The 140609-nt window shown below is 51.9% G+C and overlaps 3 protein-coding genes across 8 annotated transcripts; 2 read left to right on the top strand and 1 right to left on the bottom strand.

Annotated features, from left to right (window-relative positions):
• Positions 1-13283: 13283 nt before the first annotated feature.
• On the top strand, positions 13284-31641 carry SPDEF (SAM pointed domain containing ETS transcription factor). Of its 3 annotated transcripts, none has more exons than XM_003986039.3 (6): positions 13284-13683; positions 24457-24921; positions 27014-27211; positions 28221-28268; positions 28361-28507; positions 30962-31641. In XM_003986039.3, exons 2-6 carry the CDS (start codon positions 24486-24488, stop codon positions 31138-31140), a joined length of 1008 nt encoding a protein of 335 aa, XP_003986088.1. In that variant the 5' UTR covers positions 13284-13683; positions 24457-24485; the 3' UTR covers positions 31141-31641. The 3 variants fall into 3 exon arrangements, with proteins under 3 accessions (XP_003986088.1, XP_044913351.1, XP_044913350.1); XM_045057416.1 differs by lacking the exon at positions 13284-13683 and adding an exon at positions 24002-24202; XM_045057415.1 differs by lacking the exon at positions 13284-13683 and having other exon boundaries at positions 24236-24921.
• A 2998-nt stretch (positions 31642-34639) lies between these two features.
• PACSIN1 (protein kinase C and casein kinase substrate in neurons 1) lies at positions 34640-90823 on the bottom strand. Of its 4 annotated transcripts, none has more exons than XM_023253869.2 (10): positions 90681-90823; positions 42907-43036; positions 41833-41989; positions 40426-40661; positions 39877-40032; positions 39609-39784; positions 39052-39172; positions 38826-38953; positions 38035-38222; positions 34640-37496 (listed from the first exon to the last, which is right to left on the bottom strand). In XM_023253869.2, the coding sequence occupies exons 2-10, from the start codon at positions 42967-42969 to the stop codon at positions 37387-37389; spliced, it is 1335 nt and encodes a 444-aa protein (XP_023109637.1). In that variant the 5' UTR covers positions 42970-43036; positions 90681-90823; the 3' UTR covers positions 34640-37386. The 4 variants fall into 4 exon arrangements, with proteins under 4 accessions (XP_023109637.1, XP_023109638.1, XP_019686035.1 ...); XM_023253870.2 differs by having other exon boundaries at positions 42907-43059; positions 90681-90822; XM_019830476.3 differs by lacking the exon at positions 90681-90823 and adding an exon at positions 52005-52197 and having other exon boundaries at positions 42907-43059.
• A 25484-nt stretch (positions 90824-116307) lies between these two features.
• RPS10 (ribosomal protein S10) lies at positions 116308-123198 on the top strand. Its single transcript, XM_006931630.3, has 6 exons — positions 116308-116462; positions 117258-117407; positions 117633-117804; positions 119926-120003; positions 122295-122350; positions 123107-123198. The coding sequence occupies exons 2-6, from the start codon at positions 117258-117260 to the stop codon at positions 123146-123148; spliced, it is 498 nt and encodes a 165-aa protein (XP_006931692.1). The 5' UTR covers positions 116308-116462; the 3' UTR covers positions 123149-123198.
• Positions 123199-140609: the final 17411 nt, after the last annotated feature.

The raw sequence follows: 140609 nt of genomic DNA, 5'->3' as shown, positions 1-140609 counted from the left end.
GCGCTTGGCTGCGTTTGCATCCTACTGTTTCTTACCTGCTGTGTGTCCTGGCAAGTCAGTTAACTCCTCTGGGCTTCGTTTCCTCATCTGCAAATGGAGGCTATGATACCTACCCCGTAGGATTGTTGTGAGAATGGATGGCATTCTGTAGAAAAGGCATTTGTTCACAGTGCCTAGACCACTGAAAGCATTCAGGAAGTGCAAATAGCAATGTTATTATTATATTTATCAGTATAAATGCACAGGGACCATGCAACTGAGTTGAAGCCCCACGGCAGGCAGAAGCCAAGGAGAGACCGGAGACTCCTACTTAGGATCTGTAGCAAGAGACAGCAAAGCATGGGATTATGCATGAGGCACTAGAGCCGGGCTGCCTGGGCTCAAAGATCTGCTCTGCCACTCAAGCTGTTGACTCCAGGCAACCTTCTTAACCTCTCTCTACCTCAGTTTCGCCATCTATAAAATGGGGATATGATAGTGCACCTGTCTCATAAGGGTGTTGGAAGGATTCAGGAGTTAATATGTGCAAAGGGCATGGGGCGCCTGGGTGGCTCAGTCGGTTGAGCATCCGAGTTCAGCTCAGGTCATGATCTCACAGCTCGTGAGTTCGAGCCCCGCGTCGGGCTCTGTGCTGACAGCTCAGAGCCTGGAGCCTGCTTCGGATTCTGTGTCCCCCTCTCTCTTTGCTCCTCCCCTGCTCACACTCTGTTGCTCTCTCTCCCTCAAAAATAAACGTTTAAAAAAATTCTTTTAAATATGTGTAAAGGGCATGGAAGAATGTCTGGTACCAGAGCAAACACTCTATAAGCTGAGCAGTTAGAGTGCTGTGTGATCTTGAGCAAGTCCCTTTCCTCTCTGGGCCTCTGCTGCATCCCTGTAAAATGAATCATTAGACTAGTTCAGCTGGAGGCTCCTTCTAGCTCTGAGATCATAGTTCTGGGAGTGGAGGCATGCTATGTTCACATAATGCCCTCTCCCTTCTTCTTCTTCTTCTTCTTTTTTTTTTTTTTTAATTTTTTAAGGTCTATTCATTTTTCAGAGACAGAGAGAGAGAAAGCATGAGTGGAGGAGGGGCACAGAGATAAGGAGACACAGAATATGAAGCAGGCTGCAGGGTCTGAACTGTCAGCACAGAGCCCAACGTGGGGCCCGAACTCACCGACCATGAGACCACGACCTGAGCTGAAGTCAGACACTTAACACACTGAGCCACCCAGGCGCCCCATGCCCTCTCCCTTCTTACCGTCCTTGCACACCTGAGGACAAGACCCCTCCCCGGCTTCTGTTCTCTCTCGCTGTCTCCTTTCCCCTCCTCCAGGATGGCAGCCAAAGGAGAGAGGTGGCCTTAGTGGTGAAGGAAGCGGGGAGGCAGTCACAGCGTTGGGATGGTGGGGAGGAGAGGGATAGATTCCTTCCCTCCAACCCTCTGTCCTGTTTCTGCTCACTGGTATCCCAGGGATGGGCCCAGCCCCTGCTCATCTCCAGCTGGGTTGGGGACCTCAGAGGCAGGCCTGGCTTGCCCCTCGGTGAGGAGAGGGGATCCTCAAAGAAGAAGCCCCTCCTTGGCTTGGCAGAGCTGGGTAGGACCCGCCTGAGAATGAAGACAGCAGAGGCCAATGAGTCAAGAATGAGTCAAGCCCTGGCCTACCGTGTGACCGTGGGCAGCCCTCGTGTTCTCTCTGAGCCTGTCTTGAGTTCTGAGCACAGGGTAGACAATGTCTCAGCCCCTCCTGGAGCTGGTGACACAGAGATCACAACCCAAGGAGGTAGGAGCTCAATGTCCCCCGCCCTCACAAGCCCCACACAGGTGGTCTTGTATTGCCCACCTCTCCTACAGCCCCCCCTGCGTGGCAGAGCTTAAGTCACTGCAGGGGAAGGGTGAGAGCAGCTAGAAACCCCAGACGAGGGTGGGGTGAGAGTAGCTGGAAACCCCAGACGAGGAAGCAGATCCAATTCTCTGTCACCCCTTCCCTGACCTTCCTTCCCACACGCCTGTGGCCATTGTTGTCCAGACCAATTAGGTCTCACATGGGAACCAAGAGGAGGGAACCCAGTCCTGCACCCTCCCGACACCCTCTGGCCTCCCCAGGGACATTCCCAGGTCTACCTCAGCCAAGCCCTCATTCCCCTCTACTTCCTGGTTGATAGCCCCAGCCCTAATAAATTCATTCCATCCATCCATCCATCCATCCATCCATCCATCCATCCAACCATCCCTTTACTCCATGCACAGCTGTTTTCCAGGCACTGCACTGGAGTCCAAGTGCATATAGGACAAAGCCCTGTCTCTACGGAACCCTAGTCCATTGCAGGAGACAGATCAAGAGAAGGACAATTTGCTAAGGTGGGATATTGTCATCTCAGGGTCCCAAGAATGGCAGGATCGGGGAATGCTTCTCAGAGGAGATGATGCTCACAGATTCTGAAGACCAAGTACAAGTGCATATAGCAAGTTGGGAAGCAAGAGCCACTGTCAGCCCCACAAGGGCAAGGCCTCTGTTTTGTTCGCCGCTGCGTCCCCAGCGTCTAGAACAGTGTGACGCGCAACTGATGCTCAGCAAATGTAAGAAAGGGCAAATGTTTAGGGAGGGCTTCCGGCAGCTCCTAGAGTGGAACCTGCACGTGCGGTTGCAAATTGGACAACTGGGGCAGGTCCAACCGAGCCTCCCAGGCCCCACAAAATGGCCCCAGGAATTGGCTCTTCCAATTCCTCCGAGGGCCCCGGAGAGCCACGGGAGGATGGTAAGTGGCGGAGTGAGCCCTCACCGCAGCCTCCCTTCCCTTCCCTTCCCTTCCCTTCCCTTCCCTTCCCTTCCCTTCCCTTCCCTTCCCTTCCCCTGACTCTGATCCCGCATGTGTTCCTGCAGCTCCCCTTCCCTTCATCCAACAAGTTGATGTCTGCGGATTTGTGGAAGTAAGCACATATCAAGCACTTACCACGAGCCAAATGTTTTGCCATGAGCTGGAGGTGAATCAGGCCGTCCTGCCAGCAATTACCCTTGATCTAGGGTGAGGACTCTTAATCCGGAGTTCATGGAGAGGTTTCAGGGGGTCTGTGAGCCCTTGGAATTGGTGTGTGTGTGTGTGTGTGTGTGTGTGTGAGAGAGAGAGAGAGAGAGAGAGAGGCGGGAAGAAGGGAGAGAGAGTTCAGAGGTGGGGAGTCCACAGCTTTCAGTAGGTTCTCAAGAGTGACCACTTCCCCATATAGGTCAAGACCCACACGTGTGAGGCAGAAAGTTCCTGCCCCTGACATTGCATCTAGACACTTGTAAAAAAGCTCAGCCCCCAGAACTTCCCAATCTTAGCCTAGCCTCGGCTCTGCCAAACCCTCCCCAACCCTAGGTCAGGGGCTGGCCATTCCTGGCAGCAGGCGAGGGCCACCAAGCCCTTCCCGGCTAGTGGTGCCGCTGCCCAGCTGGGTTGTCCCGCCCACCACCCAGGCCCCTGGAGCAACCTCAGCCGTACTATTTTTAGGAGGTTTCTGGGAACACCGTGACTGTCACTGTATCTGGGAAATCACCACGGGAGAGGGAGCAGGACTCAGGCAGTAAGATCTGAAGGTCAGATCCACACAAGCAAAGGGGCCCAGGGGCTCCCTGAGTGAGGCAGCCGGCAGAGGGGCTGAGTCCCGCCTTGCCCACCTCCACCCCTCCCACTCCCTCCTCTCAGAAATGCTCCCTGTTTCTTTTTAAAACCCCTTTCCCTCTTCGTTCATGTGCTTAATTTCTTTCATCTGTTCTCGGGCTCCACCAAGAAAGAGGATAGGAGAAAGCGTAGGAGTGACAAGCTCTTGGGTCATTGAGCTCGGCTAAGGGGAGCACTGGGGCCCCAACAGGGCCAGAGGAGGCCCATAAGGCAGGGAGCCCTGGACTAGGCAGGCTGCTCCTCACAGCTCCCCCAGGTGGAAGAGGGCGCCCTGCAGGGGGGCAGAGCTGACCGGTGGCTGGAATCCCCTCAACCGAGCTACCCAACCTGGTAGGGGCCGGTCTCCCCGGAGCCCAGAAGGGGAAGTCAACCTGAAGAACATACCCAGTGCATCTCCAGCATCAGCCAGTGGAGAGGGTGCCCTCAACCCTCAATTGTGCCTCAGTTTCCTCATCTGTAAAACGGGGACAATTCAGAGCTAAACTATAGGACCGTTGTGAGAAATGAGTAAGTTAATACATGTAGCATTACTGGTGATAACCTTGATCCTGGATGGGCAGTGCGTTCACCGTGTTCAATATATTATGAAAAATTAAGAGAGGACCATGCATGCACAGTGAGTGGGTGTCATAAAGCCGGGATCGTGGCAAGTCCGACTAACATGGGTCCTTAAGAAAAGCTTCTGAAGTACTTGGCACATGCAGAGTGTTCCCTAAACTCTGGCCATGGTCTCGTTGAGTGACCCAGAAGTCCCCACAAGGGAGAGCCCACTGGCCTCTCCTTGGCTCCTTTGCTCTCTATGACACCCCTTTGAAGAAGGAACCCTTGTTCCCCTTTTACTGAGCGGAGATGCAGGCCGGAGAGGGCAAGTGCTTTGCCCAAGGTCACGCAGCGAGAATGCAGCAGAGCTGAAATTTGAACTTGGTCTTGAGACTCGGCGCTCTTTCCCAGCAGCCTGGCTTCTTCGGCTCCATGGAGACGGCACCCTGAGGGTCTGTAATGCCCCACAACCCCACGACCCAAGGAGAAGGCCCACCCAACAGCCTGCTAGCCTGAGCCGCCTGCAGCCTCCATTCTGTCACCTGTCTCTTCAAAGCCCATGGGCACAAGTCTGCCCATCCCGGCCCCGTGGCCCCACGTGCTACGTGCCCGCAGAGGCAGCCGCTGCTCCCTCCCCCCTTCCAGGCCACTCGCCCCTTTGCTGGAGAGCAGGTGTGTGTTGGGAGTGAGGGGGTAGAGGGCAGAAAGGATCCTCTCCTAGAGGACCGTTAGGTCCTGGTAGACATGGGCATCCAGAGAAGGACAGAGAATACGTGGGTGGGTGAGGGAGCAGGAGGACCATGACACTGGGCAGGGGGGCAAGACTCTCACCCTCAGAGAAGACCTGGAAGGTCCCTTGGCTGCAAAAGGCAGAGTCAAATGGCCACAAGCCTCTGCCCTCCCGGCTTAGCCCACTCCCCAGAGCTGCCCAGCAATGGCCATACTGTCCTGCCCAGGGCCCTGGCGGTGCCCCCGGTGAGGGGCAGCTGGAATGGTGGGAAGTGTCCTGACTGGGCTCTAACTCCTATTGGGTTCTGCTGCTGTTGTGCTGTGTGACCTTGGGCACTTCACTGCCCTCTCTGAACCACAGTAAAAAAGGAGTCTGTAGGACTGGTTGATCTCTATTCTCCTCCTGGCTCTGCCGTCTGTGTTTGTGATTCTAACCCCATAGACAGGGAGCAAAGGAGAATCCTTTGGATCTTGATTCAAACATGGCCCTTTCAGGCGGGCCTTCCCTGGACCCGTCACTCTCCTCACACACACACACCTAAAACTGCCCAACACACCCTGTGTTTTTGCTTATTTTTGCCCCATAGCAGCAGTTATCACCTCTAACACACTCTATGTCCTACTTATTTGTGTTTATTTATCATCTCTCCCCAGCACGCCAACGTCAGCCCCGTAGGAGAGTGACATTGGTCAGTCTGCACGGCTGCGCCCCAGTGCCTGGCTGTAGTAGGTGCTCAATAAACATTTGCTGAGGGTGTGACTGGAGGCATGAGTTGCCGAGGAAACCGGTCAGGGACAGGAAGAGAAGGAGGAGGAGGCCGTACATGCCCCCCAGGCATCAAGTAGGAACCGCTGGCTGATCCGTCTGCAGGAAGGGAGGAAGGCACGGGGTCCTGCAGGCTCGGTGCAGGGGGCGTGCGTCGGTCGGGAGGGCCGTGCAGCGCCTCCGGCAATCTTGTGTGTGCACAAGGAGGGCCCCTCGGTGTCTGAGGACCGGGTCCTCCTTCCAGCCCGTGTCCCCCCGCACGGTCTCCGGGCAGAGGCCAGGCCGGGAGGAAGGCGGCCTTCCGCAGCCGGACACAAAGGCATAACAGCCGGCCCTGGGCAAGCTCGTGCCCCGATAAGGTGGGTAAATTTCAAAGGGGCTAATGGGGAAGGGGGTGGGCAGGGCTGCTGATAGCAGGGCCGGGGTGCTGCCAGCGGCCTCCCCCTGCACCTCACGGCCGGCGGCCCAGCCCCACAGCCGGCCCGAGAGCAGAACAGTTTCCGATTGTGCTCTTATCTGGGCCTGCGGTTTTGTAAGGCCCCGCTGGCTCTGCGCTAATGGGGGGAAAGGCGCTCCAGGTGTGGGCGGTGACGCGGCCCCTCCATCCCCACCCCCCGCGGCGGCGGGCCGGGGGTGCACCTGGCACTCTGGCCGGAGGGACCGGCTGGCGGCTGACGCAAGGCACCCGAGCAGCAAGGGGCCCCCCCCCCCGAAGGGGCCAAGAGCCAGGCTTTGCTTCAGAGCCAGGCCCCAGGCCTCACCACGTAGGCTGCTTCCCTCTCTGTGCCTCAGTTTCCTCACTCAGGTTAAAATGGGCATGCTAATGATAGGGGTGCTACCTCAAAGGGCTGTTAAGGCGATGAAATAGATTAATGCTGTAAAGCAATTGACATGGCACCTGGCTCACAGTAAGCGAGCGCCAGTAAGTGAGGCGCTTGGCAGAGAGGACCCAGGAGATGAAGGGGCCGGGGCTTCGAGGCGCTGAAGTCTGGCTCCATCCACACTGCTTTCCTGGGGAGAGGGGGAGGGGCCTCCTCTCCCTCCGCTGCCTTCTCTTTCCACCGCAGCCACACTGCCCCCTCCCTGTTCCACAAGCCCACAGGGCACAAGCCCACCTCAGGGCCTTTGCTCAAGCTTTGGTGCCTGGAATGCTTACAGATAACCACGGCGCTCATGCCTTCATCTCCTTCCTGTTTTTGCTCGAATCCCGCCTTCTCAAGGGGATCTGCCCTGACCACTGAATTTGATGCTGCTTCCCTCGCCCCACCCGGCGCTCCTGACATCCTTGGTCCTATTTTTCATGGCACTCGTCACCTCCTGCACACGATATCATTTACTCATTTATTACTTTTACTGTTGGCTCTGTCTTTCCCCTCTGGAGTGTGAACCCAGTGAAACCCACTGCCGTAGCCCAGTGAACCATGCCTAGCCCACTGCGGGCCTACAGTGGGCCACATATTTGTGGAATAAATGGGTCAGTGTGGCAGAGACCAGGCCGAGATTGAGGGTGTGCCTTGGGATACCACCCTGCTCTGCCATCACAGGTGCCTGGAACCAGTAGAGAGGATGTGTGTGTGTGTGTGTGTGTGTGTGTGTGTGTGTCCTGTCTGCCCCCAGACAGGCTTGCAGCCTTGTTCCTCAGGCTTGGAGGCCACCTCTGGCAAGAGCTCATTCTGGCTTAGTTCACAGGGAAAGCCTGGGGACCCTGAGGGCCATGCTAGGGCCCTGGGCGGGGGTGAGGCCTCCTCAGATGGCGTCCTAGGTGTAAATCGGTGATGGGGGGTGGGGGGTGAAGCCGCAGGGAAGGGGGTGGTATACAACTAGACATTCGACACAGAGAAGACTTGCCTGTCTACTCAGCTCCCCGCTTAGGGGCTTGGGGTCTCCTTCTGAGGGGTCAGTCTAAAAACAAGCAGGAGATGGCGTTAGTGAGGAAGGCCAGGGTCTGGGGAACAAGTCCCAAGCTGGGAAGGCCTTCGGCTCCTCCAACAGAGAGGGTAACGCGCTGTAGCTGACTGAGTTTAATAGGGGTTTGTGAAAGCCGTAATCCCACAGATGGCTAGACTGTGGAGGGAGGGGTGCTGGGGGTCATCTGAAGGCAGACACACACCAAGTGGCTGTGGTGACTATTTCTGGCCATCCTGCCCCCGGGCCTGGCATAGAGTAGGTGCTTGAGAAATGCATGCTGGTCTGAACAGAGCAACATGTCATGGCTCAGGGGCGCCCAAGGGCCACCCCTGGACCCAAGTGGCACCCTAGGTGCTCCGGTCGGTAGAAATGCCAGCTGGCATGTGTGTGGCCCCTGAAGACACAGCGCCACCCGTAGGCTAGTCCTGGTCTCCTTGTCCACCATTTGGCTGCAGCATCGTGTCCTGGAAAGACACCAACAGACCCCGCCTGAATCCTGCCTCAGCCACTTCCTAGCCTCGACTTTGGGGAAGTTTAAGAAGGTTCTGTTCTTCATCTGTGAACCCCACAGGTGCTGGACTCATGACGATTAGAGGACGGGGCGCCTGGGTGGCTCAGCCAGTGAAGCGTCTGACTCCTGATTTCAGCTCAGGTCATGATCTCACAATTCGTGAGTTCGAGTCCCACATCGGGCTCTGCACTGACAGTGTGGAGCCTGCTTGGGATTCTCTCTCTCTCTCTCTCTCTCTCTCTCTCTCTCTCTCTCTCTCAAAAATAAGTAAACATTGGGGAGCCTGGGTGGCTCAGTCAGTTGAGCGTCCGACTTCAGCCAGGTCACGATCTCGCGGTCCGTGAGTTCAAGCCCCGCGTCGGGCTCTGGGCTGATGGCTCGGAGCCTGGAGCCTGCTTCCGATTCTGTGTCTCCCTCTCTCTCTGACCCTCCCCTGCTCCTTCTCTTTCTCTCTCAAAAATAAGTAAACATTAAAAAAAAAAAAAACCTTCCTAAACTGATTTATAAATCCTTTGTCTAAAAAAAAAAAAAAAAAGATTAGAGGAGATAGCACATGCCCCACAGGAACACCCGTTGGGGGCTGGATCCGTATCCCAGCCCTGTTGTGTGCCCTCGGGCCTGTTCCCACTCTCCGAGACTCTCTGGTCTCGGGGTCTCCTGTGCCGTGAAGGCTGCATGGTGTCTGGGGTCCCACAGACCAGGCTTCCCGCCCATCCTGCCCCTATGGTCCCATCTGGGTGACCAGCCCCTGGCTCCTCACACCTCAGCCGGGGCGTCCCCCGAGCTGTTCCCACCTTCTCAGAGCTGGAGCCTGGGACAGAGAGCAGGGCCCTGTGTCCGCTGGGCGGGGCAGCCCCGTCTTTCTGTGGCTGGCACGAAGCCCAGCCCTGTCCCTTCCATCACCCTGAGGCTGTAGCTCCTAGGAGGACCCAGGTGGGAGCATGGAGAAACAGAGCAACGGGGGACAGAAAGAAAGCTAGGGAGGCCGCAATCTGACCCACTGACACACCAAGACCGCCTGCCCTTTCCAAAGTACCTCCAACTGCTATTGTCAGTTGACATTCACTCATCGGAGCGCCCTACCCCCAAGGTCAGCAGGGCAAGCATTTTGTCCACTCCACAGAGGAGCTGAAGGAGGCCCAGAGGGGGCCTGAGCTGCCTCACTGTCACTCCACTAGTACATGGGCCCCATCCCCATCTGGCGCTCTCACTCTTGGATGGGTGAGCGGCGGGCAGGAGCGCCCTGGGGAGGGGGTCAGGCCACCGGCACCAGAACTCATAACCTGTGTGCTGGCTCCCGTGCTGCCCCAGCCCCAGGGTCCCCTGCCCTAGACGAATTTGCATCTTGGGGAGAAAAGGACCACTGGGAGACATTAGAGCACAAAGAACTGGGAAATCGGGGGGAGGGGTCTGTAAGGGCTGGAGGGGACACGAAAAAGCTTTCTGGAGGACACAGCTCTTGAGATGCAGCTTGAAGGATGGGGGGTAATCCCAAGTAGAAGAGAGTCAACTCAAATCCGTTTGAACAACAGACAAAGGACGTTACTGGGCTCTTCTCCTGGGCTGGTGCAGCCCACTCTCCCTGGGGCTGGGGCTCAGAAACCCCAGGCGAGAGAGAACATGCTACCTCAGTGGGCCAGGGAAGAGTCCCAGGGTGAAGTGACATCAGGCCAATGCAGGTGACGTGCCTGGCCCCAGGTCTGGAGGATGCCCACAACAGATGGGTAGTGTGTGGATGGAGGGAGAGAAAGAGGGGGCACATTTCATCTGATGGGAGCTGGCCAGGGGAGGGTTGAGGAGACTAGCCTGGGCGGGGGCGGGGAGGGGACTGTGGGCAGGAGGTCTAGCGGACCCAGTGACCCATGCTGGAGACCTGGGACTTGCCCCTCCCCTGAGGGGACAAGGGTAGTAACAGGGTCCTATCAGGCACAGGGGAATCAAGGAAACTCCAGATTTGAGTTTGAATCTGCTTCCCAGCCATGACCTTGGGCAAGACCATTTTAAACATTCCAGCCTCAACTTCTTCACCTGCAAAATGGGTACAGTAATATCTACCTGGAGAGGTTGCGGTGGGGAGTTAGAGGGCACGTGTCAAACAGGTGGCACGTGGTTGGTGGCCAGCAAGGTATCGGGACAGGGTGTCTGGGCTCTGCGAACACTTTCACCAACATTGCCTCCCTCCTCCCAGCAGCTCTGAGAGTTCCCTGGGGATGGAGAGAGGGGACTTTCAGCAGGCTTCAGACACTCGGCCGACGTCATGGAACTGGAAGGTGACAGAACTGGGTTGTGTATTTGGGTCAAACCCTGAGCTAATGCCATAACATTACACTGGGTGGATCGAGGTGCTGAAGTGGGGTGTGTCCCCCAGAGTCCCTTCATGGGTTAAGGACAGTTTCTAATCGGCCCTCCCTTCCCCTGGAACGCAACAGAGTGTCCTGGGTGGGTACCACACCTGCCTTGAGCCCACCACTGATGTCACTCCAAACAGCTCTCAGCCCATGTGAGCCCCAGCTGAGCGGATGGCAAGTCCTTGCCTTGCTCCCTCTTGGAGCTTCCCAGCTTCCAGAAGCACCCACTCTAGGCTTGGGCAGATAGAACCACTGTCCACACTCAGCACGGCTTAGCCCGGTCCGTCCATTCACGCCCACCCATCCCTGGAGAGATCTATGGAGTGCTCCCCGGCACCAAGGACAAGGCGATTCCCAGCATTCAAAGGGCAACATTCCCAAGGCCAAGGTTTTTTGTGTACATAAAAAACTCTGGCTGCAAGAGTGCTCTGTCTCCATCTGCCTGTCTGTCTTCTGGTCTGCCTCAGCTAGGATCAGACTTTGAGCATTAAAGACAATACTTAGCAAAAGCGGAAGGTCTGTTTCTCTCATCAAATTCCTGAGACAGGCAGTCCAGAGCCAGTATGGAGGTTTTGTGCAGTCCTCGGAGACCCGGCTCCTTCCAGCTCACTGATCCAGCATCTTGACCTCATGGTCCAAGATGGCAATCAGAACTCCAGCCGTCACAGTTGCATTCCAGGAAACAGGATGAAGGAAGGATAAAGAAGAAGGGGGCAAATGGTACATGCCAGTTTACCTTTAAGAAATATCTTTAGGGCCGCCTGGGTGGCTCAGTCAGTCAAGCATCTGACTCTTGATTTTAGCCCAGATTGTCATCTCACAGTTGGTGGGATCATGCCCTGCATCAGGCTCTGTGCTGACAACACGGAGCCTGCTTGGGATTCTCTCTCTCCCCCTCTCTCTGCCCCTCCCCTGCTCACGCACTCTCTCAAAATAAATAAATAAACCTTCAAAACAAAAAGAAATTGCCATTTTTTTAAAAAAGAAAGAAATATTCTTAGAAATTGACACATAACACTTCCACTTGGTCACAGAGTCTGGATAGTCTTAATTCCAGGTAGCCAAGTTCCCAGCCAAAAATTAGAGGCTTGTTTACTAAGGAAATAGGGAGAGCAGACACGGGGGCGGGGGTGGGGGGGGGTGACTATCTCTGACACCCCATCCACCGAATAAGCATTTGTTGGGTGCTTCTTGTACTTACCCTGTTATAGTGCTTATAATATGGGGAATAGCTTATCTTGCGAGTGTGGAACAGTGCCTGTCACATAGCAGGTGCTCACTGAGCAGCGGCCGCTGTTCTGGGTGTGTCAGAGTGCTGACAGAAGCATGGATTCTGTGAGACTGGAGGGGAAGGCTGCCTGCCAGGCAGGGGCGTGGGCTACAGAAAGGCTTTCTAGAGGAGGACCTGCCGGGACGTATCGACCCCTGGGGGCTGGGATGGTCGACTGTGGCCATTTTAGGACCTCGTATTCTCTCCCCCGACCTCCATCCCATCCGATTTCCACTTTGCTGGCCAATCACTGTAGAAACTCATCCTTACCAAGGTGCCAGTGGTGATAACAGCCAGGTGCAGGGCTCTCCGGGGTGAAAAGTCCAACCATGTTATGTTGGAGAATTTGGGCATCGGTTAAGGTGAGTTCAGGCCCTGGGGTTTCCTAGAAGCCCTAGAATACTCTCACTGTGGGCAGTCACACAGGCCCTTTTTTTTTTTTTTAATTTTTTTTCAACGTTTTTTATTTATTTTTGGGACAGAGAGAGACAGAGCATGAACGGGGGAGGGGCAGAGAGAGAGGGAGACACAGAATCGGAAACAGGCTCCAGGCTCCGAGCCATCATCCCAGAGCCCGACGCGGGGCTCGAACTCACTGACCGCGAGATCGTGACCTGGCCGAAGTCGGACGCTTAACCGACTGCGCCACCCAGGCGCCCCCACAGGCCCTCTTGAGATTAGAAAACAACGATGAACGTTGTCTAAAATGCCCTCATCTGACAGAATGGGGGTAGCTGTGCTTGGTGCCCTTCCAAGGTGATCCAGAGAAAGGAAGTACCAGCCCCCTGCCCTCCGGCGACATCCTTCAAGCCATCTGGCATAATGGGGCGAGACCTTTGAGCTCAACCTTGCGGTCCTCCTGGGACTCATGCAGGTGGAAGAGCCAGGCATGGGCACCTCATCGTCGCCATCCTACAGGGACTGTCAGAGAGCAAGCTGCTGCTGGCCGGCCCCCACTCTGGGCTGGGAAAGTGAGCTCCCGATCACCCCTGAACACCACTGCATGATGGGCCTGCACAGGCCCCGTGGGGCACAGGGAGCATGGGTCCCACATATGGTGAGAGGGCCCACAAGCCTCAGGTCCTTTTCCACGGGGTTCTCTGAAGTTCCTTCCATCCCCGGCCTGGAGAGCCAGACAGCACCTCCTCCAGGAAGCCCTCTCTGACTTGCCTTGCTGGGTGCTTCCACGGCCCTCCACTGGGGGCATGGGTGGCTCTGAATTTCCACTGAGCTTGCTTGTCTGTTCCCCAATCTTGGCTGCTCCCTCTTAGTGTCCCGTCCCACATGGCTCTAGATGTATTCCTTGTATCTTACACATACTATAAGCTCAGTGGCTACGCATCAACTAATGAACATGAGTGAGTAAGTGAATGCATAAGTGAGTGAACGAATGAATGAATGAGCAGGTTTTCTAGCTGCCAGAATATGGATCCCCCATCAAGGAGAGGGAGGCCTGCAAGGGTTAACCAGGAGTCCGCCTGTGGTCTGAGGTAAGCAGGGAGCATATTTGTTCAGGTAAATAAGGAAGGATTACTTATAATGGGAAATCAGGCCTGGCCAACTCTTCATCTCACGGCTGCTTGCCTTCCTCCCAGCACATTCCTGCACTCTGCCCGTGTCCACACTGCCCTGCAGATCTGGAACCCCAGCCCACCACGGCCTCCATGTAAGCCCCTCAGGCTAGGTCTTGCCACCGTGCAGGCAGGTGGCCCCGGGCTGGGAGCGAAGGGCTCCCTTACAGGGCACACAGCCCTGAGATCTCAGGGGGCCACCCCTCGAGGGTGGCCAGGCCCCCAGCGGCCCACCCGAGTATCACCTCTGCCCCCAGCCCTTCTGGCCCCTGGTCCCACTGCCCCCCCAGATGCCTGGCTGAGACCCAGCGGTGGCCCGCGCTGCCCACGCCTTCTCCTGGCCCCCAAGGTTGGCTCCACGGTGGACGGCTCCCTGGGCACCAGGCAGACAACGGGTAAGTCTGGTGGGAAGGCAGAGTGCTTTGCCATGGGGGCTTCCCTCTCCCAGCCGTGCGGAGCGGGTGACAGAGGGCAGGAGTTGGAGGCATGGTCCCCGGGTCCAGAACTGATCTCCCAGGCATTGCTGGCCTGTGATCTGGGTCCTTCACCCTCAGAATCCCCTGATCCTCCTTATGCTGCCCATCTGCGCCCCCTGCCCCGGGCTGACCCCAGAGCCCGGGTGAGCCCTTGGCCTGGTGAGGCCCAGGATGGCCCCTGTCTGGAGCCCACCTGGAGCCCAGCCCGCACAGCCTGAAGGGAGGCAGCCTTGCAGGTGCAGAGCCTCGGTCCCCGAGACACGGCCAGTTCTGCTTGGCTGGCGAAACACAGACGACCTTTCTGCCGCTGCCAGCCACAGCTGCTCTGCCAAGAGAAGGGTCCGCCTGGGGACAGGCCGCGGTGGGCAGGGGCTGGCCGAAGCCTGGAGGCTCAGGGCCGGGCTCTGGGTCGGAGCAGGAGGGACAGGCCCAGAGCCCGGGGTTTGGGCGGTGGTGGGCCAGGACCCAGGTGGGCTGGGGAGCTGCGGAGCGAACTAACAGGGCTCGAGTACCCAGGGAGGCAGAACGCCGGTCTGGGCGTTCTGGGCCTGCGGGCCCCGGTCTGGGCACGCTAGGAGAAAAAAGGGACGTCCTTGGGGACGCTCATGTCTAAGATTTGCCAGATGTCTGCTGTGGGGAGAGAGGGAAGTGATGGTGGAGAGGACAAGGTAGAAAGCCAGAGGGTCTGCATGTCTGGGGACTCCCCTGGAGGCTGGACCAGGTGTGCGCATGTGTGCGTGTGCGTGTGTGTGTGTGTGTGTGTGTGCATGTTGGGAGTGGGCAGTCCCATGGAGCCGGCCCCGGATCCCCTCACCCACCCAGCAGTCCATACCCAGGCCACAGGCCTCCAGTGGCCCCTTCCCTATATGACAGTAACGGCCTTTCTCCTTCTCCTTAGTCAAGTCTAGGACTCAGCCTCATTTCCTGCTTCACGGCAACCCCCAGTAAGGCCGCATCTCCCCAGCACCAGCTGCTCGGCTGAGTAACAAAACAAACAGGCATCGGGCTTCCCCAGGCCCGAGGTGGCGAGGTGGCGGTTGGGATGGGCAGGAGACTCCCCAGCACACAGGCCCTCCCCCTGCCCCCCAGCGACACGACCCAGCCCAGCTGGGGGTGGGGCTAGAGCCAAAGACTCCCAGGTTGAAGTTTCACCCCGCCCCCCAAACTCACAGAAATTTGGGGAGAGGGAGCATCCTCAGGGCTCTTGGGGAGGTTGAGGTGCGGAGGAGATGCTCTCTGAGGGTGGGGAGCTACCCTCCCCTTTGAGAAATGAAAAAGGTGCTATGAGGACACCTAGAGCCGAAAACTCTGTCTCTACTGGACTCGTTTCTTGTGAGTTAGCAATTATAAAACACCCACGGTAAAATGTGACGCCATTTGATTTTCCCAAGGACCCTCTGAATTGCACGGAGCTTCTCTGTCCACCAAGCCTGAGGGAAGAGGGCGGACACTCAGCAGGTGTTCCGTTGACCAGAAATAAGTAGAAAAAAGAGGAGAACCCACTTTCTACCACTGAGGTCATTGCAGATACAAAGTTAATACCCTTGAAACAATTAGGGCCCCATTTTGTGCTTAAACAGCTTGGTGCGGCTTGAGTGTAACCTGGGGAAGTCAGTTCAGACTGACCTGGGGACAAAGACGCTTTGGGTGGAGGGCAGGAAAGGGTGGGTTCAGGCCCCCTGTGTGACCTCGGGCAAGTCACTTTTCCTCCCTGCCCTTGTAGCTCCTTGTCTGTGTAATGAGAAGGTTAGACAAGGTGGCCTCCTCTGTTAAAGGAGGCTTCGTGGAAGGGACAATCTGGAGCTGGATTTTGCAGGCTGTATAGGAGTTGGTGGAGGCAGACTGGCTGGATTTGCCAGCTTTCTAAGATGTGTGCTTTCCCAGGCTTGTGCCCCAGGCTCGGGTCAGCAGAGGTGGGTGGCTCTAGCTCTGGCTCCTCCTAGAGGCCAGGGAGGGGTGAGTGAGGCCAGCAGCTGCCCCGGGCTGGACGAGAGAGCAGGATGACCTCAGGTAAGGCCCAGGCCTCCCTCGCCACCAACCTCAACTCTTCCCCAGCCTCCACCCACCATCACCACCTGCTTCTTCCTCTGTTCCCCTCATTCCTCACCCCATCACCTTTCCCTCCCCTCTTCTCCAGCCCCATCCCCTCACCTGCTCCCCGGTGCCACCTTCCTGAATGTTCCACCCATCTCAATTTGGTGCCACCTTCCTAAATGTTCCACCCATCTCAATTCGCAAGAAATTTCCATCCACCTTCCCTCAATCTTCATAAGCCTTAAGGCATGCTCTTGACAGCCCATTTAACAGACAGGATCACTGAATCTCCGAGGAAGCCAAGTCACTTATCCCAGTCCCAGAGCTAAAGAGCAGGGAGGTGAGGCTCCATCCTGGTCTGGGACCCTCCCCTTGCCCCCTCCCCGCCCCCATCCCATTCTTCACCCCGCCCTGCTCCCCTAGCCAAGGGAGCAGCCTGTCAGGTAGAACAACTCTTCCCAAAGCAAACTTTGCACAAGGCGAGTTGCCCTGGGCTCTTCCTGACATTTAATGCTGGGCTCCTTCCCCTGCCTCGTTTGCATGCTCCTGGCTCAGGAGGTGCCCCCTGCCAGATTCTCCTCTCCTACCTTTCAGCAGCTGGGGCGGGGCCTCCAGACCCAGGGAAGGTGAGCCTCCTCATCCCTCCGGACTGACCGCTCCTCCCCTGCCAGGTACCTGTGTGACTCTGCTGGGGACCAGATAGACAGGCCCCCACTCAGGACCTTAGAAAGGGACAATGAGGCCTCTCTGGGCACCGCCAGAGTTGAGAAGCCCTCCCTTTTCCCTCCAGCTCTGGGATTCAGGAGAGGGGCCTGGGGGTGGCTGCCCAGCCAGGGTCTCAGCACCCAGGACTAGTGACATTGGTGGGGACCTAAGTGTCTCTGCTCTTGGGCAGCAAGTTCTTCCCGCCTCTGACTCCCACACCCCCCTCCACAGGGCTCTAGGACAGAAGGGCGATGTGTCTCTGCTAACACTTCACAGATGGGGATGTGGGCCCCAGTAACTCCCTAGGAACACATCCCCGCCCACCTAAACCTCTTTTGAAGCAATTTCTGTTCTTAGCCTCCCAGGACAGTTCGTTCTGGACTTCTATCATTTTGTGCAATGTTGGAGTGCCTTCACTTTGTCCTGAAACCCCAGGGTGTGCTCCCCAGCCCTATGATTGGGGCTCAGGGCGCATTTTCTCCCTCAGCCCTGTCAAGACTTTATAGATTCACCAACCCTGGTTTATGGAGTGCTGTGCCTGGCCTGGGGGAGGCCGCCAAGACACGTGAGGCTAGAGACGGGGGAGGGGGGAGCGGGCGGGTAACAAATGTGCGCACCCGCCTCTGGGAGATCGCAAAGCCTGGCCAAACCCCAGAGACGCAGGTGCCTTTGAGTCCCTGTGTCACCGATGAGGAGGCAGAGGCCGAGAGGATGGGCCAAAGTGCCACAGGCAGGAGCCAGAAGAAGCCACGTGTTCTCACACCCTCAGGGACCCGGCTGCCCGGCGGGGCCAGTAGCTCAGGGAACAAGATGCCCATGAAACATTGAAGCCTGCATCCTGGAGCAGGTGCTGGGAGGGGTGGTATGGGGCCAAGGTGCTGGAGGAGCGCAGGGAAGAGGGGCGATCTGTGGGGTCCTGGGGAGACTGTGCCAGAGGGAGGCGGGGCAGCCCAGTCGGCACTGCTTGAGCGAAGGTGAAATATGCATGGCCAAGGGAGAGCAAAGGAGCTCGATGGGGTACTGAGACCAGGCCTGTCTCAACAAGGGCTGAATGAAGACGTGAGCCGCAGTTTCTGAAAGTCAGGCAAGACTTGAACTTGATATGGCTGGAAATCGGGGCTGTGGCCTGACCACCCCAGCATCACTGGCTCTAAGCCCTGGATTTGTCCCGGCTGGGGTCTTGGCTGCCTGCATGAAGTGGAGAGGGGACGCTGCTGGGGTTGGGAGTCCGTCTGATGCACCATATGTGAGGCCAGAGGCAGCCTGCCAGAGCCCCTGCTTGGGCAGAAGGCTGGGCTGGGTTTTTCAGAGGCTCTGGACACCAACCAACTCCAGGGGAGGGAGGCAGGGAGGAGACACAGCCACACCCCTTATTCTGCCCAAATGTCCACCCTGAATCACGTTTCTACTTGCCGGGGGAGCCCCTAGAGTCCGCCTGTTTCTCCGACATCCTGCTTCCAAGTCAGGCTCAGGGGCAAGATGGGGGCCATGGGATCATAGAATCCAGACAGCGTCTGGGCTAGAAAAGCCCTGAGAGGTGACTTATCCCTTCAGAGGACAGAAAAGGACACTGGGGCCCGGAGGAGACCAGAGGCTGCCCAGGGCCCCACATACAGCGCGAACAGAGCAGGACAGGGTCTCACATCTCCAGGGGCTGAGGGCTCCAGTTCTTCCCAGGCCACGCCTCCCCACCCCCTGCCTTTGGAGCAAAGTCAAGTACAGGGGAGAGCTTGAGGCTGAGGTGGGTTTCTGCACCTCCAGGCTGCAGGCATCCGCGCCACCCAGAGCTCCGCTGTGGGGCATTTGCAGGGGCTGGGTCAGCGGGAGGCCTAAGCAAAGGTGAAAGGGGTGGGCAGCAGGGGGACCCTAGAGGCTGGGAGGTGCTGAGTCACAGCACTGTGTGAAAAGAGGGAAGTGCTCCGTCTTGAGTTTCGGTCCCTGCTCAGTCACCACAGACACTTCCCTGGTCGCGGTCACGGCACCCGTGTCTGTCAGGTGGGAGTAATAGTGGCTGCCGCCTGGGTTGGCTGTGCGAACCCAAGGAAGCAGTTTATCTATCTGGCCTTCACCTTGTCCCGGACAGGGTCACAAGCAGTGTCTGGAAGGCTGAATGCGTGGATGCCAGTGGTACCCGTGCAGCGGGAGCAAATGGGAGACGGAGCTGGTACAAATGTGCCTTTGGGCTCCTGGCTGCCCGAGGCAACTGTGGGGAAAGCAGACTAGACCAGACTCCTTGATGTTCCCTTGAACCTATTTGCTCCTGGCCCTGTGTCCCAACTCCCTACCCAGCTTCTGATTCCTATAGCCTCGCTGCACCCCACCCCCCGCCAGTCTCCACACACACCTCCAGGCTCAAGCTGAACCTCCCAGAGAACAGGGCTCCTGAAAAGTTAGGCCAGGGACCTGCCCGGGTCTGGGATCTGACGAGGTGGGAGAAAGCCAGGAGACCTAGAAGAAACCTACCTCCCCTGTTCTCATGCTGAGCCCAAGATAGACAAGTCCTCCCCCAGTCACCCCTGAGGGACCCACGTCCCTACTTTCTGTCCTTGGAGTCGCCAGGGGCAGCACGTGCCTGGGGATGACCACAATGGGGTGCTTGAGGAAGGCCAGAGCTGCCTGGAGGTAGCCAGCCTGGGACACCTTCCTGGGTAAGAAGGCAAATCTGTCCGGTGGAGAGAGGTGGCGCTCTGGACAGGGAAGGGTGGTCAGTAAGGAGGAGGCTGGGTCCTTTTATTGGGTCCAGCTCGTTCGAAGAACAGTTTTAAGGGGCAAAGGGAGGGCGGGAGTGACTGAGGAGAAGTAAGGGGGCAGGAGGAGGGGTGGAAGAATGAGAAAGTAGCGGGGAGAGGCTGGGTCCAGAGGCGGGCAGGGTTGGGCACTGGCCTCAGTCTCCCTGCATCTGGGCAGGCCAAGCTTCTCTCCAAGGTGCTGACCAGCTAACTGGGGGGCAGGCCCGTGTGGCCCCTACCCACTCTGCATGGCCCCTGGCCAGGCCCTAGTCACACCCCCACAGTCCCCTGACCCTGACAGATTGAAGGAGGCCCTTGCATGGAGGGAGAGAGAGGCTGACAGCCAGGACGGTGGGCCACAGTGAGGAAGCCCCAGAAGGTCTGCCCCAGCTGGTGGAGAAAGGCCGACACAGAGCTCAGTGGCAGGTTCTGTCACCCCCGCCCTCCCCCCCACTCTCCCCTCGTGCTCTTGTCTTGGTGCTGGGGTCTGCAGCCAGGGTCCTGGGCTCTGGGCAGCCTGAGGCTGGGTCTCACGATGGAGGTAGGGGCCTGAGAACATTTATCCCGCCCGCAATCCCCCCGGGGGTGCGATCTGGGAGCCTGAACTGAGCAGGATGTGGGAGACAGGCTCCAAGCCCATAAGCGCCCAGAGCTGCCTAAAGACCTCCCTGGTAACTCCATTTCCCTGAGGCTGTGGCCTCTGGAGATATCAGGCGATCTTCTGCCGGTGCCAGGTCGGGGTGGCAGTGAGAACCCGGGAGGCCGGGCAGTGGCATGAAACGGCTGCTATAAATCTCCAACTCTGGGTCCCTCTGCCCTCTCTCCTTGATCTGCCTTCCTGAGGGAGTGGGAGGTGCTGAGAGAAGGGCCCCTGAGGAGGCTAATCCCTCTGGCCGCAGCCCCACGGTCCCGCTGGTCTGGCCCTAGATCTGGGCCTTGGCCTCCACCAGCTGTTACCAAATTTTCTTTGTTTGGAGTCTGAGCCAGAGCCTCTGGGGCAGGAGGGAGCCAGGACATGCTGAGCCTTAATCCAGACATGTGGTTTAATCCAGAAAAGATCAACTCGAGGTTTGGGAGCTGGAGGCATCGCTCAGGAGACGGGCAGCATCTCAGACCCAGCCTGCATAGGCCAGTGGGAGGGCTGGGCCAGCCTTCACAGGGGCCCGGGCTTGGCAAACATGGGACTTGTCCCAGGACCCTGTGCCTATGGAGCAGGAGCCTGAGGGTCAACGGGCCCCAGGTTTGGTCCTCGCTCTGCCATGACTATGGGCACGTCCCTGCCACTCTGTGAGCCTCATTTTCCCCAGTGCACATGTGTCTTCATGGGCGAACAATCACCTGTGGATGTAATCATGGTTGAACTGCACGGCACAGGTGGGAAGAGCTGGGAAGTCAGCTGTTGAGGAGGGCTTCCTGGGAGAGGAGGGGGCTTTGGGCTGAACTGTGATGAGAAGGAAGTGGCATCTTGGGCAGGGGGATAGCAACACAAAATAGCCATGTTGTGCCCACAGCACTGGGGCCGGGGGAGAAATGCCATTGTCATTAGAACCCGGATACATGTCGATCGATCCCTGGTTTTGGTCCAGACCCTGCCACTGACCAGCAAATGAATCCCTTCCCCATATGTGATCTACAAAACTTTCGTATAACATATAGTCCCTTCCAACTCTGATAATCTGGGCTGGGTAGGAGGTGAGCTGAGACATGGGCACCAGCCATTGGGATTGCATGAGGGTGGCAATGGGGAGCCATGGGAGGTTCTTGAGCACAGGGGTGCCTGATGAAGGAGCATCGAAGGGAGATGAGCTTGCCAGTGGCGTGGAGTGAGCAGTCAGGAGGTGGGAATGGACTTTGGAGGATCAAGTTGCCCAATCAGGAGGTGGGCAGGACCCTGGGAAAACGGGCTGGCCAGCCTCAGAGGGAATGTGGCACAGCAAGCACAGCCTTTGCGTGTCCAGCTGGGGACTTCTGGCAAGCTGTATTAAGACCTCTGTGCCCCCCTGTCCACATCTATAAAATAGGGCTCCCGAGCCCACGTCCCCTGGGGCTGTGGGTAGTAAAGGAGTGACAGGCGTGAATGCTCTGGGCCTGGGGAAGTGCTCACTGACCAGTTCTCTCTTCCAGCCAGAGTCTGGCCCCAGAGCCAGACGTCAGAGTTGCAGGCTGGACACTAAAACCCCCGGCTCCCTGACCAGTAAACCAAGGTCCCCCCGGATCTGGGCTGCGGGGGTCAGAGCATTCCCCACCACCTCCCCACCTGTGGACAGTCAGATCTTTCCTCCCACCGCACAATTATTATTTTTCACCAGGGAGGTGTTGGGAGCTGGGACCGAGCCTTGGTTGAGAGCAGGTTCCCTGGCATTTAGGAGCAAGGTGAGGGGGAGCCGAAGTGCAGGGTGGGGCGGAGGCGGGAACTCGCCTGGACCAGGAGTCAGAAGACCTGGATCCAAGTCACTTATCTCTGCGCCTTCACTTGCCCATCCACAAAATGGGAATGAGCATAAGGCCCGGTTGCCGCTCTCTGAGGAAGGACAGATGCAAGGGGTGCTCGCTCAGTGAGTCAGGGATGTGTCATCACATCCCGGCCCAGCAAATGCTGCCGCCTGCCCCACCCGTTCATCCTCACTGACCCCTCATGCCACCGTGCCCCGAAACAGCAGCTGCCTCCCACCCCACCTGTGGCTGCAGCCACGCAAGCAGGAGCGCCACGAGGGAAGCAAGTTCTTCTGCTTCTCGGAGAAGCTTTCTGTCTCCCTGGCACTTGGCCCAGGGTGCTGGCAGAGACTATCCTAACGTGGCAGGCACGGGAGCCCTGGGGACGTGGATGGGGCGGGAGGCAGGAAGGGGCGACGAGGTGGGGGGCTGAGAGGGGCTGTCCAGGGGTGGGGCCTCCTAGGGGGTAGGGCGTGGGCATAGGCCAGGGTGGGGACCCGGGAGCAGAGGGGGCTGTTGGCACGGCCTGGGTAAATAATGTTGGGCCCACAGCACACATGTGTGTTTGCACAGAAGGCCTTGAAATGATTCCAGGCCTGCCCTCTGCCCCCCGCAGCCCCACCCCACCCTGACCTTTCCTTCCTTGTCACTTAAAGGAGCTCTTGAAAGGGAGAGTCGAAATCAAAGGGAACACCCTTCTCTCTCGCTGGCGTTGTCTCCGCCACAGGAAGTGGCACAGCTGCCATGTTAAAGTTGGGACTGTCGGGCACTGCACAAGGGAGGGGACGAGACGGAGCTGGAATTCCACTCGGGCCCCCTTCACCAAACTCTGCTCTCCAGAGAGAAAGATCGCTGTTTTCTGAGATATGTGAAGGTGTGGAATGGGCTAGCTGCAGGCCTAGAGAAGCCAGAAGGGTCTTCCCAGCTGGGTTCTTTCCCTGCGCCCCCTTCAGGGAGGGGTAAATGCCGCTGCACACCGAGGCTAACCGGGCAGCCAGGTCAGTCCCACGCGGGGAGCCACGATGGGCCGGGGAGCCCCCCACTGTCCCGGTGTGGCACAGTACATGTCACCAGTAGAGTCTACCGGTCCTTTGATTAATGCCTCTCCCTCTCACTGGCCCGATGTCTTTCAAGCGGCAATTCTCAAACGTGAGCTTGTGTCAGAATCACCCAAAAGCGGGGTGCCTGGGTGGCTCAGTCGGTTGGGCGGCCGACTTCGGCTCAGGTCATGATCTCGCGGTCCGTGGGTTCGAGCCCCGCGTCGGGCTCTGTGCCGACGGCTCAGAGCCTGGAGCCTGCTTCAGATTCTGTGTCTCCCTCTCTCTGACCCTCCCCCATTCATGCTCTGTCTCTCTCTGTCTCAAAGATAAATAAACGTTAAAAAAAAAAAAAAAGAAAAAAAATCACCCAAAAGCTGAAACACACTGCCAGGCCTTCCCGGGGCTTCTGACTCGGTCGCTCCGCGGTCGGCCTGAGAATCTGCATTTTTTGCCACGTTCCCAGGTGGTGCCGATGCTGCTGGCCCAGGCACCACGTCGTGAGGAACACGTGGGCCCACGTGAACTTGCCCTTAACGGGTTCGTCTGCTCCTTTCCTTCCTGCTGACTTTCATTAGGAGCGCGTACTTGTTGATAATCTTCCACCTCTGTCCTGAGTCGTGCTGGAGTCCCGGGCCCACAAATCACAGAAATAGCCCAGAAACCCTGGGGTTTTGGTACCTGTACATCTCCTGAGGCCCCTGCCTCACCCGATCCGCCTACTCCAATAGGGGGTGCAGAGAAAAAGGGCCCTCGGCAAAGCAGGGCCTGCATGACCGCTGTGGAAAGAGGCCTCCAGCTCCTGTTTTGAGGCCAAGTGGTAGCCCCCTGGGGGGCCTCGGGGCGGCCGGTGTCTAAGTTTCTGGGGGCCTCCGTCGTTCCCCAGAGCATGCTCCTCCTCCCCTCTCTCCCCCTCCCCACACCCTTCCCCTGCAGGTGGGCACGGCCTCCTCAGGGCACACTCCTCCAGGGCGAGGGGAAAGGAGAGGGCGCTGGGAGCTGGGAGGGGCAGGGGGCAGGACCTTCGGGGAGGAAGAGGTGGGTAGGTACAAGGAACCCAGTCCTGAGCCAGTGTGGCGCCACTCAGTGACTGCCTCAGCACTGTCAATTTGTCCACATCCCCCAAATGGTGGTGGAGGGGAAGAGGGCCCGCCTCCCTGACTTGTGAGTGGCTTCTACCCCGCCACTCCCCTCACCTGCTCCTCGCTCCTTCAACCGCCAGGTGAAGGTGATGGTGACCTTCTCCCTTCCCCACCGTCTTTAGGAGAAGAATAAAAGAAAACAAGCTTTGCTCCAGAAAGAGAGACTTGGGTTAGCTCTCAAAAGGAACTTCCTCCACAGGACAGTGGACGGGGGATCTGGGCATGGGCTGGCCGGGGGCCAGAGGCGCGGACACTAAAGTTTACTAGTCCAGGCCTCAGTGTGCTCATCTACCAAATGGGGCTACTCATGCCTTCCGTTGTGAGGCTTGAATGAGGCCGAGGACCTCAGAAGGGTGTGGTAAGCACACCACGTGGGTAAAGATTTGCTGCTTTCAGCCAACCTGGCTTTCTTGGGGAAAGCTGTTTACACCTCACTTTCTTTCCCGGCCAGGAGCCTATCTGCCCAGCCCTGTCCTAACTGCCCAATGACCCGGAAGCCCCAACTCTCCCCCTGGCCCAGTGGGCCCCTCATCCCCATAACCAGCTTAGTGGCCCCCACGGGGATGGGGAAGCAGCCAGACCCTGATTGGCCTTCCTCTCTTATTTCTGCAGACACAGCCACCAGCCCAAGCAACAGCGGCATGGGCAGCGCCAGCCCGGGCCTGAGCAGCGTGGCCCCCGGCCGCCTCCTGCTGCCCCCCGACGCTGTGTTGCGCACAGGCGTGGAAAAGGCGGCCGCGGGGGCGGTGGGGCCCGAGAGACGGGACTGGAGCCCCAGCCCGCCTGCCACGCCTGACCAGGGCCTGTCTGCCTTCTACCTCTCCTACTTTGACATGCTGTACCCTGAGGATGGCAACTGGGCCACCAAGGGCCCCGGGGCCAGCTCTCGGGAGGAGCCACCTGAGGAGCCCGAGCAGTGCCCTGTCATCGACAGCCAAGCCCCCGGGGGCAGCCTGGACTTGGCACCGGGGAGTCTGACCCTGGAGGAGCACTCGCTGGAGCAGGTGCAGTCCATGGTGGTGGGCGAGGTGCTTAAGGACATTGAGACAGCCTGTAAGCTGCTCAACATCACTGCAGGTGAGCCTTTTCGCACGTCCCCCTCCGTAAGGCGGGCCGCAAGCAGGGCTGAGGTCGCTGGGGGTGTGGGGGGCCGCGCTAGGTGCACTCTGGCCACCCCTGGCCCGGCCTCAGCAACACCAGGCATGCTGGGGATTCTGCACATACAGTCAGCCCACGGCACACAGCAGCTGTGAGCCTGGGAAGGTTCCTACCCTCTCTGCCCCAACTGCTGGAGGCAATGCAATCAAGCTCTACACCATCTGACCCTCTACCCCCCACCCCCCAGAGGCGTCTCCACGCTGGCCTCATTTACTCTGCTCCAGCCACACCTGTTTTTTGCTGTGCCCACGACCCTCACGCCTCAGGACCTTTGCATCTCCTGATCTCTCAATCCAAAACGTTTCTCCCCCAAAGAGTTTCTCGGCTCACCCCGTGCCTCCTTCAGATCTTGACTCAAATGGCACTGTCTTGATAAGGCTTTCCCTGCCCCCACTGTTGATATTACTGTCCACACCGCCAACTCTTTCTCCTCCTACCTGCTTTATTTCTCTCATCGCATGGACGGTCCGATGCCCTGCATATTTTATTTATCCATTTTATTTGCTCTCTGTCTCCCCCACTGGAATGTACACACCCCGAGGGCAGGGATTTTCATTTGTCTGGTTCCCTGCTACATCCCCAGTTTCTAGGATGGCGCCTCGCACATAATAGATGTTCAATAAACAGTAACTTCTGAATATGGCAGGCTGTGTTCTAGCACTGGGGAATAGAGTGGGGAACACAACACAAAAGCCCCTTTATCCACTGAGCGGACATTACAGTGAGGGAAACGAGTCATAGATAACTAGATAAATGTGTGTCACTGGTCCGGTGGTGATGAGGGCTCTGATGAGGAGGGGGCATTAGGAGTCCAGGCACACACATGTGCGGTTGTGGGGCTGATGCTGTGAGTTGAGGGGCTGCGGGGTCTCCAGCCTCCTGTTCCCACATCGTCTCTCCAGCTTTGGGCAGGCCTGACCCATCTCCTGGGTCCCCGGATCCCGGCATTTGAGCATCCCACTCTCGTGCTGCTGTCACACAAAAAGTCTTCAGGCGTCCCTCAGGCCCAGCCCCTCCTCCTCAGAGTCATCCAGGCCCGGCCCCCGCCCCCAACCATCCCCGCAGGTGCCCCATGCCCGTCCTGCCCCTGGAGGTTTCCCCGTTCTGCCTCCTCTCCCACACCGGGCTGGGGAGGGGCCTACCCTCTGAACAATGGAGACAGAAACAAATTGCTTTGACCCTGGGAAGGAAAATGGGTTTATGAAGTGGGGGCAGCCCAGCCTGCAGGTCATCCAGCTAGGGCACCAGCTTAGGCCACAGTGTTCACTTGGAGGCCCCATTGTGACTGTGCCACCAGCCCAGCCTCCACCCACAGGCCCCGCCAGCCTCACCCCAGAGCAGCTCCCCCGGGGAACCTAGCCAGTGACTCTCTTCCTAGCCTCTGCGGCCTGGAGAGCCGCATCATGACCGCCCGGTGCCCTGCCATTTATTCGCTCGTGCACTGAGCAGCTAGTACATACCCGGCCCTTCGTTAGCTATTGGACAGGAGGCTACAACTCTCTGTGCCTCAGTTTCCTCATCTGTAAAATACGGTGGAGATTAGGATTCGGGTTGCAGGACTAATTCCTGGTTGGGTTCTTTTCCCTGGTTCCTTGAAGGGTTTGGGGAAGGCAAGAGGCAGCTGAGAGAGAAGCTCAGGTGTCTCTGGTTTAATGTCACTGCCCCCTCCGGGGAGGGGGCTTCCTGAAAGGCCTTCTGAAGGGACTGGAGGGGTCGGGGGGACCCGAGGTCTGGGTGAGGTGGGGGGCGCAGAGGCCCCAGGCTACCCTGCCCTGAGCCAAGTTTGTTTTTAGGACCCCAGCTCCTCTGCCTCACTCCCCTCTCTTCTTGGGTGCCCCCTCCACGGGGCCCCTCAAGACCCTCTCTGGCCTGGCCTGTTCTCACCCCAGGAGCACACAATCTGGGCCACGAGCTTCCAGTTCCCACGGGCGCCCCACCAGAGCAGAGCCGGCCACATTCAGGGCGGTGGCCTCAAGTAGCCCGTGGAACTGAGGGAGTGTCTCTTGTCCAGACCCCGTGGACTGGAGCCCTGGCAACGTGCAGAAGTGGCTCCTGTGGACAGAGCACCAGTACCGGCTGCCCCCCGTGGGCAAGGCCTTCCAGGAGCTGGGGGGCAAGGAGCTGTGCGCCATGTCGGAGGAGCAGTTCCGCCAGCGCTCACCTCTGGGTGGGGACGTGCTGCACGCCCACCTGGACATCTGGAAATCAGGTGGGACGCGGCATGGGTGAGAGAGGCGCCTCCCGAGCTCCGAGCCAGGGACCCTGAGGGGGGCGCTAGGCTGGGACTCCCGCCAGGGTCGCTCTCTGCTGGGGAAGCAGCTGGTCGGTCCCAGTCCGGACTCTGTTCTAAATCTCAGCCCCACTTGCTGCTGCCTCCCCAGATCCTGGGCCGACTCACCAGCCCTGACCCCCTCCCAGCCCTGGGCAAACCCACAGCACTTAGGGCCAGAGCGTGTGGGAAGTTAAAAGGTAGGAGTCGGACTGCGAGAGCGCGGACGGCATAGCTGATGGGGACCGTGGGGACCACGAAGTCCTCCTTTGTCCTTTTGAAATTGTGTTTGTCTGTTCTGTGTTGTCTTCCATTAAAGGAGTAATGAGGTAGTCAGTGTGCATGAGTTCTCAAAAGACCATAATGGAAATAGTACCGTGAAAAGGAATTTCCCCCCTCGCTCCTGACCCCCTGCCTTCCAGTCCCCCTGCCTAGAGGCAACCACATGCTGGAGAGAGTCTACGCACACAACGAGCAAACATACACGTGTGGTTTTCACCCTTTTGTAACATGGATCGTGCCAGAGTATCACACTGTTCCACTCTTGGTTTATCTTGGACCTGGCTCCCCAACAGCATCTCTACAGCTGCCCTATTTCTAACGGCTGCGTGCCAACCCCTTAATGTTTAAATCACCTCGCATCCCACTGCGTGCCCTGCACGGAGCTGCATGCTTTGGGGGAGGCAGTGCTTGCCCCACGAGTCGAGGCCCCTGCCCTTAGGGGTCTGGGATCAAGAAAGGCATGGGACCCACTCATATGTATGATCAGTAGAGACCGGTGTCCTGCCCCCGCCCGGTAGCTGGCAAGTGCCTGGCTACAGAGCCAGGTGGTGATGGGGGCAGAAGCTGGCTGCCCCCATCCACGCCGCTTGGCCTCAGTCCCACCCGAACACCCTCTTCTGCCCTCTGCGTCTGCCCTGGGTCTCAACCTTCTCTCCTTGCCCCGCAGCGGCCTGGATGAAAGAGAGGACTTCTCCTGGGGCGATCCACTACTGCGGTGAGCCAGGGCCAGCAGGGAGGGGCCAGGGCTCTGGGGTGCAGGGTCGAGGGGTGGCGCCCCGCTCACCGCCCCCCTCCCTGGCTGCCCAGCTTCCACCAGCGAGGACAGCTGGACCGACAGCGAGGTGGACTCCTCCTGCTCCGGGCAGCCCATCCACCTGTGGCAGTTCCTCAAGGAGCTGCTGCTCAAGCCCCACAGCTACGGCCGCTTCATCCGGTGGCTCAACAAGGAGAAGGGTGAGCCGGGCTCCCCACGCGCGCCGCGAGGGGATCGGGCCTCACTGACGCCGGCGGGAGCCTGCTGGTCTCCTGCCAGGTGCCAGGCACAGGGATGGCTGGGGGTTGGGGGCTGGGGCAGGGGAGCCGCCCCTCGCTTTTGCCCCGAATGCCGGACACGCTGCCGTCACTGGAGCGTCAGGATCTGCGTGCAGCTTGTGTCTCCTGACCAAGCTCTGTCCTATACAGGACCCCCAGCTCCACACGGGGCCAGGGACATGCTAGGGACTTAATACCCGGCCGAGAACTGGACACAGTCTTCCCCTTCAAAACATCATAGCTTCCCCCCATTGTTGGGGCGCCTGGGTGGCTCAGTCGGTTAAGCGTCCGACTGCGGCTCAGGTCATGATCTCACGGTCCGAGAGTTCAAGCCCCGCGTCGGGCTCTGTGCCGACGGCTCAGAGTCTGGAGCCTGCTTCGGATTCTGTGTCTCCCTCTCTCTCTGACCCTCCCCCGTTCATGCTCTATCTCTCTCTGTCTCAAAAATAAATAAACATTAAAAAAAAATTTAAAAAAACAACAACATCATAGCTGCCTCAGGGAGACTGATGTGCCCAGTGAGAAATACCACGTGGGCCTCATAGGCAGTATTAGATTTCCGAGAGGCCCCATAAAAAAAAAAAGGTAACAGGTGAACTTTTAAAGTTTATTTATTGTGAGAGAGACAGAGAGAGTGCAAGTAGGGGAGGGGCAGAGAGAGAGAGAGAGAAAGAGAGAGAGGGAGAATCTCAAGCAGGCTCCATGCTGTCAGCACAGAACCCATGTGGGGCTCGAACTCATGAAACCGTGAGATCGTGACCTGAGCCCAAATCAAGAGTCAGATGCTTAACCAACTGAGTCACTCAGGTGCCCCTTAACAGGTGAATTTAATTTTAATAAGCTTTTATTTAATCTAATATTACAGGTTATTAAAATTTCAACACAATCAATATAAAAATTACTAATGAGACATTTTTACTAAGTCTTCAAACACTGGTGAGTATTTTACACTTATAGTACATCTCGATTCGGACTAGCCACATTTCAAGTATTCAAGGGCCACATACGGCTAGTGGCTACCTCACCGGACAGTGCAGGACTAGATGGTGTGTGTGTGTGTGTGTGTGTGTGTGTGTGTATGTATGTTGGAAAAGACTCAGAGCCAAGAAACCTGGGTTCTAGGCCCCATCCTGTCATTAGTAGCTATGGGTATTGGGACCTCAGTCTTCTTATCTGTAAAATGGACAGGATTCATTCCTCCAACAAACCTTCACTGAGTACATCCTCTGGTTCCACACCGGCCCAGCCAACATTTACGGAGAATAAGTGTCCCTTTGGTGCAGGGCGGATTCAGCTGCACCCCGCCCGTCCTCGAGGGACCTGCAGGTTATAGGAGAACCAGCAGTGAAATGAGCTTGGGTACAGAGCGTGCCGGGGCTGCGACAGGGCGGTGGGGGCAGCTGTGCCTTGTTCAGGAGGACTTCCGGGGAGTGGTGACTTGGGCTGAGTGTGAAGGACAAATAGGGGCTAGAGGGGGTGGAGAGAAGTTCCTGCACAAGGCACGGTAACCCTCATGTCTATTTGAGACTTAACGCGAGCCCGGTCCTCAGGAAGACGGTTCCATGATAGATTTCTAGGGAGAGGAGATCAGGGAGGGCAAAGTGGTCTGTGAAGGCTCCCTGGAAGGGGTGTGCTGGCTTGGGTTTTGCCAGGAGGGTTTAGAATGAGAACTGGGATTGTTAACAATGTCATAGTTCCTCCCAAGGGGCACTTCTGTCAGACTCCGCTGTAAGCACTTTCGGTCGCCACTCAACAAATGGTAGTCATTACAACCCCCTCCACCCACACAATAAAGGGGCCTCAAACAGCTTCTTGAGGTAGAACATGGCAGAGACGGGCTTCAAACCCGAGGCAGCCTGTCTCCAAATCCACTCTTTTCCCCACCTGCTCTGAATTAATCCTACCAGAAAGGGCCGTGTTGGCTTCGGCTGAGGATGGCAAAGAGGTCTTTCAGGCTGGGGAGCGGCTGGTCAAGGTGGTGGGGGCGGGGGCGGAAGTGGGGATGACCTTGACAAATGAGCTGTAGGCACAGCTCAGAGCCCCACAGGGCTTCTGCGCAGGGTGTGCAAACCCCACAGTAGGAGCAGAGGCTGGCAGGGGCCAGGCCCTCGGGGCCCCAAATAACCCGCTAAAGTACGCGGGCTCACCCTGCACTCAGCAGGTTTGTGACCCCATGGTATCATTTGTCACTTACTGGGGCACAAATTTCTTTAACCCTCGCTGCCACCTTGGGAGTAGATAGTATGCCCCCCAACGCCCCCAGCCTGGCCCTCACCCCCCACCGCCGACACTGACCTGCTGGTTTTGGTCTTTCTCCCTCCTGGCACACCCCCGCCTTGCACCGCTGGCTCTCTCTGGGCCCACCTGCTCCCCCAGGCATCTTCAAAATTGAGGACTCCGCTCAGGTGGCCCGGCTGTGGGGCATCCGCAAGAACCGGCCGGCCATGAACTACGACAAGCTGAGCCGTTCTATCCGCCAGTATTACAAGAAGGGCATCATCCGGAAGCCAGACATCTCCCAACGCCTCGTCTACCAGTTCGTGCACCCCATCTGAGGGCTGCAGGCCAGGCCCTAGGCCTGAAACTCGCCCTCGCCAGACCTCCCTCCTGCCCACCCCTGCCTCTGCCGGACCCTGAGCTGAGGGAGACTGCAATCTCCTGGCGTCGGAGTCTAAGGTCCTGGAGGGGACGGCCCTCTGCTTCCAGGGGCGTAAATGAGCTCTCCGGGGCCCGGGGGACCCCGGGGTGGGAGTGCTTCCTCCTCGGGCCTGACTGCTCACATGCCCAGTTCCCTGGAAGATGGAAGGAGACAGGGCTGTCCTCAGTGTTCACAGCTCCCAGGGGAAGGCCATCCCTCCACCCCAGCCTCTGACCCCAGAATTTCCAGAGCAGAGCCGACAGAATGACAGTGACTTAGCCAAGGCCACTAGCAGTCCAGTGCTCCCTGCTGCCCCATCCTGCACCATGCTTGGCGTGGTGCTAGGAGACGTCTGTGCCCCCGAGTCGGGAAGCCTGGGGTGCTCCTGGGAACGGATAATAAAGATACTAGAGAACTACCGTGGCCCCAGTGTCTGTGCAGCGAGTGAGTGGCACAGCCCCGAGGCCACCACTGCTCAAAGTGGTTGTGGTCACAGTGGCCTTGGGGTGGTCACAGGGGGCTTCCTGGGGGAGGTGGCATTGAGGGGAGTCTAAACGGAAAAGGGTAATTAATTGGTAGAGGCCGTGGGAGAGAGGCAGTGAGCCTTCAAGGCCTGGGAGGGGCTAGAAACACCCTCATCTCCTCCCACCCACATGGGGGCCCATAGGAAGGAGCAGGGCTGGGGCTGAAGAGGGTCTACCTACTTAGGCAGGGGGAGATGGTGGCGTCCTCCACGGCCTCTTGCTGTGCTGTAGATCGGGGGCTTTCTGCCTTAAGTGGCCAGGGTGGTTAACCCTCTTGCGAGGGGCCCCTCAGCCCTGGTCTCTGCTTGGCCAACCAGAATGGCTCTGGGATGGGGCAGCAGGGGTGAGGAGAGAGTGGGCACTTCAGCCCCCACTATGAGACCCTGGCTCGACAGCAAACGGGTGGAAGAGAGGTTGACTTGTTTGTGGTGTCTCTCTTGGAGGGTCCCGGACCTCTGCCATGCCCTCTGCCGAACACCTCACGGGATGGGGATAGGTAGGGTTCAGAAGGTCTGTATGTGTGCTGAGCGGGGTAGAGGGGGACCTACCACCCACTCTCCTGGGGGCATCAACTGTCTCAGCTTCCTCACATTTGCTCAAATGTGACTGACCTAAGGGCCGACTGCGTGCTAGGTATTTCTACTGCTTTTTTGTCATGAACCCTCCCAACAAAACTGTGAGGTAGGCGTGACTCCCCTATTCTGCGGACCATGAAACTAAGGCTCAGAGCAGTTGAGCAACTTACTCGGAGCCACACAGCCAGCCAGCGGCAGAACCAGGAGCTGGACCCACAAGGACAGCGCGCTCTCTGCCCCTCCACGTCTCCTGCTGTGTGGCTGGTCGGCACTTTGGCCTCCATAACCCGTAGGTTCTGATGACAGGCTTCCAGGAGACAGGACTGGGAGCCTGTCAGTGCTGCGCAGGCCACTGGGGGTTAAATGCTGCCCTATTCTGCTGCCTTCTGCCCTCAGCAATTTTATTGTCTCCAGAAGAAAGTTTACTTCTGCCAGTGAGCAAACACCGCCTTGGCATCTGTCAGTTGGGACTGGACTGGCAGGAGGAGGGGGCCCTGCCCCAGGCCTGTGCCTCGGCCGTCTGCCTCCTCCCAGGGAGGGGGCCGCCTGGGACCCTGGCCAGATGTCAGCTCAGCTCTGCTGAACTGGTTTTTTCTCCAGCCTTCCTGACCTGCCCCCAGCCGAGTCCCTGGAGCCACCTGCTTGCAGGTTCCCAGCTCGACCGAACCTGGAGCGGCTTGGGGTCTTGGGCTGGGGCTGGGAGGGAGGAAAGGAAGGGGAATTAGGGGCCAGGAGTGGGGCGCAGGAGCTACTCCAGAAAGGAGAGCTGTGGGGGGCTGAGGCAGGTCCCCGCTGTGTGGGTCTGCCACGGTGCCCACATCCCCTTGGCAGACACACACCCATCCGGTGACACTTGGTGTGCTGACAGCAAACCTCAGAGTCCTCTTCTTCCTCCTCCGCACACCTGTCCGGCAGAACTCCCTCCAGCCTGCTATTCCCTGACCCTGCTCCCGGGACTCTGCCTGCAGTGCTCCCCGCAGCTGCGTGGAAGAACCTGCACAAAAGGCAACCTCTTGTCTTTACTTGAAGGCTCTTCCGTTTGGCTAAAACCAGGGGCTTGTCCCTGGAGGTGGATCCAGGGGAGAAAGGACACAAGGTGGAGAACAGATCACCCGCCACCTTGACCTTTTCTCCCTGTCCAGAGGCCAAGGGGACAGCAGCAGGGGCAGGGGAGGCAGGGGGGCTGCAGTATATTTGCCTTGAATTTGTGTCAGGGCCCTGCCAGGCTGCCGGGCCCAGAGGGGCCTCAGAGAGACATCTGACCTGACTGGGTGAAGCCAAGGCCGGGGTGCGGGTGAGGACGTGGCGAACTGGCTGCAGAACTCCAGCCCTGGCCCAGAGGGGACCTAGCTGGGGGTGGGGAGGCAGGAGCAGGGCTTGGGCAGGGTGTGGGCCCGGCAGGGCACAGCCAAGGGTCCAGAGCCTCGGTCCTGCCCACTCTCTTGAGCGATCCTCCAGGAGGAGCCCTCCCAGGGGTCTCACACAGAAATGCTGTCAGAGGACAGGCAGGACACAGAAAAACATGGCATGACCTGGTATCACACCACAGAGAGCCTGGGACTGTGAACAACCAGGAACCACAGGCCTCGGCAGTCACTTTTACAATTTTGATTTTAAAAAATGGGGCGCCTGGGTGGCTCAGCCGGTTGAGTGTCTGACTTCGGCTCAGGTCATGATCTCACAGTTCGTGAGTTCGAGCCCCACGTCGGGCTCCGTACTGACAGCTCGGAGCCTGGAGCCTGCTTCAGATTCTGTGTCTCCTTCTCTCTCTGCCCCTCCCCTGCTCATGCTCTGTCTCTGTCTCTCAAAAAAATAAAAATTTAAAACCTGGGGGCACCTGGGTGGCTCAGTCAGTTAAGCATCCGGCTCTTGATTTCCGCTCAGGTCACAATCTCATGGTTTGTGGCACTGGGCCCCATGACTCTGATAGCACAGAGTCTGCTTGGAATTCTCTCCCCGTCTGTCTCCCTCCCCTATTCATGCGTGCTCTCTCAAAATAAAAAACATAAAAAAAAAAAAAAAATCCAAACCTATTTAGAGGTCAAACCTTGAACTTGAGTTTGGGACCCCAAGTATCCCAATGCTCTTGGTCAGTGCTCATCACCAGGCACCCAGAACAGTAGGGTCACACCATCTGTCACCCTCCCTGTGCAGCAGGACCCGGGGCCCCGGAAGGTTAAGAGACCAGCCGCCAGCCCACTGGTGGTCAGCCAGGACAGCACGCAGCATGCTGGGCACCATCCCCCCTGACAGACACCCCTGCCACAGAGAACTCTCAGCTCGAGAGACACACAAGACTCAAGAGGACCACATCCAGCCAGGTTGACACAGTTCCGGATTTTATCCACAGTCGTACAATCACAACTGATATATATATACTTGTATTTATATACCTTTAAATTACACAATCATGTACAAAACAGGTGCATTGCTGAGACCACAGCACTTCTCGGAGTTTCACAAGTGTCGGACTAATGGAGTCAGGAAGCCTAGGGCAGCAGATGGCGGGCGGCAGGGCAGCCCTGGTCCCTTGCAGAGCCGGGCTGCAGAACGGTGGTTAACTGGGGACAAAACACATTAGTCGCCGAGCCCCACAGGGCGGGCCCGTGCAGCATTGAGGGTGTGGGTAGGGGGCTACAGGAGGTGGTGGGCGTGGCGGGGGCGCGGCCCCCACGCTCGGTGGTGAGTGCCCTGACACCAGCACTGACAGGCGGGGCCAGGCCCCTAGAGCTCGGGGGAGGAGGGGGGGACCGCCAGGTAGGAGACCCTCGTCTCCGGGGTCCTGAGGAGCCTGGGGACCGAGGGAGACTGGTCCCAAACTGGGCCGTGGAGGTGGTTGCTCAGAAAGGATGGGATTTCAAGTCCCTGCCCCGGGGGTGGGCAGCTGGAGTGCCGAAGGGGACAGGTCTGGGGTCCAGCCAGGACCCCAGACCCTCCCCAGGTGCTAGAAAGCCACTGGCACAGAGAGGGGGAGCCCAGGCCCCAAGGCGCAGAGGTGCCAGTTTCCTGCCTTCCAAGGGTGGTGAGGGGCAGAGGCCTCAACCCCAACTCCCCCACCTGGAGGAGAGACCCAAGAGGGTTTTGTTCTGGAACTGGGAGGGCGGAGGGCTTCCAAAATCTTGCTTCAGGCTCCGAGGGCACATCTCAGGCTGCAGCGGATGCCCAGAGAGCAGACAGTGACAGGAAATGGGGTGCTGGGGGTGGGGAGTCTGCCTGTCCCTGGGGGTGCCATCATCCCCCCCCCTCCAACTCCCCTGGCCCAGTTCAGGCCCCTGCCAGAGTCTCCCAGGATCTCTGCACTGTGAACAAGGGTCAGGGCCTGGAGGATGGGGTCCATGACCTAATAGTAGACTGTCGGGGGAAGAAGCAGGGAGCAAAAGAGGACTGAGGGGTGCCAGAGGGCTGGGTATCCCACTGTCTTTACCTGGAGGCCGGGAGGGAGGACGGCGGGGGGCGGGGGGCAGGTGCTGTGGAAGGGGGTGGGTGTCTGCAGCGCTGAGGCCCAGAAGCAGGGCTCTGCCTGCGCTACCGGAAGTCCCAAGGCCTCACCCTTGAGTCTCCCAAGAGATCCTTCTTCCAGCCATGTCCTCCCACCTCGAGGTTTTGTCCTGCCCTGGTCTGTTTCCCCGAGCCTCCCAGGGGCCCCCACATATGGGAGAGGCTGGTACCTGGTACTAGTATTTAGTAACCCAACACAGCTTTCCTTCACCAAACACAGGAAACACTCCAGCTCTGGGCAAGCCTTTTGCCTCCCCCCACCCCCAAATGTCCTTTAACTGCTACCCAGGCTTAGACATAAGGAGGGGCTGCCAGCAGGGGGGATGCTGCTCCAAGGGCAAGGGCGGCTCCAAGGGCAGGGGCTGATTGAGGAGGAGGGGACAAGGAAGAAAGGGTGACTGTCCTGCCCCTGAGGGCCCGGGCCCCTCCGTCCTGCCAAACCCGTCTTTCCCATTGGCTGCAGTGTCCCTGATGGTGCCAGGCTGGAAGCTCCCTCAGACACCGCCCCCTCCTCCCCCAGTGTCTTCCCAGACAGGCGAGAGAGGGGAAGGGCAGGATGGGAGGCCACAAGGCTTAGTCTCCTGTAGGCTGGCCGAGCCTAGTGCAACTAGGGCTTCAGATGGACATGGAGGGAGGAAGGCGGGTGGGCAAGGTGCCCTCCCCCCCCCCCCAGGAAATGGGAGGAGGCTGCTACAGTTGCCGGCTTTGCCCCGGGCTTTGAGGCCCCTCCCCCTGCCTGAGGACTCATGAGATGGAGGCAGGGTCTCCGCAGGTGACCAAGAGGTATGGCCCTGAGGAAGAGCCTGCTCAAATGGCCAACAGCTGGAAAGAAGGGCCCCAGCAGGGTCTTGGTCCCTCAGCTGAGCCTCATCCCAGTGACACTGTCATTAACTCCAGCTCACCCCTGGTCATGTCTGGGGGAGTCCAGGGATCCCGGGAAGCATCTAGGGGAGAAGAGAATGACGGTTCCTCCTCCAGCCCCACCAGTCATCAGGGGCGAGGCCGGGAGAAGAAGGGCACTCCCCGGGGCAAAGTGGAAGACTAAAGACTGGGAGGCCCCCCTTCCCTGGGGTCTGGAGGGGAGGCCTTTGAGAGTAGGGTGGTGGAGAGAGGGGAGCATCGTGAGGCAGAAGGAAGAGGTCAGAAAACCGAGCCCAGAGAAGAGGAGGGGGACGGGTGCTGGCAGCCTGGGGTAGGGGTGAGGGGTGTAGTCTGGGGGAGTGAGGCAGGAGAGAAGGGTCCGGGAGACATCCCTCAGGGCTCAGGAGACTCTTTGGTGGGATCTGAAGAGCAATGTAGGAACGTCTCTGTTGGGCTAAGTACTAGGACCCTCGCCTACCCTGGGGCCATCACCCCAAGTCCCACCACCGCCCTGGCCTCCAGGCAGCCCTGCAAATGCTTCTGTCTCTGTATTTTTTGTTTTGTTCTGTTTTGACTTTAAAAAAAATAAAAGCTTGATCGGAAAATATGTCTGGAACTCTATGGCGAGGGAAGAGGGACAAGAGAGAGAAGGGAGGGGAGGTGGCGGGTGAGGAGTGAGGGGTGGTGTGAAGGGGAGCAGGGCAGCTAGATGGCCTCCACGTAGTTGGCGGGATAGAGGCCCAGCTGCCCACTGTCCAGCCGCCCGCGGCACCATCCCTGCTCGTCCTCCTCGCCCAGCTTGGTGAGCTCATCTCCTAGGAAGGGGACACAGAGGAGCTCATTGACGGGGGTGGGGTGGGGGGGGGGGATGGGGACGCTTAGAGAGAGTTTAGGTAAGCCCTCCAATACTATTATTCCAGGCCCACCCCAATGCCCTCCCATGACTGCCCCAAGCTCACTCTGAAGATCAGCCCCAGCCACACCCCCACACCCAAACACCTAACCTGGTGCTGCCCCCAGCCAAACAGCTAATCTGGGTCTCGGTCCTGCCTCCCAAGTCCAGGCCCCGCCTCTGGCTCCCTTTTTCTAATCCTGTCCCTTCTCCAGGCAGCCCCAGCCCTCAGGCCCCGCCCCCACCCTATTCTCAAGTCCCGACTCCACCCCTGGCACCCGGTTGCCGCTCTCAGGCCCTGCCCTTGCACCCTAATTCGTGTCTTAGCTCAGGGGCCAGGACCACCCTCCAGGTTTGGCCCCGCCCACGCACAAGGCCCCGCCCCCAGCCGCGTTCCCAGCAAATCCGGGCGTCTCCTGCCTTCACGCCCCACCCCCCCAGCCCAGCCCAGCCCACCATACCAGCCTTGAAGCTGAGCTCATCCTGCTCCTGGCCGTCGTAGTCATAGAGTGCCCGCACCCGCACTCCCTTGGCGTCGTCCTCGAAGGGGTTGGAGCCCCCATTGGCCTCATTGCCCCCAAATGGGTTCCCGCTCTCGTCGTCCGACCATTCGGTTGCATAAGGCTGGCCCCTGTCGTAGCTGCTAACGCTGAAACACAGCGAGGGGACCCAGCATGAACTGCCCCCTCCTCCAATCAGAGCCCTGGCCCCAAATTTCACGAAGACTGGAACAAGGATGGGCCTGGTAAGAGGGGCTCCCGGGCCAGCGACCCTCACTGACAGCTCTTTGGACAAATGTGAGGCAGGACTATTAGCATTATTACTCAGACCTTGAGTGAGGGGGTGCTGAAAGGGACCCCTGAGAACATCTGACCCATCATCTTAGAGGGGCACTAGTGGTTAATGAGCTTGACCTCTTGGACATCATATCCTGGCTCTGAGGCTTACTAAACTAGCTATGTGACCTTGGGCAAGTCACTTAATCTCTCTGGGTTTCAGTTTCTCCATCGGCAAAATGGGACTCTAAACACTTCTCAGAGTGTTGGGAGGCTTCAGTGGGTTAATTTATGGCACATGGTTACAACAGTGCCTGGCACACAGTAGGTGCTCTCAAAGGATGACCCACCACTACCTTTGAGAGGACCACGGGGTTGCCGTGATTTAGATCATTCCTCGTCTTCTGAGGTAAAACTCATGTGCCCCAGTTTGTGGGCCCCTCTGGCCCCCAGGAAGCTCCCCAGGAGGCACTCACCTGCCACGGTCCCCAGCCTGGGATGTGGACTCCACCACTCCAGTGGCATTGGTCAGCGTCACCCCCTCTGCCTTCTTGGGTTGCTTTTCTTTCTTGGTGGCGGTGTGAGGGAGGTCTGGGTTCCACTCCTGGTGGGCACCAGGGGAGCAGTGAGGCAGGGGGGCTGCCCCCTGAGGTCCCTTCCAGCCTTCTCTGTCTTCCCTTCCCCATCCCCACACCTCCTCACCTCAAACTGGGGCCAGTTCATGGGCATGCCGGGGCCGCTGGTGCTGCGGAACCATCTGAGGTCATCCTGGGCGTCAGCCCCCCGAATAGCCTGCTCCAGCTCCCGGTACACGTGGACATAGCTGTGCACAGGGGAGATCAGGAGTTGGGGGCCAAGGTGCACCATGGCCCCTTCTCATCCTGGCCAGAGGATGAGCCCATTCAGGGGACCAGGGTCCCTCTCAATGGCCAGAGGGAGCCCATTCAGGGGACCAGGGTGCTGGCATGCCCCCAGCTAGGAATCAGCTGGGAGCAATCTCCTTGTGGTCAGCTCCAGCAGGCACCCTCCCCTATCGTCACCTTAGCCACAAATCCATCCATCCAAGCGCATTTCTCTAGTGCCTAACCTGTGTTGGCTTGCACCCAGGCGGCCACTGTATTTGGCGCCTCTTCCTTCTTGGCCCCTGCGGCTCTGCCCACCCTTCCTGTTCCAATAACATGGGGCCCAGCATGCCCGGCACACCATTTCTCCCCTCTGCTGTGGGTGCCTGTGCCCACCGCGCTGCCACGCCCAGCTACCTGCTATTCTCGGCAAGGTTGAGGTGACGTTTGATGTCCAGCAGCACCTCCTTGAGGAAGACCAGCCGCTTTTCCTCAAACTGCTGGCACTGTTCAAACACCTGCTCCATGCTCTCCATGTACTGGGGTGTGGTCTTGCCCACGTCGTCCAGCACCTTCTCATACTTCTCCTGCATCTACGGGCCCCAGGGCAAAGGAAGGGTGAGAGCCAGGCCTGCAGCCCCTGGCCACCCCCAACTCCACCCCTCGGACCCCAGCCCGTCGGCACCTTCTGTACATCCTGCTTGCACTTGTCCACTTTGTCCTGCAGCTTCTTCTGCTGCTCGGGCGTGACCGACTGCTCCGTCTTGCTATTCATCTCCCGGGTCATGGCCAGCTTCTCCTCTTTGCAGGCCAGATGGTAAGCCTTCTTTGCTGCCTCCAGCTGTGGGGACGGGGGGAGGGGAGGTACAGCTCCTGCTTGTAAGCAGGAACCAATGTGGTCGCTCATCAAGCCCTCCCACCTGCCGGGAGCAGTGGACACGGGTTCCTAAGAGGCAGGAGGGGTGCAGGCCCTAGCTCCAGGTATGGGGAGCAGTGCCCACCCATGCGTGGATGTACCCCCACCTGGCACTGCCTGCTGCCCCTACGGACGCCCTCCCTTTGGGCACTGCGGTGCCCGCCCCACCCGTGGATATTTCTTCCTATGAGGCTGTGGGGCTCCCAGCGGGCGGTGCACTGCCCGCCCCATCTGTAGAGTCTCTCCCTCTGATCAGATCGTCCCTCTGAGCTCAGCTGCCCACCCTTGACCCTTCTGCAGCAGCCACCCACTGGGCACCTCCTTCATCTTCTTGGCCCAGGGCTTCTGGGCCTTGCGGAAGCCGTCCTCAGCCTCCTTGGTCTCCTTGAAGCCGCCCATGATCTGCTTGTGATAGGCATCCTTCTGCCAGTTCTTGACCTTCTCCAGGTCCTCGTTCAGGAGGTTGTTCTTCACTTCCTGGTGCAGTTCGCTCACCTTGTCCGCCTCCGTCATGATGGCACCCCAGGCCCGCTCCAGGCTGCCATACTGTGGGCCTGAGGAAATGGTCATGGGGTCACGAGGCCCTCATCGCCCCCTGCCCAGAGGCCTCCTTCATGCCTCTTTTCTCTGACGCTTTCCCCATACACGCCATGGGCGCAGAAATGCCCTCCTCCGCCCTCTTTATAGTTTTTCCTGTCCTTCAGGGCCCAACTACCTCCTCTGGGAAGCCTTCTCTGACTGCTCTATTCTCACAGACTTCGGCCTGCAGCCCTCACAGAATTCTTCTTATAGCACCTACCTCTGTGCCTACTCCCTATCTTCTCCTGTCAACCCGTGAGTCCCATGGGGGCAGCCTGCACCCCGTGAGTTCTCACAAGCCCAGCACAGCACCAGGCACACAGTAGGTGCTTCAGGAATGTTGACTGTTACAACTGAAGAACCAGCTGGTGACAGATGCCAAGAGGCCACCGGGACCAGTCATGCCAGTCATTTATTTGTTCCTCTGTGTATTGGGGATCAACTCTGTGCCAGGCACTGTGCTGGGCAGTGTGGGCTCAGCCCCTGCCCTCATGGGGTTTAGAGACTCGTGGAAGAGAAAAAAAATGTTAAATACATGTAAACCCCAAGCTGAAATTGCTCTAGATTGAGAGCCAGGACAACTAAATGCGCTAATGTGATTCTGGATTGGCTCCCAGACCAGCACAAACAAATTTGCATATGGGTGATATTAAATGTCCCGAATTTGATAGTTGAACTATGGTTACGTAAGCAAATGTTCTCACTCTTGGGAGATACGTGAAGGATTGAGAGTAAAGTGGCATGCGTCCCACTTACATGATTCAGAACACATATGCACAACGGAAAGAGGAACTGGGAAAACAAATGTAGTAAAATTTTAACTGGCGAATCTGGTTGAAGACTAGAGTTCTCTCTACTATTCTTGCAACTTTTCCCTAAGTTAAAATTATTTTGAAATAAAAAGGTTGTTTTGTTTTGTTCTGTTTAATCCAACCTAAAATTGTACAAAGTCGTGTTGAACAGGGACAGGGAAGACCTGGCTTGGTTTGGGAGGGTCAGAGTGCAGTGTGGGGACGGTGCCTCCAAAGGGCCCGTGGCCCGGGAGGGGGTGCAAGTGCATCCAGGTGGCTGGGCGCTCCCAGAACCCGGGCCTGTGGGGAGCCCGTTAGGGCCTGGGCGAGGCGCACGGGGTGGGCATGGGGGCACCTTTCTCGATGAGCTGGCGCCAGCGCTTGGCCCAGTCGGTGAGCTGCTGCGCGTACGCCTTCTCGATCTTGGCGCGCTCCTGCACGCAGTTCATCAGGTCGTTGCACAGGCGGTGTCCGTCATCGATGCGCTTCACCGTCCGCTTGTAGTTCCCCACCTGGCGGCCAAGGAGCGAGCACGACTTCCGCGGGCTCCCCGCCTCCCCGCCCCGCCCGCCCAGGACACCGCGTCCTGCAGGGGGCGCCCGCCACGGCCACCTTCCCACCTTCGCCGCCTGGCCGCCCCGCGGGAGCGCCCTGGGGGCTCCCCACCCTCTCATTTTCGGGGGCCCCAGCACCCTGCATCATACCCGACACTCCCTCACCCCACTCTAAACCTAATTTCCTCGCTGCCACAAAGTGCGGGATTTTGATCATTTGGACCCAGACTAGAATGAATTATTCATCTTGTTCTTGTGAGCTCAATGTATCATATTTATAGAGTCATGTAAGTGTTGAGTTGAGCTGCAGCTTCTTGACATAATATTATGTTTTGTAGACATCTCATTAAACACTTATTAATTTAGGTTTGGCAGTTCTCACTTTGGGTTTTGGAAGCCAATCGAAACATTTTATTTCTTGGTCTCAAATAGTTTGGGAGGCTCCTGAAACGCTGGCTCTAGTCTTGCCTCCACGTCTTTGTTGCTGGGGGGGCTTCGGGAACGCATGCCACAGGGTAAGGGCAGGGGGCAGCTGTAAAAGCCTGTGTAAGCTGTAGAGCTCTGTACCTGCCTTCGTGAAGCGTCAGGCCTCTGAGCGAGGCCCCCAGAGCAGACGGTCAGGAGGGGGCCTGTTCCACATCATGAAACGCTATAGGATCTCTCCGGGTGCAGGTGTGGGGCAGAGGGGCTCTGGGCTTGTTGGGCAGTAGCCTTACCCCACTTCATGGCTACAGCCGGCCCACTGAACACCAAGGGCTTTGGAGGGACCCGAGGGGCTGGGGAGCAAGCCCTGAGGTTGTGGGTGGGTGGGAGCCTGGGCCGCCACAAGGCCAGGCTGTCTGGTCCCCAGGACCTGGGGAGCATCAAAGCCTCACCTCCCAGAAGCTGTCAGTGGTCTCCTCCGGAGCTAGCGAGGCCTCGTCGTAGGAGCCGGACATGGTGCAGCCGAGGGGGGGGGGACAGGTGGGAGTGCAGCGGTGGTCAGCAGGCTGGGCTGTTCATGCGCTGGGAGGGCAGGAGAGAGATCCCTGCAGAAGGGCGAAGCGCCCCACGGGCCCCGTTCTAGGCCTGGGCCCCCAACTTGCTGTGAGGATGAGGGCTCCACAGGCTTGAGCCTTGCACTGGGATGGGGACTTCCTGTCCGGGGACTGGCTCACCGTCCCTAGGGTAACCCCAAGAGTCACCTTGTGGCACCCCTCGTGCGCACCCCCCCAACCTCTCCTCCACGAGCCCTCCACTCCATATCCTTGCCCTCCCTCTCCCCCAAATCCATCCTCCAGCTCCAGTGTGGCACCTCTTCTCAAAAGCCTGCCCCCACCACCAGAACCAAGGCACGCACAACTGTTTTCGTGCTCCTGGAGTCGGTGCTAAAAGTTAGAGCCCCCCCCCCCCGATTACATATTTGCTTTATATAAACCTGCAGTTTGCCTCATAGACACACATGGCTCCTCAAAGCCAGCAATGAGGCTAGTCTTTAGGCATGTCTGCACCCCCTCCCCAGGGCCTGGCACCCTGTAGGGCCCACTTGAGGCTCAATGAACCCCAGCTGGCTTCTCAATCTGCCCACGTTGGCATTGACCCCACCCTGATCCACCCAAACCCTTGCACCAGGCCAAATAGCAACCCCCAAGCTCTCCCACCCAGCAGAGTCCCTGGTCTCAGCCCCTAGAACCTCCCCAAATCCCTTACCCGGAGCCCGGGCCTAAGTGCCCTGGGAAGCTGGCAACACAGCTTCCTCCCATCTCTGGTCCAGGCTGGGGCCCTGTAAATCGCTCTTTTGGCTGTCCTGATGCCCAGCTTCAAAAGCCTCCATTAGCCACTTACATGTCTCCTTACGAGTCCCAGACACGTGGCTTCCCGCCCTACAGGTCAGACCACTGTGATCTGTGTGAGTATCGGAGCGGCTACGTGTGGCCTGGATCTGTCGGCAGGCATCACGGCTGTCCAATCTAGGCCGTGTGCTGCCCCAGGGCTGGGGACGCTGCCCGATTCCCATCCCCCATCCAGGCCTCACTGCCACCCCATGCAAGAATAGCTCAGTAGTCAGGAGACAGAGCCCAGAGGGCCAGGCACCTGGTCTTCAAAGGGGCAGTGAGGCCTGCCAGCCTCAGACAGGGGACGCCGGGGGATGCTTCCCTGTCTCTGCACTGCAGTCTCAGGGACCCTGCCCAATGAGGATCCTGGGGAGGGCTGGCCTCTGGAAAATTCAGTCCATCCTGGGGGCTCAGGGGATGCCCAGCCCTTATAGCAGCTGACCTTCAGGCCCGGGGCAGATGGCACCAACACGCGAGGATCCTTGGTCAAGGATATCCCTCCCCTCTCTGGCCTCAGTCTCCCTATCTGTCCAGGGCCCTGTTCCCCAGTGCTGCCTCCTCCTTGCTCCCCCTACGCACTAAGGAGATTTTGTTCCTTTCCCCTTAGCAAAACCTCAGACTTCCCCACAAACTCGTGCATGGTGGGGGCGGGTGGGAGGAAAGGTGCTTAGAATTCATCAAGGGACAAAGAAACGTGTCTGAATTTTTTTTCCTTCTGAATTGGGCACTGTTCACTTACAAGGCAGTACTCCCCTCACGAAGAGCACTGCATGCAGACATGGGAAAGCAAAAGGCAGGGATACTTAATGAAGGACTCTCAGCCAGGTTAGGTAAGTATCCCTGGGGCCAGAGCCCCACCTAGAACCCGTAAAGTCATACAGAACTACGCTGTTCGGGATCCAGATAAAGCACGGCCATCAGCAGGGCGGCGGTGGGAGCAGGGGGTGAGGGTGCAGGCGTGTCGGCATGAGAGTCCACCCCAGGAAGTGGGGAAGTGACTTGATTAGCCTTGACTAGGGGATGGGGGGTGTGACGGCGTCTCCTCTCCCCACTCCAGAGGCACACCTCCCTCACCCCGCAATGCTGCTCCCAGGAAGTCACCTTCCAGCCATCGGGCAAACCGATGACGCCTAATTTCATGTGCTGCAGCCCTACTTGTAAAAGCCAAAGGCTGGACACATCCCAGATGCTCGTCCAGGGGACTGCGTAAGTAAATGATGGTGCAGGCATGCCAGGGAACCCTCCCCAAGCTGTGGCACTGCAACAAACCAAGAAGGGTGCAGAACAGTGAGCCTGCAGATGCTTCCATTTGTATAGGAGGAAATACATATGCAAGGAACACTTCTGGAAAGCTGGTAGTGGTGGCCGCCTTCGGGGAACTGGGTGGCTGGGGGACATGATGGGAAGGAGATTTTTAAGTCGGTCCTTTATGCCTTTTAAATTTTGCCTTGTGTGCATAAATTGCACTTTTTTTTTTAAACCTTCCGGCCCCTGTCGAGGAGGAGAGCTGAGGGATCTGAGAGCCAGGACCCAGAGGGCGCTGGAAATACAGAGCAAGGGGACAGTACAGCTAAGACCTGGTGTGTCAGGCTAGACGGGAATACACAATGGTGGAGACCAATCTCCACTTTGTCCAGACCCTGGGGGGAGCGGGGAGGACTTGCTGGGGTCCCTCCCTCAGTGCAGGCAAGTCACGGGTCTCCGGGGTCCCAGCTGAGGTGGCACACATAACAGAAATAGCTCTAGCCTTGGGGGTCCCTGCTCTGTCACCAAACTGCTGTGTGACCCTAGGCAATTCACGTGACTTTGTTGGGCCTGCTGGGAAATGAGGATGATATCAGTAGCTGCCATCACTGAAAACGGTGCATCTCCTAGAGTCAGGAAGCCGGTGTGGCCGGCATCTGTTGTGCCCGTGGGCAAGCGCGATACGCTCTTAGAAGTACCCACCAAATGGGCACGATGCCCGTCTGACTTTTCTCCCCAGTGGCTGTAAAGCTCTCGTGGCCCTGCAAGCCCTTTATCATTGATAATAATAACTGGCATTTATGGAGCACATACTTGGTGCCAAGGACCATTCATGTGTCTTAACTCATCAAATCCTGCCAGCAACCCTAGACGGCAGGTGCTACTACGGCCCCCACGTTTCAGAGAGAGCCCAGAGGCTGGGACGGAGCTGAAAGAGCTTGTCCACTCTCATTACTGATTTGTCACCATTGCTGGAGAGGGGGCGGTAGTCCCACGGGGAGGGAGGGAGGCTGCTGTTGTAGAGCCAGGGAAGGGGCCGGGTCTTTCTCGCCCACAAAGATGGTGTAGCCCTCAGCATGCTGAACAGGGGGCACGGCCTCTGCTCCAGCCCTACCACTTACCAGGGGGATCTCAGTCGAGTCCTGTCACGAGGTCTGTTTTTCTAACTCACATGATGGGAAAACAATACTCGAGTCTCATGTGACACTCAAGTGATAAAAGGGTAGTAAGCTCTTATTGAAACATATAGACCGTTATGGAAGTGTGAAGTTTTCATGTTGGCCTTGACCTTTCCTCTAGGGAGAGAGGAGCCCCAGGGTGAAAGGGGTCCCTCCTCAGGCCCCAGCTGCCTTTAAAAGACCCTGGGGGGTGGGGGCCTCGGTCATGTTCTGTCTGCTCCTGGCTTGAATGAGGGACAGAGGAATTAAGAGCATAAGCCCAGAGAGGGCAGGCCTGCTGTGGCCAAAGGCGGCATGTGGATTCCTACATTGCGGGTTACTAACAGTCACAGGCCTTGAAGTCACCCTAGCCCTTTTCACTTCCGACCACCAGCCAACCCATCAGCAGATCCTCTGCTCTCGACCACCCTGGTCCCACCCTCATCACTGTCCCCAGTGGCCTCTTCACTGGCCTTCCTGCCTCTGACTTTGTGTCCCTCACCTCCGCTCCCACTCCAGTCTGTTCCCTGCTATAGCAGCCAGGGGGACGCTGCTAATACCTAGGTCAGATCCCACTACTGCCTTTCTCAGAATCCTCTTGTGACTCCCCATTTCCTCCAAGTAAAAGTCTAATTCCTTCCCAGGAGGCCCTGCAACTCCTCCTGCTCCATCAACCTCCTTGCTGTTCTAACCCCAGGGCCTTTGCACTTGCTAGGAATGCCACCCCCCCCCACAGATTTCCAGGTCTGCTCAAATGTCATGACCTTCCCTTATCTAACTTGACACTCTTTCCCACCCTCCAGCATTCTCCTCTCTTTCCTCTCTTTATTGTTCTTTCTCCACAGCACATGTTACCATATGCCAGGCTCCCAACATTACAGCATTCATCATATTTGTGTCTTCTTCTCTCACTGTAATGTCGGCTTGCTAAGATCGGTGGTTTTTGTCTGTCTGGTTCTCTGCTGTATTTCCAGCATCCAGAGCAGTGCCTGACACATAGTTAAGTGCACAGTATGTTTCTGTCGAATGAACGAAAGCACATTCTATTCATTCATTAAATGGCAGAAACACTGAATTCTGTACCTCAGAGCCAAACATAGTCCCCTGCATACAGTAGGTGCTCAATATATGTTGATAATGATGGTGACACGACCAAAAGCCAGACTCTCACAACAGGAGGGCTCCCAGATCCCACCTGTCCTCTGTTCCCAGGCCCTGTGCTTCTCCTGGAATCCCCTTCCGGTCCTCTAGGCCAACCCTCAGGGTCCAGTTCCAGAGTCTCTTCCTCCCTGATCCCCTATGACGATTCTGCCCTCAGGGTGGCGCACTCCCTCCTCAGGGAGCCACAGTCCACAGACAGAAGAGGCTGTTCCAGGGGCGCTCAGTCAGTTAAGCGTCCGACTTCGGCTCAGGTCATGATCTCACGGCTTGTGAGTTTGAACCCCGCATCAGGCTCTGTGCTGACAGCTCAGAGCCTGGAGCTTCTTCAGATTCTGTGTCTTTCTCTCGCTCTCTGCCCCTACCCCCACTCATACTCTGTCTCTGTCTCTCAAAAATAAATAAGCATTAAAAAAAGTTTTTTTTTTAAAGAGGGTGTTCCATTATCCCTCTCTTCACTCTCCCTGTATATCAATAATGACACCATTATTGAGTACCTGCTATGTGCCAGCCTCTTCGTGCACTGTATCCCCCCAGCCCCCATCCTCACCACAGCCCACGGAGATGGGCAGTGACTCCCCTGCCTTCTCTGAGACTCGGAGAGGTGAAATGACCTGTCTAAGGTCTCACAGCAGGGAGGACACAGAGTCAGATCCAGACCCGGGGATGAGTCCTTCCCCTGCCCTCCCCGCCCTCACCACCAGCTGTCCCGGGGCAGAGCAGCACTCCGTGGGTGTCACCCAGGCCCCTGGGCCTAAGACATTCTCCTAAGGGAGCGGCTCAGCTCAAACCTGGGTGGGGCCATGGGAAGCCAGAGCCGCCTCCTCCCTCACCCAGGGTGGGTCTCAGGCCCCACGAGCGAACATTCCGGGCCGAAGCCCGAGATAGACGGGCTCACCGTGCCTGACCTGGGGCCACACCGGGACTCTTGCCAGCCTCTCCTGGGGCTTCAGCTGCAGCAGGAGGGCTCAGGGTCAGCTGTATCGTGCTGTCCTTCTCCTCCTCCTCCCTGTGATGCATACCCCCACCCCCTTCCTCACTCCAGTTTCTGCCGCTTGGCTCACACCTTCCCTCCTGCCCTGGGGCGCAGCTGTCCTATCGCTCATCACCCCCCAAACCAAAATAACCCTGCTTCCCCCAAGGGCCAACTCAGCCCCACCCCCTCCAAGAAGCCTTCCCTGAATACCCCAGCCCTCACCTATCTCACCCCTACACCCTGGTGCAGTTCTTGGTCACACCCTGCCAGGAAGCGCACCTTGCTGGTTCTCTCCCGACGCGCAGAGGAAATCCTGCTATATTAGCACGGTGGTTTGAGAGCGCTGCCTGTGGGGCCAGACAGAACAACCGAGTTCAAAACCCGGCTTTGCCACTTGCTGGCTGTGCGACCTCGGTAAGTTGCTTACACGCTCTGTGCCTCAGTTTCCCCATCGGCAAAATGAAGGTGATGATACCAGCTACCCCATGGGGTTATTGTGCCAGAAGCATTATTGTCACAGGTATTACTGCCTATGCTTCTTCCAAAGCAGGAGACCCTCAGCTCCCTGGATGACTTCACACCCCCTTCTCCTCTCTGTGGGCTAACACCCCCGTAGACCTTTCCTGAAGACTGACTTGGGTCCCCACCAAACCCAAATGTTAATATTTTACCCTCCTCCCCAACGTGACTGTGTTTAGAGATAGGGTTTTGAGGAGGTGATTAAGGTTAAATAATGTCATAACGGTGGGATCCCGATCTAATAAGATTGGTGTCCTTATAAGAAGAAAAGAGAGATCCGCTTTCTCCCTACATGCCCGCACTGAGGAGAGTCCATGGGGGGACACAGCGAGAAGGCAGCCAACTGCAAACCAGGAAGAAAGGCTCACCAGGAACCCAATAGGCCAGTACCCTGACCTTGGACTTCTGGCCTCTGGAACTATGAGAAATAGATACCCATTGTTTAAGCCCCGCCACCCCCCAACCAGTCTATGGTATTTTGTTATGGCAACCTGAGCTAAGACACCCTTCCAATACCCTTCTGTGACTCACCTGGGACCCCCAGGTCTCCAGGTGACCTGTGAAAAGGAGACCCCAGGCCTGGCTTCCTCTTGCTTTCTCTTTGGGGATAAAATCCAGGCCCCCCCCACCCCCAAGTTCCATCTCCTCTATGGTAAGGTGGTAGGGAGGAAAGAAGAGGCTGGAAACACAAAGCAGGACACCAGAGGAGACAGAGCTTGGGTCTCAATTGAGGCTGGAGGGCCCCAGAGAGACCCAGGGCAGAGGGGACCAGGTAGGCTCATCCTAGCCAGAAAATGGTTAAAGCCAACAAGCCACAGTGGCTGGCCTCTCCTCCCCTCCTCCCTCGACTCCAACCTTTGGCCTTTACCCTCTCTACCCTCTCCTTCTTCCTCCAGCCCCAGACCTCCTCTCTCTCCTCCAGAAACTCATCCCTAAAGGCAGTCGCCACCCTGCACCACACCCCCTGCCCCGCTCCAGGCAAAGAGGAGGAAGCATCTCATTCGGCCTGTTCATCTCCAGGGAGCCTCTAGGACTGTTCCAGTGCTGGTGTCGCGCAGCAGGCTCCACAGGGAGGTGTCTCCTTGCTCGCTAGGTGGTGACAACAGTTAAGAGAAAAGTTAGGCAGGGTATGAGGGGGCAGGAGCAGCCCTCAAGCGATGGTGGGGTGGTGTGGGGGAGGGGAGATGGTGTATACACGCACCAGCCCTCCACCCTCCCCGTGGGCTAAGCCTGGGGTGGGTCCTCCAGTGGCTCCAGAGGTCCCCAGTGGGATTGAGCCCTAGTTATCCACAGTGAGAACTGGCTCCCTGTCTCGCCTACACATTCGCAGTCTTTCCAAAGACCACCTCTCAAACGAGCCTCTCTCATGGTATCCTTATCTCAGGGTCAGCTTCCTGGGGAGCCCAAACGGAAACCCCACAGGTGAGGAGGCAGGAGCTAGGGCTGCTGATGAGCAGGCCCCTGCCCTCGCTGTTCTGGGTACCTCTCTCTCCTTGAGACCGGTCATCCCACACTCGGCTCCTCTGAGAGGGTCGGTCCTGTCCTGAGCCTTCTGCATCCGTGGCCTCCCAGAGGGCAGGGCCAGGGGTGGACGGCCTGGGGGGAGGGACAGCTCCTTCCAGGCCTCACCGGTCCTCCTGTTCTGGCTGGGATGGAGGCCGGCCCAGCTGTAGAAGGTAAGGCAGGACAGATGCCTGTCCCAGGCCCTGGTGGGGAGGGAGGGTCTCTAGCTCCCCCCAAAGGAGAGAGATGAGCAGAAGGGGTGGTGGGGTTCAGAGGAGCTGGGAGCAGACTGAGACAGTATATCCGGGTTACTTGGCTGCTGGCTCCAGGGGAGATGTACATTCCCCACCTTGTCTGGCCTTCTCATTCCCAGGCCCTTCACCCCAAAGCAGAAGCCCCCTGTGCCTAGCATTCAGCAGGTGCAACTAACGTCTGCAGAAATGAATGAGCCGTGTCGGCTTCTTGGTGAGTATTCCCCACCCCGTCACAGGCCCAAGGATCCCTTCTCGGCCCCTGCATGAGCTACTCTGACCCCCAGGGGCCCAGGGAAATGGGGAGCCCCATAATGTGGTCCCAGCAAAGGACCTGGCCAAGCTCTCAGGGTGTGCTGGGGAAGGAGGCGGACCCAGGGTCACACACACCAGTCTCCTGCCCTTCTCAGGCTAGGATCTCTTCCCCATGGCATCCAAGGCCCTTCAGCTCTATCCCAGGGCAAACCTGGACCGGGTGCCACTCACCCACTGCACTGGCGCAGGCCCTGCCCTGTCCTTTCAGTGCCCAGATGTTAGAGTGCGGCCCAGGTCCTCCCTGGGCCCCAGCCCCGCCCCCTCCTGAGCACCGGGCAGAGGTTCCTCCGCAGTGCCCGAGCTCCCCAGCAGCAGCTGAGTCTGTCCCCAGGAGCAATGCAGCAGAGGGACAGAGTGGGGGGGAGGGAGAGCCATAGGCACCCCCACCCGATCCCCCAACATGGAGACCCTGGGCTTGCTGAGGATGGCACAAGGGTCCCTTGGGAGATCTAGGGATCTAGGTCTGCAGGGAGAACAAGGAAGGAAAAGGCCCGAGCTTGGGGGAGAAGGAGAAACATGCCTCTTGTCTGAGCAGGGGGCTCTGAGCCCAACGCCTGAGATCATCTGGGGCCGGCACAGAGGCAGCTGGTGTGGAGGGTGGGATGTGGGTACGCTGTTCCCAAATGGCCAGGGCCTAGCAGTGCCCTGAGTGGGGGCAGGGGGCATTCTTACCTCTCTAGCCTCAGCCTGGGGAGGGGGGAGCACTGTGGGTCCCCAGAAGCTCCAGCCCCGCTCGCTCAGCCCACTTCCCCCAGAGAGGGGAACATTTCTACAGTCTGGACCTGTGGCGGTGGTGGAGAGAGGGACAGAGGGGCAGAGGAGGAAGGCGGCAGTGGGGACGGTCCTCCTGTTGAGGAGGATCCTGATTCTGAAGAGGGCCTCCCAGGATCCAGGCTGCTCCCACCCAGGTCCACTGGCTCTGCCTGTATGCCTCCTGCCAGGTGCGGCTGGTAGGAAGGCAGGGGCCGCTGGGGGTGGGGGTGGGGGGCACTCTCCATGCAGCCTCTTCCAGCTGTCCCCATCGGGGATGCCTACCTGGGCCTGTCTGGGCACCAAGCCAGGGGCAGGTAGGAGCTCACTGCCCCCGCTGGGCCAGGCCAGGGCCGGAGGGGCTGGCTGTCCTCCTCCTTCTCCGTGGTGGCGGGCAGGGAGGGGGCCTGGTGCCCGGGCTGGGGGCTCTGTCCTCCCGGGTTCCCTCCACCGCGGGCTCAGGAAGGCAGCAGAGCCAGAACTGCAGAAGCCAGCTCCCCGCCCCCCATCGCTGCCTCCTCCCCTCCCTCCTCCCGACCCGCCTCCTTCTCCAGCCACCCACCTCCTTCTGCTCGTTTCTATGGCAACCAGGCACTGCCGCACAGCCTCCCTCCCTCCCAGACACCAGGGGACGCCCGCCTTCCACGCTTGCTTCTTCGAGAGGACATCAACCCGGGCGGGGCGCACACACTTCACCTTGGAGATGCCAGTGAGCACAGGGGCTCGCCAGGCCACCCTTGGCTGTGTGGGGGACCCTGCTGCAGCCCCTCTCCTCTCTTTCTCCCCAAGACCCTCCCTCCCAACATCCCTTCGAGACACTGCAAGCGGCACCTGCCCTTCCCCTTGCCTCAGGTCCTTAAACTTCACTGCCTGCTGCTCTGTAAACATTTGTTTACTTGATCATTTATTCTCACCCAGTCAGCCCTTGCAATTTTATTTTGAGCCTTTTCTGGGTCAGGCCGAGGATGAGATGCTTGTCTACAGTCTCATCCTCTGAGAATCCATACCCATTTTACAGATGGGAAAGTGAGGCCCACGGTAGTAAAACAACCTGTCTGAGCATCTAAGGCTCCTGGGCTGGTTATTGGCAGTGAGGCCTTGTGATTCCAACTCCCACGGGCCACAGCTATCACCCACCCCTCAGAGAAAACAGCGAGGCTCGCCCTCCACGCATGTGACCTCCATGCTCCGATGTGTGTCTACGCAAATGAGCATCCCAACAACACACTTATAAATACAAACTCCCATTACATGTATTTGCCTACATGCATCTCCACAAGTCTGTGCATCTATCTTATGTGCAGAGGGAACAGACACGGTAAGAGTAATGCCAGCATTTACACATCTTTAGGACACATGTATGCACATCTACATGGATCCAGAACGTGCAACACATAAACCCTTTCTACACAAAAGCAACAGATGCATACACGAGCCCCTAGCCCCATGGGAGGGGATCGGTGACACAAGCAAACCAGGAGACCGAACCAGAATCAACTTCTAGGAGAGGACCTTTCTGCTCTGCACTTGCCCTCTAGAGATCAGACACTAATCTGCCCACCTTGTCTCAGCCCTGCTGCAGGAGGGGTCTGGGGTGGGGGTAGACATAGGACCCACCCTCCGGCAACCCCCTCCCTCATAAAGTCCCCTGCCTGATCCACACTAAATCCCACCTAGAGGCCCCTCTGCCTAGGAGGCTCACAGATATCCCCACCCATCCCCCAGCCAGGTCCTGGGACTTGGGAATTATGACAGATCCAGTAAAATGGGCCCTTCCTCCTCAGAGGGGATTCCAGGCTCAGAGAACCCTGTCAGCCCCCCAGGAGGGATGGCATCTGGTGGAGGCGAGGTGAGGACGTCAAGTGGGGACTGGGGCCCAGGACGCACAGCGTGCCCCCACGGGATGCACTGTCTCCTGCCCAGCACCACCTCAGAAGGACCCTGGCAAGGATCAGTGCAGCCCCGGTGCCCCAGGGTGCTTCCCAGGGACCCCACGCAGCCCAGAGAAGGCAGATGCAGTCAGAAAGACCCAGAAGCCAACCAAAAATCAAGCAAAAAACTGTTAACAATAACAGTAATAGTAATAGCCTCTTCCACATTTCATCCCACGCAAGATCCCTTCAGTGATGAGACTGACGCCAGTTAAACCAAGGCTATGAGCTATATGGCACATCCAGATTTCAGAGCTGTCATCTGCGAAGGGGGAAATCCTCCTGGGAACAGATGAAATAGGGAATCTCCTTCATTCGGCAGATACTTACTAGGCACCCACCGTGTACCAGGGATCGTTCTAGGGGCCGGGACACAGCCGTGGGCAAAACAGAGTCCCTGCCCTCGAGGGTACGGAGCTCGTGGATGTGCTAACTCCTGCTCTCCTGCAGCGCCTCTGGCTGTCACAGCAGCCCTGCAGGTGAGGGCGCGGAACTGACGAGGAAACAGAGGCTTTAGAGGCTGAGCAGTCTCCCCAAGTTAACAGAGCCAGTAAATCCCCGGGCTGGGATTCGAACCCACTGCTTTGCCAAGCTTTTTCCAACGCTCGGCATTGGTTCCATTAAGATCTGATTAGGACACGTGGCAACAGCGACCCATTTTCTGGAAGTTTCATAACCAAGTTTGCTTCTCGTCCTTAGATCAAAGGCAGGACAGGGTCACTATATGCATTTGAAGGGCCAGTCAAGAAGCACGAGTGAAGACTGCCCCCCCCTCCCCCAAATCACCTCAGAGGGGACTTCCAGCCTGACCATCCTTGAGCGAGAAGCCTGACACTTGTCCACAGGCCTGGAGGTCCTCGGCAGAGGGTCAAGTCAAGGCCCGGGCCAGAGGGTGGGGATGCCTGGCACCTAAGAGCTGGGGCTCCCTGGAGACAGTGGGGAGACCTCAGCTGAGGGCGAGGAGGGATTGAGTTCCCAGGCATTGTAAGCAGAGCCCCCTGCCCACCTGCCAGTCCCCCAGCCCCGGATCATCTTTCTCCTAAAGAGCCAGCTCCATCCCAGGTTTCCAAAGATAGCTGCCCCCCACCTCCACCCCTCCTGAGCCTGATCCAGCCCACCTACTGCCTGGCAGACCCCGAGTTCTGCCCTCCTATGTTCATACAGGCTCTGTGGGAGGAGCTGACCCCTGTCACCCCCTCTGTGCCCAGCCTGCAGAGCACCCACTCCCACTGTCAGTCTGATCCAGTCTCCTCTGCTACTGAGAGGGCCCCCAAGCCACCAGTGTGCAGCCCTGTAGTCTCCCACCTGCAGGTCTCAGGCGGGCTCAGGGACACGCCCGCACCACACAACACACAGACACGCCATGCCTGTCCTCAGCCCTATTCCTGGACCTTAACCAGGTTCCAGTCCCACAGGCGGACCAGTCAATATAGGAGGAGGGGGCCTCGGGCGACCCAGGAGAAGCTGATCCCTTCTGTCACTACCTCCTCGTCCAACCCAGAAAACATTCACTACCCCCCCTTCCCAGCCCAGCACAGTTATCCTACAGTTCCCCAGTGCCAGGGCCAATGCAATCAGGGTTCATTAGCTGCTGCTTTGCATCTCATTTGCATAATGTTCTCACGACTGTCCAAATGCCAGAATCCTCCCCAAACCCCTGCCCATGACAGGCAGGGCTGGCCAGCTCAGAAAATTCCACCGAGGGTCTGTGTAGGGGGCTAAACTGTAGGGATGGGGAAAGAGCAAACGGAGGCAACTTCAAGTCTCAGACGCAGAAAGGCATCGAGAGGAAAAGCAGGAGATATGTACCGAGCGCCTCCTAAGTCCAGGCACCATGCACAGTGCTTCACTTGTTTTTCACAATGAGCCATTTTACAGATGTGGAAACGGAGGCTCAGAGCTATGAAGCCCTGGCTATTCGACACCTGAATCCCAGGACCAGCAGCTTGGGCATCACCTGGGAGCTGGGAGGAAAATGCAGAATCTCAGGTCCCACCCCAGACCTCCTGAATCAGAATATGCATTGTCACGAGATCCCAGGAGACTAGAGTGGGGGAAGTTCGAGTTAAGGGACTTGCCCTCCCATCTGAGCTGAGGCGTGTCTGAACAAATCCCAAAATAGTTCCCGAGTACCTCCTATGCCCAGCACTGCTCTAGGGAGCGGGACCCAGGAGATAACCAGACAACATCCCTAACCTCCTGGACACTTCACGCCAAAGCGGGAGACACACAACAAAGAAACAATAGCAGTTCAAGTGGTGATCAGTGCTGTCAAGAAAAACAATGTGGGGGCGCCTGGGTGGCTCAGTCGGTCAAGCGTCCAACTTCGGCTCAGGTCGTGATCTCACGGTTCATGGGTTTGAGCCCCGCGTCGGGCTCTGTGCTGACAGCTCAGAGCCTGGAGCCTGCTTCGGATTCTGTGTCTCCCTCTCTCTCTGCCCCTCCCCTGCTCACACTCTGTCTCTCGCAAAAATAAATAAATGGTAAAAAAAAAAAAAAAATTTTTAAAGAGAAGAAAAATAATGTGGGGTAAAGACAGAGGATGAATGGGGGGACATTTTAGAATCCCTCTTTGAAGAGATGACATTTGAACAGACACTTAAATAAAGGGGGAAGGGGAGGTGATGATTTGCAGGAACAGTGCTTTTGGGCAGAGGGAAGAGCAAGGGCAAAAGCGGGAGTCACTAGGCACGCTGAAGGCACCCCCAAACTGAATGGATGTTTTGATGGATGAACGGGTCGGTAGACAGAGGAAAGGCAGGTAGAGAGAGGCAGCAAATAAGGTCGGAACAAAGAAGAAGCAGGCAGGGGCTAGATCCTACAGGGCCTTGTAGGACATGGGAAGGATTCTACTATCTTATTCTAAAGATGAAGAGAAGCCATTGGTTTTTTTTTTTTTTTTTTAATTTTTTTTCAACGTTTTTTATTTATTTTTGGGACAGAGAGAGACAGAGCATGAACGGGGGAGGGGCAGAGAGAGAGGGAGACACAGAATCGGAAACAGGCTCCAGGCTCTGAGCCATCAGCCCAGAGCCCGACGCGGGGCTCGAACTCACGGACCGCGAGATCGTGACCTGGCTGAAGTCGGACGCTTAACCGACTGCGCCACCCAGGCGCCCCATTAAGATTTTATTTTTAAGTAATCTCTACACCCAACATGAGGCTCAAACCCACAACCCCAAAGTCAAGAGTCACACGCTCCACCAACTGAGCCAGCCAGACGCCCCGAAGCCATTGGTATTTTCGAGCGAGGGGGAGAAGGGATCCAATTTACGTTTTCCAAAGATCGCTGTGACTTGTATATGGAAAAGTAAGTAGGAGGCAAGGGCTGAAGAAGCAGACCGGTTAAGAGGCTTTTGAAATATTTATTCCCAACAGAAGTGAGTGCTGTGGTCGCTAAAACACATGTCCAAGAATATCTGTTCATCACAGCAAATTGTCTTCAAAGCACCTTTGTTCATAAGAGCTCCAAACTGGAAGCAATGCAAATACCATCTACAGAAGGATTGGTAAGCAAACTGTGTGGTTTACTGCATACAGGAGAGGTAGGTCTGCTTTTTCGTGGCTATACAGGATTCCACGCAGCAAATTCCACACTGGGGCTTGTTCACACAGTCAAACCCTATACAACAATGAAAACTAGCTGACTATCCACAACCACATGGATAACCTCAAGACACCATGTTGAGCAAGAGAAGCCAACCTTAAAAAGATTTAGGGAGTGGATTCTGTTTATATGAAGTTCAAGAACAGGTAAATGTTGGGGCACCTGGGTGGCCCAGTCAGTTAAGTGTTTGACTCTTGATTTTGGCTCGGGTCATGATTGCACAGTCGTGAGATCAAGCCCTGGATCAGGCTCCATGCTGAGCGTGGAGCCTGCTCAATATTCCCACCCCCTCTCTCTCCCTGCCCCTCCCGTGCTCGTGCTTGCTCTCTTTCAAAGAAAGAAAGAAAGAAAGAAAGAAAGAAAGAAAGAAAGAAAGAAAGAAAGAAAAAGAACAGGTAAATCTCGACTTCTGATTCCTGGGCAAGATGGAGTAGATATACTTCTCCCTGTTCCTCTTGGAAAGAACAGCTAATGTCCTGGACATTATATATAAAACAAACCTACAAAGACTCTAAAAAGGGAGAGAAGAAGGCGGACTGACTAGGGATCTCAGGGCTCAAGGAACAACACAGCAGTGAGTTCTCTGGGTTTTCTTTTTGCCCAAAATATCTCAGATTTGGAGCTGGAGAAATCAGCAACCCAGAAATACCAATGACTGTGGACAAAAACAGCCCCAAGAAAAGCCTCTCCTCCCTATTGGAAGGACTAGGAAAGGTACAGTCTGGCAAATCAAAACGTTTAAAACAATAAATGCCCTGCTCTGGCCAAACACCATGGAAAAAAACTGCAGCCCCATCCCCTCTGCATGGGCAGAGACCAAGTGGGGAGCTGTGCCTGGGTGTAACCAGGGGCCCATTCCCCCTCCACCAGGTGGTTATAGAGAACAGGTGGGGAGCTGGAACTTCCATCCCCACCCAGTGGTATCAAGGTACCCCACCCTCTCCACACTGGGTGGGGACCTAGGAGGACTGTCACCATCCCTAGCAGTAACAGGTCAATAGAGACAACAGGGGGAGCAGTAATGAGCTACCTTTGCCTTCCCAGGCAGGGAGGTATCAGTGGAGGTCTGTCTGGTGGGAAGCCAGAACTCCCATCCCTGCTCGGAAGTGAGGAAGCAGCCTTCTCCGATGAGCTGTCAGCGCAGAGCCTGACGCAGGGCTCGAACTCACGAACAGTGAGCTCATGACCTGAGCCAAAGTCGGACGCTTAACCGACTGAGCTAGCCAGGCACTCCGGGGAAGCTGAGCTTCTACCCTGACCTGGCATCCGCAGGAGCAGTCCCAGAGGAGACCTGCTAAGGCAGAAGATTTGAATAAGAGCCAGTGTCTCATAACAATACTCCAATGTCCAGAATACAATAGGAAAATCATTTGTTGTACCAAGAGTCAGAAAAATCTCAATTGGCAGGAGAAGAGGCAACCAACATAGGCCAACAGCAAGATGGCACAGACACTGGAATTATCTGACAAGGAAATTAAAGCTGCAGTCTCAAAAGTGCTTCAACAAGCAATTAGGAACACCCTGGAAACAAATGAGGAATAGAAAGCCTTGGCAAAGAAATAGAACATACAAAGAAGAGTCAAACTGAAAATTTAGGACCAAAAGGTCATTGGATGGGCTCAACAGCAGAGTGGAGACAGAGAGGAAAGAATCTGTGAACTTGAAGATAAAACAATAGAAATTACCCAATCTGCATAACAGAGAAAGGATGTATTTTTTTAAAAATGGGCAGGGCACCTGGGTAGCTCAGTCGATTGAGTATCAGACTCTTGATTTCGGCTTAGGTCATGATCTCACAATTTGTGGGTTCAAGCCCCACATCAGCGCAGAGCCTGCTTGGAATTCTTCCTCCTTCTCTCTATGCCCCTACCCCGCTCATGCTCTCTCTCTCTCTCTCTCTCTCTCTCTTTCTCAAAATAAATACATAAACTTAAAAAAAATAAAAATAAAAAAATAAATGAGGACATCTGGGTGGCTCAGTTGGTTAAGCATCCGACTCTTGGTTTCAGCTCAGGTCATGATCTCACAGTTCGTGGGTTCAAGCCCTGCATTGGGCTCCACATTAAGCATGGAGCCCACGTGGGATTCTCTCTCTCCCTCTCTCTCTGCACCTGCTCCACTCACACTTGCTCTCTCCAACCCCCCCCCAAATAAATAAATAAACTCAAAAAAAAAAAAAAAGAACAGAGCCTCAGGGCCCTCTGGGTCCCCAACAGAAGAGCCAACATTCATGTTGTTCGAGTCCCAAGAGGAGAGGAGAAAGGATGTGGGGCTGAAAAGTGTTCAGAGAAATGGCTAAAGAAACACCCCTCCTCCCCAAGAATCTATGGAGTCTGTACCACAAGGGGCACCACAAGGAAAAGGAGAAGGAGAGGAGCGAAGGGATTTGTATGAAGTCACACAGCTCATGGTGATTTGAATCAGGCCCTTTCCCCTTCCAGGGGTTCTCGGGCTTTAGGAAGCCCAAGAACCATCTGGAGTTTTGGCTAAAATGGAGAGTCTGGCCATGGCCCGCAGAGATTCTGATCCAGCAGGGGGTTTCAGTGGTCTGTGGCTGCACAACAAAGCTCCCCAGAATTTAGTGATGTAAAGCAACAATGATTTATTATATTTGGCCATTCTGGGGGTTGGCTGGGTTCACCTGGGTGATTCATCTCTTCTACAATGGCCTCCGCTGGGGCTACAGTGCCCGAGACAGCTTCTCCATTCACATGACTGGCCCTCGGCTGAGTCGGCTGGGCTAGCTGGCCTGCCACTCCCGGTCCCTCTCCCTCTCTTTCCCCCCAGGCTGTGGTCTCTCCGGCAGGGTACCTTAGACCTACTTACATGGACTCAGGGCTCAGGGCTCCAAGAGCAAACATTCCAAAAGGACAAATTCCAACGTGTAACTTGTCTTTCAAGTTATCTTATCTATCAAGCCTCTGCTTCCCTCATGCTGGCCAACGTCTCATTGCCCAGAGCAGGTCACATAGCAAGTGCAGAGTCAATGGTCAATGGCGGGGGAGAGTGCTACACCAGGATGTGCACAGCAGGAGGCAGGGAGCACCAGTGTGCCAGACCGCCACAGCAAGGTCAGCAGTGGGGCCCCCAAATTTGCATTTTTCGTGACCTTCTTTCCAGGTAGCTCCCCGCTGTGATGGGGGCACAGACATTCCAGTGACTGCTTTGCAAGAACTGGTCCAATCCTATTCCTACCCCTATTCTAGAACTCCAAGATCAAAGAGGTTTTTAAACCTCCATGTCTTCCGATCACTGATCAAAGGGAATGTCACAGACATTCACTGTCTCAGGGGTGCAGACAGCCCAGGGCAGACACACACACACCCTGGGTCACAAGAACCCTGTTCAGACATCAGCTTCTCCAAAAAGCGTGGGACCCTGGCTTTTAGTCCTGACGCAGCCCCATTCCAGCCAGGTGGCCCTACACAGGTCACTCCCTCTCTGGGTGTTGATTTGCCTTTCTCAAAGTGAGGGGGGTGGACCAGATTAACTATCTCTAACCTAAGTGCCACTGGGGGGCCATTTACGTATTTCTTCACCCAATTCCACGTTTGGAAAGATTTTTGTCTACCAAACAAACTGCATGAGCTAAGACATATTTTATTTCATTTTTGAGAGAGAGCACATGCAGGGGAGAGGCAGAGGGATAGCGAGAAACTTAAGCAGGCTCCACAGTCAGCGTGGACCCCGGCGCAGGGCTCGATCCCATAACCCTGGGGTCACGACCTGAGCTGAAATCAAGAGTCAACGGACTCAACTCAACTGACTGTGCCACCCAGGTGCCCCAGAAGTTTTGTTTGTTTGTTTTTTTAAACTAGACAACAAATTACTTGTTACTCAATTAATTACCTGATAGAGTTTCTGATCGGCATGGCATTACCAACATTTCTACGCTGAACTGATAAAATCCCCACCAAAAGCAAAGCACTCGGAGGTCCTGGATGGACTGGACTGCCTCAGTTTGGGAAATGCCCACTGTGGGTACAGTTTTGGTAATATTCAAAAGAGCCGAGCTCCTCTCTGGAATCTCGGAGGCCTCCAGCTGAAATGGACTGCACAGGGCATCCTCTAAGCCAGAGCCCATCTCGTTCTAAGCAGCCTGGGTGCCGAGCGCCTCTCGAGGTCCAGCGCAAGCCAGCACCCTGCCGAGCACCCTGGGAAAAACGCAGGGTGTCTAAGGATGCACCGTCCATTATAGAAGCCATTAGTGCCATTTGACTAAATTTAAGTTCAATAGCATTAAATAAAGCTGGAAATTCAATTCCTGAAAAAATTAAAAAAAAAAAATCAATTCCTCAGTTGCACTAGCCCTATTTCATGCGCTCCACAGCCACCCGTGGCTGCCATACGAGACAGTGCAGATACAGAACATTCCCATTATTGCAGAAAATCCAAGCCCGACAGGGTCGGAAGGCGTCAACAAAGATACAGACGCAGGGGCGCCTGGCTGGCTCAGTCGGTGCAGCAGGACACTCTTGATCTCGGGGTTGTGAGTTCGATCCCCACACTGGGTGGAGAGATTACTTGAAAGTAAAATCTAAAATCAAGCACACACACACAAATGCAGACATGTCCAACGTTACACATTTGATGGGGCCCCAAAGGAGAGCTTTCACACATCAAATTCTGGCCGTTCCACTGCTCATGTAAATGATGGAGCCACACTTCTTGGACAAAATTAGTTAATTAAAAAATGGCTCCGGGGCGCCTGTGTGGCTCAGTCGGTTAAGCGGCAGACTTCAGCTCAGGTCACGATCTCGCGGTCCGTGAGTTCGAGCCCCGCGTCCGGCTCTGGGCTGACGGCTCAGAGCCTGGAGCCTGCTTCCGATTCTGGGTCTCCCTCTCTCTCTGCCCCTCCCCCGTTCATGCTCTGTCTCTCTCTGTCTCAAAAATAAATAAAACGTTAAAAAAAAAATTTAAAAAAAAATGGCTCCAAAACAGTGCAAAAATCATGCTCAGGGATGCGTCCAACCATTTTCTAAAAGATTTTAAATCCGGAGCCTGCTTTGGATTCTGGGTCTCCCTCTCTCTCTGCCCCTCCCCCACTCATACTCTGTCTCCCTCTCTCAAAAAAATAAACATTAAAAAAAAATCACGTACTACGTTTAAAGAAAGATAATTAAGGTCCTGGTAGCATGACCAATAATATGTGGAGTAAGCCACCAAGTGTGAGCCCTACCCATAACCCATCCCCTAGGACTTCCCCCACCCTCAGAGAGGAGAGAGCCAGGGGCCTTCGCTCATCCTGACAAATAGAAACCTCCCTGACCCTGCAAGCCCCATGGGGCTATTTCTAAAGGCCTGCTCTGCAAGGGGACAGTGGGAAAGATGGTGGGCTGTCTGATTTATTGTGAAAGTAATTTTTAGGAGCAGACACTGTTGGTTGTCCAACCGACAGCCAGTCCTCCTTTGCCCTTGCTGACAAGGGTCCCCACTGGATTACAAAGGACTCAAAAGAAAGGCTGAATGGGCTAAGGCAGGGTTTCTCAACTTCAGCATTACTGACGTTTGGGGCTGGTAATTCTCTGCGGGGCTGTCCTGTGCATTATACGAGGTTCGACACTGGCTTCTACCCACTAGATGCCAGTAGCACCCCCACTCCTAGTTATAATAATCCCAAAACTCTGCAGACATTGTCAAATGCCTCTTGGGGGGGGTGGCGCAAAAATCATCCCAGGATGAGAACTACAGGACTAACGCACAAACTCTAATCCAGTGGTTCTCAAACTTGAACATGGATCAGGATCACCTAAAGGACTTGATATGATAAAACACAGATTGCTGGGCCTCTTGTATTTCCATGGAGTGTCCAGGTGATGCTTATCCTCCCGGTCCAGGGACCCTACTTTGAGAACCACTGGTTTAAGTCATTTGTGGCACTCCTGTTCCCCCAGCCAATCAGCCCAGAGAGAAAGAGCTTCCAGGAAAGTATTCTTTGTTGATGATAAGAGGCACTTGGGAAGAAACAGTCGCTTGTCTTCTTGGACATTGTGGGATGTGCATGAGGTGTCTGGAGCTGTAGCAGCCATTCTGTGCTCCCGGGGGGAGCTAGTTTGAGGGCCAAACCTACCCACTGAGGATGGAAAGCTTGTTCCTGGAGGTGGTTGTGTCACAGAACTAATGCTGGAGCTGTCTTCAAGAGATCCTGGTGAGCAAAATACCAAGTTTTTCTTTTAATTTAAGCAAGTAGTTCCTGAACTTTTCTTTTAATGTTTACTTTATTTTTGAGAGAGAGCGCGAGAGTGTGCCCACAAGCCCTTGCACGGGGGAGGGGCAGAGAGAGGGAGACAGAGGGTCTGAAGTGGGCTCCGTGCTGACAGTAGAGAGCCCAATGTGGGGCTCGAACTCACAAACCGTGAGATCATGATCCAAACCAAAGTCAGACGCCTAACCAACTGAGCCACCCAGGCACCCCAGTAGTTCCCAGACTTTACTGCCCATTAGAATACGTGGGAAGCTTTAAAATTCACCCCACATCAATGAAGTCAGAACCTCTAAATGTATGATCCAAGAATCGGTGTTTTTTAAAAGTTCCCCAGGTGTTTCAATGTGTAGCCAAGTTTTCGAACCCTTGCTACCGCAAGTGTGGTTTACAGACCATCAACATCAGCATTACCTGAGAGCCTGTCAGAAATGGAGACTCTCGGGTCCCACTTCACACTCTGGGACCTACTGATTCAGAGTCCGCATAAGCCATTTTGAGTTGGTTTTTCTTTTCTTTCTTTTTTTTTTTAAAGTTTACTTCTTTATTTTGAGAGAGAGAGAGGGCAAGCGTGGGTGGGGGAGGGGCAGAGAGAGGGCCAGAGAGAGAATCCCAAGCAGGCTCTGCACTGTCCGTGCAGAACCCGACGCAGGGCTCAAACCCATGAACCGCGAGATCATGACCTGAGCCCAAAGCAAGAGTCGGACGCTTAGCCAGCTGAGCTGCCCAGGCGCCCCAAGTTGGTTTTTCTGTTATTGGCATCCCAACTGTTACCATCTACAGGGCTAACACGCCTGAAGACAGGATCCACATATTTAAATCACATCGAAATCATTCTTTCAAGAGAGACCCTAACAGTCTTCCCAACACTGCGGAACACTGGCCGTGTCTCGTAAGTTGACCACGCCCGTACCTACAACTTAGAAATTCCACTTAGTGGCATAGGCTCTTGAGAAAAACTTACATATGCTCAAGAACACAAACACAAAAATGTCCTTGGCAATTGTTACATCAGAAAAGGAAGAAAACCTAAATGTCCACAGTCCGGGAAATTGATAACTTATGGTATAATCGTATTACCATGACATCAGCTAACATTTATTGGACAGATATTGCCTTAAATGCTTTACATGAATTCCCTTGTTTAAACTCAGAGCTTTCCTCTAAGGCAGGCATTATTATTAGCCCCATTTTACAGATGAGGAAACTGAGATACACAGCAGTAACTTGCCCAAGTTACTGCACAAAACTCACCGAGCTAGGGGGGATTTGAAACCAAATAGTCCGGCCCTAGAACTGACCTCCTAATCCTTACAGCAGCCTGCCTCATGGGAAACAAATCTTCCCTGACCCCCTGACCTTTCTACACAGACGTGCCCATTCTTTCCACATACACACTCATGTCTATCAAAGCACCTGCAAGATTTAACTGTAACTATCACTTTCATGCCAATTTGCTGGCCCCGTTAGAGTGTTTTTCAATCCAGATGCACAGAAGAATTGCCTGGAACACTTTTTTTTTTTTTTTAATCGTGGTGAAATACACATAACATAAAGTTTACCGTTGCACCCATTTGTAAGTATTGCAATTAAGTATATTCGCATTGCTGGGCAACCATCACTACGTACAATCTACCTCTAGAACTTTTTCATCATCCCAAACTGAAACTCTGTCCCCATCAATAAACTCTCCGTGCCCCCTCTTCGACCAGCCCCTGGTAATTACCATTCTACTTTCTGTACCTCTGAATTTGCCTAATCTAGGAACCTCATTTTAAGTGGAGTCACACAATATATATATTTTTTTATGTTTATGTTTGGGAGAGAGAAAGAGAGAGAGAGAGAGCAGGGGAGGGACAGAGAGGGGGAAGACAGAGAATCTGGAGCGGGCTCGCCACTGACAGCACAGAGCCCGATGTGGGGCTCAAGCCCACGAACCGCGAGATCATGACCTGAACCGAACTCAGACGCTTAACCAGCTGAGCCACCCGGGCGCCCCAGTATACGTTCTTTCGTGTCTGGTTTCTTTCGCTCAGCATGTTTTCAAGGCTCGTCCATGTTGAAGCATGTGTCAGAATTTCCTTCCTTTTTTAAAGCCGAATGATATTCGACTGTCATGCGTATGCCACATTTTCCTAATGCAGTCACCCACCAAGGGACATTGGGTTGTTTTCACCTTCGGGCCATTGAGAGCAACGCAGCTATGAACGCTGTGTTTCAGTATCCGTTCGAGTTCCTGCTTTCACTTCTTTTGGGTAGATACTTAGAAGCAGAATTATCATATTCTATGTTTAACTTTTTTGAAGAAATGCCAAACAGTTTTCTACAGCAGCTGTCCCATTTTACATTCCCATCAGCAATGCAGAAGGGTTGCAATTTCTCCACATCCTCCCTTGCTACTTTCTGGGTTTTTGTTTTTGTTTTTTTTTTTAAATAATAGCCATCCGAATGGTATCTCATTGTAGTTTTCATTTGCATTTCCCTAATGATTAATGAGGTTGAACATCTTTTCAAGTACCTATTAGCCACCTGCATTTCATCTTTGAAGAAATATCCAGCCCTTTGCTTGTTTTTTTTTTATTTTTAGTTTTAATTTTATTCCGTAGGCTCCACGCTCACAGTGGAGCCCAACTCTGGGCTTGAACTCACAACCCTGAGATCAAAACCTGACCTGAGATCCCGAGTCTGAAGCTTAACTGAGCCACCCAAGCACCCCCACTTTGCTTATTTTCTGACCAGGTTCTTGGTTCTTTGTTTTTTGAGTTGGAGGTTGTTGGGTTTTTTTTTTTAACTTTTAAAATAATATTTATTTTCAGAGAAAGAGAGAGAACACAAGTGGAGGAGGGGCAGAGAGGGAGACTGAGAATCCCAAGCAGGCTCCACACTGTCAGCATAGAACCCAATTCTGGGCTCAATCTCATGAACCATGATGAGATCATGACCGGAGCTGAAATCAAGAGTCGGACACTTAACTGACTGAGCCACCCAGGCACCCCTCGTTGTAGGAGATCTTTATATATTTTGAATATTAATCCCATATCAGATGTATAATTTGCAAGTATTTTCTCCCATTCTGTATGTTTTCTTTTCACTTTCTTGATCGTATCCTCTGATGCACAAAAGTCTTAAATTCTGATGAAGTACAATTTACTTAAATTTTTTGTTGTTGCCGCCTGTGCTTTTGGTACATTTCCAAGAAGTCATTGCCAAATTCGCTGACATGAAGACTCCCCCCGCCTCATGCTTGCTTCTAAGAGTTTTAGTTCTTAACACTTAGGTCATTGATCTGTTTGAGTGAGTTTTTGTATATGATATGAGGCAAGGGTTGAACTTCATTCTTTTGCATGGGGATATCCAATTTTCTTACCGAGGACACTTAAAAAATTCCTCAAGGCCAGGCTGCACCCCTCTCTCTATGCACCACTCTCCATGGGTGGGGGGGCAAGCATCAGTGAGAACAAAGCCTCTCAGGTGGTTCCCAAACACATCCTGGGCTGAGAACCGCTGTCTTACTGCCCTGAAGTCTCAGTCCCAGGCCATCTTGTATCTCTCTCGGCCCAGTTTCTAGCACCGGGTGTGGCCCACGGAGGTATTCAATGGGGTTCACACCAGGCCTCGGGGAACTGCGGGAGATTCTGGCCCTGGAACTTTTCAAACACATGGTTCTCCGGCACCTTCCACGCTATGCCGGGAGCATCTAAGGAGATAAGCGAGAACCGGCCATGGGTCAGCTCCAGGGAAACGTGGGTAGACTCAGGAGAGACCACAGAGCTAGATGGTAACAGGGCACCAGACAGTGTGGGCCAGGATGTCCACACCACAGAATCAGAAGTCTGGCTGCTGGGGAGGGCTGCCTGGGGGCAGGGCTGGGGTACAGTCTGGAGGGCCAGAGAAGAAGAGGAGTTCATAGGAGGGGGAGCTCCAGCAGAGGCATATCGGTGAGCACACCTGGAGCAAATGGGGAAGCCTTGCTGGAGAAGCTTCCCAAGAAGGACAGAAGTAATTGTACGAGCAGCTGACATCTGCTGGGGGCCCCGTCTGCCCGTGCTCTCCATTGCTACGTTTCCTCGTCTTTAACCTGGGGATAGCAGCAGCACTTGGCTCACTGGGCAGCTGGGAGGATCACGCGACTTGGGACAGACAAAGCCCCTGGAACCATGCTTGACACAGCAGCAGTGGTCAATAACGCCAACTAGATATCTCATCAATACTATCTCCTTTGATCTCAACAGCAACCCTAAGAGATGTACACTATTATCTCTATTTTTTCAAAGAGGAAACCGGGGCTCAGAGAGGTAAAGTCAGCGGCCCAACAGCACACAGCAGGAAGGAGCCAGGACTGAAACTCTATTCTGTCCGACTCCAAAGCCGTGCACGAATCTTCCACAGAACCTGGGGGCAAATGCTGGATCCCTACAACCCAGACATGGAAAGGGCCTTCCAAAGCCATTGTGTCTCCTTCGCTTTGTAGAGAAAGACAGCCAGAGAAGGTTGGTGACAGTGCGTAAGCCCCATAGCACGTCAGGCTGAGGGGCATCTGGGGCTGAGCCTTCCAGACGGACAGGACAGATCACCACGTTGGCCTCAGTCTCCCTGTGAGTCAGTAAGCACCGAGTGCCCCAAACTGCAGCCAGCTCAACTAAGAGTGCAGTAGGGAGCCAGGGCGTCTTCCTGGAGGAGGGGGCAGAGCAGTTAGGGAGCCAGGGCGTCTTCCTGGAGGAGGGGGCAGAGCAGTTAGGGAGCCAGGGCATCTTCCTGGAAGAGGAGGCAGAGCAGTTAGGGAGCCAGGGTGTCTTCCTGGAGGAGGGGGCAGAGCAGTTAGGGAGCCAGGGCGCCTTCCTGAAGGTGAGGCCAGAACAGCTCTGCACTGGGAGCTCACCGGCCTGCCTCCCACCCCAGGCTGGCAGAGGTCACCCCGGAGGCTCCCAGGCGCCCTCCCCCTCAGCTTGGGCCTGCATCCCAGAGACCCCCTAACAGGCCCCCCACGCAGCCACCTACCCACCCGCCCTGGGGAGGAAGTCAGGCAATTATAGATGACCTTTGCAAAGGAGCAGAACGTAATGTGGACTCCATTTGCCTGTGCAATCTTCATAATTACCACAGCAATTATTCCCACTGAGCCATTGTGACCAGGCTTCAGCGCAGGTGCTGGGCCCCCCAACATGCCCTGGCTCCTGCCTCCCCCTCTCCCAGGCTGCCTTTTGTCCCCGTGGCATAATCTGCCGCATCTCCACTCCCCAGCTGCAACCACAGGGGTGGGCTGCAGATGGCTGGCTCCATCCCCATTGCCGAGATGAGGAGACAGAGGCTCATCCTCACGGAGGACGAGTGGCCCGTAAGCAGCTGAGTTCTGGCGGGAGCTAGCCCTGAACACGCCATCTGGGCCCCATTTTCTTCCCCCACTCAACAGTCTCCTGGGTGAGACAGAAGGACCCTCTGAGCAGTTCTCCTCTAGAAACAGAGGAGAAATGGAATCACGAGTTGCACCCATGGTATAATTTAGGGAAGTCGTTTCTAAACCTGGATGGGTAATGAAATCTCTTTCAAAGAAAATGCACATTACTGGTTTCTAGAGTCTATTAATCTGGGGTAAAACCCAAGTGTTCCCGGCTTGTTTTATTTTTTAAAGTTCCCTCGTATGATTTCAATAATAATCCCAAGCTTGGGAAATGTTAGGGGGTGCAGGAAAGAATTCCTGAGTATCTTCTGTTCTTTCCCTCACTGTCAACTTTTCTAACAACCAACAGCTCCTTCTCTTTCACGTCCAACTAACCCCTGGAAGAGTTAAGGGAAGAGATGTGAGTCATTCACACTTTAGTATAAATAAGTTTACTCAGCCAGCTTTCTGCCGAATGTCTAGCTGAGATTCTGCCCGTTTGGGGCAAGAGGAGGATGGGAATTAGGAGTGTTGAGGAAAGAGAAGAGAGCAGGAAGAAGGAGGAGACAGAGATGTTCCCCAGAGACGTATGAAGAGTAACAGGCTTTGAAATGAGCCAAATGGCTTGATGAGCGTGTCTCACAACGGGAAAACCAGAGAGAGGCTTGAACTTGTAGTAACTGATGCTCAGGCCAGATTCCAGGCAGTAACTAACCAGTGTCTGCCTGAGCTCCATGGGGGACGCCAGGCACATCATAAAGACCATTCTACACAGCCCACAGCTGGGGCGGGGTCTAACTTCTCACAGCTCAAAGTGTGGTCCACGGGCCAGAAGCACTGGCATCACCTGAGAGTTTGTGAGAAATGCAGAATCTTGGGCCCATCAGACCTCCTGACTCTGAATCTTTTAACAAATTTCCCAGGAGACTCCAGAGCACATCAAGGTCCAATTAGCACTTAGCCCCGGAGACCCTTGGGAATTACCTGCTTCTAAGAGAACATTAATGGGCAACAGGCAGGAGGACCTCATAAAACAAGCAGGGGGAATGCAGAACTGGGCAGAAGGGGTTAAACCCCACTAATGAGCTGGCTCTGAGCTGCTGTCTAAAGGAAGGGGGGTGGGCATAGGCCAATAAGATGCAGAAGTTAAGTTGGGGTCCTTGACTTGGGATCCAACGGTGGGTTCATGGCTCACTTTGCACTAACTGGAGGGCTGTGGTGAGGCCCAAAGGAGCTCAGATGAAAAGGCATTTTGGAAACTGTGAAACACTAAACAGAGTGAGTCACCGTCGCTGCGTCCTGGTGTCCTCAGGAGACCCCACATAAGCCCGGCTTACCTGTTTCCTTTCTATCACCCAAAATGGTGAAAGCTGATCTCAGGCTACAAGAAATTGGACAAACCAAAGTCTCATGAGGATGTCATTTATTTTCTGATAATGTTTTAATGCATCTGCCAGGATTTGAAGAAGGGAATGCATACCAGGTACAGTCAGGTGGGGGTGGTCCAAGGCTCCCCAAATCTCACATCCACCTGCCTGCGAGGGAGCAACGGCCTCCCACCCTGACTGCACATAAGAATCAGTGCTGTCCGGGGGCACCTGGGTGGCTCAGTCAGTTACGTGTCTGACTTCGGCTCAGGTCATGATCTCACCGTTTGTGAGTTCAAGCCCCGCGACGGGCTCAGTGTTGACAGTGCAGAGCCTGGAGCCTGCTTCAGATTCTGTATCTCTCTCTCTCTGCCCCTCCCTTGCTTGTGCTCTGTCTCTCTCTCTCTCAAAAATAAACAAACATTTAAAAATAATCTTTAGATGGGAATGCAAACTGATGCAGCCACTCTGGAAAACAGTATGGAGGTTCCTCAAAAAACTAAAAATAGAACTACCCTACGACCCAGCAATTGCACCACTAGGCATTTATCCAAGGGATACAGGTGTGCTGTTTCGAAGGGATACATGCACCCCCGTGTTTATAGCAGCACTATCAACAGTAGCCAAAGTATGGAGAGAGCCCAAATGTCCATCGATGGATGAATGGATAAAGAAGATGTGGTATATATATATAAGTATATATACATATATATATATATATACTTATATATATATATATATTGGAGTATTACTCGGCAATCAAAAAGAATGAAATCTTGCCATTTGCAACTACGTGGATGGAACTGGAGGGTATTATACTAAGTGAAATTAGTCAGTCAGGGAAAGACAAATATCATGACTTCACTGATATGAGGAATTTAAGGTACAAAACAGGTGAACATAAGGGAAAGGAAGAAAAAATAATATAAAAACAGGGAGGGGGACAAAAACATAAGAGACTCTTAAACATGGAGAACAAACAGGGTTATTAGAGGGGCTGTGGGAGGGGGGATGGGCTAAATGGGTAAGGGGCACTAAGGAATCTACTCCTGAAATCATTGTTGCACTATATGCTAACTAACTTGCATGTAAATTAAAAAAATAAATAGAGGGGCACCTGGGTGGCTCAGTCGGTTGAGTGTCCGACTTCGGCTCAGGTCATGATCTCGCGTTTCGTGAGTTCGAGCCCCACATCGGGCTCTGTATTGACAGCTCAGAGCCTGGAACCTTCTTCAGATTCTGTGTCTCCCTCTCTCTGCCCCCTCCCCTGCTTGTGCTCTGTCTCAAAAATAAATAAATATGAAAAAAAAAAACTATTAGTCTCTATTTAAAAAATAAAATAAAATAAATAAATAAATAAATAAATAAATAGAAATTAAAAAAACAATCTTTAGAAAAGAAAAAATAATCCATGCTGTCTGGACCACTACAATGGCTAAAATGAAAGGACAGACAATATCAAGTGTTGGCAAGGACCCAGAACTGGCAAATGCAGCTGGTGGGGGTCGAAAGTGGCCACTTTGGGAAACTGTTTGCCAGTGCCCTCCGCAGTTCACCACATCGCGTGCCTCAGACCAACGCTCCCGCTTTTGGGTACCCAGGCAACAGTGATGAGCGCATGCGGCCACCAAAGACACGTGTGTGAATACCCACGGGGGTGGTACTCGCATTAGCCCCAAACCACCCCATGTTCATCAACAGCAGAAAGACTAAATAAATGGTGCTACCCTGCCCAGAGCCCTGCTTCAGGACAAAGGTCCCCTCCCCCGCTGCGGGGAGTATTTATTGCTGAACTCTCAGTCCCTCCCCAAGAACTGCCCTCCACCTACAGACCCTTCCCGGCGGGCACTCACACCCAATAACGAACTGGTTGCCACCAGGCCTGGATCCCTCGCCTGAATGCAGGACACCTGTGACGTGCCACCACAGCCTCAGAGACCACCCCCCCCCGCTCCCGCCCCCCCGGGGATCAAGGGAGGCCTGAGTTCAGCCTCTCCCTCTCTGCCCAGTCCCGCGTCCCTCTTACCAGGGGTGTTCCTGAGAACACTTCCCAGTGACCGTCCACAGATCATTTTAGTCTGTTTCCCCAGAACCCCAACCTGGCCAGTGGGTGCCAACAGTGGTTCTAGGAAGCAGCCCCTGAACGCGGGGGTGGAGAGCTGGGTCCCCACCGGTGGCTGGCAGTGAGGACCAGGGCTGGGCAGGCAGAGAGCTGGCAGCAATGAAGCTGCTCACAGTTGCCCGGGCTGGCAGTGGAAGGAGCATGCTGCCGGGGCAATACCTCTGGAGTGTGAGAGGCTGGGGGAGCAGTAATTCATTATAAAGCCCACGGAACGGGGCGGCTGTTCCTGGGCGCTCTCGTGCCCTGGAGAAAGACAGCGAAGAGCTGAGAGCGAGTAATCACTAATTCAAGGCCCAGGGTGAAAGCCGAGGGCCTCCTTAGCTGCATATAAATTCTCCCCCGCAGCTGGAGGGGAGGGACTAGCTGAGGAATAGAGATACAGCTTAATTATAAGGGGAGCAGAATGTCAGAGAAGGTTGAATTCTCAGCCCCCGATGAGTCTGTGGCACCAAGGTCAGGCCTGGCTTGGGAAGCAGCCGGACTTGGACGTGAGCCCTCAGGGCCTTCACGTTGAGGACCACGCTGCGGATCCCCCCTCAGATCTGCCCCCAAACCCCCCGGCCACCAGACCAGTGACTGGAGAAGGCACACCTCAGCCCGGCTGCGGGACGGAGCCACCACGCCCGGGAGGAAGCCAGGAGAGCACGCGGGGTGCCATCTGAGGGCTGGATCAAGGGGTGAGGTGGGCCACGGGGCTGGATAAGGGAGAGCGAATCCCACACATAAGGGTTACGGGGAGAAGGCAACGGCCACGGTGTTGAGAATCAGAAAGGCCGGGGCAGCCGTGTCAGAGGGCGGAAGGGGGGGCCAGAGCCTGAGGCACTTGCCTCAGGGCACGATTGGTGGACATGCCAGTCAGGCCAGAAAACCACCAGATGTCTACCTCCTGCAGGACTGACGGACCCTTGCTTTGCCAAGGCCGTAAGGAAAAGCGGTGCTGGGAGGGGTCCCGGCAGCCTGACAAGCTCAGGGCTGAGTGTCCTCTGGAGACCCGACTACGACTACAGCTGTTGTGACGGGACTAGGCGCCCGACAGTGATGAGATGATAGGATCCCCAGATAAAAGGCCAGGGGGCAGTGCGGGGTCGTCAACAGTGAGGCGGGTGCGGTCACCGCAACCGCCAGCAAGGTCAGAGCGGCAGCCGGGACAGTCTGGCCCGGAGAGCTTTGGAAGTGGCTCATGGTGGCCCCAGGGCCAGGCCGCCCCGGCAGCCAACAAGGACGCTGCCTGTCTATACAATCAAAAGAAACCAAGGCCTGATGATCAACAGAAGTCGTGATCCTCTGCCCGATTTCCAGACCCGAGCAACGTTTCGGATCCAAGTGACGGAAGCAGAGACCAGGTCCCCAGGAGGACGGGCCCGGTAACCCCAGACCAAATGTATGTGGTGCTAATTTTACCAATCCCTCCCCAGAGGGACTTACGCAGTCATTTATTCGGCTAAGCAGCCGTGGAGAAGGAGGAACACCCAGGCCTTTCAAGGACTGTTAGACACAGGGTCCAGATAGATATAGGTCCCAGGGACCCAAACAGTCATCATGGCCCCCTGTTCAGGGGGAACCTATGGAGGCCGGATGACAAATGCATTCCCACCCAGTGTCACTCCGTATGACCTTGGGGCGGTCACCTCCCCCGTCTGGGCCCTGCTGTCCACGCTGCAGGTGAAGGGCCGTACAGGCCACGAGGCTGGAAGAGCAGGGTGTAGACTCACGTCCCGGTGTCCACCCCTGGAGGAAGGCCCTTGGAATCCACCAGGCCCCGCTCAAATCTCAAGTCACCCTTGGGCCCGCGTTCTCATTTCTCATTCTCTGCAAAAGCGGGGATGGTGGCACCTACTTCACACAGCGGCTGTGAGAACCGCCACGGAGACCAATGTTTCATAACACCTGCCGCTTCCTCACTCCCAGCTGACGCCTGTGCTGTCGTCGGGAGGAAATGGGAGCGAGCAGTCTGCAGGCAGCACCCCCGCGCTCGCTCGGCCCCCACCCAGCCCAGGCTCTGCCTCCCTCGCACCGGGCACCAGCCCCCGCCCTCCTGGCTCTCCAGCTGCAATGATCCCCCTCTACCGTGGGCTCAGGGTTTCCCTCCATACAGAATCTCTCCCATAAAGGGGGGAACAAGGTGCTGTTTCTCTCATTTAAAAAAACAAGGGGGGGGCACCTGGGTGGCTCAGTCAGTTGAGCGTCCGACTTCGGCTCAGGTCATGATCTCACGGTTCGTGGGTTCGAGCCCCGCATCGGGCTCTGCGCTGACAGCTCAGAGCCTGGAGCCTGCTTCGGATTCCGTGCCTCCCTCTCTCTTTATCCCTCCCCCGCCTGTGCTCTGTCTCTCTCTCTCAAAAAGAAATACAACATTAAAAAAAATTACAAAAAATAAAACAATAAAACAAAAAAAGGTCCCCCCAGAGCTGCACACCATCCTCAGTGTCTGCCCTGTGAGCCTGCTCCTTTGGGTCACAGAGGACACTCCTGGGAAGGCCGTCTGGATGCCCCTTTGCCACTCTTTCCCCAACCCTCCAGTCAGGCTCTGGCCCTCACTGGCCATCAATGGCTCCCACAGTGCCAGAGCCCCAGCCCCCCCCAAACCCCCTCCCACAGCCACGTGACTGCCACCCCATGAGCCCTCACATCTGTGGCCTTCCTGCTTCTGACATCACCCTCCTACTTCGATCTTTCCTTGGCTCTCCGACTTCTATGTGCCCTCACACCCAGGACTCAGCCCTGCGGCCTCTTCTCTTCCTTGGGTGCACCCATTCTCCAAGTGATCTCTTCCAGGCCTGTGGCTTTAAATGTCCCCCTCTTATATTTCTAGCCCCAACTCTGGCACTGAACTCCAGTCTCATCTATCCAGCCACCTCCTCGACATCCTATTTGGATATCTAACAGGTTGACCTGTCCCCAATGAAACTTTTTTTTTTTAATTTTTTTTAGAGAGAGAGCATGCACAAGCAGGGAAGGCAGCAGAAGGGGAGTGAGAGAGAGAGAGAGAGAGAGAGAGAGAGAGAGAGAGAGAGAGAATCCCAAGCAGGCTCCATGCTCAGTATGGAGCCCAATGCAGGGCTTGATCCCAGGACCCTACGACCATGACCTGAGCCAAAATCAAGAGTCAGACGCTCAGCGGCCTGAGCCACAGGCACCACCCCAATGGAACTATTGATTGCTCTGGGACCAGCTCCAAGCCTGGCCATCTCCATCCCAGAAAATGACACCACTGTTCACCCAAATGCTCAAACCAACGATGTAGAGTCCTCTCCTCGTCTCACCCCCACATCCCACTGCCTCTCCCTTCAAAACATATGCAGAACCCAGCCACTCAGAGCCCCCTCTGCCACAGACGGTGTATCAGCACCATCACCTCTTGCCTGCAGCACCGTGTGGCCCCCTCACAGGTTCCCCTTCCAGATGCTGTTTGCCAGATGCTTCTCTATTTAAATCACAAATCTAACTTTGACATGTCACACCCCTGCCGAAGCCCTCCAGTGACCCGCCGTCTCCCTGAGAAAGATCCCAGGGCTTGCCCCGCCTGCAGGTGGAACATGCAGGACCCCAACCTGTTTGCTAACCCTCACCCCCCGCCACTCCCCTGGCCCCTTCTCCCCTCCAGGCACTTTGTCTTTTCTGTGTCCCTCACACACATCAGGCTCTTTCCTGCCCCAGGGCCTTTGAATGTGCCATTCCTCCGTGCTGGGATGCTCTTCCCCTGGTGTGTCCACAGGCCCAGTTCCCTGCCTTGTCAGGCCTCTAATTCATGTCTCCGACCTCCAACCCACCTAAAACAGCCAGCCCAGCCCTGTCACTCCCTGGCCCCTTACTTCCGTTTTATTTTTCCTTTGTAACACTCATCACTCCCCGATGTTACTTTCTTAATTAACAGACTTTCTTTTTAGAACCGTTTTAGGTTCACAGCAAAACTGAGTAGAAAATACAGAGGATTCCCACATACCCCACTTACCCCTGCCTCCAGTTTCCCCTGCCATCAACATCCCATCAATGTGCCACATTTGTTAAATCAATGGACCAACACTGACACATCAATACCCAGCATGGTCCATAGATTACACGAGCATTCACGCTTGGCATTGTACATTCTAGAGATGTTGACAAACGTATAATGACGTGTGCCCACCACGACAGAATCGTTTCATTGCCCTGAAAGTCACCTATTCATTCACCCATCCACCCCTCTCACCCTCCCTCCCTTTCCCCAAAGCCTTGGCAACCAATCATGGTCTTTTTATGGTCTCTGTGAGCTCTGCCTTTTCCAGAATGTCATATAATTGGAGTCCTAAAGTATGTAGCCTTTTCTGACTGGCTTCTCTCACTTATTGTCTTTCAGGTTCCTCCATGTCTTTCATGGGCTTGATAGCTCATTTCTTTTGAGTCCTGATTAATATTCCATTGTCTGGGCATACCAGCTTATTTCCACATTCACCTCTTATAGGACATCTTGGTTACTTCTAAGTTTTGACAAGTGACATTCAAAATATTCAACCTATTCAACAATAGGTTGGGGCAGCTGGGTGGCTCAGCCAGTTAAGCATCTGACTTCGGCTCAGGTCATGATTTCATGGTTCGTGGGTTCCAGCCCTGTGTTAGGCTCGTGCTGACAGCTCAGAGCCTGGAGCCTGTTTCGGATTCTGTGTCTCCCTCTGTCTCTGCCCTTCCCCCATCCACACTCTGTCTCTCTCTCCTTCAAAAATAAACAAACATTAAAAAAAATAGTAGCTTAAAGGCACGGATGAGTCCTGCGTAAAGGAGACTCTTTACCTCGGGTGTACCTGGTTTTTCCCAAATTTGACCACTGACAATGCATCCAATGCATTGTACAATGCAACCTCCCACCCCCTGGGGCCACAGGAGCTCATCCCAGGAGGATGAGCTTCTCCTGGAAGGAAGAGAGGCTGAGAGCAATAAAGCAGAGCTGGGGGGCACTGAAGTAAAGGGAATGCTTGAGGCTGGGAGGTTTGGGGGATGTGGCCGGGCAGGGATTCCAAGAGCAGTAATGGGAACTAAACTGAGGACCTGACTCTGGTGCCCCACAGCCGCACAGCAACTAGGGGCCCCCAGGCAGCCACCTCCCCTCTCTGCCTCTCAGTATCCCTGAGAAATGAAGGGATCGGGCAAGGCTGGTCCTTATAGCCCAAAGCCCTACTGCCCAAAGCTTCTGAGGCTATGGGTGGGTTCTTTGGTGGGTTTCTAGAATTCATAAAGCATAAAGCCTCTAACACCCAGAGTGAGACTCTAATGGCCATTCCTCATTAAATGGACCCGCAGAGGAAAGACAACTCACAGAAATGGGAAAAGCATGTTGGCAAATCATATATCTGCTACGCGTCTAGTATCTAGAATATATCAAGAACTCTAAAACTCATCAATAAAAAACCAAAGTACCCAATGGCAAAATGGGAAAGGATATGAGAAGACATCTCCCCAAAGAAGATATACAAAAGGCCAATGAGCACATGAAAAGATGCTCAACATCAATAATCATTAGGAAAATGCCCATCGAGACCTCAATAAGATGCCACTTCACACCCGCTAGGGTGGCCATGACCAAAAAGACGGATGATAAAAAGCGCTGGTGAGGATGAGGAGGAACTGGAACTTTCACACACTGCTGGTGGAAACGAAAACCGGCACAGTCTGAGAAACAGCTTGGTAGTTTCCTCAAAAACTTAAAGGTCGATTTATCGTGTGACCCCGGGTACATATCCAAGAAAAACGAAAGCATATGTCCACACAAAAACTTATACGTAAATGCTCACAGAAGCATTACTCATTACAACCAAAAGTCCATTACAACCAAAAGCCATTACAATTCAAATGTCCATTAATGCATCAATGGATTGATGGATTAAAGTCCGTTAATTTATCAATAAAACGTGTGTATCCACGCGATGGAATATTATTCAGTCATAAGAAGGAATGAAGCAGCTCTGTACTATGACACGGGTGACCCTGAACCACATTACGCTACATGAAAGCAGCCAATCAGAAAAGTCTTGTAGCAGTCCACTTACCAGGGTGGCTCAGTTGGTTGAGCGTCTGACTTTGGCACAGGTCATGATCTCACAGTTCGTGAGCCCTGGGGGCTCTGCCAGCCTGTCAGCACAGAGCCTGCTTTGGATCCTCTGTCCCTCTCTCTCTGCCCCTCCCCCCCCTTATACTCTGTTCTCTCAAAAAATAAATAAAAATATTTTTTAAAAAAAGGAGTCCACTTACTGGATATCCAGGAAAATTAAGTTTACAGGGGCAGGGAGGAGACTGGTGGCTACCAGGAGCTTGAGGGAGGGGAACTGAGGAGTAATTGGCTCGAGGGTATGGGGTTCCTTTCTGGAGTGATGGAAATGTTCTGGAATTAGATAGTGGTGACGTGGCACAAGTTTGTGAATGTGCTAAAAGCCACCGGATTAGACATTTTAAAGGGGATAAAATTGTATAGATATGGAATTATATCTCAATTTAAAATATAGATATCTATACCCCACAGCTCTTCAAAGAAATGGCTAATTGCAGCTCTGCGGAGACTAGAACATCTTCATTCCAGAAAGCAAGGACACTCCTAAACACAGTGTGTTTTGTGTGAAGAGGGTGCCAGAGGCATCCCACAGGCCAAAGATGGGACAACTTAGGCATTATGCTGAGACTGTGTCTTCCTCTCTTTCTGTGTCTTCCTCTCTTTCTGCCCCTTCCCTGCTTGCACTCTCTCTCTCTCTCTTTTTCAAGAGTGAACAAACATTAAAAAAAGAAAAAAAAAAAAAAAGAAGAATGCTCCGAGTGGCATTTTTCACCATAGCCACATATCAGAAACAACCCGGATGCGTGTAAACACTAGCCTGGAGAATTAAATCACGGTCTGTTCACATACTGGAACACTATACAACAAAGAAAAATGAAATAATTACTACTACAAAGAACACTCTAGATGCCTGGTAAAAAGAAAATGCTAATTGAAAGAAAACAGCCATGAAAGAATAATAGTTCCGTTAATTAAAATTCACTTTTGTTATTTTTAAGTTTTTAACGTTTATTTATTTTGGGGACAGAATACAAGAGGGGGAGGGGCAGAGAGAGAGGGAGACAGAAGATCCAAAGTGCGCTTCCCGCTGACAGCAGATAACCCGATGCAGGGCTTGAACTCACGAACCGTGAGATCATGACCTGAGCCAAAATCACAAGTTGAACACTTAACCAACTGAGCCATCCAGATGCCCCTCCGTTAATTAAAATTCAAAGAGAGACATAACTATTTGGTTTTGGATGCATACTTACATGGTAAAAACAAAAACCAAGCAGCTAGTAACACTAACTATTTAGAACGGTGGTCCCTCTGGGAGAGGGGCCCAGTGGGGGACAAGGGTACGAGTGGGGGTCTCTTAGGACTGTAGCAATTTTTTTTGACCTACGTGGTAGTGACAAGGATGTTGGGTTTGTATTAATTTTTTTTTTAAATCTTTATTTATTTTTGAGAGAGAGAGACAGCGTGTGAGCAGGGGAGGAGCAGAGAGAGAGGGAGACACAGAATCTGAAGCAGGCTCCAGGTTCCGAGCTGTCAGCACAGAGCCCGACGCGGGGCTCGAACCCACGAACCATGAGATCATGACCTGAGCCAAAGTCAAACATTCAACCAACTGAGCCACCCAGGCGCCCCGGCTTTGTACTGATCTGTTAAAATGTATAACCTGTTTTATACACTTTTATATTTTAAAATGGGAAAAATACTCACTGGTCTCCTTTGGAGGTTGCCAGAACACGAACTCGTTGACTTTATAACTGATCAACAAAGGGAAAGAATCAAGCCTTTATCCTGCTAAACACACTATATTTCAGAAGAACGAAATAAACGAAGAGGCAAAGTTCTTTACAGAAGTCTAGCTTATGCAAACAAAATGATCAAATTAGAAAATCACCATCTGGTGAGGAGGAAAATGTGACAGAAATCAGACGTTAACTTGCAGTAAAGGTGGGGTGGCCATGGCTCTGGGGGCTCTCACCTCCCCTGCACCCCTCCAGCCCCTGCACCCCTCCAGGTGAGGGGGCACCTCACCTGCCTGCAGACCATAGCTCTCCAGCCATGCAGGCCACGCTGGGAGCAGAGAAACGGCTCCACTGGCTACACCAACTGGGTGACAGGCTAATTTGCATGTGCTTTGCATGCTATTTCATGTCCAGAATTTGCACAAATATGCCTGGAGCTCTGCCAAGGGGGCCACAGGCCTCTCCTTCGTGCAGCCCCGGGAGGGAGCCTCTAGGCATGAGGCTTGAGACAGAGCCTGGCCTCCAGTGGCCCGCTCAGCTGAACAATGTTTCAGAGCGGCTTGGGGATGGGGTAGAAAAAGGGTCCTAGGGGGAGCAGGGGTCTCAAGGATCTGGAGCTGATGCAGGTTGGGGCACCCACCCCCATCCTACTGCCTCACAGACCCTCATCACCAAGGCAGCGTGGGGGGCTCTCCACCCTTAACATCCCTCAGGCATTGACTCAGTTTCTCCCTATTGGGCTCCCCTTGACCCTGTGTGGGGGGTGGTAAGGCGTAAAGAAGCCTGCTGTGATTTGTCGCCCCACCCCCAGTCCTGTCCAGGGGCACCCAGGCCAAGCCAGCTTTGCAGCTTACCAGGCCAGCTGGTATGAGGGGGAGGGGCCCTCAATGCCCAGGCCAGCTGGGACTGGCCCAAGGACCCACCCGGCCAGTCGGGACGGTGACAAAGGGGCTGGGAGGCAATGCGGGGCAGATGCAGGAACCCTAGGCCCTGTAGGGTCGGGGAGACCTCCCCTCAGAAGTGCCTGTCTGGGGCCCGGCCAAGTGGGGCAGGTGAGATGGCAGCTGGTCACCCAACACTTGGGGAGCAGGCAAGGGGAACAGCCTGGTGTCCGATGGAGCTCCTGATAGAGGTGACACCAGATATCCCGCTGTGGGTGGAGCTGGGGGAGGGGAGGTGGGAGTGAGAGTCGCGTTCAGACCCTGTTGGAGTCCCAGCTCTATCACGCATTCGCTAGGGACCCTGGCCCGAAGCCTGAGGCCCCTCTGCAGCCTCAGCTTGCCCATCTGAAATGGGTGCTGTGACCCTGCGGTGTGTGAATGCACACGAAGAGCCTAGCACAGTGCCCAGCACACAGGAAGTGCTCAACGGGCACCGCGTGTTGTCCATGTTGTCATTGCAGAGGCTGGGGCTCAGGGCTCCTCGGGGGTCAGCAGGGTGCGGACAACAGGAGAGGGGGTTCTCGTCACTGAATGGCCAGCAGCCGGTTCAGTAGGGCACCCGGCACTGGATACCTGCTCGCTGAACGGAAGTGTGAGAGGACAACTAGGAACCAGCAGCCACTAAGACGTTAACCAGCCAGTCAGAGGGTCCCCTGGAGGAATCTGAGCTCCAATCCCAGGTCTGTCCCTTCTTGGCTGTGCCACCCCAGGCAAGTCATTCCACGATCCCACCCTCAGGACCTCGACTTCCTCATCTATCAAACAGGAATAATGGCCACTAATAGATCCCTCCCTCACAGCCGACGGCCGGACGGGGAGCAGCAAATGGGTATGAAAACGGAGGAGGTGTGCACGATGCCCTAGACCGCTGCCCCCCTTCGGAGAGTTGGCCGGGGCTTCTGGGTGAGGCGCCTCCTCACCTGAGTTGCCCAAGAGGTCATGCCCTCCCCCGGGGAGCAGCCAATGACTGCCCGGTAAGGGGGTACACAGTGGCCTGGCTCCTTGCTTGCCTCAAGGCAGGACGACCCCACCCCTGCCACTTGCTGCACCCCTCTCGAGCACTCTGCAGGCTCCCTCCCGCCCTTCTGTGAGCTGCCTGCAATAAATCACTTGCCCGGGAATCCCTGTCTCCGATTATGCTTCCCTATGCTTCCCGCATCTGACCTAGGACAGGAAGTATTTTGTAAACCCTGAAGCATTGTTTTATTTTCCAGGAAATGCTGAAAAGAGAGGAGCTGACCAAGAATCATGTAAGGGGAAGAGGAGGTCTGCTCTGCGGACAGTCATGCTGCCCTGCCCTCACGAGCTCCCAGGGAGGCAGGGGAGACAGACAGGAAACCAACAACATCGTAACATCAGGGACGGGTAAGTGCTATGAAGGAAACTAAAGCAGGGGGCAGAGGGTGGAGAACAATGGCAGCTACTTTAGGTGAGATGCTCTGGGAAGGCCTCTCTGAGGAGGTGACGAGGGCAGAGATGTGAAACATCAGAAGCCATGCTGACCTCTGCAGCCAGGCACAGGGAACAGCAGTGCAAAGGCCCTGAGGCAGGAGGCTATCTGATACATCCAAAACCGGTGGGGAGCCCAGTGAGGAAGGAGTGAGTGGCATGAGATGAGGTCAGCAGTACTGAGCAGCAAGCCATGCAGGGCCTTGTAGACTGTTACAGGATTTTTTTTATAGGACTTTGGGTTTTATTCCAAATAAGAGGGAGTCATTGAAGTTTTGAGCAGAGGAGGGACATGATCTGACTGAGGTTTTAAAAGGGTTTCTTTGGCTGCTAGGGCAAGAAGAGGGCAAGAGAGACGAGGCAGAGGCTGCTGCAATAATCCAGGAAAGCCACAGTGGCGGTTCAGAAGGGAGGGCGGCAATGGACAACGTGGTGAGAAGTGGTCAAACTCTGGGCGTCATGCAGGTAGAGTCAGGAGGGCTTACTGAACAGAGCGTGAAGGAGAGTCAGAAGACAGATGAATCCAACTACCCAATTTACAGAGGGGACAGAGGAACATGTTAATCCACACCACAGAGATACAACCAACAAAATCCGGCTGCAGGAAATTCCAGGGGACAAATAACCTGGTTTCTCCTACAGATAAATTGCCAAGGATGAAGGAAAAGATGGAGAGGGAACCTATGGAGTAAAAGAGACTGAGACAGGGGTGCCTGGGTGGCCCAGCCGGCCAAGAGTCTGACTCTTGATTTCGGCTCAGGACATGATCTCACAGTTCGTGAGTTTGAGCCCTGCATTGGGCTCTGTGCTCACAGTGCAGAACCTGCTTGAGATTCTCTCTCTCTCTTTCTCTCTCTGCCCCTCCCCAACTCTCTCTCTAAACAATAAATAAACATTTTTTTTAAAGGGAAAAAAAGAAACTAACACATCAACCAATAACAATATGTAAATCTTATTTGGATCTTGAGTCAAATGAGCCATAAAAAGAAAAAGAAAGAAAGAAAGAAAGAAAGAAGAAAGAAAGAAAAAAAGAAAGGAAGGAAGGAAGGAAGGAAGGAAGGAAGGAAGGAAAAGAAAGAGAAAGAAAGAAAGGAAGAAAGAAGGAAAGAAAGAAAAAGAAAGAAAGACAGACAGACAGAAAGAAAGAAAGAAAGAAAGAAAGAAAGAAAGAAAGGTCTGCAATAACTGGGAATATGAATACTCAATGGATATGTGACAACATAAAGGAAAGGAAAGTTTCTTCTTAGGTATAATAATGGTACTGTGCTTATGTTGGGAAAAGTCTTTATCACTTAGAGATACATCTTGGTATATTTGTAATGAACTGATGCCTTGGAGTGATCCCACCCAGTTTGAATTACTAGGGGAAAAGGAGAATAGGGGGCAGAAACGAAACAAGACTGGCCATGAATTGATAGGAGTTGTAGCTGAGCAACGGGTACATGGTGGTTCGGGATACTATTCTACTTTTGTAAATGCTTATATTTTCCCATAACAAAAAGTTCAAAATGTAAAGAACAGAAGAGGAAATGGAGTCCCGAGGCAAGGTGTTGAATGGCCCAAGGCCCTTGCATGAGTCAGTATAAGGGCCAGGACCTCACCCTGTCGCGCCCCCCCCCCCCCCCCGCCCCTGCCCCCAGCCCATGCTCCTGCCCTCCCTCAGCTGTCTCTCTTCTCCAGTGGTTGGTCAAGGTTGGACTGAGGCAGGCCAAGGGCAGGGTGGGTGGCCCTGGGAGGGCCCAGGTGGGACGGAAGGGAGCTGAGGGGCTCTGGGCCACCTGTCCCAGAAAGTCCAATGAGGCCAATGGCTTCAAATATTTGGCACATTCCCCACCAGCCTCATTTCCCACTTCCTCCCTCAGGTTCCTACACTGACTTCCTCCCCAGAGCCCCCTACAGCCCACCTCTCCAGCCTATGCACCTTTGTCCCTGCTGTCACTTTGCCTGGAAGGCACCTTCCACCTCTACGAATCTACCAGCTTTTTCCTTCCGGATCTACCTCCCGCAGAAGACCTTCCATGGTCTTCGGGAGCATGCCTCCTCTTCACTCCCTAACGACAGGTGCCATGGCGTAGAGGTCAAGAGCGGAGCCTCTAGATCCAGACCGCATGGGTGTGAATCCTGCCTCAGCCACTTACTCGCAGTGTGACCTCAGGCGAGTCACTTAACTTCAGTTTCCACATCTGTAAAATGGGTATAACCTTGTAAGGTCACTAAGGAAACTAAATGAGTTAAAAAATACAATGAAGAAAATATGCCTGGCACATGTCAGTGGACCTCAGGCCCCCTTGGGCCCCCTGGCACTGCTGTCCAGGGCCTCCCTCCTTCGTCTCCCCCACAGGAGACCTCAGTACCATGCACACGGTGGGTGCCCAACACCACTTTCATGGAGACTTGGCTTCTGCAACGCTTCTGCCTTCCCGACACCCAGACTTCCCTTAGCCCCTTGCCCATCCCACCAGGTTGCATCCACCCCAGGAAGGCAAGGAAGGAAAGGAGAAAGAGGGGTCCCAGGAGGCCAGGAGAAACTGGTCCCATGAGGGGCCCAGTTCAAAACCAGCCACAAACAAAAATTCAAACCCAAGTGGCAGCATCCGACTCAAACGCCGTCAAACTAAGGGGAAAGCAATTCAAACGCTCATTTTTTAAGATTTCTAAGAAAAACCCCAGACATCATCAAGTATAATTTTAATTATGTTTTTATGAGTAATGACATTTGCTGTCAGAAAAGGCAAACAGCACGGCATGGCTGAAACGAAAAGGAAACATTCCCCATCTTGCTTGGCACTGAGCCTCCCAATACCTGCCCCCAGAGGTAAGCTCTGATAACGATGGGGTACACAGCCTTCCAGACATTTCTATGCAGTGTGGACACAGAAGTACACATGTGTATATTTTTTTAACGGACTCATACTAAATATGCTATTCTACAAAGTCACTTGCCTCAACCTGCCATACCTGCTGACCATCTGTTCTTTCTGGTCAGATCTCCAAGCCTCTAAAGCAGTGGCTGGCACCCAGGAGACACTCAGTGGAGACTCACTGACCAAATGGAAGAACTGAACAGCTGCCTAAAATCACACGGGCCGGAGAGGTCCTAACTACACCACCGGCCCTCCTGATGTGGCTCTGCCACACTGACCGTCTCCACCCAGCTGTCTTTGCACCCCACTACGAGGGCACCTGGGGGAGAAACTGCCAGATCAAAGCTTTGATTACTGTGGCCCACCTATTCTCCCCGGCTGAGGTGAGACTTCCGGTTTCCCACACTCTCTGCCACCTAAGAGCTTTATTATGATGAGGACTTTGATTTCTCGAATGCATTAACATTATTCTAGTGACGCCACCCTTGATCATCGCCACCCTTGATCATCGAATCTCCTTTTGTGCCTCCTGAATAAATGAGAGCATGGCCCGCATTTCTGAGCGGCACCAGAGAACCAAACTCCACAAATGAGGAGTTATTCTCTCGGCAGTAAACAAACAGTTTGCGGACACAAAATTCGAAACCATCTCGTTGATTTCGAAAAGAGGGATACTTTAATTTCTTTTTAACCGTCAGCTTCAAACAAGTAGCGATTGAGCCCGTCCACAGTACAAAAGAAGAGAAAATTAGGACCCCCCCACACTTCACCTCTCTATCTCTTTACCCCCTCCATTCCCTCTATAGGGTAGCCAGATGTAGCAACTAAAAATGCAAGACACCTACTTAAATTTACTTCCAGATAAACAACAAATAAAATTCCTAGTGCGAGTGCATTCCACGCAATATTTAGGGCACGCTTGTACTAAACAAATTTGTGGTTTCTCTGAAGGTCAAATGTAACTGGGCATCCTGGATTTACTTTATCCAGTAAGCCTACTGCAGCACCCCCTGCCCCAGCATTTTAACATGAAGTGATTTTTAAACTTTATTTATTTTTTTAATGTTTATTTATTTACTTGGGGAGAGCAGGGGAGAGGCAGAGAGAGACGGAATCCCAAGCAGGACCCTGTCAGCACAGAGCCCGGCAGGGGGCTCGATCTCACAAACTGTGAGATCATGACCTGAGCTGAAATCAAGAGTTGTGGCAAACTGACTGAGCCACCCAAGCGCCCCAATATCAAGTGATTTTTAAAGAGTACCCGAGGCCTCCTCTGCCTTCCCAGCCATCAGGCAGCCCACTGGCCCTGCCACCCAAGAGGTCTAGGGAGGCACCCCTCCGCCACGCCCACGGGCACACTCCCCGCCTCTCCCTCCCCGCCCCCCCCATGGCCCCACCAACCTCCCTGGCGTTAGAGTTCCACCCCCTCAGAGCCAGGTTCCTGCTGGTCTTCTCCCCTTGTGGATTCCTTCCCACCCGTTCTTTCTGGTGGTAAGCTCTGTCTCTGGTCCCAGCTGTCGGGGGGGGGGGGGGGGGGGGGGGGTGATGCCAGCACATGACCCTTGGCTAGCAGCCCCTCATTGCTGCTGCTGCAGAACCACCTGCCTAAGGGCAAGCCCAGGGCCCCACCCAGAGCCTGATGGGTGTTGAGGTCTAGCTGCCTGACCATCAAGTTCTGCTTGAAAGGGCCGCTCTAGCTCCAGAGCTCATGGTGGGTCCCTGAGGTTGTCCGTGGCCGCCTGCATCGGAGCTCCGCTTCTCCCTCCACCCCATCCTGCCTGCTTCCTTCCCTGGTGTCCACGGGCAAGGCTCAGGGACACCCCCCCCCCCCGCCACCTACACACTGATCCCCCTCACTTTCTACCCGGCCTGTCCTCAGTCCCCATCTCCCCCCACCCCTGCCCCAGTCTGCTGCCCCCCTGGCTGGAAACCAGCCACAAAGTGCCTACATCAGGTGGGTCTGATGCTGGCTAATGGAGTTTGCTTGGCTTTCCAGTACATTCTACATTTTCCACAATAAACACATATTATTTTGGGAATAAGAAAATAAAAGCTTTTTTTTTTTTAATTTAAGAAAAATGTAAAACCAAATCAAGCACCCCTCCTCCACCTGGCACACCCACTCCTTCCCCACCCCCCCAACCTGCCCCCTCATCCTGTTTCCCGGGGGAGGCTTCCCCCAAATGGGTGAACTCCCCCACCCCAAGTGCTCTCCCCTGTCCCACCGGGTCCACAGGCCCTTTCACCTCTCCAGTGAAGGCTTTCTACCACCAGCTTATCCCTGCTGTGGGGCTATATGCAGATTTATGAGTGGTTTCCTCAACTCCTGTGGGGGAGAAGAAAAATGCTGTATGTGTCCTGAGGTTGGTGACATGAGGGGCCACATTCACTCATTCCCTAAGGGAGCTACGGCTATCCGGTGCCAGGCACTGGGGACACTGGGAACAGGACACAGACCCTGCCCTTGGACTTCATGGCCTTTGGGGAGAGAGAAGGCGGGGCAACAACCAAATGCCCCGGAGGGTGCTATGGGGGAGGGGGGCGCTGAGCAGCAGGCCCAGGTAGAGAAACTTCTGGGAGGAACAGAAGTCTCAGCCACCCCAGGGTGAGAAGAAATGTGTAGGGAGGAGGAGGGAGAGTGTTCTAGTGGGGGGGGGGGGGGGCGGGGAACAGCCTGTGCACAGGCCTGCAGGTGAGAGAAGCATGACTTATTTGAGGAACTGAGAGCAGTTCAGAGCAGCTGGAGGGCAGAGGGAGGGTGAGAAGAAAGAGGAAACACAGGCTTGGGGAGGGCAACGGTGCCAGTTTTAGGAGATTGCCCTTTGTCCATTTGAAGGATGCAGAGCAGGGTCAGCTGTGCATCCTGCAAAGGTGACCCTCCTGCTCCTTGAGATTGGTTAGTATTCTCAGCAGCCGCAACCCCCAGTCACACTTAATCTTGCACCTCCCACCCACAGCGCCTGAACTTTAGCCACTGAGGACCTGAAACCTGCATCTCCGTGGAGACAGCAAGCCCCCAGCAGCCAGCTTCACAGACCTCTTGCTCTTGCAATAGAGAATACAGGTTAAGAGCATGGACTCTGGAGCCAAAGTTCAAATCCGAGCTCCTCCACTTTCAGACTGTGTGACCTTGGACAGATCACTTCTCTGTGCCTCAGTCTCCCCTTTTGTAAAATGGGGATAATAGCGTCCCTACTTCATTGGGCTTTTGTGAGGATTGAATGAGTTAATAGTTGGAATAGGACCTGGCACACGACGAATGCTGTGTGCTGGTAGTTTCTACTGTTATTACTGCACCCTCTTCTCGAGACCCCCCCCCAGGGCCAACCCCTTCCAGGCACTAACACATCCCCCCCTTGCCTCTCCCTACCCCTGAAGCACCCCTCCATGCTTCCGTACCCTCTCCATTACTATGAGCCAAGACAGCCAGGGAGGGGGAGCCTTGGGGTTCTAGAACAATCACACTCTGACCTGCGTCTGGGGCCTCACCCCAGCTCCCTGGAGCCCAGTAGAGAGAGCACTGGACTTGGAGCCAGGAACTGAGTGCCATCCCTGGCTCTGCTGCTGACCTTCTCTGGGCCTCAGTCTCCCCCTCTGCAAGGCCAGGACAAGAACATCTTGCAGATGTCTTGGCTGTCAAAGGAGCAACAAGGGCCAGAAAGAAACTCTGCACATGTCCATATCCGTCATAGACCTCAGAACCCCTGGCCTCTTCTTCTGGCCTGGGTTTCCTCCTCCACACGATGGAATCAGGAGATCTTCTCTGAGCTCGCCACGAGGACCCCAGAAGCTGAAGATGGCCTGGCTTGGGACTTCCCAAACTCCCTGAAGCTGACCAGAACTTTCCCAAAGGCTGAGACAGAGACAGAGACAGAGACCCCTGGTCTGAGCTGAGCACCCCAGGAAGAAAATGCCAACCCAGGGGCCTGAGGGAAGCCAGACTTCCACCAGGCCTTCTACCAAGCCTAGATTAGACCAGGGCACTCAAACCAGGGGCCCAAAAAGACCCTCTGAAGCCATCGGGACTGTGACGTCTATCTCCAAATGTCATCACTATCCATCAGCCGCAGGACCAGAAAGGGCCTAAATGGGACTGTCTGATTTTGGTGGCTCTTAGTCCTGGGGGATGGAAGGAAAGCCCCAGAGGAGGCTCACTCCCCAGCTTCCGGTTGCCAGCTACTTCCCATAGTCCAAATTCATTCATTCACTCATTCTACAAACATTTACTCGGTGCCAGGCCCTGGTCAGGTTCAGGGTCAATGGCAGAAGTGAATGGAACAGATTCCTACCCTGAAGGCACCTCTGGTCCAGAGGGTGACAGACAAGACATAAATAACTAAACCACAAGGCAGACGAGGTTGAAGAATGCAGGGCAGGAGGCAAGGATCTCACCTGGGGTATCACGAAGCTTCCTGGAGGGGGTGGTTTGTGAGTGGTGATTTGCATGTGATGGGAAGGTCAGGTGGGCCTTTGGAAGGCACAGAACTTCCAAAATCATTGACGGTTCTGTTTGCACCCCGGCTGTGCCAGAGCCAGGGCAATGTAGGTTATTTATGGTTGTGCCCAGAGAAAAGCGGCCACATGTGTCACTGCACGTGGGGTGCAGAGCTGGGCTGTGGGGGTAGGGGGCAGCCGGGGCTTGAAGCTGGGTCTGGCCAAGCTCTGGGGTTTGCCACTGTGCCCCTCACACCCTGATGACTCTTTAATCTTTTCCTGCCCTCCTAAGGCAAAAATAAGAGGGAGAGGGTTCCAACCGGCAGCAAGTGGCCTGGGGGATAGGGAGGAGAGCAGTGTCAGAAAGACCATGGCTTCTGCTGTATTTGCAGGCTACTTAGCATCTCCTCCTTCTCTCCTCCCCACTCCCATCCCAGCTATGAGGGAAGGGGTAGAGAGACAGAAGAAAATGTCTTTAATTGTAAACCAGACACGGCATAGGGCGCATCAACTGCTGTGTTTCTCCCAGCCCACTCTGATCCATAAATAGCTTACGCACCAAGCTGGCACAAGCCCACCCGCCCTGCTGGGACCACACCGCCCCAGGCCAGAGACTCGGAACCCCCGGGCCTGGGTCCCAGCTTCCCCAGGAACCTATTTCCTGCGTTTTCCCCAGGGTAAAGGCCTCCGCTGCTAGCTGCCTTTCCCAAGGGGCCGGGCGCAGGGGCATCCTGGCATTGCCTGGGTGATGCCCGCGAGCCCCGGTGCCTGCAAGGCAGCCCCGGCGCGCGCCCACCTCTCTCCAGTGCCCCCAATCCCCGAGGTATCAGCCTCTGCGCCCACCGCAGACCCGCATCCCTAACTGGCCCCCTCCCTCCGCACCCTCTCTCCCAGGGCCAGACCCCCTACCTGGGGGCAGGAGGGCCCGGCACCATCGGCGGCGCCACGGGGCAGAGCGGGGCGTCTGGGGCCGGCCTCAAGCCCGGACGACTTCCCGGGGGAAGAGGAGGCTGCGCCGCCGCCGCCGCCGCCGCCACCGCCGCCGCCACCGCGTCTCTCCGGACCGCGCCGGGGCTGCGGGAAGGAGGAAGGTCAGAGCCGAGGAGGCGGGGGGAGGAAGGAGGAGGCGTGCACAGATGGGCGCAGATTAGAGAGGCATTTTTAGCGAGCCAATGGCAGCTCGGCGCAGGGCGGCGCGGTGCCTGCGCAGGTGCCGAGGAGGCAGCTCCAGGCTTAGCAGGCGCCCGCGGAGGGGGGACCCGCTCCCCCAGGTCCCCGGCCGGCGCCCGCCTCCAGGGGCTGCTCCCGGCGGGCGCCCGCCCGCCCCTCGTCCCCCCCGCCCCCAGCCCCCCTGCAACGGCTCTCCGGAGCCGGGGGCGTCGCTCCCCTCCCCTCATTGCCCTTTCCACACCTTCTGGGACATTCTTCCGGCCCTGACCGTCCGTCTGTCGGTTTCTGGCCTCTCCTAATCCTACGTGTTCTGGCACGAGCGGGTGCGTGTATGGTGAGAGTGAGTGCGTGTGTGTGTGTGTGTGTGTGTGTGTGTGAGCGAGCGCGCTCTGGAGAGACGGCCCCTCCTCCCCCATCCCATCCTCCCCCGCCTCCACATCACCTTCGCCCAGAAGTGCCCCCGTTGACCCCATGGGGCAGGCATTAAACCTCGTGCCCTAGTTCCTGTTGGACCTGCTGTCCCCAAGATAGACCCTAGGCCATCTCCTTGGGGCTGGGGTGGGGGAGGGGGGTGGGGAGGGTTGTTGTAACCCCCACCGGCTTTGCCTTGACCCCTCGCTCTTCTTGCCCTGAACCGGGAATGTTTCGGGGAGCGTGGACACTGCAGGGAGACTGGGGCAGCTTCACTGTAGATAGATGCAAGGGGCTGATGATTTATTCAGCACCGATCTGTTGAGAGCCTATCTTGTGCAAGGCACCACCGGGGCTGGGCTCCCTCCGGTAGAGTGCAAAACAGACCAAATCTCTACCCTCAGGCAGAGCATGTGTGAGGGGAAAATGCTGACTATAATAAATAGTATAAAGAATATGTTTTAAGATTGTGTGCACAAAGTAGGAAAATAAAGCTAGGGAAAGGGGAAGATAATGGGAGTGTTCACAGGGTGATTAGGTACTAGGCATTTATGGGGAACGGGGGTGGCTGAATTTGATTGTAAGCCCCTCAGGTGGTCCTGCAAACTCTCCTTAGCCACAGACCTCACCACTCCCTATTGTCTGTACCTGGGCTGATCACACATGTTTCCTGCCATCCCTCTCCCATCCTCCCTCACCAGAAGCACCGAATGAAATTCATGACCCTAGTGACCAGGGGGAATGCCCACGTGCAGCATTTGTTCAATGAGAATTCTCTGAGTACTGATTTCCTGTTAGGTGTTAGAGCCTGGAGGAATTCAACACCTGGTTAGGGGGCCAGATGACAGTACCTACCCCAAGGATGAAGAGGATAGCCACGTGAGTGCACAACGTCCCAGAGAAGGTCAAAGGGCTCTGGTTTAGGGTCATCCAGGAAGGCTTCCTGAAGGAGGCAGTATCCCGATGAGTGTGCTGGGATTCTGATGAGCCAGATGGGGCAAGAGGCAGCAAAGGATTATTGAGACAGGCCAGCAAAACCAGGAGACATTTGGCAGGTGGCTGGGCTGGGGTCCCGGAGCATAATGGACACCCTCCATGTAAGGAATACGTTCATGTCTGGAGCTGATGAAATCCCACCATCTTCCACACCCTAGCAGTTCCTGGTTCCAGTTGCCCTCCCATCAACCTGGAATTTCCCATTGCCAGGAGGAGATGTGTTGAGCATGTAGAGGAGAAATCACGGACTCCACTCAATTGCTTGTTTGCTGGGTAAAAAAGGACATATTACTTAACCCCTCTGAGGTTTAACTTCCTTATCTTAATAAGCTGTGACAACTTACTTAATTGATCTATGCCTTGGTTCCCTTGTTTGGAAAATGGACACGGCAACAACACCTGCCTCACAGGTCCTGTGAATGTTACACAAGACAATAAAGATGAATTGCTTAGCACATAAGTACTCAGAGACTTTTCTTGTTTTTATTATCATGATAATTACACTTGCTTCACCGGGTTGTTGGAATTAGACAAAGGATGTCAGGCACCTAGTTTAGTGCCTGGAACATAACAGGTGTGAAATAAATCGTGACTATTATTACCATTAACTACATGTACCCCCAAATCTCTCCCCTTTTGGTCTACCATGGTGCTGTGACGTTCCTGTTAGAATTTTCTTCATGTGAAGAGGCTAATTCCCCAAGAGCTCTTAAAATACAATCTGGGATGGATAGACTACAATACCTGCCCCTCCCCTACATTAGCCTGCTTTGATGTAGATGGAATGGAGCCCAGGACTGGTATGTTTTAAAAAGGTAGTAAAGGGGCGCCTGGGTGGCACAGTCGGTTAAGCGTCCGACTTTAGCCAGGTCACAATCTCGCGGTCCGGGAGTTCGAGCCCCGCGTCAGGCTCTGGGCTGATGGCTCAGAGCCTGGAGCCTGTTTCCGATTCTGTGTCTCCCTCTCTCTCTGCCCCTCCCCCGTTCATGCTCTGTCTCCCTCTGTCCCAAAAATAAATAAACGTTGAGAAAAAAAATAAAAAATAAAAAATAAAAAGGTAGTCAAATCCAGAGCATGGGACACTGACGGATAAAAGGCTCTCGGTGTCCCTTGGCAGCCAGGCATTTGGTGGAGGATGGTAAGAGTGGGAAGGGTATGGGTATTCCCAGGGGATGGGGTCATAATGCAGAGGGGAAGAAGGGCTAGGGGGCTGGAGGTTGACAGAAGCTGAAACCAGTTAGGGCAGCTGTGGGAAGGAGAATAGAGGGTTAGACCTGATGGGGCAGATGATGGAGAGAGCAGTAGGGAAGTGAAGAGGCTGACAGGCTGGGCTTACTCCCCTTGAAGTTGAGATATGCCCAGCCTAGAATTAAGACCCTAGCAGCCCAAGCCCTGGGGGAAAAAAAAAAATTGGAGTGGAAAACACACACACACTGGTCCATGTGTAAACAAAATAACATTTTATTTTGGAAATTGACACAGAATTTCCATGCTTCTTAAAATTGAACTAGCTTCCTTCTCGATTTTCTGATTGTAAAACTTATGCTCATCAGAGCTGACCACCCCCATCTCTCTCCCCCCTTATTGTTCTGCGCCCCATCCAGAGAATAATATTTATCTGTTTCACTCTTCAAGGCACTTTTCACATCTCTTGTTTCCCCAACAATTCACTGTTCTCAGTCCCATTAAGTTCCAGATACAGGGATTCAATGGGACCCTTCTCCCCACTGAGAGCCCCAAGCCATGCCTCGGTCATGCTAGCCTCCTGTGCTAGACTCTGCATGCCACACAGAGCAAGGAGGCAGGCACAGCCCTCCCCAGATGAGTTTCCAATGCAGACAAGACAAAAAGGACATGTTCAGACCGGCACTGAACAAGCCTGTGGAATCCACCAATGAGCGAACAATATATTAGTGATCAACATCACATGGTTAGCCTGGGAACGGAAGGGAGATGGGAAAGATTTGGATTCCCTTTTTGTTCCAGCCAATATGGAAGGCTTCAAGGAGGAGGTGAAGTTTTGAAGAGTTTCTCTATACTCCCCACATCTCTGGTTGGAAAGGAAGGGCAGGAAGTGTGTCCCAATTTTGACAGAGCAGGACTCTGAAGCCCAGAGAGGAAAAGTGACTCGTCAAGGTCACACAGCGCATCGGTGACAGAGCTGGGCTAAAAACAGATCTCCTGACTTTTGGTCAGGTGCTGTCGTCACCAGATTCCTCTACCTCCCCCGCAAACCTGCACGGAGGTGGGGCAGGACAGAGCGGGGAAGCCATTGGCCCAGGAGCCCATGGTGTTTTATTTTTTGAGCTGCCTCCCAACAGCACGCACAGAGGTGAGCAAGACACCCCCAAGGGACAAAAGTACTGTAAAAACAGCCTCACAGCCCCTTCTGCCCTCTCCTTATCTTCCCACCAGCTGGCTTCGCACTTGCAAATTGGTTTCCATCACCTGCTGGGTGGACAGAGGCTGTTGCCAGCTGTGCCCTGAATCTGGAGACCAAAGTGTCAGGAGTCTTGGAATTGTAGCTTTCTCTGCTCATGACTCATGCCAGGGGGGTTAAAAATGTCCCGAAGACCTATTGTCTTGACAAGACATTCAATCTTGGGAGGTGCCCAGAGTTGGGACCCAGACTATGCATGAGAGAGGGCTCACCCTAGGACATACACAGACAATGGCAAAGTCAGAGCGCTTTTCTTAGACCAGGCACTTTCCAAGCACTTTACACACATTAACTATGAGGATAGGTTCGATTACTACAGACGTGGAAACGAAGGCCCAGAGAGGTTAGGTAACTTGCCCAAGGTCACACAGTTGGTAAGCAACAAAGCTGAAATTCAAACCCAGGCAATCTGGTTCCAAAAGCCAGGCTTTTAATCATTTAGCTAGGAAAGGAGCAAACACTTACTGAGGGTCTTATTGTGCACAGGAGGATTTTACGTGACCTCATTTAGTACTATTATCCCCATTTTACAGATAAGGAAACTGAGGTTTCGCTAGGTCTTTCCATGAGGCCTCAAAGCATAAAAAAGGAGATCTTTGATATGGTCCACAGGGTTTCTGCTCTGGAACACACGACAGTGGCCTGGACACCATCGCCACCTAGTGGCATTGTACCTTAAATGCGGGCAGGTTACCTAATTGGATGCTGGGTATCAAGTTCAACACCACCCAATAAAAATTTTGCGTTCTGGCTTTGGTTTTTAATTCGTGTCCTGAACAACAGAGAGACGTGGTTCACTAATACTCTGATATTGAAGACGCGGTAATGGGCAGAGTTCACCATCTGTAATATCAGACTCAAAATTAATACCTAGGGGAGAGGAATGTATTTGGTATGTTGATTTTTTAGTTTTCTAAGGGCTTTTGTATACATTATCTCCTTTGACTCTTACCACATCTGGTACTACTTTGACTCCTACTATTTTTTAAATGTTTATTTATTTTTGAGGGGGAGGGGGAGAGGCAGAGGCAGAGAGAGAGGGGGACAGAGGTTTTGAATCCAACTCTGTGCTGACAGCAGAGAGCCCAATGCAGGGCTTGAATTCACGAACTGTGAGATCATGACCTGAGCGAAGTCAGACACTTAACCAACTGAGCCACCCAGGCGCCCCTTGACTCTTACTATTTTTAATGAGGAAATGAGATTTCTCAAGGGAGCCTTAATTGAGTTGGCATTGGAACCTAATCCTAGTGGCTCCAGAACCTGTATCTTATGATTGGAGAAGCCCCATTGGGTCAAACTCCCACCTTCCAGGACCAGAGACTTGCCCAAGGATTTCATGGGTCAGTGGCAGGCCTGAGTCTTGATCGCAGGTCTCCTGAATGATAGGGCAGAGTTCCTTTCCAGCCCTGGACTGTGTTTTGGCTTCCAAAGCAAACCCTACCAGAAGGAAAACCAAGGTTTACGCAAAGGCTTTGCCATGAGGCTCGCTGCTGCAAAACACCCCCTTCAGCCCATGGTCTCTGCTTTGCTGCTTTCCAGGCTGAGGGTCTGGGGTCTTCCTTCCAACTGGTTCTCCTTCATCATGCAGCCAGTGTTAGGCCGAGGAAGAGGAAAAAAAAAATGACACTGGTATATTTGTCTGCTCGCCACCCCCACCCTCCTGCCACTTGTCCCCTTTCATGCTGGTCCCCCACCCCCCATTCCAGAGCCAGGAAGCCCAAGCCAAGATGAAAACACCTTCATGGGATGTAGAGCCAGGGGGCTGGAATCTGATCCTGGTTCTGCCACCAACTCTCCAGGTGGCCTCTCAAACCTCAGTTTCCTCCCCAACACAATGGGTATGGATCCCAGCATAGTGTGTTAGAGCTGCAGACTGCAAACCACCCAAGTGCCCCTCCACATGGGATGTATTAGAAACGCCATGGCATAGCCAAGCAATGGAGTATTGTTCCTTTTTAAAGGAAAGCTATTTGGGGCGCTTGAGTGGCTCAGTCGCTTGAGCGTCCGACTTCGGCTCAGGTCATGATCTCGTGGTCTGTGATTTCGAGCCCTGTGTCGGGCTCTGTGCTGACAGCTCGGAGCCTGGAGCCTGTTTCAGATTCTGTGTGTGTGTCTCTCTCTCTCTGCCCCTCCCCTGCTCATGCTCTGTCTCTCTCTCGCGCTCTCTCAAAAATAAATAAGCATTTATATAAAGGAAAACTATTTTATTTTATCTTATGTAGGCTTCAGGCCAGCACAGAGTCCAACATGAGGCTTGAACCCACGACCCCGAGATGGAGAGTCGCATGCTCTACCAACTGAGCCAGTCAGGCACCCCTCAAGCAATGGAATATGATGCAACTGATAAAAAAAAAAAGTGGGGCTGGGGCACCTGGCTGGGTCAGTTGGTGTAACATGTGACTCTTGATCTCAGGGTTGTGGGTTTGAGCCCCACGTTGGGTGAGGAGACCACTTAAAAAAATCGAACAAGGCAGCTCTTGGTGTTCTGATACAAAACAATCACCAAATATCTACTTTAAGGGAAAAAAGGTGCAAGGCTGTGAGTATAGTCACTTCCATTGTGTGTGTGTGTGTGTGTGTGTGTGTGTGTATTTTTAAGTGGTGGTGGAAGAATATATACCCATGTTTGCTTGTAAATGCAGAGGGTATTTCTGGCAGGACACAAGACCTGGAATGAGTCTTCCCAGTCTTCTTCCTGGGAAGAAAAGAAGGTGGCTGGATACCAGGCAGGAAGACTCTGCTTTGTGGACCCTCATATTCCTCTCTGATGGGTGAACTATTTAAGCATTTAACTTAATTCAAAAAAATTAAGTCACATATTTTAAAGTTTATTCATTTTGACAGAGGGAGAGAGAGAGAGCATGAGCAGGGAAAGGGCAGAAAGAGAGGGAGAGAGGGGGAGTCCCAAGCAGGCTCTGCACCAGCAATGCTGAGCCTGACACGGAGCTTGAACCCACGAAACCATGCGATCATGACCTGAGCTGAAACCGAGAGTCAGACACTTAATGGAGTGAGCCACCCAGGCGCCCTGAAGATACAAACAAATACAGTCGGGGGAGGGGTCAATAATCATAATCACTGCTCACATGGGCTTGCCCACCGCTCACAAGAGCCCCACAGCCAATACCTCTCTTGTCACAATGAAGCTACCAGGGAGGCATCCTTATTATCCCATTTTGCGGATGAGGAAACTGAGGCTTAGAGAGGCGAAGGAAGGAAGGAAGCAGTGGCACTTGGATGCGGACCCAGGTGGCCTGGCTGCCCACTGTGATACCGCCTCTTGCGCACTGCCAGTCCCCGTCCCCCACAGGGATCGTGATGGACGTGGGATGCAAGCCCTTTAAGAGTCGAGAGTGCCCTGCCGATCTGGGCAGAACCGCACCACAATGCATTTTAAAGCTGTGACAGAGCGCACTTCCCAAAGATGGCCCCACAATGACTCCCACCCATATGCCCTCCTGCATGTTTCCCCGGGAAGAGGTGGGGTCTATTTCTCCACCAGCCTTCAATCCGGGTGCTCAGGGACTACGTGGACCAACGCAACGTGGCAGGAGCGAGGCTCCGTTAGCTCCCAGTGTAGCCTTGAACCAACCTGCATCTTCGGCTCCCTGCTACCCGTCACTGCTCTGGCTGACAGCCGGCACCAACCAGCACCAACGAGCAGCCTTGAGAGAGAAAGCAGTCCTAGGCTTCCAGACCAGTCAGGCCTTCAGAAGACTCCAGCCCCGGCAGCAGTCTGACTGCAGACACACCAGAGATCGGGAGTGAGAAAACCACCCAGCTGAGCTGAGTCAACCCACAGAGTCAGGAGACCACGTAACACATTTTTGTTTGAAGCCACTGAGCTTTGGCCTGGTTTGTCATCCAGCAGTGGATAACCAGAATGGAGCCCCTACGGTGAGCCTGCTCTTCTTGCCGCCCAGTTCTTGGCTGCGGCACTGTTGCGCTGTAGTGTTCGATTGGCAGAGGGGAGGAAGAGAGGCAGAGACCCTGGACGGCTCCTCGGTGACAGCCTCCAGCGACGACAGCCATCAGAAGCTCAAAGCTCGAAGCTCGGCTTGAGTGTTGTCACACCTCCACCTCCTTGTCTGTCTCAGTCTCTCCTTTTGCCCTGATGGCCTGGGAGGCGCCAGCAGCACCATTTCCGGTTGTGCTGACAATGTGCCCTGCTGCCCCTAAGCCACGTGTCACCACTTCATAGCACCGCTCAATCACACAGTGGGGCACAGGCTACTCTGTCGGGTATCTGTCTCCTGGCAAAATTGGGAGCTCCTTGGATCTTGGCTCACCCTCAGTGTAGAGTGGGACGGCTTGGCCCCATCATCTGGGCCCTGGACCCTTCTCAGTCCCACACTGTTTCTCTCTTACTCTCTGCCTCTCCGTCTGATAAGGTTCCGCGTGGTTTCACTCACGGACTCACTGAGAAACAAATACAGACCGGCAGCATTCTATCCAAGCCATACTTCATTTCTTCATTCATTTCAAGTATGGAGGGCCTATTGTGTCCCAGGCACTGTTCTGGGTGCTGGGAATACAGCCATGAACAAGTGAGGCAAAATCCTTGCCCTCCTGGGGCTCCCAGCCCAGTGGGAAGAGAGACAATAAGCAGATAAACAAATACACAGTCATGTCAGGTGAGTGGTGGTACTATGGAGAATAATAGGACCTGAGAGTTAGCTAATCTTTAACAAGGATAATCTTTAATAAGGAAGATCAACGAAAGTTCCCGAAAAGTCATCAAAACAACATGAAAATGACTCAAAGAAAGAATCGAAACTTCTTTTTTTTTTTTTTTTAAATTTACTTACTTATTTTCGTCAGAGAGAGAATCCCAAGCAGGCTCTGCACTGTGAGCGCAGAGCCTGACTTGGGGCTCAAACTCAACAACCGTGAGATCACGACCTGAGCTGAAACCAAGAGGCAGATGCTTACCTGACTGAGCCACCCAGCTACCCCAGAATCAAAACTTCTTGACAAAATTCACATCTGCAAAATCTGATCAGGGAAATTATACTTGGTAAAAATAGGAGCACAAAGAAAATTCACAAACATAGGAGCTTTAGATAGTAACACCTGGTGTGTACTTTCCTTCCATTAAAAGAAGTCAATAAATCACATGGAAGGGGCTTCTGGGTGGCTCAGTCTGTTAAGTGTCCAATTCTTGATTTTGACTCAGGTCATGATCACATGGTTCGTGACATGGAGCCCCGCTTCAGGCTCTGTGCTGACAGCGCGGAGCCTGCTCAGGATTCTCTCCCTCTCTCTCTCTCTCCCTCTCTTTCTCTCTCCCTGCCCCTCCCCTGCTTGTACACGCACGAGCTCTCTCTCTCTCTCTCTCTCTCTCTCAAAAATAAATACATAAACATTAAAAAAATAAATCACATGGGATTTTTTTTTTTAATTACTCGAAAATAATTGGTCCTGGGGCACCTGGATGGCTCAGTCGGTTAAGCATCCAACTCTTGACCTCGGCTCAGGTCATGATCTTATGGTTTTGAGATCGAGCCTTGCATTGGGCTCTGCGCTGAGCATGGAACCTGCTCCAGATTCTCTCTCTCCATCTCTCTCTGCCCTTCCCCCATTTATTCTCATGCACTCTCTCTCTCTCAAAATAAATAAATAAATAAACATTTTTTATAAAGGCATAAAATAAAATAAAATTAAAATTAAAATTAAATTAAATAAAACAAAACAAAATGAAATCTTGAAAAATTTTTTCCAAGGGACTCCTGAGTGGCTCAGTTGGTTAAGCATCCAACTTCAGCTCAGGTCATGATTTCACGGTTCGTGAGATCAAGCCCCACATCAGGATCTGTGCTGACAGTGTGGAGCCTGCTTGGGATTCTGTCTCTCTCCCTCTCACTCTGCCCTTCCCTGACGTGAGCTTTCTCTCTCCCTCAAAATAAATAAATGAATTTTAAAAAATAAAAAATAAAACTTAAAAATTTGTTTTCCAAAAAAATATTTTTCCAACTTAACTATTTTGTTAAACCGTTTTTTTTTTTTTTTTACAGTTTATTTATTTATTTTGAGAAAGAGAGTGCATGAGCAGGGGAGGGGAAGACAAAGAGAATTCCAGGCAGGCTCCTTTCTGTCTGCGTGGAGCCCTATTCGGGGCCTGAACCCACGAACTATGAAATCATGACCTGAGCCAAAATCAAGAGCCGGACACTCAACCGAATGAGCTACCCAGGAGCCCCACCATCTGAACTATTTTTAAGTGCATGGTTCACCAGTGTTAAGTGTATTTAAATTACTGTGCCATAGATATCTGGAACTTTTTCATCTTACAAAACTCTATAGCCATTAAACACTAATTTCCCCTTCTCCCTCCCCTAGCCCTTGGCAACCACCTATTTTCTGTTTCTATAATTTTGACTACTTCAGGTACTTCATATCAGTGCAATCATAAAGAATTTGTCCTTCTGTGACTGGCTTATTTTGTTGGGCATAATGTCCTTGAGTTTCATCCACGTTGTAGCATAGGACAGGATTTCTTTCTTTTTTAAGGCCACGTAATGTTGCCTCGCGTGTAGACGCCACATTTTCTCCACCTGTTCATTGAACCGTGGACATTTGGGTTACTTCTGCCTCTTGGCTACTGGGAACCATGGCTGCGATGAACATGACATGTGCAAATCTCTCTTGGAGACTGCTTTCAGTTCCTCTGGTTACATACCAGGAAATGGGATTGCCAAACCATATAGCAATTCTACTTTTAATTTTTTGAGGAACCTCCATATTATTTTCCACAGTGGTCACACCATCTTCCATCCCCACCAACAGCGTGCAGGGTTTCAACCTCTCCACATCCCCACCAGCACTTGGTGTCTTCTGGGGTTAATGTCTATGAAGTGATATTTAGCTGCATTTTTACTTGGAACCTGACATTTTCTTTTTTTTTTTTTAATTTTTTTTTAATGTTTATTTATTTTTGAGACAGAGAGAGACAGAGCATGAACGGGGGAGGGGCACAGAGAGAGGGAGACACAGAATCGGAAGCAGGCTCCAGGCTCTGAGCCATCAGCCCAGAGCCCGACGCGGGGCTCGAACTCACGGACCGCGAGATCGTGACCTGAGCTGAAGTCGGACGCCCAACCGACTGAGCCACCCAGGTGCCCTGGAACCTGACATTTTCTAAAGCTCCCCAGGTGACTCCCACATGGGACCAGGGCTACACTCTGAGAATCTGAGCACTAAGATGTTTCCCAGTTCAAAAAAACCCAAGGACATCAAGCACAGGGGGACAACAGGCACCAGGAGATGACAGTAGCAGGGACGCTCAGAGCCTCCACAGCTGGTAGGGGCTCCACACCCAGCCTGGCTCATCTTTGTCCCCTCTGGTCCTCCTGACATCACAGCTCACCGGGAGCCCGGCAGCAAAGGTGTTTGGGGAATTCTGGAAGGTGCCACTCCCTGTTTCTGATTCTTAAGGATGAAAGGTTCAGTCTGTGGAATTTGACTGGAGGCAGAAAGTCAAATCGTCACCTTGAAGGGAAAAGCCAGGCGCAGAAGGCAGCTGGAACACGGCTCAGCGCCTGCTCCCAATTTGCAAAAACCCACTTCTATTGTTGAGGAAGTGGACCCACCATATGGCATCAGCCTTGCCAGCCCTGCCAGCCAGCCCAGAACAAAAGCTGAGGCATCAGAGGGGAACATGACCGGCCATTCCATCCATCAGAATGCCGGGGCTCCGGGAGGTAACTCGTCTCCACACTCAGCCAGGTGGCTCCGTCCCACACAGGGAGGAGCAGCAAGGCAGGAACAAAATGATGACTTTTGGAGTGGCCCTGATACGTCAAATTATCTGCCTTCCCCTTCATCTGGCCTCACCCTGCAGGCTGCAAGGAGTTTTGGGGTCAGGCTGCTCAGTTTGTCATTTCAGGCCAGAGGCGAAGGAGGGGGTGCCTCCAGGATACTCCAAGGCCGGTGAAATGGGCCTGCAGGGCGACCACCACGCCCGCAGTGTTATTTACGGCACCGGCCAGGCCAGCTGGTTTGTGCCTTCCTCCTGCTCCATCTGGCCCTCCCTGGCAGGGCTCCCGCCTTGACTTACCACCGGCAGGGCCATATGTCCTGCCAGCCTTCAGGGGGCCTGTGAGTGCCAGGGGCGGGGAGGAAGATGAGAGCTAATTTTCCTTCCCTTTTCACCGTGCTGGCCCCCAGGAGGAGGGTCCACCCATCCTGGTGCTCCCCAGAGCCCCAGGTAGAAACTCCCAACTGGGTGGAAAGGGTGGAGGACGGTGGAGTTGGAACAGCAGGATTCCCTTCTGGAACTGGAGGCCGGGAGCCATCCATTCCTCCCTCCTTGGGTTACCCCTTAGTGACAGTCACAGGTATAGGCTTCTGTTAGCCCCAGGCAAATTTCCCAAGGGCTGGGGATGGTACTTGCTTGGGCTCTGGGTCAGACTGGGATTCCAAAGATGGCCCCATCCATCGCCCTCTGCGTGCACCTGCTGCTCCCTTCAGGAGGTGGAGTCTGTGTCCCTCTCCTTGAATCTGGGCGGGATTTATCTCACACCGGGGAGAAACTGCTGGTCATGGAATAAAACTGAGTTGCGGGACAGGGATGACAGAAATGGAGGGAGAAGGGCCAGACAAAAAGTGGATGTGCCAGTTACGAGTTTACTTGCCTCTTGGCTCCAACACCTCCTTTCTTCTCCATACCAGCTGAGCTCACAAGGAAGCACATAGAGCACCTAGTCTGTCCACCAAAAAGGTTAGATGCAGTGATCAACCCAACAGCGATGAGCTTCCCAAAAGCCCAGATTGTGGTCTTGAAATATCATTTCCCAAGAAAATGGGAGAACTGCCTGGCTTCAAGGCTGGAGCAGAAAGGTAGGAAGTGCAAGGTACGTGATGAGCCTTGATGAACCAACTAGCCAGAGGCTCCAAAGACTAGAGGATCGTGTCAAAAGGACTCAGAGCCAGTTTGAAGAGGTTCCCACTGGACCCTGTGAGCTCTAATGAGGATAAGAAATACCATGGATTCAAATCAATCAAATATGCTTAAATCTATGGGTTCACAATGCTATTAAAAAATAATTGGGGGGAGCCTGGGTGGCTCAGTCAGTTAAGCAACTGACTTCGGCTCAGGTCATGATCTCACGATTCGTGGGTTCGAGCCCTGCATCGGGCTCTGTGCTGACAGCTTGGAGCCTAGAGCCTGCTTCAGATTCTGTGTCTCCCTTTCTCTCTGCCCCTCCCCCACTTATGCTCTCTCTCTCTCTCTCTCTCTCTCTCTCTCTCTCTCTCTTTCTCTCTGTTTCTCTCTCTCTCAAAAATAAATAAAATGTAAAAAAAAATTTTTTAAATAAAGTAAAATAAAATAAAATAATCGGCCATGCCCTGATTTTCAGAACGACCTGACCTTCCTTGCACATCGCCAGCCAGTTTGCGAAACCCCAAAAACGTGCGTCTCCACTTCTCTTGAAAGTTTACGCCAAAGAGGGGTTGGTTTTTTTTTCCTTTACAGGGTTGGCACACAAAATCACTGAGTGGCCATGGCTCTGGGAATACAAGTGGAGTGCCCCCCACCCCCACAATAATTGGCCTCCTTGATAGGGAACCAATTCATTGTCTTGGAAATTGGTAAATAAAAGAAATGACCCAAGCATTTATCCTGCCTTCCCAAGATGAACTATGTCACTGGGTAGCCAGGTAACAGATAAGGGGAAGCATCTCTTTATAAAAGTATTGAACCAATAAATGAAATCATAGAAATTGAACATCATCATTTTGCTACAGCCTGTGAATTAACTGATATAGGCATTGAGCACTAATGGCTGCTAACATCACAAAAAGAGAGAGAGCCAGACATCATGCGCCTCCTGAGGGAGTATCCCACCACCACCTAAATGTTGGCAAAGGAGTCTGACCTGAGTCTGATCAATCCTCTGGGTCCAGCTGCTGATTTGCCATAAACACAGGAGACAGAGGGACATGTTGAATTGCACTGTGCATCGATCAGAAAATCTAGACTGGGAAACTCTACGGTAACAACCCAGGACTTCAACAAATTCACCGCTAAGAAAAAAAAAAATGGGTGAAGAGTGTGGCCAACATAGCCTCAGTGACCCCGAGTGAGTCATGTCCCTGTATAATCCCTTCCTCTTGAGTACAAGCATGACCTATGGCTTGCTCCTACCCAAGAGAATATGGCAAAGTGATGGGATGTCACTACCATGACTATGTTTTGTTATATAAGACTCCATCTTTTTTTTTAAGGTTTTTTAAAATTTATTTTTGACAAAGAGACAGAACATGAGCAGGGGAGGGGCAGAGAGAGAGAGACAGAAGTACAGAATCTGAAGCACGCTCCAGGCTCCGAGCTTCAGCACAGAGCCCAACGCAGGGCTCGAACCCATGAACCTGGAGATCATGACCTGAGTTCGAGTCAGACACCCAACCAACTGAGCATCCAGGCACCCCAAAAAACCTTTTTATTCTGGACTAATTGTAGACCTAGACAAAAGTTGAAAACATGGTACCCAGAGTTGTCTTATACCCTCCACCTGGCTTCTCTTAGTGTTATTCTGTGTCGCCAAGAGTAGGGAGGTAACACAGGTACAAGACTAGTTAAACTACAGACCTGACTTAAATTTCATGATTTTTTTTACTAATGTCCCTTTTTGTTTCCATGATCTGATCCGGGACCCCACACTGCATTTAGTTGTTATTTTTCCTTACTCTCCTTGAATCTATAAGTCTTTCCTTGTCCTTATGATGCTTATCAAAAACATTTTTTTAATGAGCAAACCAAAACAAAATTTTTTTTTTAAAAAAAGAACAGAGTGGGGCGCCTGGGTGGCTCAGCCGGTTAAGCATTCGGCTTCGGCTCAGGTCACGATCTCATGGCTCATGCGTCAGAGCCCCGCGTCAGGCTTTTTGCTGTCAGCAAAAAGCTGTCAGCACAGAGCCCACTTCAGATCCTCTCTCTCTCATTCTGCCCCTTCCCTAATCATGTGCTTTCTCTCTTTCTCTCAAAAATAATAAATAAAAAAAAATTTAATAATAATAAAGAAAAGGAAAGAAAGAAAGAAAGAAAGAAAGAAAGAAAGAAAGAAAGAAAGAAAGAAAGAAGTTAGAAAACTTACACTACCTGATTTCAAGACTTCTGCAAAGCAATGGCATCCAGGAAGTGTCATGCCGGTGTCAGGACAGCCCTAGGGAGCAGTAGAAGAGAAAAGAGAATCCAGAAGCAGATCCAGAAATTTATGGTCTGTTGATTTTTGACAAAGATGCCAAAGCTATTCACCGTGGAAAGAATGGTCTGTTCAACAAATGCACTGGGAGAACTAGATGGCCGTTGGAAACAAAAAGAATCTCAATCCTCACACACACACAAAATTGAATTTGAAATCGATCATAGATGTGAGTGTAAAAGGTAAAAACGACAAAACTTCTAAAAGAAAACGTAGGAGGCAATCCTTGTGCACTTCAGGTAGACGAAGATTTCTTAGCTAGGACACAAAAAGCAAGGTTGTTAAAAAATTAATAACGTAGTCTATTAATAATTAATTAATTAATTTAAAACTTCTGGTCTTCAAAAGACACTGTTAAGAAAATGAAAAGACAAGCCACAGAATAGGAGAAAACATTCACAGCACATATATCTGCAAAAGGGACTGGTATCCAGATTATATAAATAACTCCTACAATTCAATAATAGGAGGAAAAAACGATCCAGGCTTAGAAACAGGCAAAAGACTGATCACACGCTTGAAAATGGTTATGATGGTGAGTTATGTGCGTTTTACCACAATTTAAGGAAATGTTCATGGGCAAAAGATAAAAAGACCTTTCGGAAAAGAAGGTATCAAAACACCAGGTGTCCACCTTAAATATAGGCAATGATTGTTTGTCAATCATACCTCAGTAAAGCTGGGAGGGAAAAGAAAAAGACGGGTGAATGGTCAATACGCCAATGAAAAGATACTTAACATGATTGGTCATTAGGGAAATGCAAATTAGAACTATCGTGAGATACCACTATATACCCTACATACCATAGAACGGGTTAAGAAAAAAAACAGAAAGAAACAAACCAACGGATTTAAAAAGAACTCTGATGATTCTAAATGCTAGCAGCGATGCAAAGTAACTAGAATTCTCATATGTTGCTGATGAGAATGTTCTCCACTTTGGAGAATAATCTGACAATTTCATGCAGATTTTAACACACACTTCTTATGCAACCTAGCAATCCCACTCCTGGGTATTTACCCAAGGGAATGAAAAGCGTATGTCTGTACCAAAACCTGTACACTCATGTTCACAGAAGCTTTAGTCAGATAGAGAAAAATTGATGTTTTTGATGGTGTTTTGATGGTGCCCATCAAAACAGAATGCATAAACACATTCAATATATTTGTTCAGTGGAATATTACACAGCAACAATAAGGAAGAAAATATTGATACAGTCTACAAGGTGAATAATTTTTTTACTGTTTTATTTATTTTTGAGAGACAGATAGAGTGCAAGTGGGGGAGGGGCAGAGAGTGAGGGAGACACAGACTCTGAAGCAGGCTCCAGGCCCCGAGCTGCCAGCACAGAGCCCGTCGTGGGGCTCGAACCTATGAGCTGTGAGATCATGATCTAAGCCAAAGTCAGATGCTCAACCGACTGAGCCACCCAGACGCACCCCCCCCCGCCACGTGAATAAAATTTAAAACCGTTATGTTGAGTGAAAGAAGCCATCTGCAAAAAAGAATATACCATATATGATTTCATGTATATAAAAGTTTATTTTTGTTTCAAAATTTTAGAAAAGGGAAATTTAATCTGTTGTGACAAAGCAGGTCAGTAGTTGCCTGGACCGAGGAGTGGGAAGGAGGGAGGAATGTAAAGGGGCACAAGGGAATTTTTCGGGTGATGGAAATGTTCTTCTATCATGATTGATGGTTATATGACTATATATTTGTCAAAACTCATCCAACTGCACACTTAAAATTGGTGAACGTTCTTGGGTATAAATTACACCTCCATTAAGTTCATTTTTAAACTGGGCACTGAACTACAGCATCTAGAGATGGACACATAGGTGATGATGCTCCGTGGAAGTGAATACTATGAGCCAGGCTGGTGGGCACTGTTGGAGGGAGCCAGGGGCCGTACTCGGGATGAGGTAAGGAGGGGCTTCTGGATGGGGGGGTGCACAGCAAAGTTCTAGTTCTTGACATGGATGGTGGTTACAAGAGCATTTGCCTTACAAAAATTCATGAAACTAGGGGAGCCTGGATGGCTTAGTCGGTTAAGCGTCTGACACTTGGTTTGAGCTCAAGTCACGATCTTAGGGTTTGTGAGTTTGAGCCCCACACCAGGCTCCACACTGACAGCAGCGGGCCTGCTTGAGATTCTCTCTCTCTCTCTCTCTCTCAAAATAAATAAATCATCTTTTTTTAAAAATTCGTGAAACTGTACCTTTATTTTCTGTGGTTTCCTGTATGGTTTTATTTTATAATGGAATAGTAAAAAATAAATATGAAAAATTTAAAATACTAAATAATTAACGTCTTGAGGGCACGCCGTGTGCGAGGCACTGCTCCAAATGCATCACTTGTGTGAACTCTTATAATCCTTCCCACAACCCCACATGGTTGGTACGACTGTTATTTCCACAAAGGAGATGAGGTAACTGAGGCACAGAGAGGCGAAGCGATCTGCCCAAGGCCCCACAGTGACAGTGGCAGAGCCGAGATTTGCAGCAGACCGGGTAGAGGGAAAGACAGGCTCCAGTGGGGGCGGGGAGAGGAAACTCCAGAGAGGAGCATGGCTACCTTGCTCGTCCTACTGGACTGAGCCAAGGAAGGAAGTTCAGTAGAAAGAGGATACTGAGTTAGGAATTCCAAAACCAAAATGCACCACAAGCTTCGTTTATTAAGAAATCTTTACTGAGCCCCTCCTGTGTGCCAGGCACTGTCCAGGCTGCTGGGACAGCAGCTCACCAGCTGTGAGCACTGCTGGCAGAAATCCGTGCCCTTGTGGAGCTGACATTCCAAAGCTTCCGAAGCATCAGTTTTTCCTGCCATAAACGGGTACTCAAAGCTATAATTAGGCAGTTTAAAGGAAAACACGGGAATATGAGAAATGCTCAGAGGTTTACAGGTGACAGTGGATGAACCAGACCTTGACAGCAATGTGGATCATCTCTGCAGCAGCAACAAGAGCAGGGACTCAAGGCAACAGATCCAACAGACTATAAAAATGTGGCGTTCCTGGGGCACCTGGGTGGCTCAGTCGGTTAAGCATCCAACTTTGGCTCAGGTCATGATCTTGCGGCTCTTGAGTTCGAGCCCCACGTCGGGCTCTGTGCTGACAGCTCAGAGCCTGGAGCCTGCTTCAGATTCTGTGTCTCCCTCTCTCTCTGCCCCTTCCCTGCTCGTGCTCTCTGTGTCTCATAAATGAATAAATGTTTAAAAAAAATCTAAACAAAAAATGTGGCATTCCCGAACTCTGTCTACCGTTTTTGTCTCAACACTCATCATTATCAAATAATTTGGGGAACTAATCATGGCTGCTCCATGCAGGTGAGGTCAGAGGAGCTGCCCCAGTGACATACAAAGAGATGACAGTTCCTGAGGGAGAGGTTGTCCATAAGGCACATGTGGAAGGCATGTTCAGGCTCCATTTAGAGGAGAAATCCTACCATCAGCCCCATGGCGCCAGATGTGGGTAACTCATGTATGCATGCGTGTGCGTGTGTGCGTGTGTGTGTGTGTGTGTGTGTGTGTGTCCGGGAATGTATCTGCAGCCATCTACCTACATATCACAAACTCACATATGCTGTGGGAGCTATAAATGAAAATTCGCAGCACAGATGGCTCTTTTGAGGAGGTTTCTTCAGAAGTGGGAGGAGGTAACAGGCTACAGGATTAGAAAGCTATTCTAGATGTGGCGAAGGGAGATGCAGGGAACCGGTGAGGCCCAAGGTGTCTGTTGGTGACATGTGATTCACTGCTGTTACAGCCAGTGCATCACCTTACTTGGACCATGAAAGAGCGTGTGCACCAGGTTCCCAGAGGCTCAGAAATAGAGGCCACCCTGCGGGCCATAGGGGGCACTGCTCCCCAGGTCTCCCTCCATTCCTGCCGTGACACAGATTCTACTAAAGGCTCCGGAACCTCAAAAGGAAAGGAACTGCAACCAAAAAAATCTTTACAAGCCACAGTTACCTCATTTCAAACCTGGAGCTCCCAGGGGCTCCAGGGACCCCGACTCTGACTTTCATCTTTTGCAATAGCAAAAGGAGTTTATAGATTCCTCAAAGTCAGTGGTTCTCAAGGTTTGCTGCTTTAGAAACCGCTGCTACTCAGCACCCAGGTCCACCAGAAGACGTGTGTAAGACCATTCATTCTCAGCAGCTTTGTTACTTTTTTTCTTTGAGAGAGAGAGAGAGAGAGAGAGAGAGAGAGAGAGAGAGAGACCGGGGGAGGGGCAGGGAGAGGGAGAGAGAAAGAATCCCAAGTAGGCTCCACATCCAGCACAGAACCCGACGCAGGGCTCAATCCCACGACCCTGGGATCACGACCTGAGCCGAAATCAAAAGTTGGGCACTCAACCTACTAAGCCACCCGGGCGCCCCTCAGCAGCTTTATGTATAGTGGCCAAACACTGGCAACAACTTAGATGTCCATCAACTGGTAAACAGATAAACAAATTGTGATCTATCTATACAATGGAATGTCACCCAGCAACAAAAAGCAACAGACTGCCCATACCTGTGACACGGATCCTCACAGACCTAGTGACTGGGAGTTGGGGGGGGGGGGAGGAAGAGGGGGGGCGTGTAGCCAGACCCAAACAGACACATCTGTGGTGCCATTGGTCAGAATAGTGTGTATGTGGGAATTGGGGTGAGGCATCGATGGAGACCAAGACTAGGGTTTTGGTCATACCCCATTTTCTCTCTTTAATTTTTTTAAGTTTATTTATTTATTTTTGAGAGAGAAAGAGAGAGAGCACAAGCAGGGGAGGGGCAGAGAGAGAGGGTAAGAGAGAAAATCCCAAGCAGGCTCCACACTGTCAGTGCGGAGCCCGACTCAGGGCTCAAACTCACGAACAGCAAATTCATGACCTGAGCTGAAACCAAGAGTTGGACGCTTAACCAACGGAGCCACCCAGGTGCCCCACATACTCCATCTCTTGATCTGGATGGTAGTTAACATGGAGTCACATGTACACACACGTAACGACACATTGAGTTGTAGTCTTAAGATGTGTGCACTTTACCGCATGTATATTACACATCAAGAAAAATGACAAAATAAAATATTGATGCCTGGGCTCCACCCCCAGAGCAGTTGACTAAATTGGTCTGGGGTATGGACTGGGTGAATGGATTTTTAAAAGCCTCCCAAGCTATTCTGATGGGCAGCAGGGGTGAGACCAAACCCCAGGAGAGCCAGAGTCCCTCCTCTCACTGTGCTAAGTCCTGGGCTCTGGCTCCCTGGCCCTGACCTTGACCCCAGTAGAAAGACCCCATTGCAGAGGGACAGCCTAAGGCAACAGGGAAGGCTTGGGGCTCTGCAGTCAGACTCCACTTCCATCACTTCTTATGTCTTGTAACCTAGAAAGAAGCATCTGTTTCTCTAAGTCTCAGTTTTGGGCTTTTGGTTCTTTGTGGTTTCTGAACCTTTAACATGTGGTAGGTGACGTAATTACACCTTATGCACAGTATAGCATGGCAGTGGTATAAATGGTGTTGATCTTTATAAAAGTTAATCTTCTTAAAACATACATCTGATCCTGTCACTACTTTTTTTCTTTCCTTTTTTTTTTTTTTTTTTTTACGTTTTATTTCTAAGTAATCTCTAGACCCAACGTGGAGCTTGAACTTATAACCCTGAGAGTCACATGCCCTCCCGACTGAGCCCACCAAGAGCCCCCTGTCGCTCTTCTTGAAAGCTGTTGCTTTTCACTGCCCTTTGAATAAAATCCTACTTCCTTCCTGAGGCCACTTGTGCCTTGTCCGTCCCAGCCAGGCTGGCTGCCTTTCAACTCAAGTGCTCTTCTGCAGTAGAACCTGTCGTAGGAACTGCTCCCCTAGCCTGTTCTCAACCCAAGCTCGACTCCTCCATAGGTGTTAACCTCCTTACTCCCCATTGCTTTCTGTCACCACACCCTGATCATTTTCTTCATAGCTTCCAGCACATAATGGGCGTGTTTGTTGCTTGGCATGGGATCCATGTGTGTTCCTGCCCCGACTCTTGCCCCACCACCTGGCCCAGCACCAGGCGCTCAGTGCCTAACTGATGCATGGAATTCAGTGAATTCAAGGATATACTGTCATCAGAGAAGTCTTCTATAAAGTCAGAGGGTATTATTATCCGTCCTCCTTCCCCATGAGGTTGCTGTTTATTCTGGAAACATTTATTTAAAAAAAACTTTTAATGTTTATTTTTGAGAGAGAGAGAGAGAGAGAGAGAGAGAGAGAGAGAGCATGAGCAGGGGAGGGGCAGAAAGAGAGGGAGACACGGAATCAAGAGCAGGTTCCAGACTCTGGGCTGACAGCACAGAGCCCACACGGGCTAGAACCCACAAACTGTGAGATCACGACCTGAGCTGAAGTCAGACACCTAACGGACTGAGCCACCCAGGCGCCCCTGGAAACATTTATTAAGTATACCTAACGTGTGAGACTTTGTGTTCACTGCTGGAGAGGACACAGAGAGAAAAGCATGGTCCTTGCCCATCAGAAGGGATCTACCCAGGGAAGGAGACACCTATAGGAATACCATCCACAGGTATTCCCAGGTGAGCTGAGAAGTTCTGTGAGGTCCTTCCTCACCCACACCCTCTCTAGATGATCTCAGATACTTACAAGGTCTTAGATGACTCCCTTACCTAATCTAACCCAACTCTAACCCACAGAACAAATTCTGAGCTTTTTATCTAAAATTATACTGGGGTCGAACCACTCTACTGAAACCACACCTGAAACTAATATAATACTGCATGTTAACTAACGGGAATTAAAATAAAAACTTTAAACAATTTTTAAAAGAAAATGAGACTGGTGTTTCACCAGTGCGTCTCATAGGCACAAATGCAACAAAACCTGAAACTGAATTCATCTCTCATAAACAATTCAGCGGGATTTCAGAGAAATACAAGCGTAGCTTACGGAGGAAATGATGTTGAGATAGCAGCTAACCCTTTGGAGTTAAAAATTTTACATCAGAAAACATTGCAGAATAAAAGATCTAAACACAGTTAAGTCACAAAAAAGACTGAGTATTTTTGCAAGTGAACTAGGGAGTTATTGGAGGGTTTTACGCAGGGGAATGATATGGTCTGATATAATAGAGGGATCACTCTAGCCATTACAAGGGAGGTGACCTGGGAGACTCCATTTCAGCAGAGGGCATTCTATTGCTGCTCTGGGAAGAGAGCAGTCCTCGTCTTTTCCAGCTTTTAAGATCTTCTCTTTGTTTTTGATGCGCTGCAATTTCATTATATGTTTAGGCATGGATGTATAAATTTTTTATGTTTTGGGGTTTTTTGTTTGTTTGTTTGTGGGCATGGATATGTTCTTAGGTAATCCACCTTGGGATTCGATGAGCTCAGGGAATCTGAAGTGTGTTGTTTTCCAATAATTCTGGAAAATATTCTGACAGTGTTTCCTTCTTACATACTCTATTATGAGACTTCACTTGATAGATTTTCTCACTCTACCCATCATACTTCTTATCCTTTCTTTCAAATATTCCATCTCTTTTATTCCCTGAACTACATTGTCAATTTTTTTCACTTCCATCTTCCATTTCACGGAAATGTGTGAAATCTATTGTCTGTTCTTCAAGTGTGTCAAATCTATTGTTTATTCTTTTTTTAATGAAATTTTAAATTTCAGAGGCGCCTGGGTGGCTCAGTCGGTAAAGCGTCCAACTTTGGCTCAGGTCATGATCTCATGGCTGGTGAGTTTGAGCCCCACATCAGGCTCTGTGCTGTCAGTACAGAGCCCTGCTTTGCATCCTCTGTCCTCCTCTCTTTCTACCCCTCCCCCACTCGTGCTCTCAAAAATAAACATTTGAAAAAATAAACAAAAATTTAAAAAAATTCTTTTTTATTTTTTCAAATGTTTATTTCTGTTTGAGAAAGAGAAAGATACAGAGCAGGAGCAGGGGAGGGGCCAAGAGAGAAGGAGACACAGAATCTGAAGCGGGCTCGAGGCTCTTGAGCTGTCAGCACAGAGCCCAACATAGGCCTCGAACTCACAAGCCGTGAGATCATGACCTGAACCAAAGTCTGATGCTTACTCGACTGAGCCACCCAAGTGACCCCAAAATAAAAAACTTCTGTAAACATGTTATGAATACTTATTTTTCAAATTGTGGTAAAATACACATAACAGAATATTTACTATCTTACCCATTTTTAGGTATACAATTCAGTAGCATTAAGTAATTCACATTGTTGTGCAACCAATCTCCAAAATTTTTTCCATCTTGAAAAAGTGACAAATATTTTTTAGGTAATAAGACCACAGAAATACTTGAAGAAACTAGATGAATATTTATATAATCGTGAGATGTTGAGTGATGTTTTAAGCATTGTACCAAAGTCTGAAAATCATAAAGATTTGGATATAAAGAAACGTGAAACTTCTACTTCCAAATACCATGAAAATCAAGACAAATGAAAAAAATGGGGAAATTCTTGAAAACGTATGTGATAAATGATTAATAGCTTTCATATGTAAAGAGTGATTTCAAACCAATAGAAAAAAAAAGTTTTCAATAGGAAAGCTGATCATGGAAACGAACAATTCATAAAAGAAGGAACACAAACGCCTAAAAAGAAAACTGTTTAACCACAGAAGTAATCAATAAAAATAAATTAAAAGAGCATCTATCAAACTGACAAAAATGAGTAATAATATTACCCAATCCCAGCAGGGTTAATGGGGAAGTGAGTCTTGTTAATAACTGCTGGCTAGAATGAAATTGATAATGCCTTCCTGAAAGTCAGTGTTGAATGTGTCAAAAATGTAGAATGTGCTTTGTTGGTGTGTGTGGGTGGTTCAGTCGGTTAACCATGGCACTCTTGATTTCAGCTCAGGTCATGATCTCATGGTTTGTGAGATGGACACCCTCTAGGCTCTGTGCTATTAGCTTGGGATTCTCTCTCTCCCTCTTTCTCTTCCCTCCCCCGCTCTCTGTCAAATAAAAAAGTAAATAAACAGTTTTTTTAAAAACGTGTGCCTTAGGGGCACCTGGGTGACTCAGGCAGTTAAACATCCGACTTTGGCCTAGGTCATGATCTCACAGGTCCCAAGTTCCAGCCCTGCTTCAGGCTCTGTGCTGACAGCTCAGAGCCAGGAGCCTGTTTTGGATTCTGTGTCTCCCTCTCTCTCTCTCTGCTCCTCCCCCACTCACACTCTCTCTCTCAAAAATAAATGTCAAAAAATAAAAAATTTTAAAAAATGTGTGCTTTATTGCTCAACAATTATACTTCCAGGAATTTATCCTAAAGAAAATAATGGACAATGGTGCAAATATGTGTGTGGTATTGTTACTTACAACAGTGAAGGATTTTAAAAATACATATCCAGGGGCATCTGGGTGGCTCAGTTGGTTAAACGCTGGGTTGACATCCGCTCAGGTCATGATCTCACAGCTCATGAGTTCAGGTCGCGCGTTGGGCTCTCTGCTGTCAGCACAGGGCCTGCTTCGGATCCTCTGTCCCCCTCTCTCTCTCTGCCCCTCCCCAAGTTGCTCTTTCTATCTCAAAATAAATAGATAAACTTAAAAAAAAAAAAAAGAAAATCCCTGGGCACCTGGGTGGCTCAGTTGTTAAGCATCTTACTTCCCGCCTGAGGTCATGATCTCACAGTTCATGAGTTCGAGGCCCGCATCAGGGGAGCTCCAGCCCCACTTCAGATGAGCACGAGTCCCTCTTCGGGTAAAACACGAGCTCCGGGCGAACCCCACTTCTCTCTCTGTCTCTCTCTGCCCCTTGTGGGATTCTCTCTCTGCCCCTCGTTCCCTTGGGCCCTCTTCTCTCTCAAAAAGAAAAAAAAGAAAAAAGAAAACAACAATAAAAAACCCACAGTGTTGATTCAACTATCTACCAGTGGACTCCCCTCAATTACATGAAAAGAGATTCATGATGTGTGATAAGCAGAAAAACACAGGTCATCACCATCTTACATAATGTACATACAAGACATTCCATTGTTACTATCTATCTATCTACATACTTGCTTGGGTGCGTTTGAGTGTAGAAGCATACATACCAAAATGTCAATAGTCATTACCTTTAGCTCATGGGATTCTGTATTTATTCTTATATTATTGTTATTGTTTCGCCTATATGTTCTCTACCTGCTCAAAAAACATGTATTACTTCCACAATAAGAAGTTAAATTATCGGTGGGAAATAAAGAATTAGCGTGTTTCTGAAGGGACTGCGCAAGCATAAAAGGGATCATTTTCCGACAAAACACGCAGGCTCACAAGCTCCGGCGTCGGCTCCCACGTGCGTGGAGTCCCCCAGGCGGTCGAGGTTCCGAGCTGCAAAGAGCCAACCAGTCCCTCAGGCACCGCCGAGGCCACCCCAGGCAGCCCGCGGGTCCTCGCAGGGGGCGGGGCACGTCAGCCCGGAAGAGACGCCGCGCCGCGCATGCCCCTTCCTTTCGGCCCCGGTCCCGGACGTAGTAGCTGCAGAGGTGAGTTTCTCCGTGGTGCGGGTTCCATCGGCCTCCATCCTGGCCATCCAGTTGTCGTAGTCGCCGCTCCGCCCCGCAGTCGGGGCGGAGGGGCCACTCTCCCGCTTCCCGCGCGTCTATTTCCGAGTCGTGAGAGGGGCCGCGGGCGCTCTTTGGCGGGTAGTGGGGCGCTGAAAGAAGATTGGCGTCCCGTTTGCGGAGGCTGAGGGGGGGGGGGAATGGAAGCCCTTGTGTCGCGGCGACCCTAATGGCGAGTTTGAGGACACTGTGCTCCTCTTGCCCGTTTTTGTTTCGATCCTGAATTCTTTGCTCCGGGCTCCCTCCTTGCCTGGCCTTGCAGCTCTAGTGGAAGAGTGGTAGGAGATGAGGGAGGGAAGGCCTTGGCCCTTCGGTTTGGGGGTCCTGCGTCCCTGAAAGCATGCCTCGCCGTTCCGCGCTAGGTACAGTTCCCCAAATCCCCCCCAAATGCTGCCGAGAGTACAGGGTTTGCGCCCCCCATTATGCTTCCGTGAGTGTGAGAATGAAGTCTGGCGCGAAGGGCCACCCCACATCTGTTTTGCCCAAACGTCACGGCACCTTCTTCCTCGAGCGTTTTTGGCAGGTGGAGGAGGGTAACTGGCGGGTGTCAGTTTTGAGGAGTTTGAACTTCTCTTTCCTGCATATTTTCAAGTGCGTGGTTTGAGATTTCAACCCACTGGACGATAATTTTGTGTGATCGTTTTGGGGTCATGAACTTTGTTGCTGGACCCTGGCTATTTTGCCCAGAAATGCTCTTGATGGATCACTTCCTTCTAGATGTTGATGCCCAAGAAGAACCGAATTGCCATTTATGAACTCCTTTTCAAGGAGGGAGTGATGGTGGCCAAGAAGGATGTCCACATGCCTAAACACCCTGAGCTGGCAGACAAGAATGTGCCCAATCTTCACGTCATGAAAGCCATGCAGGTAGCCTGGGGGCTGCTGGAGTGGGGTGCAGATGGAGGGATTTTCCACTAAATGTTGGAGGCAGATTCCAAGGAGAGGTCAGGACAGCCAGAGCTGCTTGCTGCCTTGAAGGGCGCTGAGGTAGATACATCCTGAAAGCTTGTCTACGTAATTTAGCTTCTTTTGCACCAAGTTTCTAGATTCGGGTCTCTAGTTGCATCTTGACAGTTGTTTTCTGTTTTACAGTCTCTCAAATCACGAGGCTACGTAAAGGAACAGTTTGCCTGGAGACATTTCTATTGGTACCTTACCAACGAGGGTATCCAGTATCTTCGTGATTACCTCCACCTGCCCCCTGAGATCGTGCCTGCCACTCTGCGTCGCAGCCGTCCTGAGACCGGCAGGCCGCGGCCCAAAGGTATGTTGCCCACATGAAGGCCTGCCCTGAAGTTGCTCTCTCTCTCTCAGAGGAAGGGTATATGTGAAACGGTGGGGAGCAAAAGGGCTCTTATAATACACCATTGGTGTCAGCTGGACCGTGGGCCAAGTCCTGGAACCTTTGTCCCCTGGCGTAGGACTCGTAATGGAACTGCAATCATGCCGGGTCTTCAGGCCATTCCAGGTGATGCCATTAAACAGAATATAGTCTGTGGCCAGGCACATGTGGTAGAGCATGGAATAACTTTTCCAGGACAGAGATTGTGCCGGTCTCCAAAAGTCCAGAACAAAGCTGTTTACCACATGTGAAAGAAACGGAGAGTTTATTTATAGAGTCTCTCGGCAATGGGAGCAAAAATAATCAAGGGGTGCCTGGGTGGCCCAGTCGGTTAAGCATCCGACTTCGACCTAGGTCACGATCTCACTGTTCAGAGTTTGAGCCCCACGTTGGGCTCTGCTTGGTTTGATTTAAAATAATCAAAACTGGGGCACCTGGGTGGCTCAGTCGGTTGAGCATCCGACTTCGGCTCGGGTCACGATCTCACGGTCCGTGAGTTCGAGCCCCGCATCGGGCTCTGGGCTGATGACTCGGAGCCTGGAGCCAGCTTCCGATTCTGTCTCCCTCCCTCTGCCCCTCCCCCGTTCATGCTCTGTCTCTGTCTGTCTCAAAAATAAATGTTAAATGTTAAAATAATCAAAACTCAAACTCCTAATCATAGTGTGAAAGGATGTGCTTGTGAGAAGGGTGGTGAATTACCTTCTGGCTGGGGATCACTGCTGGCTTTGTCAAGGTTATGGTTTTCTTTCCTTAGGTTATGGAAGAACTTGTCATAGGAATTTTGTGGGAGGAGCAGTTTGTGGGCTTGGGTAATGAGGTGCAGTGTCCTAAAACCAGATAATCACCACACTGTCCAGGTTCCCCTGGCAAGAGACTTCTTAGCACTCAGGAATCTATTTTTTGTGAACGCTCCCTAGGGGATTCTGGTGGTTACATGGCATTATGTATCAGTAGAGCAAAGGTTCTCTGCTGTATCTTGGAATCCCCGGCGGGGGGAAGAACAGTCTGTGCCCCCACAGATTCTGATTTAGTTGGCATAAATGAGACCTGGCATGCATTTTAGCCACTCACTACAGGTTCAGTCTTACTTGTACTTAAAAAAAAAAAAAAAAAATACAATTGACCTTTGGAACAATGTGGAGGTTAGAGGTGCCTCTGTATTTACTGTGCTATACTCTTAGTTTATGAAAAGAAATTGTGTCTGGGTAGATCCCTGCAGTTCAGATGTGTTTCAGATCAATTATAGTCTATATTCTAATCGTGGATTCTAGGTAAAGTTCTAGGGTGCTGGGTAGAGAGAATGAGATTAACTTCTAGTGTTTTGGAGAATGTTTTAAAAGTACCTTTTAAATCTGCCTAGGGGCATCTGGGTGGCTCAGTTAAGCATCTGACTCTTGGTTTCTACTAAGGTCATGATCTCCCAGTTGGTGAGTTCACACCCTGCATTGGGCTCTGTGCTGCTGGTGCAGAGAGCCTGCTTGGAATATTCATTCATATTCATTCTCTCTCTGTCTCTCTTTCTCACTCTCTCAAAATAAAGAAACTCTGAAGTAAGTTAATCTGCCTTAACATATATCCCACAGCCCAGGGACTAAAGGGTTCTTGGTGGCCTGTATATTTATATGCTGACTGTTGGAGGTGGGGCTTTCAGCACCTCCTTTCCCATTTGCACAGGAGATTTTCCACTTCAGAGATGGGTCAAGTTCAAAATTTTGGCTCTTCAGAGATTTGTAGAAATGGTCGGATTGCTTAATTTGCCAAGTATTTGAAAGATGTGTATCTGTGTTGAGAAGTGCAGTAGAAGAAAGCAATACTTTTGCAGATGGGTGGCATTTTAATTGTGAGTTTTCTCCATCACATTTGAGGAGCCAGTGTCAGTGATGACAAAACTCATGGCCAGTAGTTCTGTGTCAGTTCTGTCCCCTTGAACTCATCGTAACTAAGTTGCCAGTGAGAACAGGAGAGCAATTTCACTTTTCTTGGCCTGGAGGCAGCAGAGTTCCCACATTGCTCTATGTTCACAGTGTGGTTTCATTTGTCTAGGTCTGGAGGGAGAGCGGCCTGCAAGACTCACACGAGGGGAAGCTGACAGAGACACCTACAGACGAAGCGCTGTGCCCCGTGAGTAATGCATCATCTGTATCGGGGTATTGGGGTGGGATCTCTGGATTCTCAGTCACCTTGGCTGGGGCTCAGCCCTCGAAAATGCCAAGGTGACCAGGAAAGATTCTTGGTTTCAATCTTTAGGTCATCTTTAGCTGGAGTCCTTTATGTTTCTTGCCTTGTGCGGGGATTGGATAGATGGGATTAGGAGAAAAGGCCTTTTCACTGGGGACACGGAAGACTTTATTGAAGACCTTAAGTAGAGCAAAACTGAAAACTTTCCAGAAAGCAACGTGCTTTTGTTAGTTGGTGGTTGTGTTCCTGTGTCGCAAGCTCCTTGCGGGCAGGGCCCATTCAAATTGTCTTTTTCTTCTCATTGCAAAAATGGTTCAAAACCTTGTCTTTAAATAGGTGTTTGCATTGTCTTGGAATAACAGGTGTTTGTTCATTCAACCAATATATATATTTCTGTGACGTACCGGGCACTGTTGTAGGAGCTGGAGAGACAGTACCGTACGTAATAGATAAAGGGTCCTTCTCACTGAAATTGCATTTTAGTAGTAGGAGACTGGTAAGCAAAAATGAGTATATAGTCTGCCTCTGGTGTGGATGCTTCAGGGAAAAATAAAGCAGGGGGATGGTGCAGTTTTCAATAGGGTTTTCAGTCACAGAAGCGAGATTTAAGCAAACATCTGAAGGAGGTATGGGGAGTCGGCCAGTAGCTCTCTGTGGGGTGAGCATTAAGGCACCTGGTCTGGCTTGTCTAAACCACAGAAGACAGGAGAGTCAGATGAGGGTGTAGGTCTCATAGCTTTGTGGGCCACTTAAAGTGGGCCACTTATCTTTGTTGAGAAGCAGTTAATTGTAACACAAAAGCAGGGTATAAAGGAATTTTCGTCAACTTCTTCCACACATACCTGCCTCGTGTCCTGGTTCCTGATTCTTCATAAAAGAAATAGCACCTGATGTGAATTTGTTACTGGATAGTAAGAAAGAATTTCTCCAGCCCCTAGTTCAGAGAAAGTTAATGGTTGCTCTTATTAGATGTCACATCACCGGGCACCTGGGTGGCTCAGTTGGTTGAGCTTCTGACTTCCGCTCAGGTCATGATCTTGCGGTCCGTGAGTTCGAGCCCCGTGTTAGTCTCTGTGCTGACGGCTCAGAGCCTGGAGCCTGCTTCAGGTTCTGTGTTTCCCTTTCTCTCTCTCTCTCTCTCTCTCTCTCTCTGACCCTCCCCCGTTCATGCTGTGTCTCTCTCTGTCTCAAAAATAAACATTAAAAAAAATTTTTAAAAAGTCACATCACATGGGGAATTGGAGTAGTTCTCCAGAGGATGTGAGGTTGGGCCTGAGCCCCAGTTTGAGTGGGAATGAGCATTTCAGGTGAGAGCAACATGAACAAAAGTACAGCATTGGGAACATGATAGCTTGCTTGTTGAAGGGGTGGGGGAGTGAGGGGAGAAAAGCAAGATTTTATTTGTTTATTTTTTAAGCTCTATATCCGACGTGGGGCTCCGACCTACAACCCTGAGATTGAGTTGTGTGCTCTACTGATTGAGCCAGCCATGTACCCCAAATCCAGTATTATTAGAAATGTTATTTTAGGGGCACCTGGGTGGCTCAGTCAGTTAAGCGTCTGACTCTTGGTTTTGGCTCATGTAAAAGATCTCATGGTTCATGAGATTGAGACCTGCATTGGGCTCTGTGCCAACAGCATGGCACCTCCTTGAGATTCTCTCTCGCTCTCAAACTAAAATTTTAAGAAAAATAAAATGTGCTATTTTAACATGTAATCTATATAAACATTGTTTTGCACTCTCTCAAGTCTTTAAGTCTGATGTATTCTGCACACACCTCAGTTTGGACCAGTGGCTGCCACACAGGACAGGGCAGCACCGGATCTTTTCATCTTTGTTCTGTACTGTGGTCATAATGAAGTTACTTTTTCCTTCTGTGAGCCTTTATGTTCTTTATCTCTTCCTTCTTTATTGCGCTGTCTCTGTAAGCTAGGTGCTGATCTGAAGCATGTAAGTAACTCGATGGGAAGTGGGGGCCTATATGAAGGGCACATAATTCAGACTTGGTGGTCTGGGCAGCCTTCCTGGAGGAGGCAGCAGTTTGAACTGTGAGTTCTGAAGGATGACATAAGGAAAGCTGCCACAGGAGAGGGACGGGGCAGAAGTGATTCACCATTGGGTATAATGTGCACCATTGGGTGCACTTCATGGTGTACAATTGTTGAAACGGCTTCCCTTGGTCTGTAGTAGATCACCTCATCTGATGGTTCTAAAGTGATGTTTCTTGTTCCAGCTGGTGCCGACAAGAAAGCTGAGGCCGGGGCTGGGTCAGCAACTGAATTCCAGTTTGTGAGTATCCCCCTGTTTGCTCTCCGTAGATAGGCAGTCATTGTTCCGGCCTCTGCCCTGGGGGTCTGCAAGTTCTGGGGATACGGTGTAGTGTCGTGGGTCCCACCCCTTGTTGCAGTGGAGCCCCCTCCCAGAGAAATATGAACCAGGTTTTTACATTAAGATACAGCATACAAACTTCTATAAATATGTAAGTTACTGAAACCTTAAGACCCCAAATCAATACGACATATAGCATAGTGATTTCTTCATTGATGAGCATCATAATTCTAACTGCCGTAAGTAGTTTTGTGAACTAAAACTTAACAGTTAAGAACTACAAACTGGAGATTGGGCTCCAGTACCAAGATGGTGTGGAATCAGGTCCTTCATCTTCCTTTTGGTGGTGTGATATTGGGCACATTCCCTCCATGCCTGTTTCCTCATCCTTAAAATAGAGGTGATGGTCTTAGCTGTCGCGAGTACTTGTGAGATTAATTGATCTAGGTAAAGTGCTCGGGGCAGGTGCTGGCATATCACTGTTGAGGCCACAGCTGTCCCGTGCTGGGGGTGCTTCTGTGTGTGTGTGACTGGAGCACACTCTTGAATGGGTCTCCATATTCCCATTTTACAAATGTGGAAACAGGCCTAGGAGGTGGCCTTGTAGCTAGTAAAGAGCAGGGCTGGGAGTTACGGCTTGAAGTCTTGAGCCCTTACATTGGATAATGAGGCCTGTCTGGCATCCTGCTAATGCTGATGTCATGTTTTCTCTTGCAGAGAGGCGGATTTGGTCGTGGACGTGGTCAGCCACCTCAGTAAAGTTGGAGATTGTTTTGTGTTGAATAAATCTGTAGCCAGAAAAAAGTTAACCTTGTGTGTCCTGTTTGGTTTGCATTCTGTGGGCTGAACAGGAATGATATAAGGATCAGAGTGTAAATGGGGCAAGACAGTAATAGGTCTAAAGAGTTGTCTTCATCCAGGGTGGCATCACTTGTGGCTGTTAGAGCTGCAGTACGTGGCTGAGACACGGGCCGTGTGTTGCAGCACGTGCTCCCCTGTTGAGTCCCATCCAGCGTGGTTACCATACTGGGGGGTAGTTGGAAAGTTAGCATCTTCACTAGACGGGGCCATGCTGGTGCTACTCTGTGTGGCAGGAAGGTAGCTGTTTTGTTAGCCCTGGAATTAACGAATCTCAACCTTCTCGAAGCTTAGGGCTTACACAAGTCAGGAGAAAACTGCATCAAGATTGCACAAAATCCTCTGAAAGAGACTGCCAGCAATATGAAGACCCCTGGGAGTTTTTGGTCTTTACGTAATCAGAATAACCGCAGTTGGAGCTCTTGCTCTCGCAGGGCTCCTTCAAGGAGGAAACACTTGTCCAGTCTTTTAGAGCCTTTGAAAGTGGTGACCCTGCATATGACATGAGTAAATGGATAAGAGCGGCAATGTTCTCCAACAGGGCCAAGTGCCATCTTGGTACCAAGAGGGCTTTTTGGGGACCATGTCTGGCCCTGCACTGCAATATGGCCGGCTCGGTGTTGGGCAAGGGCCGTGAAGGTGCAACCTGTGAAAGGGGATGATACTGCAGACAGGTTTGCTGGGTGAGATGCCGGCTTGGCTTGCAGGTGGAACCACAACTGACGACGGTTGCAGCGAGCACACGGCACAGAGTCCCAAGTGTTTGAGGCAGCAGCTTTGGGCCAACTAGCAACTCTGGACGTGCCCACCCACCGAGGTAAGGTTTTTCAGTCAGCAGAACTGGTAACTAATAGTGGACCTTAAGGGGGTGTGGACACTTGGGAGTCGTATTTATGAGCTACTACAGGCCAAGCATTGTGTGGATTTGGACAGTAATTAGCCAAGTGAGATTTGTAACCTTGAAATCCTGAAGGGGTGTGCCTGGGTGGCTCAGTTAAGTGTCCAACTCTTGATTTTGGCTCGGGTCATGATCTCTCGGTGGGTGCTGATGGTGCAGAGCCTGCTTGGGATTCTCTCTCCAGAGAAAGGAACTTTTTAAAGAGATGTAAACATTTAAAGTTCCTAGAGTGGTTTTGTGCTGGTAGCCATCTATTTCAGTCTTGATAGGCAGTTGTAATTTGGACCACAAGGTGGCAGCCGACAGCAACTCCCAAAGTGCACTTAACATTTAGTTTTGGGAGATGAGCTTTGTATTCTGAAGCACCAATGAGTAGAAGCTTGCCTTGGCAGAAAGAGGTGGTGTTTGGGGAAGCTGTTTCAGTGCGGCCTTGGCTGCCTAGCCAAAGATTGCTTTTTATCCAATTTTTCTGCTGGCTCAAGTGATGTCAAGTGGTTTGCCCGTGTTCACACGCCTTGTGATTGTTTAACCTGGATTCCACTGTGAAATGTTAGTAGCTCCCGGCCTTTCTGTTTCCCACCCAAGCCAGCAAGCAAGCAGATGGATTTCCATTATAGCCCTGGTGATTTTCTGGCCCTTAAATGTTACTTTTTCAGCTGGGGCTCCTTGCCAACCCTCTCCCTCATGATTTCAATTAGTCCTAGGATGTGTTCTCCAAGATCACCCATGGACTCTGGGAAAACCCAAAGATTCTACAAAGTAGAGTCATAGCCCGTGGATAAAAACAAGCTGTTGGAGGCAGCTCTTTTGCTGCCGGCCAGCGCCCTCCGCCCTCCCCTGGTAGATTGGCTACTGCCGGCCAATAATCATTGATTAGCTGTTCAGGGATCGGTGTTAAGTGCTCTGGGAAACAAGCCTCAAGATTTGCCTTCAAGAACTTCACAGTCTAAGTAGGAAAACAAAACCAAAGCTAAGCCTTAAAAGTCCATATGCAGGCCACCCAGCTGGCTCTCAGGGTCTTGGGTTCAAGCCCCATGTTGGGCATTGAGCTTACTTTTTGAAAGAAGTCCCTATGCCAAATACTACATAAGAGGTAAATGTTTATGTCCAGAGCTAAGTGCAGGGCAGGACGGATGAATGTCAGCTGAAGTGACACACAGGTGGGCTTGTGGATCAGGGGAAGGGTCAGAACAGTCGGGGCATCTTGAGGATTTACTGGAAAATAAAGATGTCGGTGTCAGGTTATGAAAAACAGGCCCTATAAAAACTTGAGGGTTTTGGGGTAAAAATGGATGTTGATTATTACAGGTGCCTAGGAAGGTCATCTGGGGTGGCTGGTTATAAGGGACAGGTAGAGGGATGCCTGGGTGGCTCAGTCAGTTAAGCATCCAACTTGGGCTCATGGGTTCAAGCCCTGCCTTGGGCTCTGCTGACAGCTCAGAGTCTGGAACCTGCTTTGGATTCTGTATCTCCCTCTCTCTGCCCCTCACCCTCCCGCTTGAGGGTGCTCGCTCTTTCCCAAAAATAAAAACATTAAAAGGGGGGGGGTGCAGGGAGAGGCCTCCATGGCCACATCTATCAGTGGGTGAAAGCTTTAGAACAGTTTTGGGGTCAGTTTCCATCATGGCCTCACATCTGCCCACTAGCCCCAAAGTTCACCAGCTAAGCCCCACCGCCACTACTGCCACCAACAAAGGTTCCAAAGGATTTGTAAGGGATTTTGGAAATGTGGCTGAAGAGACATTTTCCAATTTAACACAAACTTCCTGATACACAAACCACCTCTCCCTGAAGCATAGTTCCCCTGTGGTAGTGCCAACAGCAGCTTTAAGTCTCTGTGATGCTTTTAAAGTCCTAACTAGAGGGGCGCCTGGGTGGCGCAGTCGGTTAAGTGTCTGACTTCAGCCAGGTCACGATCTCGCAGTCCGTGAGTTCGAGCCCCGCGTCGGGCTCTGGGCTGATGGCTCAGAGCCTGGAGCCTGTTTCCGATTCTGTGTCTCCCTCTCTCTCTGCCCCTCCCCCGTTCATGCTCTGTCTCTCTCTGTCCCAAAAATAAATAAAAAACGTTGAAAAAAAAATTAAAAAATAAAGTCCTAACTAGATCTACCGTATACCTATGTTAGGTGCTGGGAGACAAAGATGTTGAGAAGGATGTATCCTGAAGACATGAGGACCCGCTGGAACACTCCTTACATAGATGGATGGGCCTCCAGTAGGGCAGCATGAGTCCATCATGGCTAGGAGTTCCCCCATCCCAAGCCCCATCCAGAAGCCAAGGCCCGCTTAATGCCCAGACTCCTCCAAGGTAGCAGCCAGTAGCAGCCCCACAGTAATGAGGGGTCATGGGCTCTTGCTGCTGCTTTAATGCTGAACCCTTAGAATGGATTTATCAGCCCTGTTACTTCTTAGACCTTGGAGAAAGATGGGAGAAAGTCTTGCTGAAAGCACTAATTAGGACAATTGTATCAAAGCCCACAGGTGAGGGAGATCTTGGTTTGATCAGTCTTGGGACAAGGTTTGCCTATTTCCAAGGAGTGTGAAGCACTCTTGGCTCCCAGAGGAAGTATCAGCGACTTTGGGGAGAGATGGCTTTTTTTGATTAGGCTTTCAGGACAAGAACTTGGTCTTAGGATGCTATGGAAGGAAGCTGGTGGTCTACGGGCAAGTAGGTTACTGGGCCGGGAGTGGGAGTGGAAGTGTAACAGGTCCTCCTGCTTCAACTTTCCCTCCTTGCCTGTGCCTCAGGCTGCCAATAACTTCTCCAGAACCACTGCAGTCCCTTCCCAAGAGGTCCCCTGCCCCAGCTTTGCCCTACCAAGGTTATTTTTTGGAAACACAAATGTGAACGAGATATTCCCCAGCTTAAAATCTTTAAAAAGCTCTATGTTGCCTTCCAGAGTCTTCTAGAATCTAAACAAATGCCAAACTCCTCACATGGCCTGACAGATCCATCACAACTTCACCTGCCTACCAAATCAAGCCTCCAAATTTCAGCATCCAGCTAAACTAGCTTGCTCTCTTTCTCAGCATGCAGTGGTCCATTTACAGGGAAACTCTCCCACCCCACCCCACTCAGGACTCTTATTCATTCTTCATTGTTCAGATTAAATACCACCTCCAAGAAGCTTTTCCTGACAGAACCCACCCCTACTTCAACATCCAGTTTGGTGTCTTCTTGTTAGTGCCCGCGTCATCTCTCACTTAGGCTGTGTTGCAACTGCTTGAACATTTGTTCATTTCCTCTCTGACACTGAGCCTTGCTCCAGGGGCCCAGCCCAGGGGCTCACACACAGTAACTCCTTTGTAGTTGTTAGCTGCCTGAATGATGTCCCTAAAGAGTTGTCTCTGAGACTCTGTCTCCTTATGTGCAAAGAACACTTGTAAAGTTAAAAACAAAAATCTCTGCAAGCCTAAATTAGGAATATGAAAGTAGCCGAAACACAGCCTTACTACAGAGGTTCTGCCGGAATTAGAGAAGGCAGACCTAGAAATAAATACTAAATAGTAAATGGCCTGGTGGCAATGGCAAGAGTTTAATTGGTAGCCTGCAGGGAGGAGGGAAGCAAACACTATTCAGGGGAAGGCTAGTGGGTCTTCTGTGACCAGTGGGTCCCCATGACCATCTGAACTGAATCTTACAGTTTGGACTAAAACAGTATGAGGCAATAATGGTGGCTGATCCAAGTGGTGCCCCATCGAGCATTGGAGAAGGCTGGGGCTTCCTTGACCAGGTCTAGGACTTGCCTTATTTTCAATTCTTTTCTTTTTCAGCTCTAATGAGGTATAATTGACATTTGATAAAGGGCATATACTTGGACATACAATCCAATAAATTTTTACATACGTATATGCCCACGAGATCAAGGTAATCACTCTTAAGAGTTTCCTTCTGTTAGTTTGTAATCCCTCACCCTACCCCACCCTCATCTCCAGGTAAACGGTGATCTGCTTTCTGTCATATAGGGAAGTTTGCATTTTCTAGAGGTTTATAAAAATGGCATTTTACAGTATGCATTCTTGTATAGTCTGGGTTCTTTTACTTAGCATCATTGTTTTGACATTCATCAGTGTTGTTGCTTGCGTCAGTACTTACTGCTGTGTGCATTCCCCTGTGTGGATATGCCACACGTTCTTTAAATGTTTGTTTATTTTTGAGAGAGAGCGCACATGCGAGCAGGGCAGAGGCAGAGAGAGGGAGACAAAGAAGCCAAAGCAGGCTCTGCGCTGTCAGTGCAAAGCCTGATGTGAGGCTCCAACCCACGAACCGTTGAGATCGTGACCTGAGCCAAAGTGAGACACTCAACCAACTGAGCCACCCGAACTCTCCAGACACACATTTTTAATCCGTTCACCTGTTGGTGGGCATTTGAGCAGTTTCCAGTTTTTGGCTATTATGACTAACACTGCTACGAACATTCATGTACAAGTTTTGTGTGGACATGTATTTTCAGTTCTCTTGGGTATCTAATTAGGAATGGAGTTGCTGGGTCATATGGTAACTCTATGATTAACATTTTGAGGGCCTGCGAGACTTTTCCAAAGTGGATTTCCCATCAACAGTGTATGAGTTTCAGCGGCTTCTCATCTTCATCAGTAGTACTTGGTCTGTTCAGTCTTTATTTTAGCCATTCTTATAGCTATCAAGAGTTTGGATTTTGTCCTGTAGATGATAGAGAGCCAATTAACAATAGAAAGGTGAGGACTGATGCTTCCAGGCGTGCTGGCTGGTTGGCAAATACTTAACCACCTGCTGCAGGAAAGAGTAGACTGAATCTGGGTCTACACAGTGACCACACTGGGGCACTGAGTGGTCATGGGTAAACCACTCGGTCAATAGTGACCACAATACACATTCAGCCTGCTAACGGGAAAGGGAGGGGGGAACTCCATCATTTGATTGCTCAGTTTTAGAAAGGGAAACTAGGACAGAAGGAGGGCATTAAGGGGGAGAAATGAAAGGAATTGTTTAAAAAGTTACAGCCCATAGAAAGCCTGGAGCCTATTTCTTTTTAAAAGTGCTTTATTGGAAGCCTGTGATAAATGCATGGCACAACTCCAAAAGAACAGCCACTTGAAAAATAAGCCCTGAATGGTTTACTGACATATCAAAGAGGCCATTGTGAGGAAAAGGGCATCTTTAAAAATAAATAAATATTAAATGGCAGAGGATACCCAAGCCGAGGGAATAAGGAGATCTTAAAACAGGGCGAAAAATTGTGAAAGCTCAGAATCAAATGGCATTAAACATTTTTGAGGAGTACCAGCAAAAAAAAATGTCCAAGTAAATAAGCTCTAGCTTATTTAAGTGCATGAAAAGCAGGAAGTCAGTTTGAGAATCTAGGGGCATCAGTTCATTAATGTGCAAAAAGTGTCCTAGGGGGATGAATAGTCAACTGACTTCTGTGACATCTTTGCCTCCATCACATAATTTCCCCTTCCATCAAAATTAACAGCAACAACTTTTTATTATGGAATATTCCAAACCTACATAAACATATGAGTATAATAAACCACCATATACCCACCACTGAGCTTCAACATTCTGCCTCCTGTGTTGTATCCATCCCCACACCCAGGCCTTCTCAGCCGTAACACAGTTGTTTTTTTACAGTCAGGCTTATTGAGGTATCATTTACATGCAATAAAATCCATCCTTTATACGGGTACAGTTCTGAGTTTTGATAAATAGGGATAGTTGTGTACCCTATACAGTCGTATTATCCTGTATCATCTGAGTGGCCACAGTACAATCACAAGGATCCTTATAAGGAAAGAGGGAGGCAGGAGAGTCAGAGACAGAGATGCGATGACGGAAGTAGAGGGCAGACAGAGAGGAGTGACCAGAAATGGTGGCCACGTGGCAAGGAGTTGAACCCCTGCAGGAAATAGTAGACTGAATTTATCTCTGCACAGTGACCACACTGCTACAGCGAAGCAATGGAACGTTTCTATCACCTTAAAAAGATCCCCCATGCTGACCCGTTGTGGTCAACACCTTGGCAACTGCTGTTTTGGTCTCTATAATTTTGAGTTTTTTGGAATATTACATAAACAAATGCAACCATTTATCTAATGTCTTCCTTCTTTTGCTCAGTGTAATGTTTTGAGATTCACCCATGAGGTTGCATGTATCCATAGTTGATTCCTTTTTATTGTTGAGTACTATTCCATTGAGTGGATGTTCTACCCTTTGTGTAGTCATCTTGATTTTTTTTTTTTTTAAGTAAGCTTTACGTCCAACTTGGGCCTTGAACTCATCACCCTGAGATCAAGAGTTGTGTGCTCTACCGACTAGGCCAGCCAGGCCAAGCACCCAGTCATGGTGAGTTGTTTTTTTTTTTAATGCAGACATTTGTGGGTAAAAATTGAAATAAACCAATCTTAACTCCATCCTTTTGACAAATAGCTATAACCATGTAACTCACACCCCTGAGAAAGAGAAAACCAGCCCCTGACATCCAGGAACTGGCCTCACCCTTACAGCTGGGTCTTGGTATGTTTAAAGTTGGCCTGGCATTCATAGTGAGGTCATGTCATTCTCTTGGATATCAATAGCATCATCAAACAACAACATCAGACAAGGTCGCTTTGTGACTCTGATAAAGTAGACAAAAAAATCAAGACTATTTTATGATTTTATCTAAAGACAGACAAAAACAAGTTCACTGTGAAAACCACTGAATACCAAAGATCCTCTCTCCCAGCTAACAGGAGTGACTACTGCTTCTCTACCAGTTATCACATTAGCTGTGTTCATTCCAGCCTCCTTCTAGGTAAGGTTTTTGAAGATACCCAATCACAGAATCATCCTGCTTCCTGAAAGCATCTGATCCAGAGCAAAGCCCTACTTCCTTAAAACCTCCCCCCAAATCACCTAGCACAAACCCAAGTCCTACAAAACATCCTTTTTTAAAAAAAAAAAAAAAAATTTATTTATTTTTGAGAGAGAGAGAGAGAGAGAGAGAGAGAGAGAGCATGCGCACAAGCGGGGAAGGAGCAGGGAGAGAGGGAGACACAGAATCTGAAGCAGGCTCCAGGCTCCAAACCGTCAGCACAGAGCCCGACATGGGCTCGAACTCATGAACCGTGAGATGATGACCTGAGCCGAAGTCAGATGCTTAATGGACTGAGCCACCCCAGGCACCCCTGTAATAAGTCATTCTTTTTTTTTTTTTTTTAATTTTTTTTTCAACGTTTATTTATTTTTGGGACAGAGAGAGACAGAGCATGAACGGGCGAGGGGCAGAGAGAGAGGGAGACACAGAATCGGAAACAGGCTCCAGGCTCTGAGCCATCAGCCCAGAGCCTGACGCGGGGCTCGAACTCCCGGACCGCGAGATCGTGACCTGGCTGAAGTCGGACGCTTAACAGACTGCGCCACCCAGGCGCCCCAATAAGTCATTCTTAATATCTTCTTCCAGAGACACCCCGTGGTTTTCAATGGTATGTATTTCTCCCTCATTGCAACAAGCAAAAAACCCAACCTTGTTCAACTACAAGTGTGTTCTTGGTCTTTGGCTGGAGGGCACTAACACCCCTGTCAGATCCAGAACATTTCACTGTCCCATGGACACATGTGTTGTTTGGTTGTTATGCATAAAGCTGCTGTGAACATTTTGTAAAGTTTTTTTATGAACATGTTTTCATTCTTGCTAGGTGTATTAGTTTCTTAATTTGCTGCTGAACAAATGATCACAAACTTAGTGGCCACAAATCAATATAAAATTGTCTTGCAGTTCCAGTGGTCAGAAGTCCAAAATGGGTCAGCAGAACTGTGTTTTCTCTGGCAGCTTTAAGGAGAATCTGTTCTCTTGCCTCATCAGCTTCTAGAAGCCACCTGCATACTGTGGCCCCTTCCTCTATCTTAAAGCCAGTTGAGTAGCCTCTTTAAATCTCTCTCTATGCTCTCTACTCTCATCACCACATCTCTGACTCTGAATCTCCTGTCTCCCTCTTTCCCCTGTAAGGACCTGTATTAGGCCCACCCAGATAATATACGATAATATCCCCAACTTGACATCCTTAACTTAACCTCTGCAAAATCTCTATTCCCGTGTAAGGCAATGTATTCACAGGTTCTGGGGATTAGGATGTGGACCTCTTCGGGGGGCTGTGATTCTGCCTACCACACTGGGTAAATACACCCAGGAGTGGAATTGCCTTGTTACTAGGTAGATATATATTTAGCTTTATGAGACACTGCCAAACAGCCCTCCAAAGTGTTTGTACTATTTTGTATTCTCACTAGCAATGTAGGAGAGTTCCCATTAACTCAACATTTGATACTGCCAGTCTTTTTAATTTTAGCCACTCTAATAGAGGTGTATAAAGTGAGAAATTATAAAGAATTTGCATGATTATGCAAATTCAAAATAGATGTAGTGGCTTCTCATGGTAGTTTTAATTTGCACTTTGCTGATTACCAATTATGTCGACCACTTTTTCTGGGGCTTGTTGGCCATTTATATATTTTTCTTTGTATCTATTCCACTATTTTGCCCATTTTTATTTTTTAAAATTTTTTTTTTATGTTTATTTATTTTTGATAGAGACAGAGTACAAGGGGGGGAGGGACAGAGAGAGAAGGAGACATAGAATCCGAAGCAGGCTCCAGGCTCTGAGCTGTCAGCACAGAGCCCGACGTAGGGCCCGAACCCACAAACCTCGAGATCATGACCTGAGCTGAAGTCGGATGCTCAACCGACTGAGCCAGCCAGGCGTCCCATGGCTATCCATTTTCTGATGAACAGAATTTTAAAATTTTGATGAAGTCTAATTTATCATATTTTTCTTTTATTGTCATTGCTTTCTGGGTCCTACTCAGAAATCTTTGCTTAACCTCAGGCCCTGAAAATATTCTCTAATGATTTCTTCTAAAAGTTTTATGGTTTTAAATTTTACTTTAGGTTTATAGGTTTATGATCCATCTTGAATTATTGTGTATAGTGTCAGGTAGGAATCAAGGCTCTTTATTTTTTTTATGCAAATATCCAGTTGTTCCAACACTGTTAGTTGAAATTTTTTCCTTTTCATTGAAGTCAGTTGATTGTATAAGGGTGGATCGATTTCTGGACTCTATTCTGTATAATTTCATGTTTTTCCTAAGACCAAAATCACAGCCTTGACTACTATTGGCTTTAGACTGTTAGATAAGTCCTCCAGCATTTTTCTTTTTCAAGATTGTATTGGCTACTGACGTTTTACATTTATATGTAAATTTTAGAATCAGTTTGTCAATTTCTAAAAAAAAAAACAAACCAATTAGCTCTCCGTGATTTTGATTGGGATTGCTTTGAATACATAGATCAGGTTGGGGAGAGGTGACTCCTTAACCATGTCAATCAAGTCTCTCAATCCACTCGCGTGACATCTCTCTCCATTTATTTAGATCTTCTTCACTCTCTACAAAATTTTGTAATTTGTAGTGCAAGGTCTTTTGTTAAATTTATTCCCATTTTTGTGATATTTTAATATTTTTTAAGTTTGAGAGAGAGAGAGAGAGAATGTGGAACTCGACATGGGGCTTCATCCCATGACCCTGGGGTCATAACCTGAGCCATAATCAAGAATCAGGTGCTCAACCAACTGAGCCACCCAAGCACCTCTCTATATAGATTTTATATAAGTGGAATTATGTATTATATATTTTTTATTTTTTAAAGTTTATTTATTTTGAGAGAGAGAGAGCATGAAGAGGGGAGGAGCAGAGAGAGAGAGGGAAAGGATCCCAGAAAGTCTCCATGTGGCCAGAGCAGAGCTCAACACAAGGCTCGAACCCATGAAAATGAGATCATGACCTGAGCCGAAATCAACAGTTGGATGCTTAACTGACGGAGCCACCCAGGCGCCCCTAGTCTAGTTACCATATGTCACCATACAAAATTGTTACAATATGATTGACTGTATTTCTTATGCTGTACCTTACATCCCCATGACTCATTTTAAAATTGGAAGTCTGGGGGTGCTTGGCTGGCTCAGTCAGTAGAGCGTGCAACTCTTGTTCTCAGGGTTGTAAATTCAAGCCCCACGTTGGATGTAGAGATTACTTAAAAATAAAACCCTAAAAAAAATAACGATTATAAAATTAAATTAAAAAAAATAAAATTGGAAGTCTGTACCTCTTAATTCCCTTTAGCTATTTCTGCCCATTTCCCTCTATCTTCTCCTCTAGGATCCCTGTAATGCCGATGTCAGTGCACTTGATGTTTGTTGTCCCAGAGGTCCCTTACAATAAATATCCTCATGTTTTAAAATTCTTTTTTCTTGGGGCACCTGGGTGGTTCAGTCGGTTAAGTGTCCAACTTCGGCTCAGGTCATGATCTCACGGTTCGTGACTTCAAGCCCCACATCAGGTTACCTGCTGTCAGTGCAGAGCCTGCTTTGGATCCTCCGTCTCCCTCTCTCTATGCTCCTCCCCTTGCTTGCATTCTCTCTCTCTCAAAAATAAACACTTAAAACAGTAAAGTAAAATTCTTGCTTCCTTTCGCTCTTCAGCTTGGGTGATGACTGCTACCCTGTCTCCAGATCCATTCTTCTGCACCCTCTAATCTTCTGTTGATTCCCTCCAGTATCTTTTTCTTTTTATAACTTTTTTTGAAGTTTATTTATTTTGAGACAGAGAGAAAGAGAGAGAGAGATTGAGGGAGGGGCAGAGAGGGAGAGAGAGAATCCCAAGGAGGTTCCACACTGTCAGCACAGAGTCTGATGCAGGGCACGAACCCATGAACCACGAGACCATGACCCAAGCCAAAATCAAGAGTCGAATACCCAACCAACTGAGCCACCCAGGTGCCCCGCCCCAGTGTATATTTCAGTTCAGTTATTGTATGCTTCAGCTCTGAATGGTTCTTTTTTATATTTTCTTTTTTTTCCTTATTTATTTATTTAAATTATTTTTTTAGTTTACATCCAAGTTAGCATATAATGCAATAATGATTTCAGGACTAGATTCCAGTGATTCATCCCCTGTGTATAACACTCAGTGCTCATCCCAAGTGTCCCGCTTAATGCCCCTTACCCATTTAGCCCATTCCACCACCCACAACCCTCCAGTAACCCTTAGTTTGTTCTCTGTATTTAAGAGTCTCTTGTGCTTTGTCCCCCTCCCTGTTTCTATATTTTTTTTGCTTCCCTTCCCTTATGTTCATTTGTTTTGTATCTTAAATTCCACACATGAGTGGAGTCATATGATGTTTGTCTTTCTCTGACTGACTAGTTTTTTTATATTTTCTGTCTCTTCGTTGAAGTTCTCACTGTTCATCTACTTCTCTCCTGAGTTTGGCGAGCATTTATGACCATTAGTTTGAACTCTATCAGGTAGATTGTTCATCTTTTCATTTAGTTCTTTTTCTGAAGTTTTGTCTTGTTCTTTTGTTTGGAGCATAGTCCTCTGTCTCTCCATTTTGCATGACTCTCTGTGTTTGTGTCTATGTATTAGGCCAATCAGCTATGTCTCTTGGTCTTGAAGGAGTGGCCTTATGTAGAAGGCATCCTGTGGGGCTCAGAAGTGCAGTCCGTCCTGGTCACCAGAACCAGGTGCTCTGGCTCATGAGGCTGGCCCCCCATCGGCTGGCTGTGATGCCTGGATGCTGGTGCTGGAGTGAGCTGGTGGGTGGGGCTGGCCCCCTACTTCCCACGGAAGCCAGTCCCACCTGAGGCTGTGGAATACCTAGCAGGGTGAGAGGTACTAGCAAGGTAGATAGACAAATTGTGCCTACCAGTGCCAATCCAGCTAGGTAGAAAGAGAGTAAGAAAAATGGTGCCTGCCAGTGCTTCCATTCCCAGAGAAAGTTCCTACTGATCCTTGCCCCTCTGGCACATGCCCTAAAATTAGTCAATAAGTTTCCTTCTCATATGGCCGAGGCACTTTTCAAACTGCTGGGTTCACAATGATTAAGTTTGTGCAAGTGCCCTTTAAGGGCAGAGTCTTGGTTTCCTAAGGCCCCCTGCTCTTCCAGAATTAAGCCCTGCTGATTTCCTGAGCCAGATATTATGTGGGCTCTTTCTGGTGCAGGTCTCCAGGGCAGTGCTGCCTCACGTGGGGCTTGAACTCCTTGCTCCTCAGGGAGGACCTCTGCGTTGGTGACATCCCTCCTGTTTGTGGGTCCCTGTGCCCAGGCTGTGGGTCCTGACTAGACCACATCTCTGCCCCTCCTGCCTTTCGATGTGGCTTTTTCTTTATACCCCTAGCTGTGGAAGAACTGTTCTGCTAGTCTACAGGTCATTCTCAGAAAGAGTTGCTCTACATGTAGCTGTGGCTTTGGTCCTGTCTGTGGGAGGACATGAGCACAGTACTCCATTATCCTGTTCCTCCTCCTCCCTAGCTCATTTTATTTTATTATTGAGTGGTATTCCATTGAATGAATATGCCGCTATTTATTCACTCTCCTAGTGATGTATGTTTGGGCTACTTCCATTTTGAGGCTATTAAGAATAGGACTGCCATGGGGCGCCTGGGTGGCGCAGTCGGTTAAGCGTCCGACTTCAGCCAGGTCACGATCTCGCGGTTCGTGAGTTCGAGCCCCGCGTCGGGCTCTGGGCTGATGGCTCAGAGCCTGGAGCCTGTTTCCGATTCTGTGTCTCCCTCTCTCTCTGCCCCTCCCCCGTTCATGCTCTGTCTCTCTCTGTCCCAAAAATAAATAAAAACGTTGAAAAAAAAAAATTAAAAAAAAAAAAAAAAGAATAGGACTGCCACAAACATTCCTGTACAAATTTGTGTGTGTGTGTGTGTGTGTGTGTGTGTGTGTAAATTTGTTTTCACTTCTGTTGGATAAAATATCTAGGACTAGGCATGTTTTTAACTTAATAAGAATGTTCTAAATACTTCCTCAGTTTCATCGTACAACCACTATACAACAATTGTTTGAGAGTCTCAGTCATTCCATATGCTAGCTCGTCAATATTTGCTGTTATGAGTCGTCTTTATTTTACCTATTTGAGTGTGAACTTGTATCTCATTGTAGTTTTGTTGATGGTTACCTGATAACTAATGGTCTTAAGCACTTTTTTTATGTGCTTGCTGGACATTTTTATGTCTTATTTTGGGAAGCATCTGTTTAATTGTATTTTCCATTTAAGTTTATTTATTTACTTAGAGAGAGAGAGAGAGAGCGAGCAGGGGAGGGACAGAGAGAGAGGGAGAGAGTCCCAGGCAGGGTCCACACTGTTTGTGCAGAGCCTGACTCGGGACTCGAACTCACGAACCATGAGATCATGACCTGAGCTGAAGTCAGACACTTAACCAACTGATACATCCAGGTGCCCCAATTTGCATAAATTTAAAAACATTTTGGATACCAATCATCTGTCACACATATATGTATTACAAATGTGTTTTCCAGGCTGGTCCGTTCGTTTTCTTAATGGTGTCTTTTGGTGAGCAGGCTATAACTAATTAATCAAGTTTTTCCTTTTATGGATTGTGCTTTTTGTGGCCTCTAAGAAATTTTTGCCTGCTTTGAGGTCATGAAAATATTCTCCTATACTTTCTTCTAGAAGTATTGAGAGTCTTGGTTTTATGTTTAGGTCTATGACCTCAAATAAATTTTTGTGTATGGAGTGGCATAGAGGTCGAGGTCCATTTTTAACCAATATTTTATGAAAATCTAGCCACATACTATAAAATCCATTATTGAATATTTATATTCCCACTACCTACATTCTACCATTAACATTTTACTATGTTTTCTCACTTATTGCTATCCTTCCATCTGTTCATCCATATATCCATCCATTAATACAGCTTCTTTTTCTTTCTTTCTTTTTCTTTTTTTTAAGTAGGCTCCATGCCCAGTGTGGATCTCAGTGTGGGGCCTGAACTCATGACCCTGAGATTAAGACCTGAGCTGAGATCAAGAGTCACTTAACTCACATCAAGAGTCAACTTAGCCAACTGAGCCACCCAGGTGCCCTGTTTACATCTTATTTTTAAAATTCATTTCCAAATAAACTGCAGATAATAGTACTTTGTCCCCACATCGCCTGCGTGGCTCAGTCAGTTAAGCATCTGACTTCAGCTCAGGTCATAATTTCACGGTTTATGGGTTTGAGCCCCACATCCGGCTCTGTGCTGACAGCTTAGAGCCTGGAGCTTGCTCCAGATTCTGTGTCTCCCTCTCTCTCTCTCTGTCCTTCCCTCACTTGTGCTCTGTCTCTCTCTCCAAAGTAAATAAATAAACATTAAGAAAAAAGTGCTATATCTCTTAAATGTTTCAGCATGGATATTATTAGTTATAGCTCAATATTATTTCCACAGGTGAAAAACACAAATCCTAAGAATATGTTCTCTGGGTTGTGAAAACAGGACTTGTGTAACCCAAACCTCTAAGAAATAGAATTTTACCATCATTCTAGAAAGTTCCCTCATTCTTCTTCCCAGTTAATCCCCATCATCCATACCCACAAAGCAACCATTGTTCTCTTTTGTTTGTTTTTTTTTCCTCACCTTAGATTAGTCCTCCCCATTCTAGGACTTCCTATAATGGAATTATACAGTATGACTCTTTTGTAGGAGGCTTATTTTTACTGTTTCTGAGATTCATCAATGTTGATGTATCTATCAATAATGCATTCCTGTTTGTGGATGAATAATATTCTATCGTATAGTTACACCTTGATTTGTTTACCCACCCTTCTATTGATGGTTGCCAACATCCTTCTGGGATGTCGCTAACTTTTTTTTTATATAGATTTTTTTAACGTTTGTTTATTATTATTGAGAGAGAGAGACAGAGCACGAACATGGGAGGGGCAGAGAGAGGAGGAGACACAGAAATCTGAAGCAGGCTCCAGGCTCTGAGCTGTCAGCACAGAGCCTGATGCAGGGCTCAAACTCACAAACCGCAAGAAGTCGGGGCTTGAACTCACAAGCTGAAGGTGGATGCTTAACCGACTGAGCCACCCAGGTGCCCCTGGCTTTATGGACATTCTTATACAAATTTTCGGTGACTATATATTTGCAATTCCCTTGGGTAAATACCTAGAAGTGGAATTGTTGGGTCATGTGGTAGGTATATTTCTCACTTTTTGAGAAACTGTCATGCAGTTTTCACAAGTGGTTGTACCATTTTACGTTTCCACCAACCATGGATAAGAGTTGCAGTTGCTCTACATTCTCCCAACAACATATGTTGTCAGTCTTTTTCATTTAACTATTTCAAAATTTAGCCATGCTGGTATATTTCATGTGGTTTTCCTTTGCACTTCCCTGACAACTAATGATGTTGAACACTTAAAAGAATTTTTTTTTTAAATGTTTATTTTTTGCGGGGGGAGGAGCAGAAGAGAGGGAGACACAGAATCCGAAGCAGGCTACAGGCTCTGAGCTCTCAGCAAAGCCTGATGCTGTGCTCGAACTCATGAAACCCGAGATCATGACCTGAGCTGAGGTCAGGTGCTTAACTGAACCACTCAGGTGCCCCTGAATACTTTTTTAAGGTGCTTATTGGCCATTCCTTACATCTTTTTTTAAATGAAATATCTGTTAAACCTTTTGCCCAATTAAAAAAAAATTAAACTTTAAAAGCTTTTAAAATGATACTTCCCACAAAGCTGGAACAAAATAAAATTGAACATTCAAGAAATTAATCTTTTGGGGCACCTGGGTGGCTCAGTCACTGCAGCGTCCGACTCCTGATTTTGTCTCAGGTCACGATCTCACAGTTCATGGAATGGAGCCCTGCATAGGGCTCTGTGCTGGCAGTGTAGAGCCTGCTTGGTATTCTCTCTCCCTTTGCTCTCTGTCCCTCCCTCTCTCTCTATCTCAAAAATAAACAAATAAACATAAAAAAAAAACCTGTACATAAATGTTTATAGAAATGTACTAGAGGGGCGCCTGGGTGGTGCAGTCAGTTAAGCGTCCGACTTCAGCCAGGTCACGATCTCGCGGTCCGTGAGTTCGAGCCCCGCGTCAGGCTCTGGGCTGATGGCTCGGATCCTGGAGCCTGTTTCCGATTCTGTGTCTCCCTCTCTCTCTGCCCTTCCCCCGTTCATGCTCTGTCTCTCTCTGTCCCAAAAATAAAAATAAAAAACGTTGAAAAAAAAAATTTTTGAAACAGAAATGTACTAGAAATGTTCATTTCCAGTAGCCCCAAACTGGTAACAGTCTAGATGTCCTTCAGTGAATGACAGGTTAGATAAATTCTGGTGTATCCATACCGTGGAATGTTAGTTACTGAGCAATAAAGAGGAATAAACTATTGAAATAGGAAACAATATGGATGATCTCCAGAGAATTATGTTGAGTGAAAAAAGCCAATCACAAAAGGTTACATACTGTATGATTCCCTGTATATAACATTTATGAAATAACAAAATTGTAGAAATGGAGTATGTACCAATGGTTGCCAGGGGTTAAGAAGGATATTGGGTTGGAGGGAAGTAGGTGTGACTATAAAGAGCAAGAGAGAGATCCTTATGGTGATAGAAATACTCTATATCTTAACTGTATCAATATCAATATCCTGG

The sequence above is a fragment of the Felis catus genome, chromosome B2, assembly GCF_018350175.1.
Source record: "Felis catus isolate Fca126 chromosome B2, F.catus_Fca126_mat1.0, whole genome shotgun sequence".
NCBI lineage: Eukaryota > Metazoa > Chordata > Mammalia > Carnivora > Felidae > Felis > Felis catus.
This window is presented reverse-complemented; position numbering and strand designations above follow the sequence as displayed.

What these genes read in the sequence shown, in the direction of transcription:
- SPDEF (XM_045057415.1), top strand. Translation starts at nt 24,330, where the DNA reads ATGACCCGGAAGCCCCAACTCTCCCCCTGGCCCAGTGGGCCCCTCATC. An exon ending in CCTGGACATCTGGAAATCAG is followed by an intron (nt 27,212 to 28,220) that starts GTGGGACGCGGC and finishes CTTGCCCCGCAG; the next exon opens with CGGCCTGGATGAAAGAGAGG. An exon ending in GTGGCTCAACAAGGAGAAGG is followed by an intron (nt 28,508 to 30,961) that starts GTGAGCCGGGCT and finishes CTGCTCCCCCAG; the next exon opens with GCATCTTCAAAATTGAGGAC.
- PACSIN1 (XM_023253869.2), bottom strand. Translation starts at nt 42,969, where the DNA reads ATGTCCGGCTCCTACGACGAGGCCTCGCTAGCTCCGGAGGAGACCACT. An exon ending in AACCTTGCCGAGAATAGCAG is followed by an intron (nt 39,173 to 39,608) that starts GTAGCTGGGCGT and finishes CCCTGTGCACAG; the next exon opens with CTATGTCCACGTGTACCGGG. An exon ending in CAGGCTGGGGACCGTGGCAG is followed by an intron (nt 38,223 to 38,825) that starts GTGAGTGCCTCC and finishes GCTGTGTTTCAG; the next exon opens with CGTTAGCAGCTACGACAGGG.
- RPS10 (XM_006931630.3), top strand. Translation starts at nt 117,258, where the DNA reads ATGTTGATGCCCAAGAAGAACCGAATTGCCATTTATGAACTCCTTTTC. An exon ending in CGGCAGGCCGCGGCCCAAAG is followed by an intron (nt 117,805 to 119,925) that starts GTATGTTGCCCA and finishes TCATTTGTCTAG; the next exon opens with GTCTGGAGGGAGAGCGGCCT. An exon ending in CAGACGAAGCGCTGTGCCCC is followed by an intron (nt 120,004 to 122,294) that starts GTGAGTAATGCA and finishes TTCTTGTTCCAG; the next exon opens with CTGGTGCCGACAAGAAAGCT.